At 45.3% G+C, this 120,986-nt stretch overlaps 1 protein-coding gene across 1 annotated transcript; it reads left to right on the top strand.

Moving 5' to 3' along the window:
- Positions 1–3,862: 3,862 nt before the first annotated feature.
- LOC138095465 (A-kinase anchor protein 13-like) lies at positions 3,863–120,506 on the top strand. The gene is made up of 10 exons (XM_068991507.1): positions 3,863–3,895; positions 34,511–34,658; positions 48,064–48,360; positions 57,982–58,165; positions 83,236–83,434; positions 86,099–87,035; positions 87,078–89,162; positions 89,890–89,973; positions 92,980–93,113; positions 120,411–120,506. Exons 1-10 carry the CDS (start codon positions 3,863–3,865, stop codon positions 120,504–120,506), a joined length of 4,197 nt encoding a protein of 1,398 aa, XP_068847608.1.
- Positions 120,507–120,986: the final 480 nt, after the last annotated feature.

Raw genomic sequence — 120,986 nt, forward strand, 5'->3', positions numbered from 1 at the left:
CTCTTTCACTGTGGGGGTGAAAGCCACCCCAGGAGGCCTTCCCTCAGCCCCATATTTAAAACTGTATCCCACTCACTGCCTGTTCCCTCTTACTGATGCTTCCCTGTAGCACTCACTAGTGCTTTCTCTCTGTTAGTCCTCAGATAAGCTCTGTTTGTACTCTCAATGCCTTGAGCAGGGTGCCCAGCATGCTGTAGATGCCCAGTGATGGTTGAATTAACGAAGTTGAGGAGAATCTGTACTGTCTGTAGAATGAGGGCTAGAGGCAAGCAGGGCAGGTCGGTTGGTGACATCAGACTGGGCTTGAATTCTAGGTTCATCCACCTCTTATGTTGATATTAAATAATTTAATCATTTAAAGGAAACACCCCTCTCCCCAACCAGTGAGATGGGGGAAAAAACGGGGAAAATAGTATTTTTAAAAAGGGGATTAAAAATGGTGTCGGAGGGACTTCCCTGGCGGTCCAGAGGTTAAGACTTCGCCTTCCATCGCAGGGGTGTTGTGGGTTCGATCTTTGGTCGGGGAGCTTAAATCCCACATGCTCGTGGTCAAAAAACCAAAACATGAAACAGAAGAAAAATTGTAACAATTTCAATAAAAACTTAAAAAGTGGTCCGCATATAAAAAAATAATATTGACTATCAGTTCAGTTCAGTCGCTCAGTCGTGTCTGACTCTTTGCGACCCCATGAATTGCAGCACACCAGGTCTCCCTGTCCATCACCAACTCCTGGAGTTCACCCAAACTCATGTGCATCAAGTTGGTGATGCCATCCAGCCATCTCATCCTCTGTTGTCCCTTTCTCCTCCTGCCCCCAATCCCTCCCAGCATCAGAGTCTTTTCCAGTGAGTCAACTCTTCACATGAGGTGGCCAAAGTATTGGAGTTTCAGCCTCAGCATCAATCCTTCCAATGAACACCCAGGACTGGTCCCCTTTAGGATGGACTGATTGGATCTTCTTGCAGGCCAAGGGACTCTCAAAAGTCTTCTCCAGCACCACAGGTCAAAGGCATCAATTCTTCGGCGCTCAGCTTTCTTCACAGTCCAACTCTCACATCCATACATGACCACTGGAAAAACCATAGCCTTGACTAGACGGACCTTTGTTGGCAAAGTAATGTCTCTGCTTTTGAATATGCTATCTAGGTTGGTCATAACTTTTCTTCCAAGGAGTAAGTGTCTTAATTTCATGACTGCAGTCACCATCTGCAGTGAATTTGAATCCCCAAAAAACAAAGTCTGACACTGTTTCCACTGTTTCCCCATCTATTTCCCATGAAGTGATGGGACCAGATGCCATGATCTTAGTTTTCTGAATGTTGAGCTTTAAGCCAACTTTTTCACTCTCCACTTTTACTTTCATCAAGAGGCCTTTTAGTTCCTCTTCACTTTCTGCCATAAGGGTGGTGTCGTCTGCATATCTGAGGTTATTGATACTGGCTCTAAAGCTCTGTAAATGTTAGTCCTTGCTTCCCCTGGTTTGTCAGCATTGAGGAAGCCTAAAGGCGTCTGAATCTAGCGATCCGATGCTTCTAGGGTCATCACCTTGATGACTTCTGGCAGATTTATCTTTCCAGCAGCCTGTGCTGCCAGCACAACAATGAACTGTCCCTTTGACCAGTGTGGGTGGACAGACAGTTTGTCAGCCCTCTTTAATCCTCATATCAGAATAACTTGTATGGGTTCTGGCTTTGAAACAAGTTTAGGCGAGTCCACGATTCCAGACAGTTCAGAGGGCATCACGAGACCTTTCGCCCAGATGTAGCGGGCACATCAGAGAAGTTTGTTTGTGTTCCTTGTACACACAGTCATTCTAGGTCTTCTGGCAAATCAAGAAACATCAGAAGGCTAGTAGGTCACTAGTTTGTCTCCATAGATTTCTCCAAACCTTACAGGTCTGGTTACAAGGTATTAATTCTTGTTTTGGTTTCCACTGATGTTTCTTCTGTTGGGATGGTCAGCAATACTTCATAAGTCAGTTAAAGCAAATGGATTTGGTTCGTGCATTTATAGATTTTTTGAGTCTTTTGTCCCGGGCAAGTCTGAACAGGACTTAGAAAGCTGATTAAAAGACTAGTGAGCATGGTGCTTAATTTTAAGTTAAATGGATATTTAATGTGTTGAGAAAGTACTCCATCTTAAGTCTGTCTTTTCTCCTGTTTTTTTGGTAATCATTCATGTTTGCTTTTTGAATCTGTTGGTTAGAAAAACAAAGGTTTTCTAAAAGAGTTGACTGTTGCTCCATTTCTCAAGTTTGGTTTTCAGTGTGGATTTTTGTAGGTGATTTTAGCACCTAAGGGTACAAGAGTGCCCTAAGCCGTGTGTGTGTGTGTGTGTGTGTGTGTGTGTGTGTGTGTGTTGGGCGGGTCTGTTAGTGTGTGTGTGTGTGTGTGTGTGTGTGTGTTGGGCGGGTCTGTTCGTGTGTGTGTGTGTGTTGGGCGGGTCTGTTTATGTGTGTGTGTGTGTTGGGTGGGTCTCTTATTGTGTGTGTCTGCGTGTGTGTGTGTGTCTGCGTGTGTGTGTTTGGCAGGTCTGTTATTGTGTGTGTGTTGGTGGGGTGGGAGTGTGGACTAGAGGGCAAACGGGGCAAGCAGGGGAGGTAGTCAGTCCCTGTGGGTCCACCTGGCTGGGCACGTCTTGCAGCAGAGTGAATGAAACCCGTGGCCTGCTACTGGTTGGAGATGATCGTGTGTGGGAGTCTGGTTATAGATTTATCTTTTTCCCTAGAGGTGTGTGTTAACTGTTCTTGGGGTGAGCCTTTGATCCTCAGACTCACAACCTGACTAAATTGGCCGATTTGTGAAAAAGTTTTAATACTGAAAGGATTCTGTTGTTTGAGGTATGTGTGGTTGCTCAGGCATTGCTTTTTATTCTAAAATTTGGTCTTTGATTTCTAATTTATGCTGTTAGCATTTCAATTGTTAAGTTTTTGTGATCTGGTCTGGCATCTGGCCAAGTATGGGATTTTATCTTTTTCTTTTTGCACCTTGAATGCTGTTCCTGTATGTTTTTTTTTTTAAATACTGCTAAGATTGTAATTGATCAGGTCCCCCATTTTGAGCAAGACACTCAAAATCTATCAGAATGAAATTACTTGGGCCTTCTCTGATTCTTATGAAGATGGGATTAGCTTATTCTGAGATTGGTTTATTTAACAAAAGATTTGACCATCTGAAGTAATTCTGGACTAAAATAATTTTAGCTTAGATGAAATCCTGGTCAAATCACCAAGGTGAGCTTTTAAGAACATGCTGTTCTCAATATTCACAAATGTATTATATAATCCTGTAAGTCTTCTCTAAAGTTCTTCCGAAGATTTTTGTGAGAATTCATTTAGAGGGGTAATGACAGGGAATCCAGCCGCTGATTTTCAGGAGACCAAAAGCTTCTAGTTGATGGAGGCAAGTCTGGTTAGCCCCCTTCTCTGAGAGGAGGAGGGCTGTCTCGAGGTCTCCCCTCCGCCCTGAGTGCCCTAGTGATAACTGGGGAAGCATCTTATGAGTTTGGGGGATTATATAAAAGTGTAACTTGTGCACACACTGTTCTTTTTTTGGTAACTGCTTTTAATATCCTATTGGTTGGTTGTTAAAACATCTTATATGACTGCAAAGACTTTTGTCTTTTTCAATCAGAACATCTTTCTCCCCACTTGTAAAGATTGAATCTGGGCCACAAGGCATGCTACAGTCCTTGAACTTCTGTTTCGGAGGAAAGCTGGGTATCTGTAACCCCAGACTCCTGATTTTGCTCATGTAACCTTGCTTGACATCTATACTTTTCCAGTGGGTTTTAAATTTTTGATGATAACTTTTAATTTTATTCTCATTTATTTCTTTCTTTTCTGTTCCAGTGTCCTGGGTCATGAAACTTAATCCACAGCAAGCTCCATTATATGTGAGTAAATCACCAGATATCGTTTTATCCTTACTTCTGCTGTTTAATTTTTATAATAAACTCAAAAATTTTCTCCTGTTATTATCAAAGGAATGTTGAACCATCTACATATGAATATATTGACATACTGCACATCAGAAATTGAATTTGATTTAGTGATATTAAATGATGAATAATACATGATACTGAGCGGAGAACAAGTCACACCTGTAAGCCTTGTGTGGTAGACTGATCAGGTAGATAAGAAGCACGTATAAAGCAGTCGCATTGCCTTGCAAAATGATTCTACAACTTCTTATTTTAACCCACAGTTCATTTCTGTAAAAGTAGTGAGTCGAGCTTCCTGCTGCTGTTTCGAGTTACTCTGTGCCACGACTAGGTGGCGCTCTGTCATTGGCAAAAGTGCTATATTTTCTTTTAAGAACCTGGGGGAAAGCCATCCATCATTGCCTTAGAAAGTGAGGAAATTATAAGATGAAATGGATAAATGAATGAATTGAGGCTGAAAAAAGTAAATTCTAGTTGTTTTTGTTTGTTTAAAAAAAAACCACCAAAACTGTTTTAAGAGTGAGTTAGCCAAATGGAGGTGGTGAAAAGTGCCTGGTTGGTGACCAGCCGTCTTAGAGGTGTAGCTCAGCTTGTGAGGGGCCGGGGGGGTTTGCTGTTCGTGTGGTCTGGAGAGGTGAAAAAAGCTTTTTGATGGCAAAGGACTTCAGGCAGGACTTCAGTCAGATCCTTAATCCTGAAGGTTAAGGATCGTTTCAGTGGCTGAAAAATGCTCAGAATTTGTTGAGGACACAGACCAGAGGTCGGGTGGCAGTGAGCGTGGTGTTTGGTGGGCAGGCAGAGTCTGGCCCTGCTGAGTTTGTGTTCATGGCGGTGCAAGTCAGATCTAAAGAAGTGGGTGACACTCAGTTGTGAAAGCGCTCAAAAATGTGCGGAGTTTATTTCGTGGCCACCGAGGAGTATTTAACGGTGTTCAAACTGTCTGTTCCTTTTTTGTGTTTATTTTTTTAACCATGCTGTGTTAGTAAAAGTCATATACTTTCCTAACATAGAGCAGTCATATGATTGCTCTTCATACAAAACAAAACACGTGTTCATAGGCGATATCTTGTGTTCTTAAATTCCTTCCAGACCACTTGGGGACTATTTATTATGTTTACCAGTGGGTTTGCACGTGAATTGAATACCTTGGACGTAAGAAAACAGTTGAGATAAAGTTCACACACCATAAAATCCACCCATTTAAAGTGTAAAATTCCATGGGTTTTAGTATATTCATGGTTGTGTCATCTTCAGCGCGTTTTTCAGCACCCTAAACAGAAACCCCACGCCCCTTGGCAGCCACTCACCAGCTCCCCCTCCTCCAGCCCTCGGCATCTGCTCTCTGCTTTCTGTCTTTATGGTTTCACCTGTTCTGGGACTTTCATATAAATGGAATCATGCAGTCTCTGGGCTTTTGTGACTGGTCTCTTTCACTTAACATCTTATATATAAAGTGTATATCAGAGTGAGTATAAGTACTTTGTTCCTTTTTATTGACAGATAATAATGGATTATTATTACATGTTATTTATCCAATCCTCAGTTGATGGGCATTTAGGCTGTTTCTACTTTTTGGCTGTTAAGGTTAATGCTGCTGTGAACAGCAGATTTTTGTGTAGGCACCCAACTTTATTCTCTCCCCATTGATTTTTCTTTGGCACTTTTGTTGAGAATCAGTTGGTTATTAAATGTAAGGAATTATTTCTAGACACTCAATTCTGTTCCTTTCATTTATGTCATCCTTCGTTGGTTAAGCTTCTTTCAACAGTGATTGATAGTTTCCAGTGTACATGTCTTAAATTTTTTTAGAATTTATTCCCAAGTCTTGTGTCCTTTTTGATACTATTGTAAGTGATACTGTTTTCTTAAATTCATTTTTAGATTGCTCATTGCTGGTGTAGAAATACAGTTGATTTTTGTGCATTGATCTTTTAATCTACAATCTTGCTGAACTTGTTTATTAGCTAGTACTTTTTTTAGTGGATTCTTTAGGATTTTCTGTATCCAAGATCATGTCAGCTGCAAATGTGCTGTGTGTGCTAAGTCGCTTCAGTTGTGTCCAACTTTGCAACCCTATGGAGCGTAGCCTGCCAGGCTCCTCTGTCCATGGGATTCTCCAGGCAGGAATACTGAAGTGGGTTGCCATGCGTTCCTCCAGGGGATCTTCCCAACGCAGGGATCGAACCTGCGTCTCTTATGTCTCCTGCATTGGCAGGAGAGTTTTTGCCACTAGCTCCACCTGGGAAGCCCTGTTGAAAATAGACATAGTTTTTGTCTTTCCAGTCTTTTTATTTTATTTCTTTTTCTTGCCTAATTGCCCCGAGAACCTTGAATTCAATGCAGAGTTGAATAAAATAGTGAGAGGAGACATCCCAGTCTTGTTTCTAATCTTAAAGTGAAAGCATCCAGTCTTTCACTGTAAACATTAGTATGACGTTAGCTGTGAGTTTTTATAGGAGACTTCCTCAGGTTGAGGAGGTTCTCTTCTATTCCTAATTTGAGTGTTTTTATCATGAAAACTATTGAATTTTGTTGTTGAATATTTTCTTCTGTCTGTTGAGATGTATTGTGTGGGTTTTTTCTTTCATTCCATGATTGTATTACATTGATTGATTTTAAACCAACCTTTCTTTGCTGGGATTAATCTCATTTGGTCATATTGTATAATCCTTTTTGTGTGTTGCTAGATCTGGTTTGCTAGTATTTTTGTGTCTATGCACGTTTTCTCCTGGTGTTTCTGCCTGCTTTTGGCTGTTGAATGAGTTTAGTTACGGGCTGATACGACTGCATAGTTGTGGTAGGAAGAATAATGGTTCAAGTGTGTCCATGTCTTAATTCCCAGAACCTGCAAATGTTTATCTCACATGACAAACGGGGCTTCACAGATTTCAGTAAGTTAAAGATCTTGAAACCAGAGTTTATCCTTTAATTATCTGGATAGCCCAGGGTAATCACGAAGGTTCGTAAGTGAGAGAGGGAGGCAGAGATTTGTAGATGCCACACTGCTGGCTTTGAACGGGGAAGGGTCCATGAGCCAAGGACTGCAGCCTTTCGAAGCTGGGAAAAGCAGGCGGACAGCTTTTCCTTAGGACCTTAGGAGGAACAAAGACATCTTTGTTTTAGCCCAGTGAACGTCATTCAGGCCCCTGACCTTCAGAAGTATAAGATAATAAAACCTGTGTTGTTTTAAGCCTCTGAGTTTGTGGTGGTTTGTTGTAACAGCAATAGAAAGCTAAAACAGTGGTAGTTTGGGAAACTCAGTTAGTAGTGTGCAGGATCATTTAGAAGGAGCGAGCAGAGGCAGAGAGGTCAGTTAGAAACTTTCTTGTCTTGCCATCATTGAATCTGAGAAGTTGAGAGCGAACAGAGGCTGTAGATGATACCTGCTTCAACCTCTCCATTTTAGAGATGAGGAAATGCGTTCTGAAGATACTGTGATAAGGTCACGCAGCTCGTTGATGGTAAATTGTGATTTACATCTGTATTTTGGGGGGCTTAGTCACAGCAATCACTGTGAAACTTGTGAAGCATAAAAACGCTTCATTCTGTTTGGGAAGCAAGGCTCTTAAAAATCAGTTCTGAAGAATGGACTTAACATAGTGCTTTTGTATATGACTTAGGTGTTCAGTGTAGTTGGACAGGCTCTACTGGGAAGACCGTTTGCAGTGAACTAAGGCAGGTCTCAGGGGTGTACGCTGTTTGGGTGAAGCAAAGTATGGTCATGCCCCCTTCTTTTCTAGTGATCTAGCATCACAGTTTCACTTTCTGTGGTTTCAGTTACCTGCAGTCACCATGGTGGTAATAGTACATGGAAAACTACAGAAATAAACAAGGCATGTATTTTATATGTTTATTTTTGACTGCACTAAGAGGCATGTAGGCTTACTTTCCCGACCAGGGATTGAACCCACCCCCTGCATGGAAGCACAGGCTCTTAGCCATTGGACCATCAGGAAGCCGCATGATTCATAGATTTTAAGTTTCCCACTGTTGCGAGTGGTGTGGTGGAATCTTGTACCATCCCGCCTCATCCTGTAGGGGATATGAATCATCCCTTTTTCCAGTATGCCCTGCCCACTGGTCGCTTAGCATCTGTCTGGGTTATCAGATCATTTGTGGTATCTTGGTGCTGTGTTCAGGTGACCCTTATTTTACTTACCAGTGGCCCCAGAGTACAAGAGTAGTGAGGCTGGCAATTCAGATACATTGAAGAGGAGCCTTGAAGTGAAAAGGTGAAAGTTCTTGACTTAATAAGGGAAAAAAAATTTCATATGCTGAGGTTGCTAAGATCTGTGATAAGAATGAATCTTCTAGCCATGAAATTGTGAGGAAGGAAAAAGAAATTCATGCTGTTTTTGCTTTCGCACCTCAAACTGCAAAAGGTACCGGCACAAAGTGTGATCAGTGCTTTAGTTAAGATGGAAAAGGCATTACACTTGTACAGTAAGAGATTCTGAGAGGAGGAGGGAGACACCACATTCACCTGACTTTTTTTTCAGTATAGAATTGTTATTTTGTTCTATTTTGTTATTGTGAAGTCACCCAGTCGTGTCCGACTCTTTGCGACCCCATGGACTGTAGCTTACCAAGCTCCTCTGTCCATGGGATTTCCCAGGCAATAGTACTGGAGTGGATTGCCATTTCCTTCTCCAGAGGATCTTCCCGACCCAGGGATCGAACCCGCATCTCCCGCATTGTAGACAGACGCTTTACCGTCTGAGCCATTAGTTATTGTTAATCTCTTTACTGTGCCTAATTTGTAAACTTTATCACAAGTGTGTGTGTGTAGGGGAAAAAACATGTTCCATATATACAAAGTCAGGACTGTTCAAGGTTTTAAGCCTCTACTGGGGTGTGGTGAGTGTAACCCCCAGGATGGGAGAGCTGCTGTAACTGTTACAGGGCAGTCCATTGGTGAGGGAGTCAATTCTCTGCACCTCGACAAGTACTGAGCAAAATAATAGAAAGAGTGTGTTGAAATTTTTCTTGATGATTTGAGATGTGCTAGGGTGTATGTTATCAACAGAAGAGAGAAAACTCCTAGTTAATAAGGAAAAACTATGTACACTGAGATTAACTTTTACCTGAAAGTTAAGAAAAATAGGCTGGATTCCAAATATACCAAATAAACATCTTAACCAGGCTTTGTGTAAAAACGAGTCCACAAAAAGCTGCAGTAGTTAAAGTGTAAGGAATGTCCCAGATTTTACAGGTAGCAGCACTGTCGAATGCTTCAGTGAAGCTTTTGTAATGGGTGATTTTTGTGGACTGTTAATGGTGGAACACACAGAACCTGGAACTTCGGGTGCCAGGAACTGTAACCTGGCTGTGCCTCGGTCTCCTTGCCTGTCAGCTCTCTGATTTCACAACTACCCGCTATGTGTTAGATCAGCTGGTTACGTTATCAGGTCAGGTGTTTGCCTCAGCCTCTACAAAAACACTGATGATTGCCAGATGGATGTTTATAAGAATCGCAGTTTCAGGCCCATTGGGTGGTGGTGGTAAAAACCTGGACAGGTTTAGTTACACCCCGCTAGGTGGTAAGGGCCTGGATTGTTGGAAAGTGGAAGTGCTAGGTGGTCAGATATGCCCGACTCTCTGCGACCCTGTGGGCTGTAACCCGCCAGGCCCGTCTGTCCATGGAATTTTCCAGGCAAGAATACTGGAATGAGTAGCCATTCCCAGGTCTCCAGGGGATCTTCCTGACCCAGGGATCGAAGCTAGGTCTGCATTGCAGGCAGATTCTTTACCATCTGGATTGTTTAGTGGAAGTAAAAATGGAGAGGCAGTGGCGGGTGCAAGAAATATTGATAAGGAGCAGTAGATCGGAATTCTTTAAAAACGAAAGAATGACGGTGGATTGAGAACTTGAATGTGAATGGCAGCCTGTGCCATTGCCAGATGTGGCAGAGGAGGCAGGTGATGACTGTTCTTTCAGCATGCTTGAGGGCATGTTGATGTTCCATTTACAGCAGGAGATGTGGGCTTGGGACTGTGGGCTGAAAAAGCTGGTTTCGAGTTTGAGTCATCTGTAAGAAGTTGGTACTTGTGACTCTAAGAGACAAAAGATAAAAGAGTGAATAGAATTAGGATGGTGGACTGTAGCAAGAGAAGGTGAAGTTGAGTCGAAAGAGGAGTTCCAGAAATCTGGGCTGCATTTGAACTTTTGGCCTTTTATCCCTGGAATTCTTAAGTTTCAGTCACACGTTAGTACTGGGAGTGAATTTGGGGTTGGAGCTGGGGTGTTCTTAGATGCCTGCTTTGTGCAGACCTGTTTTTGGAGGCTGGGAATTTAGCCATGAACCAAGTGGAAGGCTCCTGTGCTGCTTGCCTTATAGCGAGGAGAAGGCATAACTCTTAAACAAGAAAATGCCCGGAAGAACAGTTTCATGAAAATTAAACAAGATGTGATGTGGCTGTGTGTGAGTAGGGGCTCTTTTAGGGGTGCTCGGGGAAGGGGTTGGGAAGTACCTCTAGCTAGAGGGCAGAGTGGACCGGCTGTTTAGGCTTAGACCTGAGTGACCGGTACGAACCAGCTGTGTGTGGATCTCGGCCCAGTGTTCCAGCCCAAGGTGACAAGTGCAGAGCTCTGAAGCCAGGGCTGGGCTTGGGCCGAGAGGGGGCGGGGTGTGTCCTTTCCTGGAGGAGACTGGAGACTCAGGGAGGAGATGGGGAGAAGCCTGACCTGGAAGGGTTTCACAGACCCTTGGGTGACTCCCACAGGCCTGCCTTCTCTCACAGCTGAAGCCCACCTCTGAGTGTCCTCTGAACCCCAGCCTCTGGCTCACGGTCAGGTCTGGCCTCTCAGGGACAGTGGATTTATCGTAAGGCGGAGCACTGAGCCCCGGGCAGACTGCATTCTTAGGCAGTTGCAGCATATTGTTTTGGATTCCCCATTTGAGGAGAAACAGTTTTCGTATTCTGTAGTCATTTTTAAGATCTGTGTTTTGATGTAAATGGAACATCCTTGAATGGAAGAATGTTTTAAAGGAGATCCAATTCTCATTCGTCCGAGGACAGTGGGATCAAAAGTTTCTGCTGTTTTCTTTCATGGATGAATCGCTTTTGAGGAGAAAAGGAGGTCTTTCCAAAAACCTGCTGTCATGAACCTTCATGAACAACGTGTGATGCGATTTCACAAGTGGTTCTTTCAGCCTCCCAGCTGGCGTAGCACTCACCTGCATCTCCCATAACCTTTCTGGATGACAGCTCCTTAGAAACAGAGAGTTCATATTTGTATACTGCCTCCAGGTTTAAAATGCACATTTGCACACAGAATATCATTTGATTCTCATTACAACCTTGTGTAATCTGCCTGCAATGCAAGAGACCCCAGTTCAATTCCTGGGTTGGGAAGATCCGCTAGAGAAGGGGTAGGCGTCCCACTCCAGTATCCTGGCCTGGAGAATTCCACAGACTGTATAGTCCACGGGGTCGGACACGACTAAGCGACTTTCACATTCTTTCCTTCACAGTCTTGTGAGGGGGGAGGAAGCTTCATTCTTACCCTCATAATACTTGAAGAAGTGAGAGTCCAAGATGGTTCATTTGGTATATGCTTTACCCAGAGATGGTAAATCTCAAACCCATGGTCTTTCTTCCGTGTACCAAGCTGCTGAGCAAGGCTGCTATCCATAATTGTTACCTAGAACACGGCGAATCTCGCTACACTTCATGTGATAGAGACTTGCACAGACAGGCTTCCCCAGCGGCCCAGACGGTGGAGAATCTGCCTGCAGTGCGGGAGACATGGTTTGCCCCCTGGGTTGGGGAGACCCCTGGAGGAGGGCATGGCAACCCACTCCAGTATTCTTGCCTGGGGGATCCCAAAGACAGCGGAGCCTGGCGGGTTGCAGTCCATGGGGTCTCAGAGTCAGGCGTGACTGACTGAGTGACTAAGCACAGCACGACACAGACTTGCACGAATAAAGTCCTTTTGAAACTAAGTAACCCACGTTTAATCTTCACTTCTCCCGTTAACAATTTTTTAATGTGTTATTTGAAAAAAGTGCACATTTACAGAAAAATGACAAGAATGCAGCTTCACTTCCGCTCACCTTTTATTAACATTTAGGTGTGACCTAAGTGTGATTTTCTTACCATTTTCTTTATTACATATTTTTTTGAACTGTGTGAAAGTTGCAGGCATCATATCTTTTCCCCCCTAAATATTTCAGCATGTATCAATAGTTCTTGAAGACTGACTCATTCTCTTTCATGATGACAGCACAGTTTACAAACCAGGTCTCACAACATTTACCTAATGCTCTTACGCAGGTCCATATCCAGACTTCTCTGACCATCCCAAAATGCCCTTAGAAGCATCCTCCTGAGCACCTCTCCCCAGTTCAGGGTTTAATCCGGGACTACACCCTGTATTTATTTACAGTCTCTTAACTGAGTATAGTTCTTCTGTTTGTGTTTCCTGGTGCCGACATTGTGGAAGAGAATTTGGCCAGTTAGCTACTTATTTTGCTGAATTTTTTCTGGATTTGGTCAGGAGTACTACATAAATTCAAGTCAACGTCGCTTCTTTTTGACAGAACAATTGCCTTTTCGCAGTTGCGCATTAAAAAGTAAAATAAAGACGCTTACTTGTTTCCAGGTTTCATCATTAGATTTACCCTGTGTGAGTCCTGAATCGACAGTGCTGTCATCTTTGCGATTAAGAGTATTGCTCACAAGAAATAAATATGAAAACAATGTCTTTATTGTGCACCTCTAACTTCTTACAGCTGTAAGGGGATGTGTACAGCATCCTTGCGAAGTGTAGCAAAGACTGTCTGATTTTCTTCCACATATGTATTCCATGGATAAATAACCTACTCATTCCTTTAGCCAGTTGGAAAGGTAGACATAGAGTCCTGAATCACTATCTTTAGTCCTTATGGGACTTAAGCCACTTTTTACAGTAAACAACACACAGCAGATAGTTTTCATAAGCATAGTATATGTACCCTTTGGCTGTAGAGCCCATTTCACTGTCAAGATAAAAGCACACACTTACCCCAGAAAGGATAGGGTGTGAGGGATGCTATCAGATGATAAAAGAAAAAGCCAGGCATATGAGACAAAAGTTGGTATTTATAAAACAAACAAAATAGGTCCCGCCGCCACCCCCACCCCCACACACTAAGCACCTAGCAACCTAGCAACTGGACAAGAACAACAATAAATAAATCCTCCCCCAGACCAACAGCTGAAAAGGAAGCAAGATTTAAAACTGCGGAAGGAGGAGGAGGAAAGGGTCTCTCTAAATGCCTCTTATCTGAGGCCCCCAGGCTTGTTCTAGAAGAAATCTGGGCAGACCAGCCCTGAAGGGTTTTTCTTCTGTTCTGATAGCATCCCTCACACTCTGTCCTTTCTGGGGCACAAGGAGACAGTAGGGGTCAAGAATAAGCAGATCTGGATTCCAGAGAAGGTCACTTCCTTTCCCCGCTCTGACTTTACTGTTTTAGAGAAAAAGCCGTGATGATGCCCCCAAGTGACGGCCCCACGGGTGATGCCCCGTGTGGGAATGAACTTTGTCACCGAGGTCAGGACTGCAGAACAGTGAGATGAGTCAGGGGAGTCACTGTATTTTCGGGGCGGTTGGCCTCACTCCGCTGGAAGAGTGAAGAAGCCGAGCTACTGCGAGACTGACGGATCTGCCCCACGTCTCATGGAGGCTGTGATGGTTCCGGTCAGGTAGCAAGATCTGCAGGTAACTAGCCCAGCCAGCATGCCAGAGGCGGAGGTTGGAGTTTAGGGTTCAGAGTGCACGCACTGAGCCCCTGTGGTAGGAGTCCGGGAATACACGGGCTATGTAAGAGAGAAAAAGGGAACAGTGGGGATAGCGGCAGGAGAGAGAACTATTTGAAAAGATAGCATTGAGCTCTCTTTCAGAGTAGTGTTGGTCGCTCAAGTCGTGTCCGACTCTTGTGACCTCATGGACGATAGCCTGCCAGGCAAGAATATTGGAGTGGGTAGCCATTTCCTTCTCCAGGGGATCTTCCCAATCCACGGATTGAATCCGAATCTCCAGCATTGCAGGCAGATTTTTTAACTGTCTGAGCCATGAGTAAAAAAAAAATGTGGGTTGTAACACTTGAGTATAGAGAAGTCATTAATAACCATTCTGGTGAATAGCTCGGGCAGATACCTTTATCCCTAGGTCTTCTACAGGAGGCTCTTTAGCCTCCTGGACCTGTGAAAGGAAGAGGTAGCCAAGGCTCTTGAAAAATGACTGAGGCATTTTTGTGTAAAACACACTCCTGCAGGGTTTTTTTTTTTCCTTCTGCTTTTCTGTGTTAGAATAATGTCCCTTACTGGTTGCCGAAGTATTCCAGTGGGCATTGGGCACTTGATGGTTAATGAAACCCAAGAATGGATGGCTTGGCTCTGACACTGACTCAGAAGGTTTATCTTGGATGCTTGATGATCCGCTAACTAGAATCACCATAAACACACATTTAAAGAGGAAAAACTTGGGGTTCATTTTTCAGATCCTTCAGTTATAAACTTGCTGGTTTCCCCAAGATTTGTGGTCAGGTGAACCTATCTCAAGGTCTCCCTCAGGAAAACCAAAAGCTCCCATCCCAAAACTACGTACTCCTTTAAAAGCAGAGAGATAGATGTGAAATACAGGTTATATGTGGAATACTTATCATTACCTGCCTTGTGACTGGAATGAAACTCACATTTATTAGATTTTCAAGGGGAAGAGCTATTCTAATTACAAAACAGATGTTCAGAACCCCAACAGATCTGCTTTATTACGTCCTTCCGCATTTCTCTTTTTCCGTAGCACTGAATGTTTTTGCCTGTAACTGCTTCTGGGAGGAGGAAAAGCATCCTGACGTATCTTTGGCACTGGATTCCTTTCTCCATTTAAAACTTACAAAACAAAACAACATCCAGTGATTATGACTATTTCTGTTAGAGTAGGGACCACATGCTTAGATGATGTTGCTCTCTGTTCTGTCAAGTAAGGGGTGGGTGGGTTAGGATACAGTTATTGCTTGAGACTCGGAAAAGACCCTGATGCTGTGAAAGACCAAGGGCAGGAAGAAGGGGGCGACAGAAGACAGGACGGCTGGATGGCATCACCCACTCATGGACGTGAGACTGAGCAAACTCCGGGAGATGGTGAAGGACCTGGAGGCCTGGCGTGCTGCTGTCGATGGAGTTACAAAGAGTTGGACACAACTTAGTGACTGAACAACAGCAACTGTGTGTGTTAATCAGAACTGACCTCAGGGCCAGAAGATGAGAGTCCACGTGGAGATGTCATGCTGAGAAAGAAGGGGATTTAACATGAACTATTAAAAGTTTGTTTCTGCATAAGTATAGTTGGCATACATAATGACAGTTGAGAAAAGTAAAAGTGTTAGTTGCTCAGTCGTGTCTGGCTCTATGCGACCCCATGGACTGTAGGCCACCAGGCTCCTCTCTCTGAGGATTCTCCATGCAAGAATTCTGGAGTGAGTAGCCATTCCCTTTTCCAGGGGATTTTCCTGATCCAGGAAACACACCAAGTTCTCATGGCTTGCAGGTGGATTCTTTACTATTTCGCCTCCAACTTTAATGTCCTCTGTTGCTCTTTGGAGGGAAGAGGACCTGCTTGGTAGTGGCAACATTTTATCTCTTCCTGATAAATGTGTTTCCCTAGCAGGAGTTGAACTAACAAGGCTGTCCCTCTTGCTTGGCTGTTGTGTTACATGTTGCTCCTGCAAAGAGAGCTTTATCAGCTTTCTGATCTCTTAAATTAATTACCTGTCTGCCTCAACAATACATGTCTGATGGGTCAGCTGCAGTGTTTTGTAGACTGGAGGCTTTTTCCAGCCAGATCTGAGTACTGTGTTTTAAATAATGACAACATTGTCACTAGTGCCAGAAGAAATAAGGAAGTCAAGTGTTCCTCAATTTAGCTTTTGATGACTTTACAGAGCAAGAGCTTCAGTTTCCTTCTGTTGGGCTTGTTAGCTCACCTGCAGCAACTTGCTTTGAAGTTTACAGATTTTGCATTTGCAGATAGCGTTTTCTTCGTTTTCCTTGGCATTTTCCGAGCAAGTGGAGATATATAAAGACCAAAAGCCTTCTCAGGGTCTCTCTGCAGGATGCTTTTACACTAATTTGATGTTTCCCAAGCATCTGGATATTTGGGGAGGGGAATGGTGGTGGGGACAGGACAATAGAATTAACTTTTCCATTTGGTTCCAGTGAAGAGAAGTCTTGCTTTCCAAAGAAGACCAAGTTGTAATGCTCTATGTCCTTAGCTCACTCATCAAGTATTCGTAAAGCACTTGCTAAGTGAATGGAGGACCTGATCTTCGAGGAATAGATTCTTTCGCAGGAGCTCACATGTGTGAGGAGTTAAATGACAGCATAGGTAATATTGGCTCAGATGCTGGATTTGTTACACAGGCAGTGATGGTTCATGGCAAGAAAAGGGATGAGATGTTGGCAGAAATGATAGGAAGGCCTGAGGAAAAATGGGGTTCCGTTAGCCTGGACAGATGTGGCTCTGGAGGAAGGAAAGAGCAGAATGAGAGAGGGGACTAGAGTCTGTGAAGGTGCGGACATGGTATTGGCAGGAGTGGTGAGGGGCCTGGCTGGACTGGAGAGGATAGTTCACATGGTACGTGGAGAGGAGATTGCATAGATCTGCTCTGTTCATTAGGGTAGCCACTGGGCCCATGGAGCCATGGAAATTAATAAAAGAAAATTTTAAAAATCACTTCCTCCACTGTAGAGAGCTTAGCTGCCATGCTGGCTGGCGGCCGCCACGTTGGACAACGCAGATAGAATATTTCCATCAGTGCAGAAAATTCTCTTGGCCAGCACTGATAGAGGGAGTATGGCATTTTACAAGCAGGATAGGGAACAACTGGAGGTCTTCCAACTAGGCAGGGGGTCGCACGGTGGAAGCAGTGCCCAGAGGACATGGAGGAGTGGCGTGGAGAGAGCAGAGGAGGACTGTGAGGGCCTCGTCACCGCTGGAGCGTGCGGGGCGCACGGGAGGACGGGAAAGCGGTTCCAGAGAGCAAGTGGACTTTTCTCTGACAGAGTGGCGGAAAGCATCAAAGAGCCACAGATGTGACCTCCAAGGATTTCCCTAAAAGAGGAAGAGGGATGATGTAGAGCCAGAGCGAGGGGTGCCACGGCGGATGGAAGCCTTAAATACATGGGTGGCTTTTAAAGACACCCAGCTCCTTTACTTTGCGTAACACGAAAGCATATGAACATGACCGTGTGGCTTCCTCTGCATCTCTGCACAGGCACTTGGGTTGGTAGCTCTTTCCTTTGTTTTCTTAGAAAGAGGAGAACGACACTTACTGAGTGCCTTTCATGTAAGGTGACTTACGTACGTTATTTCTTCACCTGCCGGAGGCCTGTCTTATAAGAATGGTTTCACTCCCAGTCCCTTAAATTGCTGCCACCCTCTCTTAACCTGGGAACTCGAAGCCTGATGTTTGTATCCCATTCTGCATTTAGAGGTTAGCGTCAGTACCGGATTCCCCTTGGCCGTCGCTTCTTCAAATGTAAGCTGGAGATCTTGTAAACATTGTTTACTCAGGGCAGTCATTGGCGTGAGGAGTTTCCCAGACTGACTTGCAGTTGAATTGTTCTAGAGCACTGGTTCTCAAAGTGCGGTCCCACCAGCATGAGCATCACTAGGAGCCTATTAGAAATGCAGATCTTCAGGCCCCATCCAGACCTCCCGAATCAGAATGCTTGGCGTGGAGCCCTGCAAACCATGTGTGTGTGTGTGTCTGTGTGTGTGTGCCTTCGGCGCCCGCCCCCACCCATGTGAGAGGCTTGTGGAATCTTGGTTCCCTGGCCAGGGATCGAATCCTCATCCCCTGCAGGAGAAGCACCCCCTCTTTGCAGCCCCCTAGTCCTAACCTCTGAACCATCAGGGAAGTCCACATTAAAAAAAAAGAGTTTAATGATAGTTTTCATGTAAGTGAAAGTCACTCAGTCATGTCTGACTCTTTGCGACCCTGTGGACTATACAGTCCATGGAGTTCTCCAGGCCAGAACACTGGAGTGGGCAGCCCTTCCCTTCTCCAGTGGATCTTCCTAACCCAGGGATCGAACCCAGGTCTCCTGCATTGCAGGCAGATTCTCTACCAGCCGAGCCACCAGGGAAACCCTGTTCATATAAGTTCACTGATAAAAATCTCAGACTGTAGATTGTTTGTAAACAATTCCAGTTATTTGGGTGTGGTGGTCATTGATTCCGCAGCCTTCTGAAGTGTTTCATACATAAACTGACTTGCACATTACCCTGCAAGCCACTTTGAAATAAGCCCTCCAGATGATTCTGTTGTACCCCAGTGTTTAAGCATGAACCAATAAACAAAATGGATGGTCTTAAAAGCCCCTTTCCTGCGGATTAAATTGGACAGAAACTTTATACTTGAATTGATTTTGTTGCTCTCACTTCAGCTTCCATCACAGTACCTTGCACATATAGGTTCTCAGTGGTTTTGATTAAATAGAGTTAAAGCTGTTCAGGGCTTTCCAGGTGGTGCAGTGGTAAAGAATCCACCTGCAGTGCAGAAGACTCAGGGTTGATCCCTGGATCCAGACGGTCCCCTGGAGGGGAGGGCGTGGCAGCCCACCCCACTTGCCTGGAGAATCCCATGGACAGAGGAGCCTGGCAGGCTGTGGTCCATGGGGTCGCAAAGAGACACAACCATGCGCATGCGTGGCCACACACACAAAACTACGAGAAAGAGCTTCGCTGTGTTCATGGACAGTAATGTCTGATTAGTCAAAGGTGAGACTTGGGGCGAGGGAGTGGTAATATTTAAGATCCCCAAGGGTAGACCACTCAGATGAAGTGACCCAGGGGGCTTTGTTACCTGGAACCAGTGACACTGTGTCATTTTGACCTCTGAGATAGGGTCTCTAAGAAAACTTGGGAATGATACTCAATGAAAAACTGCATTTCAGTCTAAATAGTTTAATACTTCTGTGTTGTGTATGGTCTATTTACTTGGATTTCTGTGTTTTATTCTTTCTATACAAATCTCATTTTATTAGTTTGACAAGCCTGTGAATTAGGAGGAATTGTTTTCTTTTACAGATGGGGAAAGATTTATATTTTAAAGTTTTAGTACAAGCTATTAAGTATAAAATAAGCTATAAGGATATATTGTACAACATGGAATATAGCCAACATTTTATCGTAACTGTAAATGGAGTATAACCTTTAAAAATTGTGAATCATATATTGAGAAAGGCAATGCCAAACAATGCTCAAACTACCGCACAATTGCACTCATCTCACACGCTAGTAAAGTCATGCTCAAAATTCTCCAAGCCAGGCTTCAGCAATACATGAACTGTGAACTTCCAGATGTTCAAGCTGGTTTTAGAAAAGGCAGAGGAACCAGAGATCAAATTGCCAGCATCCGCTGGATCATCAAAAAAGTAAGAGAGTTCCAGAAAAACATCTATTTCTGCTTTCTTGGCTATGCCAAAGCCTTTGACTGTGTGGATCACAGTAAACTATGGAAAATTCTTCAAGAGTTGGGAATACCAGACCACCTGACCTGCCTCTTGAGAAACCTGTACGCAGGTCAGGAAGCGACAGTTAGAACTGGACATGGAATAACAGGCTGGTTCCAAATAGGAAAAGGAGTACGTCAAGGCTGTATATTGTCACCCTGCTTTTTTAACTTCTATGCAGAGTACATCATGAGAAATGCTGGGCTGGAAGAAGCACAAGCTGGAATCAAGATTGATGGGAGAAATATCAATAACCTCAGATATGCAGATGACACCACTCTAATGGCAGAAAGTGAAGAGGAACTAAAAAGCCTCTTGATGAAAATGAAAGAGGAGAGTGAAAAAGTTGGCTTAAAGCTCAACATTCAGAAAACGAAGATCATGGCATCTGGTCCCATCACTTCACGGCAAATAGATGGGGAAACAGTGTCAGACTTTATTTTGGTGATTGCAGCCATGAAATTAAAAGACACTTACTCCTTGGAAGGAAAATTATGACCAACCTAGATAGCATATTGAAAAGTAGAGACATTACTTTGCCAATAAAGGTCCATCTAGTCAAGGCTATGGCTTTTCCAGTGGTCATGTATGGATGTGAGATTTGGACTGTGAAGAAAGCTGAGCACAGAAGAATTGATGCTTTTGAACTGTGGTGTTGGAGAAGACTCTTGAGAGTCCCTTGGACTGCAAGGAGATCCAACCATTTCATCCTAAAGGAGATCAGTCCTGGGTGTTCTTTGGAAGGAATGATGCTGAAGCTGAAACTCCAATACTTTGGCCACCTGATGCGAAGAGTTGACTCATTGGAAAAGACTCTGATGCTGGGAGGGATTGGGGGCAGGAGGAGAAGGGGACGACAGAGGATGAGATGGCTGGATGGCATCACCCACTCAATGGACATGAGTTTGAGTAAACTGTGGGAGTTTGTGATGGACAGGGAGGCCTAGTGTGCTGCAGTCCATGGGGTCTCAAAGAGTCAGACACGACTGAGCGACTGAACTGAACCCAGGCACTGGTATATTCCCTGTTGGGTCTGTGGGATCCATCGATCTGATTGTGGACTTACTTTCTGCCATTCTTGTTGCCATCTTCAGCTAGTTAAGAGCCTGGGGTGATCTTACCTTCCCCTTCTGACTGTGCATTCCTCTCTGCTCACTTCCTGCATTCCTCACTTCTACTTTGATTAGAGATGATTCGGTTCTTGGTCTCTTACTTACTGTAGTTTATGTGTATGCGGCAGAAGGCAGCAGAAATGCAGGTGGTATGAAAATGGTAACCCTTAAGAATGAATTTTTGCCTCGCTAAAACGTTTGTGACACATTGAGTGCACTTGTTTGACTTAGTATGAATAGAATGCTAGATTTCTAGTTAAAAAAATAAATAGGCAACAAGCAGTAAAGATTTATAGTTCCCTGTGCAACACAGTAATCAATATGTTTTAATAACCTAAAAGGGAAAATAATCTGAAAAGTAATATATGTGCATATGTATAGCTGAATCAGCTTGCTGTGCTCTTGAAACAGTCAACTGCACTTCAGTAAAATATATATATTAAGGGAAAAAATGGTAATCCTAAGGGGCCTCATTTTTTGTTGCTCTTTAATTTTGGGGAGTACTGAAAACACGTGTTTCTAATCAACTTCTGGGTGATGATTTGGTTCTGGGACAACACTTGGAGAGCCTGGGTCGAGAAATGTTACTTCCTCGTAGGTGTGAAGTAGATAGGCGTAAAATTCCTGCTTCAGTGCTAATCAGTTGTGGGAGCCTTACAGTCTTCCTCTGTAAAATTCAGCAGGGTAATGCCAGAATTATCGGTTTCCTGTGAAGGCTAAATGCGATTTTAAAAATGACAGACATGGGCGGGAGGTGGGAGGGAGATTCAGGAGGGCGGGGACATAATGTACACCTGTGGTTGAAAGTGAAAGTCGCTCAGTCGTGTCTGACTGTTCGCAGTCCCATGGACTGTAGCCTGCCAGGCTGTTCTGTTCATGGAATTCTCCAGGCCAGAATACTGGAGTTGGCAGCTGTTCCCTTCTCCAGGGATCTTCCCAACGACAAACCTAGACAGCCGTTACTTTGCGGACAAAGTGACGGGAGTGAGTGGGCTGGGAGTGACATCTGAGCAGGCGCCCCGGACCCACTGGGTCCCCCGATGGAGACATTGCCCGTTGCACAGACAGGAAAGGAACTGGAGGCCTTGGCCTCCATGCCAGGAGGCAGGCACAGTGTCTGAGATGAGCAAGCAGGCCTTTCACCCGAGGAAGGAGACCAGGTGGCTCCTCAGAAAAGAAAGGCGGGGCTGGTTTCATGCCCTCCCCGCCTGGGCATCGCCGGTCAAGTGAGCGGAGGATGTGACAGGTGAAGGGAGCTGTGTGCCCAGGTGGTGAGACGCACGTAACACGAGTCAGGCTTCAGCCTCTGGTGTGTCCTGCCCATGTGTTGTGTGCTCGCAGTGTTTGTGTGGTGCCTCCCTGGTGGCTCAGTTGGTGAAGAATCCACCTGAAACTCAGGAGACCCGAGTTCGATCCCTGGGTAGAGAAGAAGGGCATGGCAACCCATCCCAGTATTCTCGCCCAGAGAATCCCATGAACAGAGGAGCCTTGGGGCCTCCAGTCCATAGGACCGTGAGAGTTGGACATGACTGAGCAACCAAACCACCACTGTCAGTGGGAGGGGCTCTGGGAGGCAGAGGCGGCTGGGGAGCAATCCCGTGTTGAAGGGAACCTCGTTTCCTGCAAGCTGAAGGGACGCACTCGTGAGTCAGGACGTTGTCCTGTTGGTCGTCCATGGGTCTCAGGAGCATGACTTGACCAGATTGTATTTTGGAGATTTGTCCTGTTGCCTTGTATTGTTTGGAGGGTGAGTCCGGAAGCCTGGAGACCCAGTTTCATAGATGCCTTTAGAGGAAAAAGAGAGACCTGAGCAAGGAGTAGCCAAGGCAGCTACACAGATAAGTGTGGGAGCTGGGCAGAACACAAGTCCAGTGGCCGGGTTTTAGTGATAGAATGCACCACTTCCGTCCTCCGCTTCCCAGGAGGGCAGAGAAGGAAGAGAGAAATGTTCTGTCAAGAACTAATTTTAAGAAGTCCTCATGGTGTCTGCATTTTAACCAAACACCTGGTCCTGTTAGCAAAGGGGGACTGTCGCTTTAAGTGTTGACCCAATTACTCGAGCAGTTCCAGAGAGTTGTGAAACATTTGTGAGAGGGTGAGGCTGTTTTTTAAAGCCGCCAGCCAACACCCTTGTACCAATTTAGCTTTGCTTATTAACAGGAATAGACTGAGAGGCAGGGTTGTACATTGAAACAGAAAGCTCATCCTCTTAGAATTGTAAAAAACTTCTTTTTAAGGAACACTTTCCATTACGGGGTCCATACATTAAATGATATCCAAACTTTTTGTAATTTTAATTCCTTTTCCAGCTGAAGATTCTTCCATGTTCAGAGAGAGTAGTCCCTAAAACCAGTCCATACGGAGCACTCTACAGACAAATTGAGCGCCATCTACTGGTTTTATTTTAATGGACCATGTCGGTGGTGCTTGGAAATCTTTTTAAGTATTTATGTATATCTTAATGTTGCAAAATTATGAAGCTGGAAGACAATATGAATTTTGACCATAATTAGTAATAGTATTTAATAGTTTAATGTTAACTTTGGGAAGGGGAATGCCTTTTGGCTGGAATATAGACATATGATCAAAAATAAAAGCAGGTTATAGGGATTTCACTGACCTGTATCTTTTTCTGGGAAAAGATCAGCCTGGTTGAAATAAAAACTAACCTCAAATGTCAAATAAAATGGTTACAGTATTTTCTAACATTTGTTGCTGTTCAGTTGCTCAGTCGTGCCCGACTCTTTGCAGCTTCCTGGACTGCAGCACACCAGGCTTCCCTGTCCATCACCCACTGCCTGAGCTTGCTCAGACTCGTGTGCACCGAGTTGGTGATGCCATCCAACCATCTCACCTCTAGATGCTCTAGAGTTCTCCCCAAATGCTCCACCACTGCTAAGTGAGTGACAAGGAAGACAGACTCAGTGTTGGGTTTAATTTGTGGCGTTTTACATTTTGTTTTTGAAAAAGGATGACATGTTTTTGGTTCAGCCCAGCAGACATTAAGCACTCGCGGTGTCTCAGGCCTTCTGGAGAGATATTGCATGTACAGAGATGAGCTGGATGAGGGCCCAGCCCCAGCTCCACTGTAAATGGCTAAGCGTTCAGAAGACTCTTTCCTCCCTGGGTGATCTGTCCTGAGCCTTGAGCAGACTCAGACGCAGCCAATTCCCTGCAGAGGCGTTCCTCATACCCGCCTCAGGACAGAGTATGGGTGCCTAGAGACGCTTGTGTTTCTGCTAATTATAGCACTTACCGGGTGGCCTTCTGTCCATAGGCATGTCTGTCTAGGCTCCTGGCGGACAGGAAGTATTTATAATTCTAGTACCAGCTGATACCAGAGACAAACTGCATTAAACAGAGGCACTGTGTGCTTGTTAAGCATCAATGGACGAATAACTTAAGGCTTTGGTAATGGGAACAGAGCAGAAGGGAAGGGAACGAACACATTAATATTGGGCTGTTAAATAGCTTTCAACTGTTTAACTTATCTACTTGATGGATGGACTGGAATAAAAATTTATACTAGCAGTAAAATGTTATGGACTAATAAAACACACTCAAGGAAATGTTTCAAGTAATAAAATATTTTCAAGTATTTTAAGGCTTATTTACATATCAACATTAAAATTTCAAATATTCCTATTTCAAAAATAACCCCAATAACTGATGGTTAGTGGTCCTGTTGTATATTTGATAGCAATAAGTCCTCTGAAAGTCCTTTAACTTTCATTAGTTCAGTCTGGCTTTCTACCTCATTAGTACAGATCAATGATGGTGAGCAATATGATCTTGGAAAAAATACGAAGACTTTTGTAGTTATTGAGGTTATTATTAACAAAATGGTTAAAATAAAGATAAATTTGAAATATTTTTGATGGTTGGAAATTAACTGCATCACGAATCTAGGAAGCGATATTTTAGTTGTGAGCTCTCTGGAGTATGCAAAATGAAAAAAACTCAGTATTTTAAGTTTTTGGGTAGAGAGGACTCGATTGTGGCTGCCATTAAACAGAGAGAAATACGGCAAGTCTCATTCTCTTCCTTGATGGCATGTGAGTTTGAGTTCCTGTTGGGTCCAGAGGATCTTGTTTCTGGGGTTGAGGGCCTGGAATAGTGTGTTGTAAAAAGACCCATTTAAGGCTGGAGAAAAATGGAACAGTTCTTGGGTTTGCTGCTTTCCTGTCTTCCCAGCTCTCCTCCCCTGTGTGTTCTGAAGACTGCTTAACCATCATCGCTTTTAAAGCTGAGACTCCTTTGGTCCTCACCTCTTTTAGCATCACTGATGCTGTGTTCCTCGATGTCGTCTCTTCGCTGGCTGGCCTTTCCTTGCTTGGCCTGTTTCTCCCTCCCTGCCCTCCTCTACAGGAACTTGGAGTCTAGGCCTTGGCTCTCTGTTACCATGGTGACCTCATTGCTGGCAAGGCTTCTCAACTTAGTGCGGTTGACTCTCAGATCTGCCTCACCAACCCAGACCTTTCCTGATGCCTTGTCCTTCTTGGCCAGAGGAACCTGGCGGGCTGCAGTGCACGGGGTCGCAAAGAGTCGGATGTGGCTGAGCACGTCCTGTCTGTAGAATGTCTACAGTTTCCCCTCCGGCTGGCAGATGAAACTTGGCATTTAAAGCTTATCATCCGCTTTCTCACAAATCATTCCCACAGCCCCGTCCCATTTTTCCTTGGAGAGATATCCCTTTTTTCCTCCTAGCGTTGCTTCATGTCTATTCTTTTCCTCTGCGTCTATTTGTCCAGCTCCCATCGTCAGCTGTCATATTTCATCAAATTATTTTCAGCCACATGCCTTTCTCACATTTATTTCTTTTTAGGTCATCTTGGTGCCAAAGTAGTTTTAACTCCCTTTTGCTCCCTTGCACTGTGTTTTTGTAATGTTTTCCCAGACTGGTTTCCTTGCCTCTGTTCTCTTTTTCCTTCTTAGAATACTTCTGTGAGATAAACCTTTCTAGAACATTTGCTACATCCAATTTTCTCCCAAAACATGCCACTCAAAGCTGTTTTTTCTTTATTTTTCTTGCCTACACTCAGGTTCAAATATGAATGTTTTGGCTTGCCATTAATATTCAGTGTAAACTGACACTTCCTCCCTTCGTTCATTCATGTAGTTACTCAGAAACTTCTTGTTGCTCCAAAGGCAGTGTGTGAAGTGCCCTCTGAGACACGGTTCTGGCTTCCCATAAACTTCAGATGTTGATGAGACATACGTACAGCATAGAGGACTGTGCGTGCATGTGTGCACAGTCACTTCATTCTTGTCTGACTCTTGGTGACCCCGTTGACTGCAGCCCGCCAGGCTTCCCTGTCCACGGGATTCCCCAGGCGAGAATGCTGGAGTGGGTTGCCGTGCCCTCCTCCAGGGGATCTTCCCGACCCGGGGATCGAGCCTGCGTCTCCTGCAGCACCTGCATTGTGGGTGGACTCCTGCCGCTGGGGCCCTGGGGAAGCCCTGGGGTGCTGAGTGTACACTTAGGCACGCTCTTCGGCTTTGTCACACATCCTTGGGGCCACGCAGCCTGTGTGCCTGGTTTGAGTTTGCCCTGTTTCAGCTTGTCTCCTGCCTGAACTCTCACGTCACCTCCGGGCCCTCTGTTTCCCTTGTTTTCAGCACCCTCTTCCTTCTACCTGCAGACTTCCGGGTGTCGTCGCTTGCTATTGAACATGTGTTTCTTCTGAGAATTACCTCTTTGCTTTTCTCTCCTTTCTGCCACTTAACTCTGTCTCCGGCACTAACCTTAGTGTCAGAATCGTGGAAAGAATACAGACTTTGGAATCCTACTTGGATTTGAACCCCAGCTTTTAACCTTTCCTAGCTTTGTTCTTAGACGTTAAAGTACTCTGGGCTGCTCTTCTCATCTCCAAGAAGGGTAAAGATACTTGCCTTGCAAATACTTGGTTGAGTTTGCAAAGCAGCTGGTTCTGTCTCTGACCTGCAGGGGCCACTCAGAAGATGGTTGTGCTGAGCCCGCGTGCCTTTCTCTGGTCCCCAGGCTCCCGTGTATTTACTGTTTGTAGAAAACGAATTTAGTGAATAAAATGGTTGCTGTGGTGTGTTAGTTATTTTCCCTCTCTGGTTGGGTGAGAGGCATTTGTGCGTAGGGGTGGGCGGTGGTCCACACTCTCAGCTTGGGCCAGAGCACCAGGGGAACTGTATAAACAGAGTTTGCTGTCGGTATAGACCTTTGTCCACATCTGTGTTGATAGAACTTGCCATATCCCCAGTCCGTGAGTCCTTTAAACCTTTGTGAATTAACGATTTCCCCGTTATCTTTGTTTTTAAAATCTTATATGTGGAAATAATTTGAAATTCATAAAAAGTTGTTTAAAAAAAAAAGCAGGGCAAAGAATACCCTGATACTAGTCACTCAGGGTAATTAACTCTCGCAAACATTCTGCCCCACTTGATTTATCATTTGTACTCTCTAGCTAAAAACCTGTACACGCTCACAGTGTTTCCTTTCCTGTCTTTTGCTAAAGGGCCCTGTGTAATGGATTTTTACCCCTTACATGCTTCAGTATGCATTTCCTAAGGCAGGAGCTTTTCTCTTGTAAATCACAGTAGAGCTAATTACTGCTTTTAGCAGTCCTGTCTCTCTCAGCCTTCCTTATCTGAAACAAGCCCACAGCCTCTCTTTATCTTCTATGGCATCAACCATTTTGAAGAATACAGTATCCCTCTCCTTTTTTTTTTTTTCCCCTTAAACTTTATATTGGAGTACAGCTGATGAACAGATCGTCTCAGGTGAACAGTGAAGGGACTCAGCAGTCCATGTAAGTGTATCTAATCTCCCCCAGGCTCCCCTCCCATCCAGGCTGCCATGTAAGGTGACAGCCTGGGGGGAGACACTTTTAAGGCAATGTAAATAGCTTGTTCCTCATCAGGATTTCCCCCTAAATTGAGTACTCGAGTGAAAATTTTTGCCAGACTCAGTCTCTCCCATTATGATGGCAGATGGCAGTAATTTCATCACTTTGACATTATCCCCACTTTGCCAGCCTTCCTCATTCCATCATACATCAGTGTTCACCTTTCTCCCTTTGTCTACTGTTAGTGTAGAGTCATGGCTTCCTTCCTTTTTTAAAAATTGTTTATAATTCATTACTCTTCCTAATTGCCAGTTTGGTCTAAAATTGTCCCAGATTTGGGCAGAGGAAGCTGCGTCGACATGCGTCATGTCAGCATGTCCCTGTCCTTTTTTGGGGGGAGGGAGGAGGACATTTCCTTACCTTTTGTCAAAACAAAATGTTCCAAGCTCATCTTGTACATAACCTTGACCTAGACCTGGAAACAGCTAATTCTTCCAGCAGCCTTGGTTCCTTTTAGTGGAGAATGGTATTAGCGACCAAGGTTAGTGCAAGATGTTAAAAAAATTTTTTTAAACAGCTTCAGAAATGGAACTTAATTTTGCACTTGTTTGAATATCTGGTCATATAAATTATTTGAAAAATTGTTTCTTGAGAACTTACTTTAAAATGATTTCAAGTTTACAGTAAAGGTTTAAGAATACTATAAAGGAATCCCATATGCCTTAAACCCAACTTCACCAACTGTGAACATTCCACCTCGTCTACTTACTTAATCATTTCCTCCTCCGCTCCCCTATCATTTGAGGGTAGCCTGTAGACGATGCTCCTTTACCCCAGATACTTCACTGGGTGTTTCTTAAGAACAGGGCTCATATAAATCACAGCACGGTCACCAAAATCAGGAAAATTCTAACATTGGTACAGTGTTAAGTGTGTGTAAACCTCATTTAAATCTGGACACATGTCCCTTTAATGTCCTTAAGAGCAGTTTGTTGTTCAGGATCCAGCCTAGGACCATGCACTGCCTTTAGTTGGGAAGTCTTTTCAGTCTCCATAATCTGAGTCTTTAGCGACATTTTTGAAAGGTTCAGATCAACTTTTTTTTTTTTTAAAACAGAAAGCCTCTCAATTTGGTTTCGTGTGATGTTTTCCTCTGACTCAGTTGAGGAACACTACGACGCTGTGTCCTCAGTGGGTAGGATCAGGAGACAGGTGATATTAGTTCATTTCATTTTTTTGTGTCACTTGCTTCAGGTGGCAAAAGAATTACAGCATGATGTTTTGAGTGTTTGTTACATCTCTTTTTAATATTTATATAATTATAAATTTATATCTTTTTTTTGCATTTCATCTGGCATTTAATTACATGTCTTTTTGTTTGTTTGTTTTTTAATTTTTACAGTGTTGTCTTGGTTTCCACCATAGAGCAACGAGAATCAGCCATAATGACACACATATCCCCTCCCTTTGAGCCTCCTGCCATCCCGCCCCTCTATGTCATCACAGTGCCAGGATGGGCTCCCAGTGTTATTCAGCAGTTTCTCCCGGCTATCCATTTTATACATGATAGCGTATTATGTTGATATTACTTTCTCCATTCAGGAAAGCAAATATCATATACTTTTAATAATGGCCATGTTTAACAGCTGGCTTGCGGGATTCTTGAAAACATGATGCACCCTCACAGGCCTGTACGGGCCAGCTCCAGCACGCATTCCACCGCAGTGATCTTGCTGCGGAAGGGGCCCGCCTTCAGGAACATTGTGACTGGCAGTGTCTTGCTGTCTCTGAGATCAGCCCTGCCCCTTCTTTTAGCGTCTATCTCTCCCGCCTCCTCTCCACCCAGCATCTTGCCTGCTTCCAGGGCCCTGGTTGTCCCCACACTGGGAGTTGCTCCTTCCGATGCCTCAGTTGCTCTTCTCTGCCCTATTTCAGTCTGTCCCTCGTCACGTTACTGTCCCCAGGTAAAAGAAGGCCCCAGACACGACCAGCATCTTGGGGCAGGGAGAGCCTCTCGGCAAGATGGCAGGTTTAGCGCAGAGAGAGAATCCTTGATCTAGAAAAGACGACCTATTCTTAGGGCTCCAGGATAGAAATCCAAGTGGGAAATAGAATTTTTTCCCTGCTTATTAATAGGTACATAAAGACGATTTTAGTTCTATTAATACAGTTTAATTACTGTGTAAATGAGTTAGAGATGGGACGCGGAGACCGTAGCTACCGTGTAAAGCCGTGAAAGTGATTGAACGTGGCACTTAGAATCACAGTGCGTTTATATATTGGGGATCACCTGTGGACTGCAAAATGAGGCCTGGTGGCACTAACTAATGGCACTTCCCGTTAGTTCTTGTGTCATCTGTCAGCAAGACTAGTTAGGACTCTGGAGAAACGGTCAGGTTCAAGGATACATTTCTGGTGAATGAAAAAACCTGGGATTGTTTTTGTAATAAGACACCGTGGTTTTTGAGTTCAGATCACTGGAGAGATGCAGATGTAGACGCATGCTCTCCTTGGGATTGGGTCAGACTAAAATTTTGATCAAGGATGTCTTGAAAGTTTTCCTTGTTAATAAGTTCATCTGTTATAGGTAAAAACGCAAACGTGTTAACTGGGCAGCAGCCGGCTTGATTGACCTGTCTATTCCCTGGGGCCTGCCCTTCCCCTGAGCAGCAGGGATCTCTCAGGGAAGGTGTGATCAAATCCACCACCTCAGCTGAGCTTCTTACTTAGACCTGTTTTCCATTTTTATTTTTTAATTTGCCTATTTTAAGGCCATCTCGAGTAGTTCTAAGTGTCTGGTTACTACTGCAGTAAAACAGGAGTCATGCGGCTGAAATGCGGAGGCCAAATGTTTATTGCTTGCTCCTAGCAACTTTATCAGAGAGCCGAGAATACTCCTTCAAGAACAGATGCTTTAATTCCAGGTGCCTTCAGAACCTAAACTTCAAGTGAGTTTGAGGTAAATTAGGGTTCTATGTTCACTTCTATTTAATACTGTGGGTGGCTAAACTCAGTGTTTAAAAAAAAAAGAATTAGAGCTATGAAAGCAATTTAAAACTTACTTTTCTCTTGGGAATGAAAAAAGAGGTTGATCCTGAAAGCTTTGTTAAAAGGAATTCCAACTGCTTATTAGCCATCCCTTCTGACCGCAATTAAGAGAAGGCCCCAGCTGTCGCTAGTGTCTTGGGCACAGAAAGTCTCATGGCAAGATGTTGAGGCTCTTGTGGAGAGGACCTTCTTTATATTGAAAAAAGATGTAGTCCTAGAATTTTAGATACTAAGTGAAAAAAAAAAAACACATTTTTTTTTTCCCTGTAAAAGTCCATATTGTAAACAATTTACGCATGCAGACTATGTGATCTCTTTTGCAATAACTCAGCTCTTCAGTGGGCTTCCTTGATAGCTCAAGTGGTAAAGAAGCTGCCTGCCAATGCAGGAGATGCAGGCAGGAGACTCAGGTTCGATCCTTGGGTCACGAAGATTCCCTGAAGGAGGAAATGACAACCCATTCCAGTATTCCTGCCTGGAAAATCCCAGGGACAGGAGCTTGGCGGGCTACAGTCCACAGGGTCGCAAAGAGTCAGACACAATTTAAGTCAACTCTTTGGTGGCCCATTGTATTGCAAAAGTAGCCATAGGCAATGTGTAAACAAATAACATGACTGTGTTCCAATAAAACTGTTTATGGATATCTAAGTTTGAATGTTATAGAATTTTCCCATGTTAATATGTGTGAGCCACACACAACAAGAGCCACACACAAACAAGCAGAGGGCTGGACTTGGCCCATGGCTTACAGTTTGCCAACCTGTGCTCTAAAAAAATGAAACTTTAGAACTTTCAGTAACATTTCTTTTTTCAGGTTATTGGCAACCCACTCTAGTACTCTTGCCTGGAAAATCCCATGGGTGGAGGAGCCTGGTGGGCTGTAGTCCATGGGGTCGCTAAGAGTCGGACACAACTGAGCAACTTCACTTTCACTTTTCACTTTAATGCATTGGAGAAGGAAATGGCAACCCACTCCAGTGTTCTTGCCTGGAGAATCCCAGGGACGGGGGAGCCTGGTGGGCTGCCGTCTATGGGATCGCACAGAGTCGGACACGACTGAAGCGACTTAGCAGCAGCAGCAGTGCTATTTCAATACCTTGAAAAATTGATTCTTCATTTTAACTGGTTGTAGTTTTATCATGCCAAAGGATAGTTTCAGTTCAGTTCAGTTGCTCAGTCGTGACTGACTCTTTGCGACCCCATGAATCGCAGCACGCCAGGCCTCCCTGTCCATCACCAACTCCCGGAGTTCACTCAGATTCATGTCCATCGAGTCCGTGATGCCATCCAGCCGTCTCATCCTCTGTCGTCCCCTTCTCCTCCTGCCCCCAATCCCTCCCAGCATCAGAGTCTTTTCCAATGAGTCAACTCTTTGCATGAGGTGGTCAAAGTATTGGAGTTTCAGCTTTAGCATCATTCCTTCCAAAGAAATCCTAGGCTTACCAGCCTCAATTTTTCAAAAATGTTTCCAAAATAGGGGCTTGTGAGGCCTAAGCGTGTGTGTGTGTGTTTAATCGCTAAGTCATGTCCTACTCTTTTGCAACACCATGAACTGGAGCCCACCAGGCTCCTCTGTCCATGGGAATTCCTAGGCAAGAGTACTGGAGAGGCTTGCCGTTTACCTTTCCATGTATATACATATATGTGTGTGTGTGTATGTGTGTATTTGTATATATGTTTCCCTTCCCCGGTAGCTCAGCAGTAAAGAATCTGCCTGCAATGCAGGAGCCACAGGAGACACAGGTTCAATCCCTGGATTGGGGAGATCCCCTGGAAGAAGGCATGGCTACCCACTCCAGTATTCTTGCCTGGAGAATCCTATGGGCTATAGTCCATGGGGTCACAAAGAGTTGGATACAACTGAAGCAACCTGGCACTCACGTGTCCGCTTGTGTGTGTGTGTGTGTGTATACATGCACATATTTATTTATTCTTTTCAACAACTTAAAAATGTAAAAACCTTTCCCAGCTTGTGAGCCATACACAAACAGGAGTGCTAGACTTGACGCACGGCTCATACTTTGCCAACCTGTGCTCTGAAAAATAAAACTTTAGAACTTTCAGTAACGTTTTTTCAGGTTATAGTGATATTTCAATACCTTGAAAAATTAATTCTTCTCTGTATGCTGCAGACATTTTTTCTGGTTGTAGTTTATTTTGCCAAAGGATAGTAAACATTTTACCAGCCTAAACTTTTCAAAAACATTTCCAAAACAGGGACTTACAAGTCCTAAAGTTTCATTCTAAATAGTGCCTGAAGTCAGTGGTAATGCTGTTGTACCGATCGTGCTGTTCTTGTGTTAGGGTGCTTGGGAACTTTCCGGTTCATCAGTCTTAGTAAGTTACAGCTTATTGGTAGTGCATTCTGACTTCTTACAGCAGACTGGAACCCATATTGGACACAGGGCACTGCACAGAACCCTGGGGAAGAAATTAGAGAGAGGCACTTAGGGCTATGGGAACTACTTGGAATTCAGAGCATTCTTATTACTAGCCTTGATCTCAAGTTTGATTTTAAGATGTTTGGTTTTCATTATGTACTGAAACACTACCTGCTTTTCTGTTCTGCTGCTGGCCATTAAGTTGTGGCCACAGAGTGGCATGGTTCTTTAACTGGCTTTATTACTGCTAAAGTAGAAAGAGAAAAAATGCTGTAAGTAATGAGAATTCTCTCCCCTATTTAATGTTAAAAGAGCCTGACTTTCTCTTAATTAGATTTTCCATTGCACATTAAAGATGTACACAACCTAAACCTCAGTGCTTTAAAGTCCTTTGTTTATGGCTACCACATAAATTATATACTGTTTGGAGAATGGTAATTAGGACTCTATTTCATAGAATAAATTTAATTTAGCCACTGATCTCAGTTAAAAAAAAATTAATCTATAAAAATTGCTGGAAGAGGGAATTCCCTGGCGGTCCAGTGGTTTGGGACTCAGCTTCCACTGCAGGGGGCATGGGTTCAGTTCCTGGTTGGGAAACTTAAGATCCTGCATGTTGCGTGGTGTAGCCAAAAAAAAGTTGTTAGAAGATTATTGAAAATGATAGTTGCAGCCCCATGGACTCTAGCCCGCCAGGCTCCTCTGTCCATGGGATTCTCCAGGCAAGAATTCTGGAGAGGGTAGTCCTTCCCTTCTCCAGGGGATCTTCCCAACCCAGGGATCGACCCTGGGTCTCCTGCGTTGCAGGCAGAGTCCTTACCAGGAAGAAGATTATCAGCAAGTGAAGGATGAAGATGTCTTAACTTCGGAATAGGTGCAGAGTCACAGGCAGAGTTACCCGGATTAGATTTATGGCTTGATGGAGGGGTGGGATAAAGAAGAACAGCAATTCCAGATGGTCCGGAAACACACGTTGTTGGAAAAGCAACCCTCCCATCCTCACAGGTTGAGAATCTTATCCTAGGCTGAGTGGTGAATGTGTTTCAAGAGTTCTCACTTAGTAGCTGTAAGAAAAGAAGGTATTATCTCCATTTATACAGTCAAGGAAACTGAGATTTAGAGGATTTAAGCAAAATCTTTTTAGATGGAGTTTAAACCCAGGTTGGTGTTGAGCCCAAGTTCTTTGTACTCCACCACTTCCAGGCCAGCTCTTGAGAGGCGCTCCGTGTTCACTGGAGAACGGGTGGACTTGGCAGGGATTCGTGGGATGCAGAGTTCAGAGAGTTATTGCCGCAAACAGAGCACAGAGGTGAAGGGGCATTCGAAGTATAAGGATGTAGCTGTTTAATATACTTCCCCCATCCTCTCTGCCTTATTTTTAGATTTTCCTGGAATTTTTACAGAGCTTTTTAAGGGAGCCATTTTATGTTCTTTTAAAAAAAATTTTCCAAGTAAATATCCCATTATCTTGTTGGTGTACTTGTTTTTCTCATTACCTCCACTGAAAGGTAAGCTGAAAGAAGACAGATTGTTTCGTATCCTCAGTGCCTAGACCACTTCCTGGCACATTTTGTATTGTATGAACTTGCTAGAATGGGTGCAGTTTGTATGATACATTGATTTCCCTTTCAGTTTGATGTTTTGTAAGAATCAGCTCCCCGAAAGAACCTTACTAATGCAAACCTGCCCTCTCTTCCCCTTTCCTAGGGCGACTGTGTCGTTACTGTACTGCTCGCGGAAGAGGACCAAGTGGAAGATGACGCAGTCTTTTACTTGGTGTTTTCGGGTTCCACCCTCCACCACTGCACAAGTACTCGGAAGGTCAGTTCCAACACGCTGGAGACCATTGCTCCTGGTAAGTATTGGAACGCAGTCGTCACCCGCCTTTATTTATTCTGTGCTCTAGCATAGAGTGATAGGAAGAACAAATCAGGGTGATGAAGCTGCAGTTGGGTTTTTGTTTTAAATATGCTTCATTTTATTTCTTGTTGCACAAAATCTGAGCCTAACTAAATTGAAATAAAGTGGTGTTATAAATTAGAAGACAGTCGTTAAGATCAACAAAAATTTTAATTGATTGGAATGTTGAAGCAAAGTAAAATACATTTAAAAGATAAAAGCTCATGTGGCCACTGTGGTGTGCCTGCAGTTTCGACTCTGACCTTCCTCTCGGCAAAAGCAAAGGTAAAATGTGATTACTAACACAGTCCTTCGTATCTGTGAGGGGAAGATTGTAAACACCAAGGTTCCCCCAAATTAACAGATTATAGTTCACGGTGAGATGAATACTTAATCACCGTGGCATTTATCCATTTAATGGAATTAAAAGGAGACTGTTTACTTGTTAAAAATCCTTTTTAAAGTCATTATATCATTGCTAATTCCGCCAGAAACGGCTTTTGACTGATCCCAGGCATCTAAAGGTATAATTGATATGTGTTTGGAAATGAACTTATTCTGTCTTTCCTCAGCCTTGCTTCGAAGTTAATAATTGGTTAAATTTCATCTCAGTGCAAAAGAGGGGAGACTAGGGGGAACCCATAAAAAGTGTTGACAGTTGAACCGTTTGCTTTCAGAGAACAAAATGGATTTGGTTCTTACTGAAACTTTTCCTGTCTTCGGTGTTTTTACGTGACATCAATTCCACTTTTGTTGAATTCGATCATGTAAAAAACTGCCAGTCTTTGGTGGCTGCTGTGCCGTTTTACATAAACTGACTTCACTTCTGATACCTGCCAGATCCGGAAGTTACACCACATTCACAAACTGAGATTCTGACATTTATCCTCCTCTATTTATCCTCCTACTTGACAAAAGTGATTTTGAAAATACAGGATTTAAAGATTTTGGCAATTCCTATGTATGTTCTCCCTCAAACTTCTAGGGACAGGAGATTGAGCAAGACATTCAGGAGAGGTGCTGATTGTTTTTTCTTTCCCCTAAAGAGTATTACGTACCTTCCTTTGTAACGTAACGCTCCAGTCGTCTTGTTCCCGTGATGGACATCATGTCAGAGGGTCTGATCTGCAGCCTTGCTGTCTGCTGAGTGGGAGCCATCCAGTGTCACCCCTGCTAGACACATCTGTGTGCGTGACAGTGAGAAACAGCCCCTCAGATGGGTCCCTGACTGCGCTCTTGTTAGGAAAGGAATGAGGATAATTTATAAACTTCCTCTTCCTCCTGACTTAGGAGTACTGTAGCAGTTTGTGTGTTTGTGGATGTGTAGGGGTGTGTGTGTGTGTGTGTGTGTGTGTGTAGGTAGATAAGATAGACAGCAAGAAAGCCTGCAGCAGGTACCAGGAGGACGGGCTTCCCTGGTGGCTCAGACGGTAAAGAATGCATCTGCAGCGCAAGAGACCCAGGTTCGATCCCTGGGTTGGGAAGATCCCCTGGAGAAGGGCATGGCAACCCACTCCAGCATTCTTGCCTGGAGAATTCCATGGACAGAGGAGCCCTGCAGGCTACAGTCCATGGGGTCGTGAAGAGTGGGACACGGCTGAGCGACCGACCCAGAGGAGGGACAGCTGTCGGGACAGCGCCCTGTGTCCTGGATGCTGCCCTTGGCCACCGCAGGGCCCAGCCTCTTGGTGCAGAGGGCTGTGCCCTGATACTTCAGTGTGAAGTTAGCGTGGGCTGCAAGCAGTTACTGTCTTTGGTTCACAAGTCCATGGTATCGTATGACAGCCAAGAGCTCACGGTTCTTACCAGGTCCTTGTATACTGTCCCCAGCCTACTTTTTTGACTTCAGTTTTCATTTCCCCCCTTGCCTTTGGGCTACCACCTCTGTAATAGGTCTCAGGACCCCTTCTTTCCCAGCCCCACACATCGCTGGCTGTCCTTTTGTACCAGTTGACTCTGGGTGCCCTCGTTCTGCTGGCTCCAGCCCGCCAGAATGGATGTTGTATTCTGCTCTTTCTCCCTAATTTGATCCGAATCCTCAGTACCTTCCTGACCCCTTTGCTTGGCGCTTGGGATCCCAGTGCCTGGCCTCTCCTAGTTCGCCACTAAGCAGCTCTCCTCCCCTCAAGTTGTGATCTTACCTGGTGCCATCCATGTCCCCTCTGCTCCCAGCTGGCCTGCAGATTCTGCAGCCTGTCTGATTCAGTCAGGCTGCTGCACGAGGCCCTTAATCACAGCAGAGGTGACAGAGGATTCGAGTCCTCGAAAGGCCCCGTTGAACAAGCATGAAGAGCGAGGCGGCTCTGAGCCTTTGATGTGTGTGCAGGGCTCCCAGTGAGCCTCCCTCCTTGGTGAAGGGAGGCTGCCGAGGCAGGAAGGACATCTGAGTGACCTCAGTGCTCTGGCCGTCCGGCGTGTGATTCTTCTCTCGTCTTTCTCAGCTGCTGTTGTCCAGATTGGCCCAGGAACTGTTGTGGAGGAGGGGGAGAGAGAGGCAGATTTGGGGGTTAGTAAGCTGGTTTTGAATTTCTTGTTTCTATTACAGAGTTAATGTTTTCATGTAGAAGTAAATGGCCTTAAATCTGCCTTGGGGCATTTCTTTGACTTGTTTCTTATTTTCCTTGAGGCCTTTACTCAGCTGATCGCCTTCTCAATGAGGCCTTCCCTGTCCGCTTGATAAAAGTCTGGCCTCTCCTTTCTATGTATATAAACCTGCCTTCTGTGCACGCTCCCTGGTCCCTTTCCACACTTTACCTTTCTGCCCTGCACTGATCAACTTCCGACTCATTTATACGTTTCATTTATTTGCTGCTTGCCTCCGCTGGAGTGTCAGCTTCACCAGGGCATGGATTCGTGTCTGTCGCCTTCTCTGGTGTGTCTGTGAATTCCTCCCACTAGATGGGACCCGCTTTCTACCATGTTGAAGCTCATCCTGGTTCTCAGAAACTGCCCTGCTAGGAAGGTTGTACATACGTGTGTTCACACACATACACCCCACACACATATTCACACACACACAGACACAACGCCTCCCACCCCTTTCTTTGGAAAACTGCCAGAGGACTCTGGCTTCTTGAGTTGCTTCTTGTCTGGAGGCAGGAGCCTGGGCTTTCTGTCCAGAGCTGCATCTGATGATTTCTGTGTGTCCTGTTGGTGGGCTCAGACTTTGTGCGGAGCGTGGCGTCAGATTAGTCACGATTCCCCGCGGGGAGTCCGCTCCCGCTTTTGTGTCCCGGGTAGAGGGGGGCGCGCCCGGGCTGTCTGTCTGTCCGCAGCAGCTGCTGTCGGGGCGACGCCCCCGTCCCCGCCCCCGTGTGGGGCTCACTCCTTGGGTCCTGGTCGGCCGGCCGACCATGGAAGAAAAAGAGCTTTGTGTCTGCAAATGTCAAGTTGCATCCAGATTGCTGGCTCTGATTTTTCTTGGGGTCCTCCGTGTGCTTCACTGTCACTGTTGTGTGATATTTTAGTTTTCACGAAAACGAGATGATTGATTGACCTTCCTAAGACAGCTACTCCTTGATGTTTATTCATCTGTGACCTTTTATGATTTTGGTGGGTAAAGAAATGAGACATTTCTTGATAGTCCCTGGAAAAAAACCTCTCTGACTCCAGATATTGAGATTACAGTCCATTGCCCCCCCCCTTCTTTCATATTTTCTCACTTTTTGGCTTTTCTGATGATAAAATTAACAGTGAATTGTATATGTATGTTTAGTTATAAAGAAATTGTAAAGGCATTTTCTTGCTTTATCACCATAGACAGGCTGTAGACATGATACAGTCTCCCCTTTTAAAAAAAATGAAATTATGTTAAGATTAGTAGCATTTCAGGACCGTTAATTGGAGCCTTTGGAAACTTTATCTGCCTTTAAATTGTTTGGCTGTTTTAAAGTGCATGTGTAATTTTTAACATATATAGTAATTTTTAAGAAAAACGTATGAAGACTTTGGAAATACTGTCCTCTATTTTGAAAGTAAAGCTGTCTTTGTGCTAATTAACACTAGACCAAAAAAAGTTTTATAGTATAATACTACATTCAAAATACCTATGAAATTGATTAGTTTAAGAATATAATTTGCTGTGAAACATACGTCTAAAGACAAAAGGTGTTGCCTTTGTAATAAATAAAAATAAAATACCTCGATTCTTTTCTCTTCATATAAAACAAATCCAACCCCAAATCCCATTTTAACAAAACTAATTCTCCTTGTGGGATGAGGTCAAGATGTTTTCTTTCAAAGGCTGTAGGATGAGTAATATAAAGAAACCTGAGTGCCCGCTGAATTCCGGGGGGTGTGAGGGGCTGTCCTGTGCGCACTTTTATTAATTAAATGTGAAGATAGACCAAGCAGGCAGTCACTGCAGGATGGAAAATGAGGCAGGGCGTTCAGTGGGTGAAGCCTTGTGAAGGGCTTTGGTGCAGAATCTGTCATAACATGAAATCCTAGCATCGCCCCGCATGTCTGTCATTTACTTTTAGAATTCACAGCAAAGGTTCTTGTTTGACAGAAAAATAGCAAACATTCCTTGACACAGAATTTGACTCAGCTCTTTCGTATCTTTCCTTTCTTTCGCACTTATCAAGGGAAGGTACTATATAAAGCAGATTTGTTATTGAAAGGAAGGAAAAAAGTACATCTACCATGATCAGAAGTCCTTGGGGGCGTAATTAAAAATCTTTGCTTACAGCCGAGGTCTCAACAGGTAGCCTGCAGTGAAACCACCGGGTCTCTCAGTTCATGTGAACCGAGGCTCTGTTTCCGGCGGTAGATGTCCAGAGGTCTCCAAGTCAAATAACACTTGAGAAGAAGCTCTAGGCTTTTAACTGGCCCAATCAGAGATGCCCTTGCTCACTGCCAAAGTAATCATTTACTTTTTCACTGGACTCTAAGTCTCCCTATCCTAAAATACTCCTACTACAAGGCTATCTCTAGACAGACATGATTTTATATTTTAAAAGACTTAAGTTACTGTCCAGTGCTAATCAGTGTACATGGCTGCTTTCGGGGAGGACCAGGTGAAGGAAGCTGTGTGCTCTCTGGTGTCCAGGAGAAATGCCTGTGTGGACCTGCACCCTCTTGAGCTGTGGACACAGCACTGGGATGGAGTTCACGTGTCACAGTGGGGCCAGCATCCTCCCAGAGGGGTGAGAATTGGTTCTTAGGTGGTTTAAAAAAAATTTTTTTTTTAACTCTTTTTCCAAAAAAAAAAATAAATAATAACTTTGCTTATTTATTTATTTTTGGCTGTGCTGGGTCTTTGTTGCTACGAAGACTGTCTCTAGCTGCGGTGAGCAGGGCTACTCTTGTTGTGGAGTGCAGACTCGGCAGCTGGGGCACACAGGCTCAGTTGCTCTGCTGTACATGGGGTCTCCTGGACCAGATGGAACCGACATCTCCTACCTCAGGCGGATTCTTTACCACTGAGCCACCAGGAGAGCGCCCACTTCCCTGATCTCACTCTTCACATATAAAGCCCAGATATAACATACAAATGTATGGGATGTCTGTAGTATTAAAATTTCATGGGATGGGGATGTCAAACAGAAATGTTTAGAAAAGCTGCTTGTGAGATGTCAGTGACTGAAAGATGGAGCATAGTGCCTTGGAGTAATAAGCTAGATTATAGTTCATCAGATTTTTAGTGTCAGTTCGGCCCTTTCTCCCCTCAAATGTACGTGATTCCTGTACCTGCTGTTTCTCCCCCTCTCCTTAAATGCTTCTCTGCACACATACAGAGATCTTTGGTACCTTTATGCAAATTTGTGCATCTACCATTAGGCCACTGAAAACTAGCAGTAGGTAAATTTCAGCAAACAGTCCTCTCTCCTGTTAGAGTGTGGGTCTGAAGATCAAAAATTTCCTTTAACTGTGTAGCCACTCTAGAGGGAAGGAAAAGACACCACAATTTCAAATACTTTGCCAGACTGAAGTAGTAATGTGTATTCTTTTTGTCTTTTCCACCACTGACTGCGAATGCGGTCTTTGTCACAGGAAACAACTGAGGGGATCTGGGCTTGGCTGGCCCAGCAAGCACTTCCAGGGTTCCCTTTTATTGGCGCGCGGGCAAAACAAAGTCCCGATTGTTTCATCCTCAAAAGAGAAGGCCCGGATGGGATGTGTGCCACTTTTAGCCTAATAGGAAATGAAGTAATTGTTGGGTCATGCTTAAGCACTTTTGTTTATCTGTAGCACCATTTCGTTGCCATGGATACAGGTGCTTCATACAGTGATAAGGAGCCTGCGGAAAAGCTCGCTGACCTCAGGAGCACACCACCTCCCGACCTCTGAGCTCAAAAAAAGGATTAGCTGCTTTTAAGAGGACCATGAGCAGTTAAATTTTTGTTTCCCGCCTGGATGCTCCCGGTTGTATGTTGCTTTTTGCTCATTCTTCCCCCTTTATGTTTTCAGTTCTCCAGTGTGTCAGGGGCAGCGTTTAGCTCAGAAGCTGTGTTGGGCTTATGTGGAAGCTCTTGGTACAGTAATAGAGATCTGTTTGCCTTGAGTCACCTGAGTAGGATCATTTTAAGGAGAATGAAAAAGCTGGCTTAAAACTCAGCATTGAAAAATGACGATCATGGCATATGTTCCCATCACTTCATGGCAAATAGATGGAGAAACAATGGAAACAGTGACAGATTTTATTTTCTCGGGCTCCAAAATCACTACAGCCGGTGACTGCAGCCATGAGATTAAAAGATGCTTGCTCCTTGGTAGAAAAGATACGACCAACCTAGACAGCATATTAAAAAGCAGAGACATTACTTTGCTGACAAAGATCCCTCTAGTCAAAGCTGTAGTTTTTCCAGTAGTCATGTATGGATGTAAGAGTTGGACCTCTTCGAATTCACTCAGTAACAGTCAAACCTCTCCCAGCCCATAATTTACTCCATACTTCCGATGTGAAACTTATCAGACCTGATTGTGCATTATATTCAGAAGTCACTTTAAAAAAAAAGATGGAATTGAGGTTCAGGCCTTGTTTCTCTAACAGTCTGTCTCTCTTCTTCCCCTCTCTCAATTCTCTGGCGGTCTTTCCCTCAGAAGGGTCTCAGTAGAATTTCCAGTACTTCCCACCTCTTTAAAAGGACTTGTGATTTTTCTTTCCTCTCTCAGTTACCAGGAACTTGAGTGGACGGAAAAACACCGTGGAACTAGCTGAAAACCCTGTTACTCCTCTTTATGCTGCAGCTTCTGTTTTCATATAGAAAGGAGTTAAATTGTGGTCGTTATATCAAATTGGATATGATTTCCCATCCCATCCCTTCTTTTGCCATGAAGATGTAGACATTGTTAATACCTTGTATTTTGTGTGTACAAAGGCAGTCCTAAGTTAATGGCCCCTGAAAATAGTCGAGTCTTTAGAGCTAATTTGTGGTAGTAAGATATTTTATGTGGGTAGATGCAGTGATTTCAGTTTTATTAATGGGTCCGTATTATCGTATAACTTTTGCTTTTGAAAAATGTTTATATACACACACACACACACACACACACACACACATACACACTTTATCTGAAAGGTCATAGGGATTAAAAACCAATTCTGTGAACCACTTGAGCCTAATAGAAAACATGATGTGAGAGGGTAGCCTTGTCAGCCTTGCAGGGTGGTTTTCCAGACGTAGGGGAGGCCCTTGGTTCTTGCTCAGTAGTAACACTGCCAACTGACTGAAAGTTTAACAAAGACTGTGCCAGGACCCCTCAGTTCTCCAGTCTTCCTTTAACCCTCGGAGCCTATAATCATACGAAACAGGTTCCATATATATGGCACATCGTACTTAGCATGATTCAGAGTTTCTCCTTCAGATTGTGAATTCATGTCTGAAGGGAGACTGTCAGGCACACTGTTGGATGACTTCGTCTGAATGTCTGCCTCATGGCTTTTTCTCACATTCCGCCGCCTCTGGGACACGGTTTTATTTTAGTTCCACATAAACAGAGCAGACCATGGTGTGCCCACGTGCCTTCTAACAGCTAAAGCAGCAGAGAGACTTAGGTGTGCTTCTGCTGCTGAGCGCGTGCACGCGCGCGCGCACACACACGCACCCTTAAACTATGCACGTGCGCGCGCACACACACACACCCCCTCCCTCGAACCTTCCATTTCTGCCCCCTTTGTTGTCCCCACCCTATTAGCCAATTAAACAGTCCTTTTAGCAGTTCTAGATTTCTCTGCAGATACATTAGTCCCGGCACTTTCCAGGTTTGGGTTACGTGGGTATTGCTTCACCATGGCCTTTGGCTGTGAGAGAGTGTGTGCGCGTGTGCACGCGCATGCATGTGCCTGTGCAGGGGAGTGTGAGATGAAGATCTGGACGGTGGCCTGGCCCCTGTATTTATACAGGAGGTGACTTCACAGAGCAGTGCTGATGTTTACCATAGTGGCGGTGTGACACCTGGCTCCCAGGTGGCCCAGACACCTCTGCCCAGGCTTGGGGAAGGAGACGGGTAAGAAAGATGGGTGGGGCAGTGGGTATTATTACTGTAGGTTAGGTTAGTGTAAGATCTCTGCTAAGAGTGTGTTTAAGTTTTGAAGGTAGAATTCAATTTGGATCCCACATTACTCACGTTCTAATCATTGAATTGTGAAGCCTCAAATTTTAGCTTTTATTGACATTCATTCAGTTACCTCGAAGGACTGTCAGGAGTTTTAAAATGAGCTTTGTTGTTCTCTAGTCACCGAGTCTTGTCCAACTCTCTTGTGACCCCCTGCCCTGCCAGGCTCCTCTGTTGATGGGATTTCAAGGTGAGAATACTGCAGTGGGCTGCCATTCCCTTCTCCAGGGGATATTCCCAACCCAGGGATCGAACCCACATCTCCTGCACTGGCGGGTGGATCCTTTTACCGCTGAGCCCCCAGGGAAGCATATGTATGTACACACAGCCTATGTGTATATATTTATATATAGCCTATGTGTGTGTGTATTATATGTATGTATACATATATGTGTGTGCACACACACACACAAACACACACACACAATAGTTCCCTTTTAAAAAGAAAAATAACCCTGAAGGCCTAAGCATGAGTCCCCTGGGAAGCCCTGCATAAATGGGAAACGCTCTCATTACTGGTGAGATTCGTAAGGGAGAACCATCCCATTGTTCAGGTCTAGTCGCCTCTCAGTATCTGCAGGGCACTGGGTTCCAGGAACCCCACAGACCCCAGGATCTGCAGATGCTCTGGTCCCTTCGTCCACCCTCTGTGTCTGTGGTTCCATCAGCCAACCGTGGATTGTAAATATAGTAGCGCATATAGTGGGAAAAAAATCCACATTATCAGTGTACCCATGCAGTTCAAACCTGTCTGGTTAAAGGGTCAGCTATAGTCATTCTGACTGAAATAGGTATTGTCCATCTAATTTGGAAATGAAATGAGACTGTGTGTATGTTGTTTGGGGTGATAAGTATTAAAGAATTTGAGAGGAGTCTTCTAAATTTTAGGTCTTCACTTTGAAGATGAGGGTACTCAGTCTCTAGATTTAAAAGTGTTAGCGAGCTTGTCACTTACCTCAGGTCACACAGTCTAGGAAGTAAGAAACTAGGTTTGAACCTGGGTCTGTCCTCACACGAAGCCTCTAGAAGTAGCCTGATTAGTCATCTTACTGACACTGTCTCTTACAGTAATTATTGCCTCCTTTTGACTCTGCTTCATTTTTATGTTTTTGAAACCGTTTCCTACTCCTGGAACCTGAGTTTCTCTCTCCCCGCCTTCTGCCTGGTGAAACCCACAGACTTGTACAGCTGGAGGCACCTAGCGCCTGCAGAGGCTGCCCCCTCACGCTGTACGTGAGGCCTGGAGAAGCAGAGATGGTCCGAGGTCAGGCAGCTTAGGAGTCTCATAGCCAGGATTTGAACGTGGAGTTTTCCATACTTTCCCATTGGTTCTTCCATGGTCGCACCGTTTCCTCTTTAAGCCTTCTTGTCTCCTTGTAGGTGTAGGGGCAGATGTGAGAGCAAGGAAACTTGGGTTCAGATCATGATTCTGCCACTGGTAGGAGCTTTAGAACTCTGGAGCAGATATTTAACCTTTTTGTGCCTTGATTTCCTCATCTGACAAATGGGAATTGTAGTGGTACCACCGCTTAGGGTTGTGATGAGGGTTAGACCGGCTATTATTTGGAAAGCACTGGGAATGGTGCCTGGAACAGAGATTACTAGTGATAGAGATAATTACTATCAGTATTATTAGTGATAGATGTAGGAAGGAAGGATGCTGCCCGACCGAGCATCTTGAGTGCTGAGGGTTGCAGTGAAGAACCTCTGGGGTTGGAGAGTTGGGAACAGGACCCCTATCAGAAAAGTCCAGTGTTTAAGACTTCACCTTCCAATACAGGGGGATCCCTAGTCAGTGAGTTTAGATCCCACATGCCCCACAGCCAAAAAACCCAAAACATAAACAGCAGAAGTAACAGTGTAACAGGTTCAATAAAGACTTTACAAATGGGAGGGGGGGGAGGAGGAGGTCCTTAGCTGCAGAAGTAACAGTATAACAAAGCCAGTAAAGATGCATGCAGGGGTGGGGTGGTGGGGGAGGTCCTTAGCTGGCGCCTCTCCCCCCGGGGGGGGGGGGCCTTGTGAAATGCCCTGGCCCGCTCCCTTGAGTGGCATGGTTTGTGTTTTCTTTAAACCTGGAGGGCGTAGACCCCTGTGATTAGCTGCCGCTGCTGAGGGCAGGGGGTGGCGTTGGGTTTGTGTGTGGATGTGGATGTGTTTAGCTTTCTACTCAGTGTCCTGAGCTTGGTAGACATCCAGATAGATATTAGTAATTTTTTCCCCTCTGACTAGAGATTGAGCCTGGGCCTGAGCAGTGAAAGCACCGCATTCTAACCGCTGGCCCGCCAGGGAACCCCCCAGATGTTAGTTGTTAAATGTGACAGAACAGTTTCAAAGAAGTATTTTCTGCCAGGAAAACCAACCGAACCTTCACTACCTGAACCAGCTGGTTTGTTCCTGCTGAAGTTGTCTTATATAATTGGCTGGCTGCCCTTCAAAGAAAGATGACTATTTTTCCCCCTAATTCCATTTTGTGTAATAGATGTATACATTCAGGATATTTGAATTGAAATGCATACCTGAGTATACCTACGCAGCCACGCCCATGTGGGCAGAGGATGCTTGATTCCCACGGCCTTTCTAGAAGGAATTCAGCTGGGAAGGCAGTGGGAGCAGCTGGTGGAGTTAGGCATTTGTATGGAGACTGATTTCCGGGGGTTTGTGAGCCTGTTCCTCTGGCTTTAATAGCCATACTGTCCTGTCATTCCAAGTATAGGGTGGGCTCCTGGCAGACAGGGACGTAACTGTCACTGTTACTTCTTTATTTAAAAGCAATGCTTTACAGAGCTCTCACACCATGATGTTTACCATCAGACCTGATAGATTCTGCTTCATGGTTGTGTGAATCTGGGCAGTTTATCTCTTGAAGTCTGAGTTTTCTTATCTGTAACATGAAGACAGTACACACCATATAAATTTGTTGTGTTGAGAAAATGACACAGCAGATGCCTGGTGTGTCATAGGCACCTGTTCCCATCTTTAGGTTACACACCAGTGAGAGACTTTTCGTCACAAAGGAAAGCCTTTAAAGAGGCTCCTGGGGGGAAAGGGACTTCCCTGGGGGCTCAGATGGTGAAGAATCTGCCTGCAATGCCAGGAGACCCAGCTTCCATCCCTGGGTTGGGATGATCCCCTGGAGAAGGGAATGGCAACCCTCTCCAGTGTTCTTGCTTGGAGAATCCCACGGACAGAGGGGCCTGATGCGCTATGGGGTCACAAAGAGTCGAACAGGACTAAGCGACTAACACACACACCATGGGGGTCGGGGGAAGTCTGCAGAATATTAATTTACTTCTCTTGTTGGTCACATGGGGGGAGAAAATGGTTGTTTTCTCTTTCAAAGACAGCAGAAAGCTTCATTTGCTCTGCCGGGTGGGAAGCCTCTGTTGGCTGCGCCTGTGGTCTGGGGGGTGGCATTCAGGGACCCTCCAGCTCATCCAGAAGCCAGGATGGGCTCTGCATGTGGGTGGTTTCCGGGAGCCTGGCCCTCAGGTGCCTGCAGTTCCTCAGGCACCACACCAGGGGGCGCAGCTCACTCAGAAACACCAATGTTTCTTTTCTCATCAGAAAGATATTTATGGAAGAAATGATGATGTTAGGAGCATAGTTCCAATGAGCTGAGATCAGTGCCTAAAGGTGGAGGAAAAGTGTGTTTTGATGAATACATTCCGCATCTTGGAAATGAATAACATTGCTGAAAACCCCAGGGAGATCTGATTTTCTAGGAATGCCTCCCTGCAGGAACAGGGTTCACACCTTCCTGATCTAGACACCAGTGGAGCTCCGTAGGGTGGCAGGTGGCTTGCTGCCTGAGGTCAGAGCTTATGCATTCTCTGCCCCTCTGGGCAGTGGGCACCGTGGTCCCTGGCCCCGGCATTGCATCATCCCTGTGCAAACCGGGCAATTTCTTTGAAGTTCTCTTTGCATTATAGGAAAGAATAGGCATTTCAGAGCAAAAGTCATTTTCTCCGCCTTGAATCGGTTCATAACAGTGAGGTGAAATCAGGTCGCGTGCTTGGTGCTTGTTCAGTCGCTTCAGTCGTGTCTGACTCTGCCATCTTATGGACCGTGCCCTGCCAGGCTCTGTCTGTGGAGTGCTGGGGCCTCAGTCCAGTTCCTGCTGGGTAACCCGTGGAAGTGACTTTTTCCCTGCTGGGTTTCCAGATCCAGGGTGGCTCAGGAGCCTTCCCACTGGACGCTAAGCCTCATCGCAAGGTCCTTGAACTTTCATTCTTTAATTTGTTCAAGTTGAACAGATTAGTGTATATTGAGATTTTCAGAGACTGTTCATGCCAAACATTATGCTGCCAGCATGGTGGCAACTGGAATACAAAATTAATCTGTTATTTGGTAGGCAAACTGGGGCTTCCCAGGTGGCTCAGTGGTAAAGCACCTGCCTGCCAATGCAGGAGACAAGGAGATGCGGATTCAGTCCCTGGGTCGGGAAGGTCCCCTGGAGAAGGTAATGGCCACTCACTCTAGTATTCTTGCCTGGGGAAATCTCATGGACAGAGAAGCCTGGTGAGCTACAGTCCATGGGGTCTCAGACAATCAGACATGACTGATTGACTGAACAACAACAGGGGAACCAATTGATCTTCGCAAATAGCACTTGTGAAAAATGAATTAGAGATGGAGTTTTGTGAAGTGTGGAAGATTGCCGTCAGAGCTTGGGGGAAGGAGGGGGTTCCTTTCAGGAGCGGGAGTGTGCATGTCACGCGGAAAAGCTGAGGTTCCCGCCGCCGCCCCGTCTCTCAGGAGGAGGGCTCTGATCTGTCTCCCTGCTGCCTATGCCTCCTTAGGTCATGACTGCTGCGAGACAGTGAAGGTGCTGCTCTGCGCTTCCAAAGAGGGCCTGCCCGTGCTCGTGGTGGCGGAAGAGGACTTCCGGTTCATCCAGGACGAGGCCTACGACGCAGCCCAGTTCCTGGCCACCAGTGCAGGCAACCAGCAGGCCCTGAACTTTACCCGCTTCCTGGATCGCTCAGGACCCCCGTCCACGGACGTGAACTCCCTCGATGAGAAAGTCGCCCTGGCCTTCAGGCACCTGAAGCTGCCAGCAGAGTGGAATGTGTTGGGGACAGACGCAGCCTCACACGGTAAGGAGCTCGGAGGACCCGCAGCCTTTGAGCTTGGGATTCTTTGTATTTGGATGGGGCTGCTTTCCTGGGGGGATGATCCTCCTGTCTCCCATGGTGGCTGCATGGGAGCAGAGTGGCCTCAGTGGCGCCTCTCCTGGGTCCTCCTGCCGAGCTGTCGGGCCTGTTCTTGTCGGGAAACGACCCCACGGAGGGCTCACTCACAGCGGCAGCTCTCGAGTAGCCGGTGGCTCGAGGCCCTTCCGTGGCCTGGACTTCACGCTTGGTCTCCCGTGTGTGGAGAGAGGCCCGTCCTTCATGAGGAGGGCAGCAGAGGAGTGTTTGACACTTCTTTCTAAAGATCAAAGACAGGATTTTCATTATTGTATTCTCAAGGTGTCTAGGGATTCCATGAGATTGGAAGAAGGAGAAGACAGGGGAGAAATCAGGAGGAGCGCACAGGGGAGCAAGCCGAGGCCTGGAGCGCCCACCCCGCGTGTTTGTAACCAGAGTGCCCTCACTCTGGTCTATTTCATCTGCTCGGGGCTCCACTTTTTAAAAAGCAGTGATGTAGTAGGTATCTATAAATGTTCCTCTTTTTGGGACAAGGGATTTCCTGTGTCATTACTGTGGTAAATGACACCTGTTGGATGTTGTAAATGTCTGTGTGCGTACACACGCACACACATCTGATGAAGCAGCATATACCTGGAGTCCAATGAACAGCATCATCTTTCCCTGCTGAGTGCAGATCTAATGGAAAGATTTAGGAGTTACGCAGAGATCAGAGTGTTTGCTTTGTCCCTGACAGAACCTGAATGGAAAGGCTGATCTCAGTCCGCTTGTCAGAAGGGGTTGCTTATCCTCTCGACTCTTATCTGGAAGAACAGGACAGTCACAGGACCGCCCTGCAGTGTTCCTGACTTTGGTTATTGTGTTATGAAGGGGTCGCCCAGAAGGCCCCGGCCCCCTGCAGGCAGGCAGACTCTGACTGAGCAGGAGCGCCCAGCAGGGCTGAACCGGGAGGGCGCTCAGTTCCCCGCTCTCTAGACCGACCAGATAGCTGTGTTCTCGTGGAAGGACAGCGAGGTTTTGCTAGTTTTGGTTCTCTTAGATCCACTGACTTTAACCCCTGGGGCGGTGACCAGCTGCAGGAAGGGGCCCCCACCGTCAGGGGCTTCCTGTCAAGATAAAACCGGGCACTCCTGCCAGGTGAAATACAAAAGGAACCTTGGATGCTCAAATGAAGGGAAAAGCATTTATCGTTTTTCTTTTTAACATAGTGCCTAAGAAACCTCTGCATCACTGAGATCTAGAGATCAGAAGATTTGCCATTATACAGGACAGTGGGCACTTTTCCAGAAACCTAGTGTTCAGACATTTCTAGCTCCTCCTGTTCTCCGCCCCCCCCCCCCCCACTCCATATTGAGTGTTTGTTGATTGATTGATTGCCCTGGGTCTTCATCGTTGTGTGTGGCCCCCCCCCCCATATTGATTGTTGGTTGATTGCCCTGGGTCTTTGTCGTTTTGTGTGGGCTTCTCTCCCTCCCCCCCATATTGATTGATTGTTGGTTGGTTGATTGCCCTGGGTCTTCATTGTTTTTTGTGGGCTTCCTCCCCACCCCACCCCCACCCCCCACCCCCCCGCCATATTGATTGTTTGGTGATTGATTGATTGCCCTGGGTCTTCATCGTTTTGTGTGGACTTCCCCCTGCCCCATATTGATCGTTTGTTAGTTGGTTGATTGCCCTGGGTCTTCATCATTTTTCGTGGGCTTCCTCCCCCCACCCCAACCCCCCGCCATATTGATTGTTTGGTGATTGATTGCCCTGGGTCTTCATCGTTTTGCGTGGGCTTTTCCTGCTTACGATGGGGGGGCCACTCTTCGCTGTGGTGTGTGGGCTTCTCTGTGGCAGCTTCTCACCGCGGTGGCTCCTCTCATCGCAGTGGCATCTCTTACTGCAGACCGTGGGCTCCAGGTAAGCTTCAGTCGTTGCCGCCTGCGAGCTTGGTGGTTGTGGCCCACGGGCTTAGTTGCTGCGGCATGTGGAATCGTCACAGATCAGGGATCGACCCCTGACCCCTGCATTGGCAGGAGGGTTTTCCACAGTGCCCCACTGGGGAAGTCTACTCCCGTGGTTTCTGTGTTGTGATTGGAATGGCTGTTCTGGTTGCCATTCATAGATCAGTGTCAAGAAGGGTCGCATTAGTTATTCATGGGGCATAAAGTTGTTCTGTGTGGTTTTGCTTTGTCTTGTTTAAAGTAGGCGCAGGAATTGGATAGTTTGTTCATGTCACCTGGTTAGAAAGAACTGTAGGAAAAGCACCAGTCTGAGATGTTAGACATATGTCCTTCTTTTCTCTGGGTCTTAGCATCTTTGTCTCTAATAGGAAGCTTGCCAGATTTAATATTTTTATGGTCTTTCCGTGTACTTCTTAAGTTTCTGTTGTACAGGAAGGCTAACTCAAATTTGGGCACTTAAGGAAATGCCTAAAAACCGCGGCAAGGCAGTGTTGCACATTCTCAGGACAGCCAGGTGCTCACGAGGATGCATGACCACATCGCAGACCTCGCTGGAAGAGAGCCAGCCGCCCCAGGAACCAGTGTGTAGTCTCCTATAAAGTTAGATTTATTACGTGACCCAGCATTCCCACTTTTCGCTCTCTGTCCTAGAAAAATGAAAAGTTACATTTACTTAAAGAAATCTTTGCCCTAATGTACCTGTAGCAGCATTATTTATAGTCACCCCAAGCTAGAAACAACCCAGATCTCCCTCACTGGATGACTGTACACACAGACTGTGGTACATCCATGCAGTGGAATACTACTCAGCAATAAAAAGGAGTAATCTGTTGACGTGTGCATGAACCTGAATGCATCTTAAATGTATTGCACTAAGAAGTCAGATTCCAAAGTTACTCTGTGACTCAATTTATATGATTCTCTAGAAAGGGCCCTGGAGAAGGGAATGGCAACCCACTCCAGTATTCTTGCCTGGAGAATCCCATGGAGAGAGGAGAGCCTGGTGGGCCACAGTGCAAGGGGTCGCAAGGAGGCAGACACAACTGAGCAGCTTTCACTCACTCACTCACTAGAAAGGGCAAAATTGTAGGGACAGAAAATAGATAAGTAGTTTCCAGGGGCTTGAAGTAGGGGAAAGGTCTGACCACAGAGGGGGTCCTGGGGAAATTCTTTGGGTGTTGGATGGTTGTGTGTCTTGGTGGTGATCCTGGAAATCCTGGAGATTTCCACGGACAGAGGAGCCTGGCAGGTGATGGTCCATGGGGGTTGCAGAAGAGTCAAGTAAACAACAAACAAAGCGTCAATAATAGGTCCTCGTTTATTGTTGGGCAGTGGTGGGTTTAGCCGCTCAGTGGTGTCCAACTCTTTCTGATCTTATGGACTGTAGCCCACCAGGCTCCTCTGTCCTTGAGATTTCCCAGGCGAGAGTACTGGAGCCATTCACTGCTCCAGGGGATCTTCCTGACCCAGGGACTGCACCTGGGTCTCCTGCACATCTCCTGCATGCAGGTGGATTCTGTACTGCTTGAGCCACCAGGGAAGGGGGACAAATGCAAAGAAGCAGTCTGCCTAGAGCAGAGAGCTGCACATCAGATGCTTTTAGAAAGATGTTTAAAGGAAGAAGGTAAGTCAGCTTGGTGCCTGGGGTAAGCACGCAGCTAAATAGAGCACTTGTTACATAACAGGACTGCTTCCTGTTGAAAGCTGGGTGTTTACAGGTGTTTCAGCCTGACGCTTATACAAAGAAGTGGGGAAAGATTTATGGTTGATCCTCCCACTCTAATCGTTTAGATGCAGTGCTTTTAACTTTTAAGGCTCAGGTCACTAACTCCTTTGGAAATTCCTCCGATTTCTCCAGAGGGAAAAATACACATTGGAACCTACCTGCAAAATTTTACGTATTGTTTCAGGAGTCAATCTCCCTGAACCGCAGTGTGAACATGATGTTAAGAACTCTTGGCTTTAGCAGGGAACTCAAACCCGGGGCTCTGTAACAACCTAGAGGGGTGGGATGGGGAGGGAGGTTCTAGAGGGAGGGGACATATGTATACCTGTGGCTGATTCCTATTGATGTTTGGCAGAAAGCAACACAATACTGTAAAGCAATTATCCTTCAATTAAAAATAAATTAAAAAACAATAAAAGAACTCTTGGCTTAGGCTTGATATTGTGAAGTGGAGAAAGCATAGGCTGCAGGGTCAATTTGTTAATATCCTGGCTTCATTGCAAGAGTGTGTGCAGAATATTTAATCTCTCTGTTTCTCAATTTGTTCATCTGTCAAATGCAGGAAAATATATCCTGGAGTGTGTGCTAGTTTGCAGGCTTTTAAAAATTTTATTATTATTAAAAAAATTCTTTTTTTTTTTAATTTGGCTACGCTGGGCTCCCCAGCTGTGGCACCTGGGCTCTAAAGCACGCAGGTTCGGTAGTTGCAGTGTGCAGGCTTCTGCAGTTACAGCGTGTGGGCTTAGTTCCCTGGCGGCATATAGGATCCTGCTTCCCCAACTGGGGATCGAATTCATGTCCCTGCGTTGCAGGGTGGATTCTTAACCAGTGGACCAGCAAGAAAGTTCCAGGCTCTTCATTTTTAGCATGCCATGACCAGTATCCAGTAACCTTTTGGACAAGACAGTGATGAGCCCTGATGCAGGAAAGCAGCATGTTCTCTAAAGGACTTTAAAAAAAAAAAAAAAAACTTCTTTGAAGCAGAATGAGAGTATTTGAGCTTATTTCTAAAGTCTTTCTTTATCCTCCTCTGCTGCTGCTAAGTCACTTCAGTCGTGTCCGACTCTGTGCGACCCCACAGATGGCAGCCCACCAGGCTCCCCCGTTCCTGGGATTCTCCAGGCAAGAACACTGGAGTGGGTTGCCATTTCCTTCTCCAATGCTTGAAAGTAAAAAGTGAAAGTGAAGTCACTCAGTCGTGTCCGACTCTTCACGACCCCATGGTCTGCTGCCTGCCAGGCTCCTCCGTCCATGGGATTTTCCAGGCAAGAGTACTGGAGTGGGGTGCCATTGCCTTCTCTGTTTATCCTCCTCAATGTTCGTTACTTCCTAGTTACGTGAAGCACTAGACTTTTTTTTTTTTTGCCTTAGTACTGCCTTAAAGGAAATAATACAGGTTCATCTGGGTGGAGGGCGAATGGTGGGGTGGGAGTATCTTCCCTCTGAGCCACCAAGTTTCACTGAGATTGTCTCAGGTTTTTAGTGAAAGGGTGAACTAAGATGGTTTTTCCCCTGAAAGACCCTCGTACAGTAGCAGTCAACGTAACTTTCTGGTAACAGAAGGTGGGCCTTGAAAGCCCTGCTCTGAAGAAAGCAAAGAGGACCAAGGTCCTGGGGCAAACCTACATTCTTATTTAGTCACGGTGTTGTATAACTAACCGAGAAGACCTGGTCGTCTCTGGGGTAGAGAGATTTGGAGTGGAGAGAAGGATGAGACAGGTTTCATTCAGCCAGTTTGCACTAAACAGCAGCCCTTGAGTTTTCAGTTCTTTGTATCTGGTGTTTGGTTAGTGAAACCACAATGGTAATCATTTGGGGTTTTAATTCCCATACCTTTCCAGATTGCTTGATAGCTTTCCATGGAAATTTTTCCTTAGCTGCTCTCACTAGACTTTGTTTTCACCTATTCGTAGCTGCTAAAAAAGAAAATAAGCTAGTAGAGATATTTTATAGTATATAATAATAATCTATAGGATTGACTCCAAGACAGATGTTGTCTTCATTATGGAGCACTTTAGCTCCAAAAGGTTTTATCGCCTCTCAGACCTGGATTCCGTCACAAGGTTGTGCGTGGCGTTTTTCCAAATGCCCGTTTCTCGCATGGGCCTGCTGTTGCCCATCCCCACTAGGCGTGAGAATTCCTGCATCACGCTGGACCTGAGGTTTATTTGAGAAGGAGACCAGAGCAGTAGGAAGAACGGAGATTCTGAAGTCTCCCAGATACACATTCAGAGGGCACTGCGAGCAGGGTGGCTCCGGCGGTAGGAGAAGCACGTGGAGCCTTGGATACCGGTTTGTTCACAGAATTCGGGCCTTTGCATAGACAGAAAAGCCAATGGCTTGAAAAGGTGCAGCTGTCTCCCGAGGACGGGGCACGGCGCCTTTCTCAGCCGCCTCACGAGGACGGGCCCAGCGCCTTTCTCTGCCGAGCTGAGCATGAGGGAGGCTTCCAGCACGCGAGCAGATAGGAAGCGAGACGCTTCCTCCTGCCTTCTCCATGGGAAGCTGGGCCCAGGCCCACAGAGCTGGTTTTTTTTTTTGTTTTTTTTTTTTCCAGTTGGAAATAGTTAAACAGGAAAATCAACCAACCAGCGTAAGGCCCTGGAAGTAACACTGAAACAGAAAGGGAATGGAAGAGGGTCCTGAGTATTCAGATGGTAGCCTCTCTAATTTTCATTAAGAAACCCAAGAAAAATTCAGGAGAGGTTTTTCATTTGCCCTTTAAGAGATTGAAGAAGTCAAACCTGTTATAAAATCAGAGAAGGAAGCAATGAGGGAGAAAAAAATATAAGTTCAATGATTGTGTTAATCAGGGTCGACCAGAGAACCAGAACCGGTAGGAAGGTTATTTCAGGGAATGGCTTGCACAGATGTGGGGACTTAGCTAAGCAAGTACAAAATTTGGAGGGCAAGAGTGGAAGAGAAGATGGGGGCAAGCTGCAGTCCCACGCTGGATGGACTCCGCAGCCACAGGCTGACACTGTCCTCTTCGAGAGGGTTTCTTCTCTCTCTCCAGGGGAATCTCAGCTCTGTCTTTATAGCCTTCCAGCTGGCTTGGAATCCAGCCTTCCCAGATTCACCAGGATAATCTTCCTTATTAAATCAACTGATTAGGCCCTTTAATTACATCTGCAGAGAAGCCATCACAATGAGGGCAAAGATGGAAGGGAGTTGTCTTAAATGATGCAAGGACAACCAGAATGCCATAGCATAATTAAATTCAGATTGGGGACAAAGGACCCGATTGACCTCATAGGAAATGCAGTTAGTGATCTGAATAGCAAAGTTGAGCAGCTCTCACAGTTACAGAGAAAACACAAAGATCGCAAGAGAGAAAACAGAACAGAGGTCAATTCTAAATTGTCGATCTTCTGGAACAAAAGCAATGATGAAAGTGTGTCTTAGGTAAGAAAAATTACTTTTGGAGAAAAACAAGAGAAGGTGCTTCTTAAGCTACAGCATGAGAATGCTTGTGTGATTGTTTGATTTTTTTTTTTTACAAAAAGAGATGGGATGAAGTAACGGAGAGGGATTGGTTTCTAGACTCAAGACAGAAGCATCTTCAGATCTTGCTGATTTTTGCTATGGGCAGTTATTAACCTGTCTTCATCCACAGAAAGAGGATAGAAGGTGAAGGTGAAGTCGCTCAGTCGTGTCCGACTCTTTATGACCCCATGGACTGTAACCTACTAGGCTTCTCCGTCCATGGGATTCTCCAGGCAAGAATACTGGAGTGGATTGCCATTTCCTTCTCCAGGGGATCTTCCCGACCCAGGGATCGAACCCGGGTCTCCCGCATTGGAGGCAGACGCTTTAACCTCTGAGCCACCAGGAAAGCCCCAGAAAGAGGATAACGAGGCCTTATAGGGTTATTGTGAGAACGGAAAGAGTGAATACAAAGCGCCTAGCCCAGTGCATGGCATTGAGCAGCCTTTGCCAGACGTTACTATTCTTATTACCTGTTGATCGCAGAGAGGGGCGGCCTAAAAGCAGACGTGGCACCTTCCTGAGGACTGTAGGATGAGATTCAGGGTCCTCCGGGTGCTGGATTGGGGTGCCAGCTTCAAGCAGGTGTATTGCCTTCTTGTTGGAACTCTGCCTTTTGAAGGCTGAGCTGACTCAGAGCAAGTGAGGGATGAGGAAGACTGGGGTTGCAGAGGAACTGCTTTAAGGAGGTGCCATCTAGTGAGACCGGATTAACCAGTCTGTAAAAAATCGCCAAGTTCCCTGGCAGTGCCTTATTCGCTTTTTTGTATTTGGTAAGGATGTCAGAGTGCCTGTGAACAAGCGCAAGGCACAAGTCACGTGGTGACACTTGCTCTTTTCTGGAAACTCTTTCCGTCTTTCCTCTGGCCTGGCCACCTGCTCCGAGGTGTTGATTCACACTGGCGCCCACACATGCACTGGTCCCTTCCATAATGTTGATGTCTTTCCAGCCTCTGCCTCTGTCACCCATCATCTAAACATTTAGTGTGCTGAGTTCTGTAAGGACAGTGTCAAATACGAAAGATGGTTTTTGCCTCCCAGGAGACTTACCCCGGCAGTAAGGAGACTAGACTAAGGCACGTGTGACGTTAGAAGACAGTGCAGTTCACAATTGCAGAGTTGCGATGCATTTATTCTTACCCTACTGCTCACGTCTGAAGCATCAGGGACTGAAATGTAAGGGGAAATCACTGGGGTCCAAGAAGGGTGGGCGTGCCCGGTGGGGTAGGTCGAGCCCTCTGGGAAGCTTTGGAGAATGAGAGATGTTAGCGCATCTGAGGGGGGCAAAAGCACACACAACCCCAGGGCACCATTCCCATTCCGGACTCTGAGTGGTACTCCCTGGGGTCAGGTAAACCCAGCCTCATCATTCCAAGTCGGACAAGGCGCAGAGAGTGTTGTAGCGAACCTGGATTGTGATTAGAGGTCAGAGAGTGGGAAAGGGCAGGAAGGCAACGTTCACTGAACACCGCTGCAGCCTTCACCTGACAAACGTCTCGCCCACCCCTCTGAGCTGTTATTGCGGCCATGGGAGCGGAGGTGGTGGTACCCCACTCCAGGGAGGCCAGGAGGGGAGCTCTGAGAGCTGAAACGGGTTGTGTCCAGTCACACGGGCGGTAAATGCCAAATGGGAACCCAGGTTGGTCTGACTCCAAAGCCCTTCCTCACTCTGCCACTTTCAGAGTGACTCTGTACCAAGAAGGGGCCTTCGCCTCAGGTGAAACAGGCACGTAGTTTTCCTTCTGAGATTGTTAGTCTATCCTCTTGGAGTTGGTCTTTCTTATTATGCCTGAAGATGCATTTCTTTCTTAAACAAACAACAAAAAAAGCTGCCACTGCCAGCAGTTTGATTTGCCCTTCATGTGGGAGAATAAAAAGACCTGTGTGTACTTAACAAGCAGAACCTGTTTTTAGTGTTTAACTAGCCAAGTCCTCTCTGGGTGATATATATATATACACATTTTTTTTAAAGTAATTATACTTTCTGATACACCCATCTAAGCCCCAGCAACTATTCCCCTTGGATCCTGATCCCCATGTAGCGAGGCTGCATTGACTTCTTAAATTTTTTCTGTCTGTCTGTCTGTCTTCCTCCCTCCCTGCCCTCCCGTATGTGTGCAGTCACCCTTAACGTCTGCATTAAATCAGAATATAGAAATGGTTCCTCTTTTGTAGGACTGTCTCCTATAGGAGATTTGGCCTCTCATCCTTTTTTCTAGCTTCGTTTTGTCTTTGAGAGATGATTCTACTCTGCCACGGTAAAATCATTCATGTTATATGTTGAGGCTTAATGGTATGCTCTCAGGGGCTTGGAGGCAGTGGCAGTGGCCTGAACCATCCTTTTCTTCTTTTGCTCTGGGTTTTCACGTTCTCCTCTCTGATCTTCGTCTTGTCCGCTGTCTGCAGATGGTGGCCCCCGAGAGACGTTGATGCATTTCGCTGTGCGGCTGGGGCTGCTGAGGTTGACGTGGTTCCTGCTGCAGAAGCCAGGTGGCCGCGGAGCTCTGAGCATCCACAACCAGGAAGGAGCGACACCTGTGAGCCTGGCCTTGGAGCGGGGTTATCACAAGCTGCACAGGCTCCTGACCGAGTAAGTGCGCTTTCTCCCATTTCCTCCTCCTGGGCTGGCCCCGCCCCCGATTCGCAGTAACCCCGCCCATGTGGCATCTCCAGCCTTAGCTGGGAAGTAAACCCTCAGCTCTGTGCCTTGCCTTTCGCTGGATGTCGGTAAGCTTGCTCCTGCTCAGCACTTCATTGTCTGAGAGGAACACACGTAAGTCACCTTCCCTTTTTTTCTCTTTCCTCAGCTTTCTCTGCCCTCACCGTTTCTTGCCTCTTAAATTTTATTGAAAACTCAGAATAAGTCTGGTCTGTAGGGTTTAGCACTCTATGAACCAGGGCATCCAGTTTCCCCAGCTTAGTCCAAGAGGGAACAGTCTTTCTGTGCCATATGTATATTTTTTCCCCCAATATGCACTTGAACTTCAATTCTTAGTTGAAGTTCTTTAATTCTTGAAAGAGTTAACACGAAACAAATACTTGTAATAATTGCATATAGAAAGTATACTGAACCACTAAGTTTTGGTTTGAATGTAATTTCTATAAATAAAATTGAGAGCAGTAGTCTCTTCATACAAGGAGCAGTGAAAAGCAGCCGAGTTGTCCTGGAAACGTGCTGTCGGAAACCCTGCCTGTGTGTCTGTGGGACCAGGTGTTAGACGTTCTGACTCTTCAGAGAGTGCTTGGAAGGAAGGCTGTTCGTCAAAACATTCAAAGAGTTTTCTTGAGTAAATAGAAAAATGCATTAGAGAGCCAACACTTTTTTTTTTAACTTCTTATTTGGTATTGGGGTATCACACAAAAACAGTTGTGATAGTTTCAGATGAACAGTGAAGGGACTCAGCCATCCATATAGATGTATCCATTCTCCTCAGCCAGTAAATTAAGTAAGTCTTTGCAAATTCTCAGGTATCTTACCCATGTTAGATTCGATTTAGTTGCTTTTTATTTTTCACTCTTCTAAACTGTGTGTGTATGTGGTGGGGGGTAGTCTGGAAGGGCCCAGAAGAGATCTCAATGTAATGTGACTTCCTGTAATACAGATGGGGGTGGGGGTATTTGTTTTTCTTTACCTGCCCCATGGTTAAAACATCCCCAATCACTCCAAACAGGAGGCTCCTTGCGGAAAGCTTTCTGATGGGTGCCTCCGATCCAGTGACAGCGGGAGGGGGCACACTTCATGTCAGGTGAGCTGTGGATATTTGAGCTCTCCCAGGACAGTATTCCAGAGGGCAGCGCGTTCCGTTCCCTCGCACTTCCCATCTGGCCACGACTGGATTCCTTCTGCTTGTCTGCCTTATGGCCTCCGGAAGACAGGCCTCGTCCCAGAAGTTGAGACCATCAATTCCATATTACTGCCATGAAGTTCAAGTGCAGTTTTCTCCAGATTCAGTCTTAGAGCGAAGAGGTTTTGCTGGGAACCAGAGTTGGTTACGGATTGCCATCCAGATGGGGAAATAGAATGATTACAACAGCTTCTTTATATGCCGGGAGAGGATGTCACAAGACCATTCTTGCAGCACAGCTTTAAGGAAACTAGTGTGTTTTTGGAGGAAAGACTTGGCCTTGCTTTATGCTGCCACTTCTGTTACATGTGAGACAGCCACTTAGCTCCTTCCGAAAGGGAGTAGGTAAAGGAAAGCCAACTTGAGAAGTCTCGACCACAGCAGGGCTACAGCAGGGCAGTAGGAGCGCCCGGTCACAGATCTAACTCTGAGCTGAGATTCTTCTGGCTGTTACTGTTCTGCAGCCTAGAAAGAGTGCCAAGTCCTAATTGTTCTTCAGCCACTAAGTCGTGTCCCACTCTTTGCCACCCATGGACTGCAGCACACCAGGCTTCCCTGTCCTTCACTATCTCCCAGAGTTTGCTCAAATTCATGGCCATTGAGTCAGTGATGCCATCCAACCGTCTCATTCTCTGTCATCCCGCTCTCCTGCCACTTTCAATCTTTGCCAGCATCAGGGTCTTTTCAGTGAGTCAGCTCTTCACTGCAGGTGGCCAAAGTATTGGAGCTTCAGCTTCAGCATCAGTCCTTCCAATGAATATTCAGGGTTGATTTCCTTTAGGATGGACTGGTTGGATCTCCTTGCAGTCCAAGGTACTCTCAAGAGTCATAGTTAGCAATTTAAGAAATGATCAGGAGGTGATTTTACTACATCCCTCACTCTTCTGTGATGTCAGTAGACTTCTAGAATTTCCAGCATAAAGAGTCAGAAGAGATGAGATCACCTTTAGCAGATGAGGAAGCTGAGATCCAGAGTGGCAGAGTGAGGGGATGAGAGTGACAAGGTGGCTGAGCCAGAAACAGAAGGCACATCTCCTGAGAGGCTAGCCAGAGTGGCCAGGCTTCCCGCTAAGATTCGGAGAACCCAAAAGGAGACTTCCTGGGATCCACAGCCTTTGAAATTAACAGAAGTTATTGCATGTGTGTTTCTGAATAAAGAGTTCATTTTGTGAAATTCACAGTGAGATTTGTGGGAAGTTAAGAATTGCTGCACTGTGTGATGGTTATCTTTCTTAGTTATTCACTAAAATCTTTAGACTTGGGTATGCTTACTCCTTCTCCCTTTCAAATTGTAAATTCTCACGTAGGCCTGTCTCTTATCCTCCCATTGCAGTTAATATGAAATTGAAGTATCGTTTGTATCCATTTTACATTAATTATAACTGTTTACAGTTTAGCCTTAGCTGAAATATCAACTTTATTTCAGTCCCTTTATACCTCTCCCAAGAGAAATCTGTGGTTTTGATTCTTTGCTGCTTATACCGAGTGTTTTGAGCAGGGAACAGAAGGGTGCTGTGCTGATTTGGGTCCAAGTTCCTTCTGTGTTTGTGTCCCTAAGGCTTATTTCCATAGTCTGTTTTGACTGACTGAGTCATTTCTATGTGAAATGTGCTTCGGGTTAAAAGCTTTCTCTTAAGTAAGACGCATGTCTATAGGGAACCTCTGTTCAGGACATTTTGGGGAGTTCCCCTTTTCTGTAACCGGTAGCTATTAATTTTCACTTTGTTCAGTGACAGGGAAGAAAGAGATTTTGTTGACTTAGAGCCCTTTCGCTTTAGTTTTTATTTTGACTAGGGCTGCTCAGGTGGCTTGGCTGTGAAGAGCCTGCCGGTCAATGCAGGAGACACAGGAGATGTGGGTTCAGTCCCTGGGTTGGGAAGATCCCCTGGAATAGGAAATGGCACCCCACTGCAGTATTCGTGGCTAGAAAACTCCCTGGACAGAGGAGCCTGGTGGGCTATGGTCCATGAGGTCACAGGGTTGGACACAATTAAGCACACGTCTTCGTATTTTGATTTACATTGTGAATATGGATGCATTTGTAATCTGAAAATTCCCTTTAAATAAAATGTTACCAGTTTTGCCTGAGAAATCTTACTCCTCGAAGAGGACCCTGCACCTCTGCTCCTGCTTCTTTTAGATGGATGCACAGTCATCTCCCATGTTTTGAGGAGCTGGTTGCACACCCCGCCCAAGGTCCCTCAGTGATGGGCAGAGCAGGGAGACAACCCAGGTCTTCAGGCTCTTAGGTTAGGATGCTTGGGAATGACGGCGTTAGAGAAGCGCTGCATCAGCATCGTCGAACAGGAGAATGTTAGAGCTGGGAGCTCCCTGATCTCTCGTTCATTTAGTGACAAATAAGAAACCTTAGGACCTGGCTCACTCATCAGAGCTGAGACCCAGAGGCAATTCATGGTAAAGACAAAGTGTGCAAACTTTGGGGTCAAATCTACATTTGTGTTTTGGCTCTGCCATTTTTAGCTGTGTTAGTTTGGACCCATGAAGTAACTTTTCCTCTCTGAGCTTCAGTGATATCGACTTCCTAGAATGATGACTGAAGGCTGGGCGTGTACAGTGTCAAAAATCAGGGTTTATTGATCACAGAGTTTATGGTCATTTTTTGGAACACACAAAGGAGCTATAAATATATATCAGCTTGAAGAGAGACAGTATAGTATGGTGGAATTGCTTACGGATGAAAAACAATATCTGAATTTACGCACTTAGTAGCACAAGTGACTCAGAAAAAGTCACTTTCCCACTTGAGTCTCATGCTTCTTCTCCCTTATGGATAATATCTCGTCTGTCTACACCATAGGTTGTTAGAACCAAGTGAGATTTGTGCAGATGCCTTATTAAAGACTCTGCATGAAAGTGTCCTATGTAGTCATAAAAATCACTGAAATGATTTTCACTGATCAGTGAAGCTCACCTTCCCATTGATGGATCTGCCTATACTGTCCTTTTTTAAATGTTAATTATAGTTGTCTGCGAATCACAATCAGTAGAGAGGTCGAGAGCGTTGTAGCAGGGCAGTCTGGTTCTGAGTCCAGGGTCTGCCTATGTAGAGCTCGAGCTGTGTGGTGTTGGGTGATCCACTCATGTAGAGCCTTAGTGCCTGTTTATAACATGGGAAGAATAAGAGGGACTGTCTTCAGGGAGGGGCTTTGAGAAAAGAATAGATAGCATTTCAGGGAGTGGGGCACAGCACAGTGGCTGACATGGATGTCATCTGCCCTTTTCTTATTTTTCCGTTCATTCTTTAATTGTCCTTTCCTTCATATGTTAAGAAAAATATGGCCAAAATGTTGGAAGTCTTTTCAGGCCGTGTTTGAACATTGCTGTTTGAAAAGAGTTTGAAATTATTTCCCAGTGTAGCAGATAACACTTTAAAAGATTAGCGTAGCTCTCTGATACATACAGTGATGTCGGTGCCTCTGGGTTGTTGGAACTAGATGGGTAAGGAATCATTTACAGTGCTATCACCCTTACAGGAAGAGTTATTTCTTTGAGGAATTTCCACTCCCCAGTGTTGACATAAAAGTGCTGAAATATTTTATTTGCCCAAAGAGTGAGTTTGAAAGTATTTGTCCTAACGGTACTTCACCTCCTTTTCCGTATCAGTTCAACAAATCTCTATTTGTTGAATGCCTGCAGTGCCCTAGAAATCATGGTTGGTACGTTGCAGGTCATACTTCATTTTAACCTTATTACAGCCTTGTGAAATAGGTTTTATCTGCTTTATAGATGAAATATAGAGGCTCAGAGAATTGAAGTAACTGGCCCAAGGCTTTATAGAAACGGCGGAGCTCCTGGTACACACGCAATGTGGAATTGCCAGGGCACCGTACTTCCCTCAGTGCAGATTTGACAGGAGGCAGACTTGGGAAGGGTCCCTGGGATGCTGGGTGAGTGGCACTCACTCAGGGACAACCAGCTTTCAATTTAGTCCCAGCCTGTACTCTCCCAAGCAGTGCAAGATCCTCACGAAAATAACCTAATGTTTATATTTCCCATCATACGGTTTTAAATCTATTTTTTCGTTACCCGTAGGCTACCTTTTTGCATTTCGATTCTCCCGACAGCCTAGTGAGTGAGTAGGGTAGGTATTGTTTTCCCCGTTTTATAATCGGGGGAACTGAGGCCAGAGAGGTGAAGTGAGTCGCCCAGCGTCACGAGGCTACACACCAGGCACAGAGTCCAGCGTGCCCGGGTGGGGTTGGCACGACTGCGTGTGCAGGGCAGAGACCCGGCCTGGCAGACCGAGGCCCTCCGCGGGTGGTTCATGCTGCAGCATCCGCAGCGGTGACCCCCCTCTGAGAGTCTGGGGGTGTGGCGTCCACGCCCACCTTCTGACACCTTTGTTCTTGAAACCCGAGTTCAGGGTCAGGTGGCAGAGTAACTGATACTCAAGTGTACGCGTTTCCCAGCGGGACCCAGTCCTGTTGAGCAGGACGACCTGTGAACACAGTGGTTGCCTTTTCAGGGTCCTCTTCAAGTACTTGACAAGTGGGTCCTTGGTAGCCCATCAGCTGCAAAACAAGTGTGTAGGCTTTGCCTTTGCTTACGAGGAGAAAGGATGAACAGATGTACAGACTTAGATTCAAAATGATGGACAAAGCAAATGATTTTTTAACTTTACGTTTCTCTAGCCCAAGTCCTATCCAGCCGTATGTTTGTCTGTCCATCCCTCTCTCCCTCCGTGTATCCATTCCCTCATCCTCTTTTCTCATTGTGTCACCTGGGGCTTTTGTGTTTTGGTCAAGACAGGATGGTAGAATTGAGTGGAAACTAGGCTGGTAACAGTAACTGAGTGTTGAATACCTGCTGCGTTGGCACTTTACACTGTGTACTTAAAACCTCTTAGCAAATGTCTAAGATAGAGTTAATACAGGTAGTATCAGTATTTTTTCTACAGATGAGAAGATAGACCCAGAAAGGCTAGTTTGCCCAAGGCCATGTGGTTAGTAAATTGGCATTATTCACAAGTTTGTGAATTGGTTGTTTTAAAACTCTTAATACAGTTTTGTGAGGAGGTGTCTTTGGTAAAATTGTCAGACTTTTAACCAAACTAATGATTCATAGATTTGGTTTTCAGTAACGCCCCCCCTCTTCCCCCTTCCTTTTTTGGTAAATTTCTAACCTGAAGCATTTTAAGAATTTTGACATTTCATTGTTTGCTTTTTTAAAAAGCCATTCAGCTACTAATCTCAGGATTTCCTTATCTGGCAACCTGCTGGCAAATTGCAAAATGAACTCTCTGTGGATAATGTTTGTATTTATCTAACAATTACACTGGTTACCATTTATTATATTTGTGTCAGGCATTTTGGGTAAATTCTCATGTATTTCTCCTCTCCCAAACCCTTTGGGGGTGGGCACGTTATCCTCAGGTCACAGGTGATCACCATAGCTGGCGAGTAATGGGGCAGTAATTTTAACCAGATCGGAAGTCTAAGTTAAAACCCATGGTCTTTTGTACTACCTTGGTCTTTCTAAGCAGGTGAGTGGGTCCTGGTAGTTGGTTGGAACAACAGAGCCATTCCACGTGTCTTGTGACGCCTACTGTGCACGTCTTTTCCCCGCTGCAGTATGCATGCAAACAGTCCCAGCCTGTGTTTATTCTTGGTGTAACATTTACGCCTCAGAGGTTTTCTTCAAAGAATTAGGAATTTACACAGCTTAAATAGTGGCGACAAAGTTTCTGTGGCCAACAGCACATGATATTGAAAGTATTTCTGACTTGACTACAGACCCAGGTGGAAGAAAACGTGGAACCAGAGCATAGGGCTTGATGGGTGTTTGTGAGAAAATGAGGATCTGTTGGTACTCTCTACCCTCTAAGGAGCACACACCTTTAGTATACACATTATTTTCATTTGATGAATTTTGAAATTTCCTTAAAGGCATACCAGGACAAAGAATGACTTGAACATCTTACTTGCATTTATTATTAACAGAAATGAAAATGATTTTTAAGCAAAGAAAATAAGGAATGTTGAATAAACCTATGTGGCTAAAATCAGTATTTAGCCAAAGCTGACTATCACCAGTGTAGAATGAAGTTGTCTTGTACACGAATAAGTATGAAACAGTATAAAAAGTAATTCTACGTGTTTACTAACGTTTAATGGTTTTTAAAGTCTTATAGTAGAAAAGCAGTAATTTCTCAGCATCACCAGCTTCTATCTGCATTGCTCTTGATTCCTTAACAGCATACTCACTTTCTGTTGACACACTAGTGTCCCTAAACAGGTATGTGTTAGAAAATTATAATTCAGGAGAGTTCTTCCAGAACATGTTTTCTAAGAGGAATTTTGTACCTAGGATTCTTGATTTAGTGATTCTCAAAGGTTCCTGAACTGGTGAACTTGGTTAGCACTAGAAAAGTCACTTTGGCAAGGTTTTGCTCAATGGTTTTGTTGTCCATACACACTTTATGCACCGTTTATAAAGGGCTTAAGCATCCCTGGATATAGGTATAGGTGGGGGGTCTTGGAACCAATTCCTGCAGATACAGAGGCATGGGTGTGTATTGTGATGTCCTTCAAGTATTCTTAATAATACTGTTGTTTTGACATTTGATTAGCAAAATGTGTTTGAGGTACCTCATTTTTTCCTGTTATTTCTTTATACATTTATATCTGGATTGAGGATAATTTGTCATAGTGACTATACATGGTTTTGGCATGTCTCCTCTTTGTAAAATTTGGAGGTGGCAACATTGACTTTTCAGCTTTTATTTTTCCTAAGACGTGAATCATTTACAAATAGAATCTTCCTTGAAAGGCACATGGCTTAAATGGAATGAGAGATGTGCAAATTAAAGCATTTATTCCAGTAAGTGTTTATTTAGTGTTGTGAACAAGTTAGCAAACAGTTAATCAGAATTAGAGTTTTTATATATCCTAACATAATTCTGAAAGAGATGGGAATACCAGACCACCTGACCTGCCTCTTGAGAAACCTATATGCAGGTCAGGAAGCAACAGTTAGAACTGGACATGGAACAACAGACTGGTTCCAAATAGGAAAAGGAGTACGTCAAGGGTGTATATTGTCACCCTGCTTATTTTACTTCTATGCAGAGTACATCAGGAGAAACGCTGGGCTGGAAGAAGCACAAGCTGGAATCAGGATTGCTGGGAGAAATATCAAGAACCTCAGACATGCAGATGACTCCACCCTGATGGCAGAAAGTGAAGAGGAACTAAAAAGCCTCTTGATGAAAGTGAAAGAGGAGAGCGAAAACATTGGTTTAAAGCTCAACATTCAGAAAACGAAGATCATGGTATCTGGTCCCATCACTTCATGGGAAATAGATGGGGAAACAGTGGAAACAGTGTCAGGCTTTGGGTTTCTTTATCCAAACTCACTGCAGATGGTGATTGCAGCCATGAAATTAAAAAGGCGCTTACTCCTTGGAAGGGAAGTTATGACCAACGTAGATAGCATATTCAAAAGCAGAGATATTACTTTGCCAACAAAGGTCTGTCTAATCAAGGCTATGGTTTTTCCAGTGGTCATGTATGGATGTGAGAGTTGGAATGTGAAGAAAGCTGAGTGCCGAAGAATTGATGCTTTTGAACTGTGGTGTTGGAGAAGACTCTTGCGAGTCCCTTGGACTGCAAGGAGATCCAACCAGTCCATCCTAAAGGAGACCAGTCCTGGGTGTTCATTGGAAGGACTGATGCTGAGGCTGAAACTCCAATACTTTGGCCACCTCATGTGAAGAGTTGACTCATTGGAAAAGACCCTGATGCTGGGAGGGGTTGAGGGCAGAGGAGGAGAAGGGGACGACAGAGGATGAGATGGCTGGATGGCATCCCCGACTCGATGTACATGAGTTTGAGTGAACTCCGGGAGTTGGTGATGGACAGGGAGGCCTGGCGTGCTGTGGTTCATGGGGTCGCAAAGAGTCGGACATGACTGAACGACTGAACTGAATATAATTCTTCCTTGTATCTTTTTTTTTTTTTTGTAAACAGTAGTGGCTCAGAAAAGGTAAGATGATCTTCATAAAGTTATCTAGCCAGACCATTCTTTTAATATTCATATTAACTGTCAAGCTGTTTCTCTATTAATTTAACCATCTGAAACACTCTTGTATAGTGCATAGTGGCATTAATGAGTTTTCACAATTACTAATTATTGCGGTGTTTTACTCTTAACAGTAAATACATGTATGCTCTAATTGGTTATTAGAATTTTTGTAGCAAGAGTGTATGAGGAGATGTGCTCTTTATATACTTGATCGCTGATCACATACACGTTGGGTAGGCAATCAGCTGCTTGGCTTTAAAAAATAGCAAAGCAGAACTTGAATGCATCCCTGTTGTTTGTCATCTGTGAACCTGTTTTCCTCATCTGTGACATAGGAGGTCACAGCACGCACCTCATAGGTCTGTTCAGATTAAGTGAGAGCATGCCTGTGCAGTTCTCAGGAACTCAGCCCGTCGCTCTATTTGGACAGCGAGGAACGAAGGTGCACGGGCAGTGTGACGAACACTCAGCTTAGTGTGAACGTGACACCTCTCCGCACCACCACCCAGCTTCTAGCACGTCTTTTCTGGTCAGGTTCACCGCACAACTGCAGTGCTATCTTGTGAAACAGCAGGGAGCCGAGAGTCCTGTTTTCTTCTAGCGGTAGAGTGGTTTAGGGGTGGCTGCCTGACCGTTATCCCATAAGCAGAGTCTCCGTGCCTTTTTCTTTTTAAATGTCTAATACTCAGAAACTGCCTTCTGGTTTACTCATTAGAGCCACACCACCCCTGGCGTCCCATGGAGTCACAGTTTATTGAGCGCTTTGGGAGAACCAGATGCTATGCTGGTAACACTTTACAAAGTCAAGGTCGCTTGATCTCACAGCAAACCTAGTATTCCCACTCTATAGACAGGGAAACGGAGCTGCTGAGAAATTGAAGCATGACTAGCCCAAGATCCCACAGCTGGTACAGTCTGAGTAGGGAGTCAAACCAAGTCTGTCAGACTTTCCAACTCATGTTCTAACCATCGCCTTATAAGCTTGTGCTTTAAATTATTCAGCAGCATAGAATCTGTGCCAAATTGCTGATACAGAGTAGTTGTTCAAATGATGGGCTCTTCTTCCTTTGTGCTGTTGCCATTCGGGTCGTTAAGGGCAGATGGCTGTACTGTGTCAAAAAGGAAGGCGTATCAGTGCTAAGATTCCTAGAGAATCTGCACGTGTGTGTGAAGCATAAGTTGTCCAGTGGTGTGTTGTTAACACCTAAGGTAGTGGCTTTCTGTTCAGTTTAAGATGGATCAGTGCTCCCCATCCCTCCTCCCCCTCTCTCCTCCCCCTCTCTCCTCCCCCTCCCTCCTCCCCTTCCGCCTCCCCCCGCCCCCCCGCCCCCCGCCTCCCCTCTGCTGACGCTTGTCTTCTCTCGCTCCATCTCCGTGGAGCTGTGGTTGACGCCGTAGGACTCTCTGAGGTCTGGCACTGTGAGGGTGATGTGGTTTCATGGAAGATGTTGCAGTAACCCTCAAATACGGAACTAGGTGCTGCACTTCCTGTCAGAAGTAGACTCAGCAAAACACGCCTTTGAGGAGGCCTGACCTGGCCGTTCCTCCTCTGCTCTTAAGCCAGGACCCAAATAGGATGGGCTTGCGGTACTCGTGGTGCGTGGGCAGCCGTGAGTGAGTATCATGTTCCAAATGGGTGCACTGCCGACCTTCATTGTTTATTCTCTGCCATTTGATGGGGCCTTTTGCTGCATCTCAGCAAGTATCTTTGAGCTTCCTCCCCAAATGACTCGTGTTGTTAGTACCGGAAAAATGTTTTTCTCTGCAGTTGATTTGACAGGGTTTTACATGTGTGTTAGCATCAAACTGAACTTTCTTTTTGAGTTGCGACACACAAGCTGAGAAGGCGGAGGATGACTGGTGGTTGACAGTTGTGTAACAGCTGGAACTCTGGCAAATTAGCCGAAGTTCATTCTGGGCTTATTGAATTTTGTTGTACCACATACAGAGACCTTGAGGTTTGGAGCCAGCCATGGATTCTCCATTTGGATGATGTAACCCTTCCTCTGAGGAATGGCCTCTTAGTTTGTGCTTTTCTACAGTTGAAAACTTGCTATGGATATTATAAACATTTTGACAGAAAGTCCACTATACCTGACTGTGGTGATTTAGTCGCTAAGTTGTATCTGACTCTTGGGGCCCCATGGCCGTTGTAGCCTGCCAGACTCCTCTGTGGGATTTCCCAGGCAAGAATACTAGAGCGGGTTGCCATTTCCTTCTCCAGGGGATCTTCCCAACCCAGGGATTGAACCTGGGTCTCCTGTGTTGTAGGAAAATCCTTTACCCACTCAGCTATGAGGGAAGCCCCTACTATACCCGACATCTGACTAGATTCTGGTAAGTATTATAGTGGACTTAGAATTTTCAGAATTTGAATGTGTCCTCATAATTTGACGTGGGCTTTCCTCATGGCTCAGATGACAAAGAATCCACCTGCAGTGCAGGAGACCTGGGTTCCATCCCTAGGTCAGGAAGATCCCCTGGAGGAGGAATGGTTTCCCACTCCAGTATCCTTGCCTGGAGAGTCCCCTGGACAGCAGAGCCTGGTGGGCTACAGTCCGTGTGGTCACAGAGTCAGACATGATTCACACTAACACTTCATTTCACTTCATGATTGGACAGTGTTGGGGGGGTCTGTCTCTGTGGATAGTCTAAAGCGGTACAGAAGTTTTGGAATTAGATCTGAATTAGTACAGATTCTGGGTTGTTCACTGACTGTGGACTGGGGCAAGTTATTCCTACAGCCTCATTGTCCTCACAGGAAAAATGGGAACACAGTAGCCCGTGTGTCCGTCGTCGTGGAGAGCAGAAGTCAGCGCTGTCCACCTCATATGGCACCACTAGACTTGCCTGGTGGCTCAGATGGTAGACTCTCCCTGCGGTGGAGACCTGGGTTCGGACCCTGGGTCGGGAAGGTCCCCGGGAGGAGGGCATGGCAACGCGCCCCAGCCTGGGAAATCCCATGGACTGAGGAGCCCGGCGGGCTGTGGTCTGTGGAGTCACCAAGAGTCTGGCATAACCAAAGCTGCTACCACTAACTAACCATACTACTAGTATCACTAGTTTCGTTCTTTTCTTCCCCCTCCCCACCCCTGTCGCTTTTCTTCCAGTATGTTCTCACCCCACGTGGAAGACAGTTCTAGTTCCTGCATGAATGGCGAAGCTCTGTGAGATCTGAGCTGTGTAGAACCCTCAGACCTCGTTTCGTAACATTCCTTCATTTCTGTCGCCTTCCCTGCACAGCCACGTTGGCCTCAGCCGCGCTGGCCAGCTACTTGCCATCTCTCCGGTTCTTTGTACTTGCTGAACCCTTTGCCTCATGCATTCTGTCCCGCAGTTTCACATGCTTGCTCTTTGATGTGGTTCTGATCAATTGCTGTATCTTCTCAGACCATTTTCTGGCACCTGTCTGCAGAGCCAGTCTCTCCACTCCAAGGAATTTTCTGCCATAAGCACCTGGTTTTATTTGCTCTAAAGCACTTACGTCTAACTGTAATCATACCCCTCTACACTGTAACCTCCAGTATGGTAGGAATCTTGGCTATCTCATTTATTTGTCAATATTATTTCTCGCACCTGAAAACATAGTCGATACTGCATGAGTATGCGTGTTTGAAAAAATGTATAGCCTAGACCATCTTCTGAAAATGTATGTGTTTTTATTGTTTTTTTTTTGTTGTTGTTGTTTAAGATAATCCTGAAATAAGAACTTAAGAGTACAGAGAAGACTAAATTCCTGTAGAAATGCATTTGTAACACAGTGGCATACCACCTGTAGTGTTATCTTTTCAGTGGACTTCTGGAAGCATTTTATTTGGTATTAGAAAACAAGCAATCATATAGATCTTAATACATTTTCATATGTAGAGAAACAGTATTTTTGTAATTGCTACACATATAACCCAGTTTGCTCCTATTTAATAGGATATAGATTTTCGTTTTAAGGTTGTACAGAGTAAGGTAAAATTTTCTGTATATTTATATTGGAAATATCTTCTGGGATCTTTTTATAAGCAGACCATTTTAGAGAATATGTGCTAATATGAAAATAGTTCTATTACCTTTTTAACAGGTAATCTAAAGAAGCATTTAGCTTTTCTTTTAGCTCATTAATCCACATGAGTTACTAAAGTGCTTAGGAATAGATTGCATGGAATATATATATATATATATATTTTTTTTTTTTTAAATCATGTTTTAGCCCTCAGGCAGCCCTAACTCTGTGAAACCTTGTTTGGTTTACCTGAACTTTGTTCTCCATCTACATGTAGAACTTCAACCTTGTCACCTGGAATATTGCAAGTATTTATAATGAAAGAACTCTGAAAAACTGAGTCCTACTGTTCAGTGTATGGTAGTCCCTCAGGACCTGCCACTCATACCAATATCCATGAATGCTCAAGTCCCATAGTTGGCCATCTGTAGCTGTAACTCTGTAGCCTGTTTCAGGCAGCTGTAAATTGTGTTGTACTTCAGTGGATTTATTGAAAAATATTCGCATGTATGTGAGACCCATACAGCTCAAACCTGAGTTGTTCAGGAATCAGCTGTATCATTTTTACTATGTACTGTGATTAGCTGCCTATATTTCACATTTTATTAAAGAAAATCATGTCATTAGTGAAAGAAGCTCTTTGTGACGTGCCTGTTAAAGTAGATTTTTAGATGCTTTTGGTTTTCTAAAAATAGTTATTAAACACTGGTTGGGACCAAACTTTTAAAGAACTCTTGAATGTTCTTGAGTTAGTTTCCGGGCCTATGTGAAGTATTCCTTGGGAGAAAAGGAAATTTGTCCAGTGGGTCTGTAGCTGGTACCACATTCCGTGTTTCCATCCATGCCATGATGTTTCTTTCTGCTGCCACTGGCCTGTCTCCCCAGGGTCTGTAGATTTTGGGAATGTGAAGGGTGGTTCCTGGCAGACTGGCGGGATCGCTGCAGCTCAGCATGGGGCAGGCCCTGAATCAGGGCTGATCTGCCAGCTCTTTGCCCTGCTCCATGATGAGATCAGTATGAAGTAGATTGAGAGTATGTGTTTAGAAACTTAGTAATCTGACATGGGCTTCCCAGGTAGCACAGTGGTGAAGAATCCGCCTTCCAAGGCAGGAGATGCAAGAGATGCAGGTTCGATCTCTGGGTCAGGAAGATCTCCTGGAGGAGGAAATGGGAACCCACTCCAGTGTTCTTGCCTGAGAAATTCCAAGGGCAGAGGACCCTGGTGGGCCACAGTCCATGAGATCAAAACGAGTCGGACATGATTGAGCAGCTGAACACACACACAGTAATTAGAATAATTTATATCAGTTGAATCTGTTAAAGCTTTGGGCATAATTTTTTTGTATCTTGTAAGTTTTGTTTTTTCCAATAATTTTTAGAATTTTTATTTTTGTGATGAATAGGAAATTTTAACAAATCTGACCCTTCATAAATAGTTTGAGTTCACACCTGATGCATTTAATCTACTTATTTTGCAGTGCTATAAATCAGGGAGAGTGGATCAATGTTTTATGGTTTCTGTGTAAGTAACAGAGATTCTGGGAAAAAAGTAGAGGAGAGTTACCTGGAAAAATGTCACCTGTAGGCCGTGACCAGTCTTTATTTTGACTTCTTTTACTTGTCTGATTGCTTCTAAATAAGATTAACCATTTCATCAGTTGAATTATGAAAAGTGCTGAATAAGGGCAGTGGGACTTACAAAGATAGGCAAGATCATTAGAAGTTTGTTAGACTCAAGTATGGGTTCCTTTCTTAAATTTTCTTTTTTTAAATGACCGTAACATACTATAACAGAGAAGGCAATGGCACCCCACTCCAGTACTCTTGCCTGGAAAATCCCATGAACGGAGGAGCCTGGAAGGCTGCAGTCCATGGGGTCGCTGAGGGTTGGACACAACTGAGCAACTTCACTTTGACTTTTCACTTTCATGCACTGGAGAAGGAAATGGCAACCCACTCCAGTGTTCTTGCCTGGAGAATCCCAGGGACGGGGGAGCCTGGTGCGCTGTCGTCTATGGGGTCGCACAGAGTCGGACATGACTGAAGTGACTTAGCAGCAGCAGCAACATACTATAAAGTCACATGAACTTCATGTCTGAAGATGAGTCCTGCCCAGATTAATGAACAAAAATTAGTTTTTCTTTTTCCTGAACTGGAAAAGCTAGTCTGCAGAGTGACGACTTGTGATTAAAGTTATTGGTTTGTATAAGTAAGGCAAATAGTTTGTCTTTAGAATCATGAAATCTTCACTGTTTGAAGCCTGTTAATCAGCTGATTTAATGGTCACCATTACTCTGAAGTTTGGGATTTGTATTTAGCTCTTAATCTTTCTGTCATACTGAGTTTCAAATGCTTGTCAGAAAAAATGGATGTGTACGCCTTTCCCTCTGTTGTGAATAGATTATTTAAATCAGTAAGGTTTAAATACGTTATTTTAAATCAGCTTAAAAATACTGTTTTGTAAGCATTTCTGTCATGCTAGAAATAACATTTGTTTAATAAATAGTTAGCATTTCCATTTCCAACTTTGAATTTAATTTTAGTCAGCAGTGACAGCGTTCTCCCTTTTGAAATAATTCCCACGTGCCTGTGTCTCTCACTCCCGTTAAGTAACATCAGGCACTTTGTAGAAAAAGGACATGTGTCTGCGTGCTTAGTCATTCAGTCATGTCTGACTCTTTGCAACCCCATGGACTATAGCCCGCCAGGCTCTTCTTGTCCGTGGGATTCTCCAGGCAAGAATCCTGGAGTGGATAGCCATTCCCTTCTCCAGGGAATCTTCCTGACCCAGGGATCGAACCAGGGTTTCCTGCGTTGCAGGTGGATTGTTTACCAGCTGAACCACCAGGGAAGCCCAGACAAAGGAAATAAGTGGGTATTAAGCCAGTGGCTGTTGTGGAATAGGCAAAGGACCGTACGTTCTGTGAGCAATCAGTGGATCAACCCAAGTCATATTGAAATAGAAATCTCTCTCACTTAGCTGACCTAAGTCATCTGGGGGAGAGAGGAGGGCTGAGCAAGAGAGGATGCATTGAGCAAGGAGAGGTCAGTCCATCTGGGTTGCTTCTTGGCGGAGGATCTGTTCAAAGTGCCTGTTGTTGTCCTGGGGACAGATTAAATATGACTGTGTCAGAGTCCAAGCAGAGACTTCTGTGTTATGGTTAATTTCTCCATGTTCCCTTAAAGCAGTCTCAATGACACCTGCACTAAGCTGCCTCTGTCTTGTGACTTAGGCCAGAAGCAAGGAAGATCCCAGGGAGGGAGAATCAGCCTTTTTTAAACAATTAGGTTAGCATAACAAAATTATTCATAATGCTGCCACCGGAAGACAGGTTTATTTCATTGTCAGATATTACCTTCCACATTGCACAGAGTTTCTTACATATCCGGTTTATTTCATTGTCAGATTCTACCTTCCACATTGCATGGAGTTTCTTAAATAGTTGTAGCTGATACTCTATTATGTATTCTGATATATTTTCACTTTATGATACTTCTACCTATTTCTCTGGTCTTTCTAATTGTTTTTGAGGCTCTCTAAAGTACTTTGTTTATCATGAGTATTCAGACCATTTAATATTGAATGTTAACTTTAACCTTAAAAACCAACAGAAATTAACTAATGAATGCTGCAGTAAACTTCTTTTTTTACTTACAAATTTTTACCTCTGTTAAACTATTTCTGTAGGATAAATTCCAGGGAATAGTATGATTAGGTGATACATTACACTGGTGTGATATATTAACACGCCAGTATTCATAGCAGTCTTGCCAGCCTTAGCTATACTTTTGTTTTTTAAATGAATCAACACCTATGTGGTGTCCTTAGCTGCACATTAGAATCACATGGGGATTCTAATTGTACATTACAGTCTCCTGGGAACCTTTAAAAAATATTGATGCCTCAAGGCCTCCTTGAGACTTTTATTTTATTAGCATGAGGTGTGAACTGGACATTAGGATTTTTAAAAGCTCTCCAGGTAATTCTGAAATGCAGTTAAGATTAAGAACTTTGCTTAACATTGCATCTGAAAATTAATTCCTGAGAGTTTGTTGGATTAGGTTGGTGGCTTAAATCTGAGTAAGAAGAATCAACAAAGAAGTATCAATACCTTGATCACATCAGTAGATACTTAGATGTTAATCTAGTGTGAACTTATTATTATTTTTTTTTCACTTATCTTGGGGATGTATTAGGTCTTGATGTATACACAGCTAGTATCATGGTAGGATGTTAAAAACCATTTTTCAGGATCTTGAAAGCAGTGAAGCTAGAAAATGGAGAACTTTGGCCATTAGAGGAACACGATATTCTACAAGTCATGGAACCATGGAGCAAGAGAGCCCAAGTCGCCCCTCAAGAGTGAAAGCGACTGAGAAAAATGTCCACAAAGGTCACGGAGCACACACTGTACTCTGTGTCCATAATGCTTAGTAATCCAGAACTCACATCTCTCTAAAGCTAAGCCCTCAAAGTCCATATGTTAAAAAATATCTAGCTTGTTTCATTGGTGCAAACTAGGCAGCAGAGGTAGTTTTCTGTGGTGGTTTAGAATGTCAGCCCAAATTCCGGCTTAGCTGACTGTTAGGCACGTTATTAAATTTCTTATGGTGTTAGTTTCCTCAGCTGCCAGTCTTCTCTCACAGGGTAGTTAGAAGAATAAATCAGGTGATGTATGTAAAACACAGCTCAGCATTTGATACATTGTTGAATAATTCAGCAGTGAAGGAATGATGATGGTTGCACCCATTGCTTGTGGAAGAGAACAGGGTCCAGTATTCAGTGAGTACTTAATGCATACATCCTGGGGCTTCCCCGGTAGCTCAGCGGTAAAGAATCCACCTGCCAGTGCAGATGTGGGTTTGATCCCTGGATCGCGAAGATCCCCGGGAAGATGACATGGCCACCCCGTCCAGAATTCTTGCCTGGGAAATCCCACAGACAGAGGAGCCTCGCAGGCTGCAGTCCATGGGTTCACAAAGAGTTGGACCGGACTGAAGCAACTTAGCATACACACACCAATAGATGGATAGCATTTTATCCTTTGAAGCAATGATTTATCTGTCCCTTCAGAAAGAGTGTGTTCTTAGTGATCCCAAACCATTTGTTTACAAAGTATGTCCCTACTTTTCTGCCCTGGAGTGAAATCCCAACAAATATTGGAGTACGGGCCATGTGTTGGGAGATGGAACAGGGCAGTGCAACCCGGCCAGTCAGAAGACGGGAGGTCCTGGCCCTCCTTAGCGGTTACAGGGAGTGGAGAAGTTGTAGGACAACACGAGAGGTCTTTCATCTCTCAGAGGTGGGGGACCGCTCTGGGAGTCGAGCTGGACTCTCCGGATAAAACTCAGGGTGCCCAAGAATGGTTTGAAAACAATAGATTAACAGGATGCTTGAAAGTTTCCCATATTCACGGCGTTAGTCCTTTATATCTTGAAGTCTGTTCTGGGGCGTGGTTGAGTGTAACCCAGCGAGAGGTTCTCCGAGACCCACAGTAGCCTGTGACGCTGTCATAAGGAAGTACCGCCTGCACTGTGCCGCTCATGCCACTGGTAGTAAGCACCCTTTGCTTGGCTCGCGGTGGTGGTGTCGTGGAGATCCGTCGTGCTCCCCTCTCCCTGCAGCGTTTACACGCCTTCATCTACAGTTCTTCTTTCTCTCATTTTTATTTATTTGTTTATTTTTCCTCTCAAAGCCTCATCTGAGGCTCTGGCGCCTCTTAATCCACCAGCTGAAATAACCAGAAATTCTAATGAATTTGCGGGTGTGCCTTCTTGTCCTGCCAGACTTGATGGCATAACATCCTGATGTGTGTTTCTGAGGTAAATTTTAGATACCCAGGCGTATCCTTCTTCACCGCAGAAATACAAGGCCAAGGGTCGGGTGACTGACTCAGCGCTGCAGAATCCCACCTGCCAGCGCAGGAGACGAAGGAGACTCGGGTTCCATCCCTGGGTCAGGAAGGTCCCAGAAGGAAACAGCAACCCACTTCAGTATTCTTGCTGGGGAATCCCATGGACAGAGGAGTGTGGCAGGCTACAGTCCATGGGGTTTCAGACACACACACCCACTTCTCTGTGGCCAAAATGTCAGTGCAAACCAATGGTCAAGTCAATTACCAACAATAGGCATAGAGAGGGCTTCTAATCAGGAGAACAGGGACTAGTTACTCTATGAACAAGGGAAGTGAACTTAAACTGGGAAGAAAGCCTGTCCCTCAGAACTGAGAGCGTGGGGAGGGAGCCTCCAGCTCAACTCGGCAGGACAGCGGCCGGGGAGGCCTGGGCTCTGCCTTTCCTGCCCGCTCTTGGCCCCATCGGTAGAGCAGCTCCGTTTCTGCATGTGTTTCTGTTTGAAACTCTTCAACTACATAGAAGTGGGAAAACCAGTGTCTCGGGTGACTTGTTGCAGTTTATCTCAAGCCTCTGAGCTGGCCTTTTTCATGTGCGTCTGCTGCCCGTGTGTTGAAGACTAGGGGCTCCCAGGCCAGTGTCCACATGAAGTTAAGCAGATGACGTGGGGACCGTTTGTTTATTTGAACTGTTTGTACCACCCCTACCAGTATTTACAGCAACAGTGACTGTGTTTATACTCTGTGTTATCTCTGTTGAAATATGTATTTTTCTAGCTTGTGTCATAATTTAACTCAAAACCATTATTTTCCTCCTTAGTAATACATTAAAATGATGTTATTATTACAAGTAACAGCATTGTAAAGTCAGTTAAATGTATTTAGGGCATAATATGCCACACAGGGGTAAAACCCCCATGAGATTCTTTCTGCTTTTTGTTTCCACGGAGGTGGCAGTAACAGCATATGCCACATTGTGGTCACCGGACAGGAATCCCATGTTTGACCTTAGAACGGTATTTGTTTATCCTTGAGAAAGGTATCATGCTTATCCTGGTAGCCCTGGCGTCTAGCAGAGTGCCTGCCATTTAGTAGAAGCCCAAGTTCAGAAAGTTGACATGTGTTCAACTAAGGTGTGAGAAGAGAAAGAAAAAGCCAGAGAAAACAGTGGATGAATAGGAGGGTTCTTAAGGGCATCAAGTGAGAAAAAGTTTTTAAAAGAAGAATCAGGTCACCATTTTTAGATTCTATGAAACCCAGACTCAGTGGGGAAAAAGCCACTGGATTTGGGGGTTTATTTTGTCAATGGAGACCCATGACAGAGAAGTCTTAGAAGCCATAGGGGAGGCAATGGTGGTGGTGTTTGAGTCTGCTGGGCTTTTTTGTGACCCCATAGACTGTAGCCCGACTCTTGCCTGGAAAATCCCATGGACGGAGGACCTGGTAGGCTGCAGTCCATGGGGTCACGAAGAGTCGGGCACGACTGAGCGACTTCGCTTTCACTTTTCACTTTCACGCATTGGAGAAGGAAATGGAAACCCACTCCAGTGTTCTTGCCTGGAGGATCCCAGGGACAGGGGAGCCTGGTGGGCTGCCGTCTCTGGGGTCGCACAGAGTCGGACACGACTGAAGCGACGCAGCAGCAGCTGACTGTAGCCCACCAGGCTCCTCTGCCCACGGAATTTTCCAGGCAGTACGTTGCCACTTCCTCCTCTGGTGGATCTTCCCAACTCAAGGATCAAACGAGCATCTTCTGCACTTGGCAGGTGGATTCTTTACCACTGTGCCACCAGGCAAGCCACCAAGGGAGAGAATAGGCTCCAAATGGCAAAGCCTTTAATTGTTTAAAGGGCCAGTGGGGAGGCAGAAGGGAAGGAATGGCAGTGGGCGTTGTGTGCAGATTAGAGGGGTTACAGCGGTGATTCTCAACACCAGCATTACTGGTAGTCTGGGGCCTGATGACTCTGTGTTGTACCATAGGGCGTGGTCCCGTGCCTCGGAGGGCAGCCGCCGCAGCCCCAGGGGGACAGTGAGAAACGCCTGCAGACAGTGTCAGATGTCCCCTGGGGGCTTGGTGCAGTGGGGTCGAGACTGCTGCTGGCACACCCACTTGGCTGCTTTCTCTCCTCTGCTCCGTTGTCTGCTGGGGTGTTCATGGCACTTGCAGGCAGATAGGGAAGGAACTGCTCCAGGAACAGGTGGGAAGCTACGGGCATCCAGGGGGCGATGCCTGAATTGGTTACCAGAGGGCAGTTGATAGGGGAACAGGGCAAACCCACCATTGAGAGAGGTGCCCTGAAGTTAGAAGAGCTGAGCAGACGTGTTTGATGTGGACTTAGTTCATGTTAGTTCATGGCCTTGAACTTCTCACTCTGAAGAGAGAAAAGATCACCTGAGGATGAAGTAGATGAGGTTAATGTTGGGTCTTTGAGGGAATTACAGAACATTTTGGTAACCCTTGTGGGGATGGATTAACGCACATGAGTAAAAAGAGATCCGGAGCAGCAGTGAGGCCTGGCCGAATAGGGACTTTAAAAAATTACTTACAACATTAACTAAAATCCTAGAGGGGAGGACTTCCCTGGTGACTCATTGGATAAGAATCCACGGGCACAGGAGGCGCAAGTTCAGTTCCTCGTCTGGGAAGATCCCACAGGCCACAGAGCAGCTAAGCCCGCATGCCGTAGCCACTGGTCCTCGCCCTGGAGCCCAGGGGCCTTGACTGCTGGAGTCGTTTTTGCGCCTAGAGCCCGTGCTCTGCAACAGGAGACACCACCACCGTGAGAAACCTGTGCACCGCAGCTACAGGAAGCCCATGCAAAAGCAACAAACACCCAGCACAGCCAAAAGTAAAAAGGAAAGAAAAAGTAAAACAAAAATCCCGGAGAAGAAATAAACCTATGACCCAACCACTGTAACACTGTTTTAATTTGTGCACTTCACTGTTTATACTCAATGCTTTTTGCCTTTTTTATTTTGCTGAATATAGATTTCATTGTTACTGAACTGTTACTTGAGTTACAGTTAATGACTAGAGAATAGTCTGTAGGGCTTCCCTAGTGGCTCAGTGGTACAAAGAATCCACCTGCCAATGCAGGAGAGACTCAGGAGTCATGGGTTTGATCCCTGGGTTGGAAAGATCCCCTGGAGGAGGAAATGGCTACCCAAGTATTCTTGCCTGGAAAATTCCCTGGACAGAGGAGCCTGACGGGCTACAGTCTGTGGGGTTGCAAAGAGTCAGATGCAACTGAGTGGCTTTCCCTTATAAGGCTAGCACACAGGTGCAGATATTTTCTTTAATTAATCAGATGGCCCTCTAGTTACTGGCTTGGTTAGGTCGTGTCCACTTCTTAGTAACATTTGTCCTTAATGCTGTAGCACAGCTTCATGGAGCCTTGCTGGATTTTATTTGTGGATCCAGTAAAGGCTTCATACAGTGCCGAGTGCAGATCAGGAAACGTGTTGGCCTCAGGGTCGCTTCACTGAGGTTCTCCCTGACCCACCACATTTAAAACTGCAAACCCATCTCTGCTTCATTTTTTCTACCACCCCTGCTGTCTCCAGAACACTGGGTGTTTTATCTTGATTGCTCCTATCTCCCTTGCTAAGTCCACAGACTCCCACAGGTGGGACAAGGATTTGGGGTCGGTTGACCGGCCCAGAGAGTACTGGCATGTAAATACTTGCTGGGTGGTGGGGTTGACCCAGATGGACAGGCTAGGCGAGCTTGAAGAGTGTCCACAGCTGCACATATTCATGGAAGCCAGTGGGAGGGTAATTGCACTTACTAGTACTTGGTTTCCAGGTGGGCGCAAAAGCAGCAGCAGTCCGCGTGGCTGATGAACTGGGAGATGGTAGGGTTAGCGCTGATGGCAGCCGGTGTGTGCTCCTCTGGCAGGAGAGTGTGGGAGAGGTGGGAGGCAAGCAGACTGTGGTTCCAGCAGGGAATGTCCCAGGGTTTCCTTACTACAAAAGAAGCAGTTTGAGAATTAACAGTGGCATGGTTGGTAGAAAATGCCGTTTTGCCAGGAATGGACTGTATCGCAGTTTAATTGCCTCTGCCTTGGCCAGCAGCCCCCTCTTGGCTTGCTGTGTGTTTGATTCACACCGTATGGCACTGTATAAGTTAAGTTGTGTTTTCAAGGATTTTTTTTTTCCTGATTGGAGCAAGGCTGTATGTGGTAATCTGAGTAAGCAGGTATGCCCATCAGGCCTGAGTTACGCAGGGCTAGTGACACTGTCACCTCAGCCTGGGTGGTGCAGTGGTGAAGAGCCTGCCTGCCAATACAGGAGACGCAAGAGACACAGGTTCGATCCCCAGGTTGGGAAGGTTCCTCTGGAGAAGGGCATGGCAACCCACCTCAGTATTATCACCTGGAAAATCCCATGGACAGAGGAGCCTTGCGGGCTACAGTCCTTGGAGTCTCAAAGAGTTGGACGTACTAACACTCTTACTTGGTAAATGTGTAAGATATTTAGCATGGCATATTTTAAGCAACTGCTAGGAGTCTTGCTTGAGTATGGAAATTGTAATAGTTTTCTTTTGGAACAGCCTTAATTGTCACCTTCAGCCAGTATATGGCTCTCCAGTTTGTTACAGATTTTCTACTGTAACATAGTTTTAGTTTTCAAATTCCATGTATTCCCTGTTGAATTGTTAAGGACGGACAGGTATGATTTAGTGGACGAAACACTGGATTGACAGTTGAAGTAATGTTTCCCTCTCATATTTGTCAGTAAGTGACATATCTTAATTCGTTCGTTTCTTCCTTTTTAAAACATGATAGTGACCCCCAACACCACTTTCTGCCTTCTTGCAGAATCTCTGGGACACTTTTGTCAACATACTGGTTTATTGGAACCATGTAAAGAGATTTCATGTTTTGAGATCTATCCCAGAAATGCCTTTTGTCTTACCTATGCCTTTTTCGGCTTTATTTGAATATTGATTTATCTGCAATGATTTGAGTTGAGCTGAGTTGGTCATCTTTTAAATTTAAAAAGTTATAATTTATGTTATTGGAACCAAGTGCTTTATTTAAAATAGGATTTGATAATTATATTGACAAGTATAGTATGATAAGACGTAGTATTTTTCTCTATATAGTTTTGACTTTGAGAATTTTGAGGATACATCCTCCACTTGTTTTTAACAAAAATTGGACTGACCTTGCATAGATTGGAGCGATTAATTTCTTCCCTTCTAAGTAAAATTGACCACAATTAGCATGTGCTGTAACCCATTTCAAGACAAATGCTTAGGAAGACTTGCTTTTTTTCTCTTTTGGAAAACCAGAGGAAAACCATTCTCCTTACATTGTTCCTCATTGTTTGTGAGCATAATACTAACTCTCTCAGGATCCCAGTCTTCTCTTTATCTTGATCAAAGAACATCCTTAGGAAGGAATCCTGCATTTTCCATTTAGCCCATTTGTGACTTCTTGTGAAGTTACGTGTCTGAATTACCTAGGAACTGTGCAAACCAACTTTCTGGAGCAGAGCCTCAAAGAGCAGTGAGGTTAGAAAGTTTACATAAGAGTTAGAGAATTTAACCTATGCCTGAGAGGCTGACTATATGTGTATATTATATTAGTATGTTTTTATATATTAATATATGTATTACAGTGTATTCGCGTGTTTTATATAGAGAATGTACATATGTATTGGGATTTCCCATGTGGTGCTAATAGTGAAGAACCCGCCTGCCAGCGCAGGAGACCTAAGAGATGTGGGTTCAGTCTCTGGGTCTAGAAGATCCCCTGGAGAAGAAAAGGGCAACCCACTCCAGTATTCTTGCCTGGTGAACTCCATGGACAGAGGAGCCTGGCAGGCTGTAGTCTCTGGGATTGCAAAGACTCAGACACAGCTGAGTGACTGAGCACACACATGCATATGTATCCCTTAACCAGCATTTGCTTCTTTCCAGGGAGGGTGCTGGAGAACCAGACTCCTGGAGCAGTTTGTCCTATGAAATCCCTTACGGAGACTGTTCTGTGAGGCATCACCGAGAGCTGGACGTCTATATGCTGACCTCCGAGTCTGAACCACACCAAGAGCCCCCACTACCTGGAGACAGTTGCACTGGACATATTTTTAAACTTATGAACATCCAACAACAGCTAATGGTGAGGAAGAAAATTTCCATTTTGAGTCTTTGGTACCCTCACCCCTTCCCCCAGTGAACTTTGCCATAATTAGAACATAGCCGTGCGTCCCTCAGAGATTGTGAAACCTGTGGAGCAGTTTTAGCTGCATTCGAAGTCAGCATTTATAGCGATAGAGCTTAGCACTGGGGTAGTAACAAGAGGAGACTGGGAAAATTCTTCGTTGGTTTTTGCCAGGCTTTTAAAATAATGAGAGACACACACACACACATTGCCGACAGAGAACCGAGCAACAGCTAGAGCTAGCATTTTCTGGCTTAAAAGGAAATTTGTTTAACACTGTAAATTTGTTGGTTTAACTTTATAAAACAAAATGAGCTAAACTGTTTCTGAGATGGTTGCTAAAGAACAGGAACCAAATTTCCTAAGAAACAGTCTTTCCTCAACTCTTTCAATGAGTGATGACCACGTTGCTATATTTAAATTGATAGTTGTGCATGAAAAGATCACTAAAAAAAAATAAAGATTTTTATAATCCACTCAAGCCTTCAAGATAAAGTTGTTGCCAGACGTAAAAACATTACAGACTCCCTGGTGGCGTTTATTATGGATAATATACACGTCACGTGGATCCATCTCTCTTGGCCGTAACATCTAAAAGGCTAAGTTTAGATAATTTTTCCACCCATTTTATTTCAGAGTTGATTTGATTTGGAAAAATCTTGGCAGTAATTTCATTTAAGGTCATCTGGGGTCAGCTCACCGCCAGAGTCTTCTCTGGGAGCAGACCTTATTTCAGAGACCGGCGGGCCAGGACACTTCATGGCAGGGTTGTAGACGCACTTGCCTCTGCCTCTCCAGGTTGTGTTTATTCCAAACTAGGTGTCATTTTATTTTCCTCTGTGGAGATGGCTGAAAACTCAGGTTTTCTTTAGAGCTCTTCTACTGGGTGAATGGTAGTCCATTCAGAAACAGCAGTTTGCAGATGCCAAAGCTACCCACAAGATGTGGAAATAGTTTCCTAGAAACCATGAGAAATCAGAACTGTGAGAAGATACATGTGTTAGGAGCATCTAAAATCTTTCAAGCCATACCAGTTTTTTCCTCCAAATCCCCATTCTGTCATGTTCACCCTTTGTTAAATTCAGTGACCCATTTTCATAATTCTTTGGAGTTGGTCACCATCTCAGGAGGAAGGAAGCAAGCGATTCTGAGTTTTCTTAAAGAAGTGTAGCATGGCAGTTCAGTGAAAACCTGTTTTTCTCATACTGTCTTATTAGAAGGATCTGAGTGAGCTTGACGTGTTTTACACTTGGACATGTGAACTTTCACATGCGACCCAGCGCACAGACAGGAGCAGGTGATGATCCAGGGCTGGAGGCCCAGGGGCCAAGTGGCTGGAGGAGTGAGACGGCGGCACATGGTGTGTGCGAGAGATTATCCTAACAGAGCAAACGATGAGTGAGGAGCGAACCAGGCGTTTCAGAAAATAGTTCTGGGAGCTCCCTCGTGGCTTAGTGGTCAGGATTTCAGGCTTTCTCAGCTGTGGCCCGGCTTCAGTCTGTGATCAGGAAGCCGGGAATCCCGCAGGCTGTGCAGTGCGGCCAAAAAATAAATAAGGAGAGAAAACCACGGATTCAAAAAACAGTGTCATTCTAAGGGCTCCTGAAACTTTGATACAGAGGTAAACCCTCTCTAACGATCAGACGTGTTTTGTTTCTCTCCATTTTTTTCCTAAGCTTCGTCTAACATGTGCTTGTGGTTTTTACATAATTTTAACTTTAGATTAACTTTTATTTATTTTCTAAAACATTAAAAATATCTTTTTCCGATTTCACTGTAGTCTTCACTGTTAACGTTGGGAATATGTGACAGCATAGTGTTCTGCAGCAGGTTATTAACCACGATTGTTCTAACCATTCCCATATAGTTGGCTATGTCTGTTTCTCAAGTTGCAAAGACCTATTTTTGAGATGACCTATAAAATATCCTCAAAGCACAGTACCATCTGAGAATAATGAAAAATTCCCTCTTGCTCATTTGATATGTTATTTGTTTAATATTCAGTAGTAGAGGAACAGAGGAACTCTTTATCAGAAAGTGAAAGAAAGAATTGAATCATGCCACTCTTTTGAAATTATTATAGCCCCATAACTAAAATAGTTAACCTAGATTGAACAGAGCCTCTTTTGGAGATTGAGGGATGCTGTGTAACTCCTAGGTAAGAATTTCAGGCATGGGAGTGTGTGTCTGTTCCTTGTGATTGAAGAGAGAGTTTACCAGACTGGTCAGGATTTGCTTTTACTTGTATATACAAGGCAGGAAGGAAGCTGCCTCTGCCCCTCTAAAGGCCCTATAAAAGGTAGCTTTTTCAACTGTGCTTTTTTAAAATAAGGTTTCTTGAGGCTCAGTTTTAATCTCCTTTCTAAAATGTCGATAATATAGAAAATAGCCATATTGTATTTTCTTGGCATCTTTATCATTCTAGCGATTATGCAGCTATCAGGAAACTGAGGTCAGGGCCGAGCGAGCGTTTATTGGCATTTATTTAGGTTGGCTCATCCTGTGACTTTAGAAGGGCTAGAATGCTAGTGACTTGTCTCCCACAGAATTTTCGCTTACAGATGTCAGTGACATCTTTTCTCATGGTCAGTTTTTTAAAAAACATCTTCTATTTTCTCCTAGAAAACAAGCCTTAAGCAGATGGACAGTCTCATGCCCTCAGCGGTGACAGCACAGGAACCTTCAGGTCCCCCCTGTGACCAGGATGCAGATGGTCACTTTCTTCCCCGAGCATCAGAGCCCACAGCCAGCCAGCAGCTTGCCTCTCCTGAAGCTGCTGAGAGCTGTCAGCGCTGCCAGGGGAGCACCGTGGGGCAGACTGAGAGCTCCTGCGATGTGTCCGGTGTGGCCAAGGAGGAGGATACAGACCCTTCCTGCAGGAAGAAGAGCACAGGTGTGGCGAGAACAGGAGGTGAGGTGGGGCCAGCACCTGTCACAGACCCTGGGGCAGCGTCTGCTCCCGACAGCTGCGTTCCGAGCGTGCCCGATGGCAGAGGAGAGGACCCAGAAGGCCTTCCGTCCTGTGGAGTCAGAGATGAAGAAACTACGTCTTTGGTGGTGGCCCCTGACGTGGGGTCCACAGGCAGCGTCCTGCAGGGGGCCCTGGCCCAGGCCTGCCCTGGAGGCAGGCTGGTGGTCGCTTCACCAGCAGGTGCCAGTGCCCCCGAGGCTACAGGAGAAAGGGAACATGGCCTCGTGCACCCCAGTGCTGCCATCAGGGGGAACATGCTTGAAGTGGAAGAGAGTATGAAGAGACAGTTTGAGGACCCCAGGATCAGCACGGCTGGAGCCTCTGCCAGAAAAGTCACAGACGAGCCTGTGGATGGAGCCAGCCTTCCAGACGGTGTCTTGACCACCAGTCCCCTGGATGCTAACAAACCTGCAGAATCGATCCTTGCAATTAGTAATGGCAAAGCTGCCATTGACCAAACTGCAGAAACCGAAATTTCTAAAAGCTGTACAGAGAGTCACACTTCAGGAGCCCAGAACTCTCAGTTAATTCCAGCTGCTGCAGGCAACGAGGTTTCAGAAGGGCTCCGACCCAACACTCCCTTAGCCAGCGTGTGTGCACCAGAAGGGCTCCGACCCAACACTCCCTTAGCCAGCGTGTGTGCACCAGGGTCGCCCTCTGATTTAACCTTGTCCGGGCCTCACAAAGATGTGACGCCTACCCCAAAATCAGAAGCGGAGTCATCTAGTGTTCACAGCCAAGACAGCGAATCACCCATCTGCTCCACAGCTGGGAGTGATAAACTTTGCACAGCCCCTGGGTGTCAGCCAAGCACAGGGACGTCTAGTGGCGTGTCGCTTGCAGAACACCGTGACGACACGGCCCCCCAGCCTGAGAGCATGACCACAGAACAGCTCGGCACACGGCCCCCACTCACTGCCAGCTGCCCGAGCAGCCCGCTGGCCAACTCCACCCAGAATACCCCAGACACCCCAGAACGTGTGGGTGCTTCTCCTCTCCAAGTTTCAGATAAAGAAAACCAAGGAGAAGATCTGAAAGCGGAGAGCTCGTCAGCAGATCCGGCTGAGGTGGTTCCACACCCGCAGGCCGCTCCCCCCAAGGCTGAGAAAGAAGGGGTGTCATGCCCGGCTGTGACACCAGGCGGGACTGTCTCTCTGGCAGGCGGTCCCAGCAGTGAATCAGTAACCAAAGATGACGCACTCTCGCTCGTCCCCTCCCAGAGTGAAAAGGGAAGAGCAGCCGTCCAACCACACACAGGTGGTGGACATGGGCCTGACGGAGACGTGAGACGTCCGGAGGAGCAGCCTCCAGAAGGCGGCACGGCGGGCCTGGGCCCACTCCCCGCGGCCCTAGACCCACCACCCGGCATGGGGAACACCGGCCCCGGAGGACTCACTGGGGTGCAGGAGTGCCCCTCCCCCTCAGCGGCCCCCGAAGCCCCAGCCGTTGAGGGGGCCACCGCCTCTCCCCTGCTTCCTGGGGGTCAGGTCACTGCGACTGAAGGAGGAAGAACTCAGGTGGTTCCTGAGGGCCCAGGAGGCGAGGGCAAAGCCCGGACCTGTCCCACCACTGAGGATGGCGGGCTCTGCTCAGAAGCATCGCAGGAAGAGTGCAGACCACCGCCTCCTGTGCCAGAGGCCCCAGGGGTCCCCGAAGAGCCCGGCACAGCAGCTGGGGCAGAGGACAGAGTGCTGCAGCCCGGCAACTCCCTGGGCACACCCTTGGCCCGTCTTCACGCAGAAGCTAAACCCAACAAGGAAGTGGCCCCAGCAGCCTCCCGGCCAACGGGAGGTGGGGCCGCACAGAGCCTGGTGCCACCAGGAGCTGGTCTGGCTGCAGACTCCAGCCAGGACGCCCCAGGTGCAGAGCCGAGCAGCTCAGCTCCAGCGCCAAGTCTGTTAGCAGGTGGGTCCGAGGCGCCGAACTGCAGTCCAGCTTCTTCGGCTTCAGATGTTGAGGTGGAAAACACCCCGTCCCTGGGGAAGAGCGCTGGATGTGAGGTGAGTGGAGATGCAGTGCTGGACGGTGCCCGGGTCCGTGGTCTACAAGAAGCCCTCGGGGCCAGGACAAAGGATATATCTCACAACGCCCCAGACGCCTCATCCTGCCTGGAGGAGAACATGATCCTGGGTTTGCCTGGAGCTTCACCAGCCGCAGGCGTGACTGACCCCCAGGGCACTGCGCCCCCGGAGCTGGTGGCGCCTCCGGGTGGGGAGAAGAAGCTGGAGGGAGCAGACTGTGGCTCTGTTGGCCTGCAGGAGGCCCAGGGGGACAGTAAGGCACATCGCGACCCTCCTCAGCCTGCGGGTGGAGAACGCCCCCCAGAGACGGGGCCCTCAGGTGAGGCAAGGGGTGCCCCCGCTCTGCCTTGCACTGTCTCCACCAAAGCCCTGCATCGGCCCGAGGGTGCCGACTCCATCGAGGAGGCTGCCAGCCGCATCGTGGATTCCGTCATAGAGCACGTCAGGGCCTCCGGAGCACTGATGACAGAGGGGGCTCCAGCGCACGGGTCACTGCCCAGGCCTCCCAGTGCGGTCCCAGGGACGGAGCCCACAGTGCGTGCTTCCGCCGGGGAGTCGAGCCCCCTGCAGCCTGCGGAGACCCCGCCTGTGGACAGTGGTGGCAGAGAAGCCTCTGGGAGCCTTGAGCAGTGCTTTGCTGGAAGCGAGGAGCCAGAGATTATTCTGCCTGTCCAGGGACCTGCACCAGAGACAGGTAAGCCACACAGAGTACACAAGCAACCGTTTGAGGGATAGACTCCCTTAAGAGTCTCTGGGATGTGCTGGTAAAAATACAAGTGTCACTGCTGTTTGGAGGCTGTGTGTTCACTGGGTCTGTTCACTGGGTTGGTTGCCAGGCTACCAGTCAACACCATCCGGAGAGACACGTCATGTCAGACTGGGACAGATTTTGCTTCCTGTATTGCAGAGCCCTGGCTTGATAGCTCAGAACCTACGAATGCTCTGTCTGTCCCATTGGAGCAGCTGCAAGTTTCCTAACCTGGAAAACAGTTCCGAGATCCCAGGTGCTCCAAAATGATAAAGGAATGGAGCAGATGTTTTGAGTCACGTGTCTTAGTCCTTTTTCTCGAGAACTGTGACACACAGTGTCGACAAAGTGTGTTTTATTTACACACCTGAAACTCCCTTTCTTTGCCCACCATCCTAGTCCGTGTCCTGAGCACATTTAGAGTCAGGGTGGTTTCAGAACAGCTGGCAGTATCTTTCTAAGCCGATGGCCCAGCATCCCACATGGTGGCATTAGGTCATTGGTGGAGGCTGGGGGAAGGGAACGCCCTACTTTTCCTGCCCGAGGAGCAGGCCTCCTGTCCCATTGCCGGTGGCTCTTGGGCAGCCAGCCGTCTGGGAACTGGGGACCCCGTGCCGCGCAGGACCTAGGATACAGGATTTCCGCCCGAGCCTGGTCTGCCGCGCTGTCACAGGGCAGACGTTGTGTCTGCTTATCTCGGTGAAGCAGCTGCAGCGAGCAGATTGCTCACACAGCAGCAGCCCCGTTCCGTCTGCGGGTAACCGTGTCCAGAGAGAGCAAAGAGAAGCCACTTGTGCTCGGTGGAAAGAGACCAGCCGCATAGAACTTCTTGTTGGGGGTTGAGGCTGAGGCTTAAACTGAAGTTGGACTGGGTTTTGACTCTTGACGTCGTTCAAGGTCAGTTGAGTTCACACTTTGAGACCACCACCTCTTCCCAGAGATAGAGGACCTATCTCCATGCTCGCCCCCAGACTCTCATAGGTAAGAAGCCTGTTTTGTTTTTATCGTTTGATTGTTTTTGCAGTTTCTTCTAAATTTTGAAAAACCCCTTTACTGTAGCTATGTGTTAAGAGTTGCGGGGGTGGGGCAGGAAGAGAAATGAACGAACAGAAGAAGGAAAGAAGTTGCTTTGGAAAAAGAGCCGTTTAAACACAGTGGCCATTTTTCCTGATAAAGGATTTTTAACCATTTATAATCTGTTTTACCAGTTGAGGGATTTAAGAAACCCATAGTAGTAGTTTTGGTGGCTTCAGGCTTTTTGTTTTCTTAATATCTTGGATTGTTAGCCATGAACAAATTTCTATCACTGTCAATCTCAGGATTTAAATAAGAAGGTCTTTAATTTTTAAAATAAAGCACAACAACAGGTCTATTTTGGGGGCCCTGGCAGGTTGACATTTCAGAAGAATGGGAGTGGCTGTAAGCTGATGCCCAGCTATGTTCTTTTCATTTGGGTGCCGCGTCTTTGGCCACATGGGCTGGAATTATTTCTCTTTCCGGCTCAGTAGTCAGAATTTAACCCAAGTAAGTTACAGACTAAGTAAGGTTGTCTCTAGAGTACCCTATGAGAAAAGGTAGATACCAAGAAGAGTTTCAGACTTTGGTTTTTAGTAGTACACAAATATATTAAGGATGCTAAGGAATTGGGTCTGAGATTTTAAGGCTGTAGGAAGGGAAATGAGACAGAAATCAAGTTTTAACAGCGTCTGTGGGTTTGGAGTGGGTGGATGTGTGTGGGAGGGTTACTCCTGACGCCTCGAGGAGTCACGTGTGCTCCATGCTAATGGCCTCCAAGGACAGGGAGAAGTAACCAGTGATGAAGCAATGGGTGCTTTTTTCAGAAAATAGCCAGGACTGGGGAAAGTCCCTGGTCACGTTGCCCCAGAGAAAAAGCACCCAAGTGTGATCTCAGACCAAAGGGTATTTTCTAGGAAGTTTACATTCCACTTATGAATTTAACCCTACTGCTTTGTAAGTGGGCAGACATCAGTGTAACTGCTGGTTTGGAAGGGCCCACATAGCATTGGCCTCTGTTTTTATTACATACTGCTGTCAGCAGAGCCAAATAGAAATCAAGAGGAGGGAATCACATACCTTCAATTCGAATGAAGGGACGCGGCCCGGTACGTATCAAGAGCATTGCCTGCCGTGCTTTGGGAAGTTAGTATTGCATGACGGAGTCAGGCCAGTCCTGGGGGGGCTGCCAGCACCCTGCAAGTCCCAGTAATCTCTGTTTACTGCTGTGACTGGGTGCTGCTTGCCAAGATACATATTTTCAGGTGATGGATATTATCATCAGGATAGTAAGGATTTATGAGAAATCATATCTCCAAATAAATGAAATAAAAATCAACACCTGTCCCCCGACCCCCACCAAAAAAAAAAAAAACTTGTCTTACTCACTTAGAAATGTTTTAATCAAGGAGTATTTAAGGGGATTACTTAGTCAGTTCTTTTTTTTTTTAACCTTAATCACATATTATGAAATGGAAGACAGATTTTCGTTCTTTGGACAACAAAACATTTGCCTTTTTTGTTTTTTTTTTTAATTGCTAGTAAGATCATGTAATTAAAAATAAAGGCTAAGAAAGGAAACTTACAAGTATTCATTTATAGTAATGTAGCTTTCCTAAATCTAAAGTAGAGCTTTATACACATCACAGTGTGCTATTAGAATACAATTTTTTAGATTTATTTTTAATTGGAGGATAATTGCAATATTATGTTAGTTTCTGCCTTTTGAATCGACTGTGAGTATACATATGTTCCCTACATCTTGAGCCTCTCTCCCAGTTCCCAGCCCTAGAATATAATCTTAATATACTTCATTATTATATACTGAGTATATACTATACTATAAAATGTACTCTTTGGTGAAAGAAACCTCTGTGCCCTCTGTTGTAGGGAGCATTTTTCTCTGCTAGAGTAGTAGTGTCACTAGATTAATAATCAGAAAATTTTCAAGATGAAATCGAAATGATAGTTCTGTTTGATTTTGGATTATCAAGATGAGTTTTGACTGTTCAGCCATCAGAGTCCCCTTTAAAAAAAGGTGTCAAAGCTTAAATTTGTCTCAGGCATCATTTTATCACTTCCTTCCTGTATTAGCTTGACCATATGGTGGTCAGGGAACAAAACCGCTACCGTTTGGTCTGTTAAGCATCAGTCTAAAGAAAACATGAGAAACTTTTTAAGAAAAGGGCCTGCTGGTTTGTAATTGTGTTTTGGTTTGAAAAGAAATAAAAGTTAACATCTAATATACTCAGGCTACTTTAGGTGGATGAGTGTGTGTAGTATGTTTTTAAAAGACTCTTCCCAAAGGCTTTATCTCATTCTCAGCGGCTCTTTTCTTCTTGCTGTGCGCAAGTATGTCTTGCCTGTACGATAATAAGATGGACTGACTACTAGCTGTAGTTGTTAATCGGTTCCCTTAAAGCTTGTAAGTTTTCTTTTCCATGTGCAAGGAAGCACCACACTCAGAATCATCATGAAAAGGAAATAGTGAAAATGGAAGTTCAGTAGGCATTGAACAAGATCTTCCCTTAGCTACAACCCACACAGAGGCTGGAGAAAACCACACAGCCCTGTGATCAGGGCTCAGCACAGAGCCAGAAATGACGCCAGCTCCCAAACAACACTTGCTGTTTAATGCAAAAAAAAAAAGGCAAACAAAATGCATGAAACCTGGAGCAAGTTGTGTAAACAGAAAGGCTCAGGGAATCAATTTTTCAAATGCACTTTGTAACCACCTTGCTCTCCCTAGAAATGCCCGACACGAAAGCCGAAGATGAAGTGGATTTTCTGAGTAACACTCGGGAGAGTTCAGTTTCTGAAGAGGTGGCTCTGGGAAACAGAACTTCTACGCCGGAGGTGAAACAAGGCCCGAAGACCCAGGCGGTGAGTCTGTGCGAGCACAAAATGTGTTCAGCCTGCTCTGCTGTGTCTGCTCTGTGGCGCTGCCGGGGGGAGCTCTTAAATTCACAGTAGGGTTTTTCTCCTTCTCCCTTGTTCCCTGATATACAGGTGTGGACGTGGTGTGGTGAAGCTTTCACACAGCATCCTTTTAGAATGGATGTCTCAGATCCCTGCAGGGACCCCTTGGAGGCTGTAATGAAAAAGGTTTTTCCCCTGTGAGCACAAGCCTTTCCAGTCTGTCATGAGGTTTAACATGTCTTAAGATGGGAATTACCACAAAAAGGGATCTGCTGACACTGATTAAACCTGACTGTCCTCTTTCTATATAGAAACTGATAGCGAAGATGATATTTTAATTTGAAACCCAGTACTGACCAAAATAGAAAGTATATCATTTTTAATGATTAAAAAAAAAAAGGTTTATTAGATTTTCATAACAACTCTATTGAGACATAATTCACATAGCCGTACAATTCACTCATTCAGGTCAAGTGCAGAGTGCGGCAGTTTTCTAGCATGTCCCCACTGCCCAACTTTATAACATTGGCATCACACCAGAAAGAACCCCGTCTTCACTAGCAGTTCTCCCCTGCCCGCCTCAGTCAGTAGTCACTAGCCTCCTTTCTGTCTCCAAGGATTTGCCTCTTCCAGAATGTCATACAGATGGCAGTTACAGAACGTGTGGCCTTCAGCAACTGGTTTCTTTCACTTAGTATATTATTTCAAAGTTCATCCATGCTAGAACATTGATCAGTATTTAATTTCTTTTTATTGCCAAGTATCCCCATTGTATGGATGTACCATATTTTTTTTCTATATTTGGATTGTTTCTACTTTTTGGCTGAATAGTTGTGAATAGTAACTGCTAACGAACTGTCCGTTTGTATGGACATATGTTTTTATATGCTTAGTAATTACTGTGTTGGCTCATGTGGTAATTCTATATTTCATATTCAGTAAGTTTTCAAAAACGATTTTTTTTTCAGAGTCTTGATTATTGTTCTTGTTTGAAGCTATTAACTTGTAAAACAAGAGAACTTATAAACTTGTTGAACAGTGGTCTAAGCTAGATGCCATGATTCTTTTTCTTTTTTTAAAAAGCACCAAAAGCAAACAAAACTGCGCACATCTTTGGCTGGAAAATCAAATTACTGGAGTAAATCACATTGCCAGTCAGAGAATCAGCCATCCTTGTCTAGACTTGAGGGTGTGTTTTTTTTGCTCTTCAGAGGGCTAAGTATTTTTCATAGAATTACCCCAGTTAGCTAAACAGAACGGTACCCTTCCAAACTGTTTCAAGTGTATGGAGTGGGATAAACAAGCTTCATTTTGTTGGAGTGCGGTGGTAGGGAGGTGCTGGCTGTTCTCACCCACCCCTTATTACCGATAATATTCATGACTAATGCTTGGGTGGCTACTTGTACAGCAGGCATTATTCAGACAAATGTTGCTTTTGCTCCTGGGGAAAGAAAAGAGAACACGCCCTGCATGGGTAACATGTGTCTTTGTTTCCAGAAGCCCCTGAAAAAGGGAAGGAACAAACTCACATCCTTGAATTCAAATACCTCTCTTTCTTCGTCCTCCACGTGAAGTCCTGTGATTAGTGTCCTGTGTACAGCCTGAGGCTTAGCTGCAGACCCTTTGCTTTCCTGTGAGGATAGCTCTGTCCTGACTGTATCTTAACCATTACAAAGAAGAGAGCAAAACTGTTTTGTTTTGGGTTTGTTTTTGTTTGTTTTGTATTGGGGGTATAGCTGGCAAACAGACAGGGTTGTGATAGTTTCGGGTGACCACTGAAGGGACTCAGCCGAACATACAAATGAATCCATCTCCCCCACATTCCCCTCCCATCCAGGAAGCCACATAACACTGAGCAGAGTTCCCTGTGCTAGACAGCAGGTCCTTGCTGGTTATCCATTTTAAATACAGCAGTGTGTACACGTCCATCCCTAGCTGCCTAACTAGCCCTTCCTCCCATCCTTGCCCCTGATAACCATAAGTGCCTTCTCGAAGTCCGTGAGTCTGTTCCTGTTTTGTAAGTAAGCCCATCTGCGTAGTTCTTTTCAGCCTCCAGATGCTAGCGCTGGCGCTGGATAGGTCTCCTCTGTCTGACTGACTGACAGTTACTCTTTTCCTCGTCTCTTTCCCTCTTCTCATCTTCCCTCCAGTTTCAGAAGTTGAGAGAGAGGACACTCCTCTGGTTGGTCATCAGGCGTCATTTTACAGATAGAAGAAGTAGACCCCCGAATAGTCCCTTGGCTAGCTCAAGGTCAGGGCCTGCTAGAATGGGAGCTTCTAGTTTGGTTCTAAGCTAGAATCTGCCCAGTGGGGTGCTTTCCTCCCCAACTCTTACCCCGGGCTCTCTGCTGTGGGCTTATCCTAAGGAGCCTCAGGATTCAAGAACCATGTAATCTGTCTGTTGTTGCTGGGGTACGTCTTTGCTTTGTGTGTGCCTCCACTCCATGTAGTTAGAGAAAGTATACTTTAATGGCATTTTTAGTTCATGAGGATCTTCAGGTCTAGCGTTGACAGACTTCTTACAGGGACGTGAAATCTGACCTCAGACCTGCCCTCCCTTGCTATATGGATCGAAAGCAGAAAGCATGAACACAACATATTGCATCTTCCCTGTGTTGCATTTTCTCCTTTTTTCCCCATCTAACTCTGCTTGTTCTTTTCCTGGAGGGAAGTTTGCAAACACGTTTGTAAAGGACAGAGAATAAATACTTCAGAGTTTGTGGGATGTACAGTTTCTGTAACAGCTAATCACCTTTGTTGTTGCATGCGAAAGCAGCCAGAGGCTGCCTGTAAAGAAGCATTTGACTGACAGTTCTGATAAAATCTTCATAGAAATTTGAATTTCTTTAATTTTTTTCTTTTCTTTGAATTTTGAATTTCATATTGTGAAATGATTTCATGTCATGAAATACTCTTTTTTGAATTTTTTCTTTCATCACTAAACAATATAAAAATCTGCTCTTTGGTGTTTTTTTTTTTTTCCCCACGTGCTGTACAAAAATGGGTGGTGGGGAAAAAACAAAAACAAAAACGGGTGGTGGTAATCTGTCGGCCCCTGCCTTTAGAATATGTGTGCCTCAGTGGATGAGAAGAAAGAGAAAGCAAGTAGAATTTTTTCTCTTCTGAGTGGTCTCAGCCTGCGGGGGAGCTTGTTACTAAACCGCACAGAGGAAGCAGAGAGTTTCATGTCTCTCCCAAGTGTGTCTTTTGACTTGGTATCTCGACTTTCTTAGCCTGTCTGTCTTCTGGCCTTAACCTTCTGGAGCCTGGGCTTGCAGTCTGAGATTGTGATGGTAGTCGAGGGCGGAGTGGCATTCGTTTAGGATTATTTAATTTGGTCTCTCAGACACATGCCCAGTCTGTGTATTGCCCTTGGGAACAAACCAGTCATTGACTCATTGTTTCTCTGAATCAGCCTCTTCCAAATGTAAAACAGGAAAAAATCTGTGTGTCTTAACGCTTTGCTACTGTCTTGAAAACCTGGAACATAGTTTTGCGTAAGGAATAAAGGATGCATAAAGGAATCGGGCAGTATCAAGACTAGTACTTGTGTATCCGCAGAGAAAGCACATGTATGTTAAATGCTTCAGGTTTCTCAGCACATGATACATGGTCCTGATTCCAGAGGCCCAGTTTTAAACACAGAATGGTCCATTCCCGTTCGTCATTTTATCACCGCTTTATATTCATGGTTTGTCGCTACGTATTGCCAAAGATTCAATACTAGTTACACTTTCAGTTCAGTTCAGTTCAGTTTTAGATTACCTTTTGCTGTCCTTTTTTCCCCTGGTGAGTTAATATCTATCAAGGACTTGGAGCTCGACATGCAGTAAGTACAGCTTAGCATTCTTATTATTTATTAGTTTCATAACTTCATATTCCAGTATCCTTTTTACTCATTGAAGTAACCGGTGACTTACAGTGGTTCCTAAGGCAATCAGACTGCAGATTCTGCTTCTTGAACATTGTTATAAAAGCTTCAGGAGTAGCAGCAAGCATTAATTTAAGTTGGGAGACAGGGTGCTTGTTTTAGTTCTGAGATCTTTAGAAATTTGAATGGACCTGAAAGATTATCTGAAATAGGAAGGAAAAAAATGGTTTCTGGAAAGTTAAGCAACTAGCCTCATTTCAGAGCTAGTTAACTCTGTACGCTTGACTGGAACTCGTTTCTGTACGGGTAATGTTTCTGTTACACTGTGGTTTTCAGAAAACTCCTCCTGGGGATATACATCTGGGCAATTCAGTTCACTTTGATTTTTTGTGTTTTAAACAGCCCTGAATGATGAATACACACATGAAGATTCTGAAACCGTTGTGTCATACTCCCGTGCTTTCAGTGATAGTCGGAGGAATCCCTTTGATTCCTTTAGCACCTACTTTCATTTGCTTTAAAAGAAGTCTCGTGATCTTGTTATGATTTGCTCACCTGTAGCTAAGTACCATCAAGATGGTATTTGTCTGGAGAGTTTGCTTTTGCTGAATAGATAAGACTTTCCAGACCTGCTGTTTATTTCCTAAAGAATGCTGTGCAGAGATGACTCTGAGTATTAAGTCCAAAACAGAAAGCCTCTGGGACCATTCACCTTGGGGATATGCTCCACAGAGGCCAGGAAGGAGTTCTGACTCCTGCTTGCCTGCCCTAGTGCTTCAAACCAGCGTACTCCGTGTCTTCTGTGGCTCTTTTCAGTATATGGCCAGGTTAATTAGGAAGGACTGTCTGTTCATTGAGGTGTTTCTATAATAATTCCTTTTCCAAATGATCATTGCAAAAGCTTGTTAGCCATACGGAAGAGTTAATTCAGCAAGCCAGAGTGTCTTGTCAGGATGCCCATGGTCCTGGCAGCCAAACACTCAAGAAGAAATACATTCAAGCACAACTCTAAAATCCCATATGTTGAGTGTTAGGCTATTGGGTAAGTCTAGTCTTCATTTAACACACACTCCCCAGTCGGAACCACTCCCTTTAAAAATAAAAAATAAAAACTACATGGCCAAACATGAAATTAGCTCAATTTTCATTCTTAGTTATTTTTGCAACAGTGTTACTATCTGTTTCTTCATGGTCTCGGTAAGGGCGGTGTTAGACTATTTTTGGTTAAAATCTTTCTGAATTCTGCCTGTGCTTTGGTTATTTTCTGTGTTTTCTTCCTCTTGTCTCAAGGGGGCGAGCTTGCATTTCCATACCTAGGCCAGGAGTCTCTAAAAAGGGTTTTGTTTTTTTGTGTGTGGCTTTTCACAGCCTTTATGCTGGGCTACGGCAGCTCTCTCAGACTATTTGGTAACTGACTGGGCAGGTCATAGCACCGATAACACAAGATGGCTCACACAGCCTACCCTGTTATTTGACAGTTTCCAATTTTTAAAAAGAGATTTTTGAAAATGTCCTGTGCTATCATATTTACATACAGAGTTTGTAGTGTGTGTGTCACCCCGGAAAAAGCAAAGTGGCCTCGCCAGTAAGTCTCCTCTACCTATGTTTGGTATTTAAGAGAGCTGGCACCCCTGCCTCCATTGCCAGTGACCTTTTTTTGGGTCCAAATCTAGAGGTACCTTTAGCCACAGGGAAGCTTACTTCTCAGCTTTTTCATATAGGATTTTTAGAGATACTCTGGATGTTTCTTCTGACATGGACTTAAACAAGAAATTTGTGCAAGTATTCGAGCAAACTCTGGGAGATAGTGGAGAACAGAAGGGCCTGGCATGCTGCAGTCAGTCCCTGGGGTTGCCGAGTCGGACACAACTTAGCAACTAAACAACAACAACATATTATTCTAAAGAAGATAGTTGCCAAAAAGAAGTGCGTTGAAGAACCCCAGATCATAAAGCCACAAGCGGAGAAACCTGCAACCTCAGTGTAAAAGTATCTGTAGATAATGTTTGTGAGTTCATGTGTGTGTGCGCAGTCATGTAAGAGTACAATTTAATGATATCTATAGATAATATATGTAAGAATATTTAATGATTTAATTTAAAACAAAATAGCATAATCTTCCCTTTTTCTAAAAAACTGAGGCACACTTGGTATACAATATTTTAGCTGCTTAGCAGTGATTCACACTTTTTAAAGGTTTATGTTCCATTTATAATTATTAAAAACATCAGGTATGTTCCCTGTGTTGTACAATCTGCCCTTATAACGTATTTTACACATAGTAGTCTGTACCTCTTTATCCCCTTGCCCTGTCGATTCCACATATAAACGATATCATATAGTATGTGTTTTTCTCTGTTGGACTTAGCTTCACTTAACATAATTCCCTCCAAGTTCATGTATATTATTGCAACTGGCAAAAACTCATTCCTTGTTATGCTGAGTAGTATACCATTGTATATGGCCATATATTTTTAAGTGACCATTTGATCTTTGAAGGAAGAAAAGCTTAGGTCCCTGTTGATAATGTGCATAATGGGGGCAGTTATAGTCTCAGATTGGATTTTGATTGTGTGTTTTAAGAAGAGGCCTTACTGGTTGGCCACCATAAGAATAAAAGCTGCACACTGTATGTGGGATTGTTTACTCTAGCCAGGAAGGGGTTCAGAGATACTGATTGCTCATATCTTGGTCCTCTTCAGCTGCTCAACTTGGTGATGGGGCCTGTGGCTTTAATTTCAATTTACTTATTCATTTAGTAAGCCTTATGTGAACGTTCCTTTCCCTCTCAAAGTATTGCATCAAATATGTAGGGAGGTAAAAAGAGGTTAGATATTGTCCCTGCCCCAAGTCCAGTTAAATAAAGCAAGCACGCAGGGCACACTCACACTCTTTGGCTGCTGTCCGTGAGATGGGCCATGACGTGCCTTCAGGGTGCTGGAGGAGAGGGTCACAGAACTCAGATGAGCTCTTCCTGAGACGTGCTTGTCTGGATGCAGTGACGTTTCCTCAGTAAAACCTTTTTGTAACACTTGTGGTCGAAATATTCACTAGAAAGTAGAGATGGGTTCAGGGAACTTTCGATGTGCCCCCCAGCTTGATAGCTCTTTATTGCTTTCACAGTGTGCTTGGCCCTTGGAAGATCTCAGAATTGCCAGAATTGCCCTCGTTTCCATTTAGGAAACTGAAAAGTAGCATTTACCAAAAGAAGTACAGGAGTCGGGGGAGAGAGTCGCAGGTGGTGCTGGTGAGGTGTGGGCTCAGTGACCCCTGGGTCGGGAAGAGCCCTGGAGGAGGGCATGGCAGCCCACTGCAGTGTGCTTGCCTAGAGAATCCTACGGACAGAGGAGCCTGGCGGGCTGCAGTCCGTGGGGTTGCAAGGAGTCGGATGCAACTGCAGCGACTTAGCACACGTGCATGTATAAAGAATGGAAGTGTTTGGTAGTGTGCGAATCATGTAGGAATTAAAGAGTAGTTTCTCTGTTTAAACATTTCCATTCTTTGCCTCTTTCATGCAGGGATATAGCCACTATTGTGCTGTTCTGAGAATCCTGCACGCCCTCATCTTGGCTTAAGGACCCAAAGAATTGTAACATGGTCTTAAGTCCGCACCACACATGTAGTCTTTACTTGATGGTGAAAATACTTCCCATAAAGTTCAGAACAGAAAATACTATTACGAACACATTTAAAATCTTGTCTTCAGTTCAGGCCTTAATAAGAAGTCCAGCTAAGCCAAATGTTTATTATGTTGGTCTTCCTTGTCTGTGTCGCAGGTAGCATTCTGTTCTGAGCCATCAGACCTGATACATATTTAAGAGTTTTGAAAGCCTAATCGTTCTGGGGTTGGAGCTTGGAGTTGAACTGTAATATCAGTGTAAGAATGAAATGGTTTTGTCTTTGGTTCCTAGATTTCTATTGAGATGGTTAGAAGATTTCTGATACTGTTTGAACTACTTATGATAGGAATAATTAGAATAAGTATATAGCTTCCCAAAGTGGACATTGTGGAAAATCTTTCAGTGTCTAAATTTGACTTGGAGCTTTCACTTACGTGAGATAAACAGTAGTTCCTCTTATCCATGGAGTGTATATTCCCAGACCCATTTGGACACCGGAAATCTTGCTTTGTTCACTCAGTTGTGTCTGACTCTTGGCGACCCTATGAACTAGCACGCCAGGCTTCCCTGTCCTTCACTATCTCCCAGAGTTTGCTCATTTGCATCAGGTGGCCAAACTACTGGACCTTGGAATAGTGTCAAATCCTATATACCCTGTGTTTCTTGTATACGTACACACCTGTGATAAGGTTTACTTTATCCGTACAGTAAGAGATTAACAATAGCAACAATAAAATGTTGTGGTTATAACAATATACAGTAATAAAAGTTACATGAATGTGATCTTTCTCTCAACATACCTTATTGTACAGATTTAATGTCTTCTCCATCTTAACTAAGCACTTACCATTGCACTATGCCTGTAATTCTTGTAATTGGAGATGAGACAGCAAAACCAGCCCTTTTTTCTTAGTTCCTGCTTCACAGTTTCTCAGAAGATTCATTCTTACCATAGATCTTAGCAACTTCAGCATATGATTTGTTGTTGTTTTCTCGTCACCCGTTATTAAGTCTGAAACTTTCACCTTTTCGGGCTTCCCTGGTAGTTCAGCTGGTAAAGAATCCAGCTGCAGTGCAGGAAACCTGTTTGATCCCTGGGTTAGGAAGATCCCCTGGAGAAGGAAACAGCTACTCACTCCAGTATTCTGGCTGGGAGAATTCCGTGGATGGTATAGTCCATGGGGTCGAAAAGAGTCAAACATATTTGAGCAGCTTTCACTTTTTTTTCACCTTTTCCCTTAGAGCACTTTGTATCCGGTAGATCCGAATTGCCTGCCGGCATCACTACTCTTGTGCTTTGGGACTTGTGAAATAAAATAAGGGTTAGTTGAACACCGCAAAGTGATACTGAGATAGTCATTCTGATAACCAGAAAAGCTACAAAGTAGCTGACGGGCAGGATTTACTGTTCTTGCTTGCAGTCTCCTTGAAGAAAGCTGCTGCTAAGTTGCGTCAGTCGTGTCCAACTCTGTGCAACCCCATAGACGGCAGCCCACCAGGCTCCCCACTCCCCGGGATTCTCAAGGCAAGAACACTGGAGTGGGTTGCCATTTCCTTCTCCAGTGCATGAAAGTGAAAAGTGAAAGTGAAGTCGCTTAGTCGTGTCTGACTCTGTACGACCCCATGGACTGCAACCTACCAGGCTCCTCCGTCCATGGGATTTTCCAGGCAAGAGTGCTGGAGTGGGGTGCCATTGCCTTCTCCGTGAAGAAAGCTAGTCCAGTAGAAAAAGGGGCTGAAGTTAGAGCCACCTCTCCACCCGTTTGGCTGGTTTGCAGAAGTAGCAAGCATGGGATCATAGATGTGCAATGGGGGTACGTAGCGGTCCTCACTGTATGCACTGGGATCCTGCCCTTACAGGATCCCAGATCTTCCAGCGCACGTTGCTCTCCTGATAGAATCTTAGTGTGGGTGGCACTGTGGCCTCTGTCACGCAGTCTCTACTCTGTCATTTGCAAGGAAGCGACTGGAGCCCAGAGCGCTCCAGTGCTCTAAGGGCTTGCCTTTGTGTGCCCAGATGGTTGGCACAGAGCCCAGCCCAGGGCCCCAAACCCTGGAGCCTGGCCTCTCCCTTCCTGCCCGCCTCTACCTGCGAGGCCACCTCGTCTCCTTTAAGTCAGCTCTCCAGTGTCCCACGCTAAGCTGAGGCACCCTGCCAGCCTCTCCAGGCCTGGGCTCCCTCTGCTGGGGCAGTCCTTAAATAGGACCAGCTCTCCTGGTCAGTGGCCCTCTTCTGTTTCATGGAGCCCTTGTGCCATCCCCATACACAGAGACAAGTCGCAGGATGGGCATAGCTGAATCTGCACGCTGCTTCCTGTGCTGGGGTCACCCACTGCCTGGGGGGCTCTGCAGCTCCACCTTCAGCAGGCTGCCAGCTCATGTGGATTCTTGGAGGTCCGGGCTGGGGCCTGGTGCCGTAATCACAGTACCAGGCTGTCTGGACAGGTGTACGGGTCGCACCCCTGTGGCCTTCCCCTCTCCAGAGCATGGCATCTTGATTTTGATGCATGCTTGACGCATGTTGCCTTCCCTGTGATTTAATGCAGATCATCATCTACCAAGGCAGGGGGATCTTTGGATCTAAACAAGCACGTGTGAGCTGCTCAGGACCCCACGTGGGTCTCACAGTGTTTGTTTCCTGGCTGTGCCCTGGTGGATGAATGGTGTGAGACCGGGAAGGGCCTTGGGCTCCCCTGTGCGTGCCGTGTCCTCCACTCAGGAGTCGCCCCTGCCGCCCTGGGGAGAGCACAAAGCTAGGATCTCCTTTGCAGCGCCCTTCATCTTTCTGTTCTATGAAAATAATAATTTCTGGAAATGGGCTTGTGGGCTTTTTCATTTCTGACATCAGTTTATTTCTTTGCCAACCTTCCTCCTTACTTTGCCACCTCAAATTCTTCTTCTTTTTTTTTTAACTCAGTCTTTTATTTTGTATTGGGGTATAGCCGATTTTACAATGTTGTGGTAGTTTCAGGTGAACAGGGAAAGGGACTCAGCCAAACATATACATGTATCCATTCTCCCCCGAAACTCCCTCCCATCCAGCCTGCCACGTAACACTGAGCAGAGTTCCCTGTGCCATATGGTAGATCCCTTGTTGGTTACCCATTTTAAATACAGCTGTGTGTACATGACCTTCCAGAGTCCCTATCTATCATTTCTTCCCCTCTCTGCCCTCAGCAACCATAAATGTGTTTCCGAAGTCTGTGAGTCTCCCTCTGTTTAGTAAGTAAATTCATTTGTGTCAGATTCTCACATTCATTTCCCCTTTGAATCATCTACAAGCCGAGCGCCTTGTAGGCGGTGGGGTCTAGGGGTCTTGGGACAAGACCAGGCTAGTGTCACAGGTGTCGAGAGAAGAGCCATGTCACCACCTCCGCCGCTGGCTTCTTCAGGTCGCACCAGAACCTTGTTGCATGTAACCCCCCCCCCCTGTGGGCAGCAGGACATTCATTCCAGGAAACGCAGGAGATTCTTCTCTCGTTCCACCCCTGTGAGGCCAGGGCTGGTGGAAGGCCACAGCTTGACTTGTCAGTGGGGGCTGTGTGGGGAGACCATGTGTGTATCCACTGCCTGAGTTCCTTACTTTTAAACATTTATAACAGAAGATTCTAGTGGTAAATGAGACTATTGGGATGTGTTCCCTTACTACAGGTCTGACTTAACTGTTGTGCATTTCCATAACTAAATCAAGCCTTCCATTGGCGAACATCTCCTGTTCTGTGTATTGAGCTCTGTAACAGAAGCTGGCGGTGCTGTGATGGTCAGATGAGTGGGAGACATCCCACCCCTCAAGAAGCCGTGTTGGGAGAGGCAAAGGAATGAGCCGCTAGTTGGCCCCTGGGGCCTGGGAGCTTAGAGAAGGAGCAATCTTTCGCCGAGGCCTTTTTATACCCATGTCCCTGTAGTTCGCTTTGGTGCCATTATACCTTCAGCTGTTCAGTGGAGTTCTGCCGAAATGTTTCACGTGGGGATTTTTCCCCTGTTGACAGCCTTGCTGGCCTTAAAATAAAGAGCCGGTCTTTCCATTCCAGTTCCAGAAAGTGATGCTCGTGTTGTCGCTGCTTTGCCAGGGAGCAGTTCCTGTCTCCAGCACCATTGTCCAGCAACACGGTGGGCTGCGTTCCTTCCTCGGAGTCATTAGACTTCCCTAATGAGATGATCCAGAGGAAGAAAATAGAGTTCTGGCCCTGCTCCCTCATTAGTGCTGTGTCTGCCTCACATCAAGCTCATTGAATTGTTTTCCTCCTTGCCTGAGACTGTTCTTTCCTCCTTGACTCAGGAAGAGGGTTGCAGGCCAGGCTCTTTTGACGTGGGACTTTAATGCGTTTGCTCTTGCAGCAGAACCCAGCGTATAGGCTATGAGCAGAAATCACTGTTTCATGGTTGGCATATAACGTGGACTGTACTCTGAGGTTTGCTTTGCTTTTTAAGTCCAAAGAATGTGTCCTACAGGCCTTGAAAGAAAGTTCGCCCCTGGCACATTCCACCCACACACCCCCCCAGGCTCTGAGAAGCCAGGGGAGGTTCTTGAGAAGGCTGAGTGCAGATGACTGACGCCTGCCGCTCAGTGCCGCCGTTTCCACGTTCCTCTACCTGTTCGCTCTGGTTTGGGTGCCATACTGGAAGCTGCTGTCTCAGCTGTCCTTGGCGGGGGTCCGGGCCGGATGTGGCAGCCTCATCAATGCCTAAGAATGCTCTTTTCTCATCTTTAATTCCTCATGGGGAATTTTTGCCTTTATTGCCACACGTCTGTCTCATGGCATGGCTGTTTAGTAAAAGCAAGATAATGCATGCCCTTTCAACATGATAATCTTTGAATCAGTCTTACTGTTCTTTGAAACTTAATGTCCCCGTGGGTTACCACCTGTTTATTGGTGGGCAAGCATGAAGGTTGCCTGAAAGTGACTGATGTGAAAAGGTGCCTTGATCCTTCCTCCCTCAAGCTAGTTAGTGCCAACGTGGAGCGGGAAAGAGGGAGGTGGCAGAAAGGAAATGGAAGATGAAGGAGAGCTTTAATGTGGGGGCTGAGGAAGCAGAAGGATGATGCAGCCTGAGTCTCTTTACGGCATCTGCGACTGTCCAAGGCATGAAATGGTAACAGCTGTGAAAAGGCCCGGGTTGTCCAGTTCTTCCAGCAGTTATGCATGTATGTTCTTATAATTCATCACCCCAGGGTAGAGGAGATTAAGAGATATTAAAGAAAGAAGGGCTGGCCGATCCTTCTTGTGTAAAGGATTTTATCACCTAACCAATTAGCTTAATGGAGGATGATAATTGCCCAAATTTAGCTAAGGAGAAACTGGGAATTGTCAAAATATTTTTTAAAGCAAGGTTTTTAACTTTTAGATAGAAACTGGTCTTCAGAGGAAATCTCAGTAGCTGTTGTTCAGTAGAGGCCCTGCTGGGCCACCTTTAACGTAATACATAGGACTTTATAAATATTAGCATCCATTTTCACCAAACAAGTATTTCTTTGGGAACTTCTTTTTAATAAAGAAAGGCTAATTAAGACATGTGACAAATACTTGTCATTTTTATAAGATGGCCTTTTAAAGAGATATAACTCCTCCTACCCCCTGTTCCCAAATGTGTGTACGCGCTGATGACCGCAGGGAGTAGCAGAGCTGAGACAGCTCGACTCTGGCAGGGAGAGAAAAATCTATGAAGCCTCCTACCATGTCTTTAGCAGCCATTCCTTAGAATTTTGGCTTGCAGCTCTCCATACCACCTGCCCAGGAGTGAAGACCACTGTGCAATTAGATGGTAGCTTCTCCACTCTGGAAGCTTGGACATGGGAGTCTTAGAAATGGCAGAGTTTTCAGATCACTGGAGGTAAAGCCTCAAGAGTCTTTGCTGTCATGTATTTCTGAAATATCTATGTATTTGACAGGCTTGTTAAATTCTGAAAAAAATTTACCCTCTTCTTGATGGCTTGCCAGCATCATTCTGACTATCATTAGACTGTTGTGTCATAAAAGTGAGCATCACTGGACACTGGTCTCACTAGCAGTTCAGAAACTTGGGTGAAGGAGTTACTCTTATCACTTTACGGCTTGGTCAGGGGCCTCAATCTCTCAAAAATGGAATTAGCCATATGGTCTATGAGAAAGTGCCTTTCAGGTAAATTCGGTTGCACGTAGCTCACGGAAATAGACTTTTCCTAAAGGGTCTTATTTGCTCTTCAGAAAACCATTTCTGCTTTTCATTCCTGCTGTAGTTTCTCTCAGTTCATCTGCTTCATTCAGCATATTAGGAAATTGTCAGTCCCTCGCTTCACGTACATAAAACTACAGACCTTGGCTTTCATGTAGTCTCTATTTGGCTTTCTTTTTTTTAAATGTATGTTATTGAAATACAGTTGTCTTACAGTGCTGTGTTAGTTTCTGCTATACAGTGATTCAGTTGCACGTGCATGCATTCTTTTCCATTATGGCTTATCACAGAACATTGAATATAGTTCCCTGTAATATAAAGTAAGGCCTTGTTTATCCATTCGGTATCCCAGACTCCACATCAGCCCCTCTGCCTCCTCCCCACCCTCTCCTGCAGCCACAAGTCTCTCCCTATGTCTGTGAGCCTCTCTCTGTTTCACAGATTAGTACATCTGTGTCATATTTTAGAGTCCGCGTGTAAGTGATAATCCGGATGTTTGTCTTTCTCTTAGCTCCTTCACTTAGTGCGATGATCTCTAGGCCCATCCGTGTTGCTGCAGACGGCTTCATTTTCTTGCCTTTTTAGGGCTGACTGATGCTTCCCTGTGTCTGTCTGTACGCAGACCGCATCCTCTTTATCCATTCTTCTGTTGGTGGGCATTTAGGGTGTGTTCCGTGTCTTGGCTGCTGTGAGCGGTGCTCTGTGGCCATAGCGGTGCCCGTATCTTTCTGAAGGCTCGTTGTGCTGGGTCTACGGCCGAAGCGAGGGTTACTGGGCGAGTCTGCCTTTAGTCCTTTGAGGGACCATCATGCTGTTTTCCACGGTGGCTGCACCGAGCTGTGCTTCGCCAGCTGTGTGGGAGGAAGGTTCCCTTTTCTCTGCACCCTCTCCAGCATTTGTTATTTGTAGATTTTTTAATGACGGCCGTGCTGACCAGTGTAAGGTGTGGTACCTCACTGTAGTTTTGGTTTGAGTTTCTCTAGTAATTAGCCACGCCGAGCATTTTTTCATGTGCCTTTGGCCATCTGTAAGTCTTCTCTGGAGAAATGTCTCTTTAGGTCGTTTTTTGATTGGTTGGTTTACTTTCTGTTGTTGAGTTGTAAGACCTGTCTGCCTGTTTTGGAAACGAAGCCTTTGTCCCATTGCACAAACTGTCCTTTTGTTTGTTTATGGTTTCCTTTACTGTTCAAAAGCTTATAAGTTTGATTAGGGCCCATAAGAGTCATATCTTTACGTCTTCAAGTCTTTAAGCCATTTTGAGTTTATTTTTGTGTTTGGTGTGAGGGGTGAGGGTGTGTTGTAACTTTATTGATTTACATGTGACTGTCTAACTTACCCAACACCACTGAAGAGACTTCAAGCTAGAAAGCTTTCATCCCAGATTCCTTCTTCTTAGCCCAGACTAAAAATTTTGGTCAAATTTACCTTGTCCCTTCAAGCTTCCAGTTTGAATGTTTGTGCCCTCATCTTCTCTCACCTGGGCTCCTTGGTTTCCTTAGCACTCATCTCTTCCTGCCTTACAACTCAGCTGTTCTTGAACTTTTTGGTCTCAAGATTGGTTAATAGTTCAAGAAATAATTGAGAACTCCAAAGAAATTTTGTTTATATGAGTTATATCTATAAATATCTACTATGATAGAAATTAAAACTAATAACATTAAAATATTCATTCACGGTAACATCGGAGCTTCCCTGGTGGCTCAGATGGTAGAGAACGTGCCTGCAAAGTAGGAGACCCGGGCTTGATCCCGTGTCAGGAAGATCCCCTGGAGAAGGGCATGGGAACCCACTCCAGTATTCTTGCCTGGAAAATCCCATGGACAGGGGAGCCTGGCTACAGTCCATTGGGTAGCAAAGAGTTGGACATGACTGAGTGAGTAACACTTCCACTACTTCACTTTTCAACAGTAGTAAACTTATGACTTGTTAACATAAAGAGTATATTTTCATCAAAAAGCAACTTTTCCAAAACAAAATTAGAAGAGGTGACATTGTTTTACTCAGACTTCTGGCTCAGTAGAAAACAGATTCTCACATCTCTTACACATTTAAGCCATTGCAAAAGGGAAAAATTCAGCCTTTCACAAATACAGTGTATGAAAAGGAAGGGAGATTTTAATAGTTTCTCACAACTTAAAAAATTGCACAAGTGATTTTCCTTAAGACAACAATCATACCTCCATAACAAAAGGATTTTATGTCAACTTCCTGTTTGTCACGTAGCCTTAGAAAGATGTGTACCTAAAGCTTGAATTGAGTAATGTTTACAGCTTCCTCCAGGATGTTCTGTGTGAAAGTGTTGTTTCTTTCTGTTTTTTGTACTGTGAAGAAGTACAAAGTGCTGATCCACTTTGGTACCTCTGCCTTAGTTTGTGCTGAGGCCTGTCAGTGCAAATGTCAATACAGCAAAAGGGCAAATGACATCTTAGGGTGACTATGAAAACAGTTTTGACCCCACGGATGCCCTGAAGAGGTCTCCAGGCCCTTGAAGGTTTTGCAGACCACACATTGAGACCCACTGCTCTGCGTCATGTTAGAGATGCTTGCTGAACTTAGTGGTGTGGCAAGGGCTTCACAGTCTGGCTCCTCGGATTACTTGGACAGTCCCGTCAGCTCTGCTGTTCCAGAGGCCAGCTGCCAGCCACGCCAGACTCCTCTCTATCTACCGGGTATTTTGAGTGAAATGCATCCTGGGAACCTCCCTGGGTACTTAGCCTTTGATTCTTTGAGATGCTTCTTGGAAGGGCTGTGTCATCCTGCACCACAGACCTCTTGTGTAGCCTCCTCTTGGCTCTTGGTGGAGCTGCTAGGAACCAAGAAGCCTGGCAGTACCGCCCCTCCTGCCAGGGATGCTCCCTTAGCCATGTTAGGGACCTGCCACAGCATCCCACACACGATGGGCGTTTATCATGTACGATGCCTGGTGGGCGTCTTGAAAGAAGGAACCCAGGAAGTAGTTTGACAAGGCATATTTTCTAGTTAATTGACAGTGTTTTTGTAAGTATGACTTCACTGGACTGAAGATTATACTTCACTTATCAACATCTCTCCTTAGGGCACTGTTAAAACCTTAAGTAATTCCCTTTCTTTTGAAATTTGATTTCCTGTTTCTTTCTTTCTTTCTTTTTTTTTTTTTCCTTAATTTTTTCTTGATTTCCTATTTCTATAGCAAATATATTTGATGCTTTTACATTTTGTTAGTACAGCTTGAAAAGGCTGATTTAATCGGGATGCCAGGAGTTGCAGCTAAAAATTATGTGGAGAATAGGAAATTTCGCGTTGATAACCCATTAACACAAGTATTTGGGATTGAACCTCTATGTAGAATTGAGAGTGACCTCTGTAGTAACACAGAACAGATCAAGGGTTTTCTTAGGTTTATCAGTGTAAGAATGGCATAGAGCCATTAGAATTCAGACCCAGGGTAAGTCTACTTGTATGAAAGAAAAATAGTAACAGCAAGCCACATTGAACAAATTGTGCTCCTCAGAATACTAATGCTTACTGTTGCTTCCCAAGTGGCTCAATGGTACAGGAATCCACCTGCCAGTGCAGGAGATGCAGGAGATAGGAGACACAGATTAAGTCCCTGTGTAGGGAAGATCCCCTGGAGAAGGAAATGGCAACCCACTCCACTATTCCTGCCTGGAAAGTCCCACGGACAGAGGAGTCTGGAGGGCTGTAGTCCATGGGGTCACAAAAGAGTTGGGCAGGATTGAGCAAATGAGCACGGACACAGTGCTTATTGTCATAACATCCTCACAGGGGAGGCAAAAGAGAAGGGTTAATAATACTCTTACATGTACAGACTGCAGGGACAGACTGAGCCAGGCCTTCTGTGTCCTTCCTGCTGAGAGTTGGGAGCTCACAAGGTTACCCTAATAGTACTTCATGTCCTTACCTGTTACTTACACTGTCTCCATGGGCTCCCTGGTTGGTTAGATGTGCTACTCTTGACACAGTGCATGGCCAGTCAGTGACGTGCAGTATTCTGAGGCGTAAATTTACATGCACACACACACACACACATGTGTGCACACCTGCACACACACATGCATATCTTTGGAGAAAGTATCAAAATGCTTCCATGAAGTTTGGTCCTGAATTGACTATTGTGTACATATATTATGTTTATATAAGTATGTATAAAATACATAGTGGGATATCAGGTGAAAATTATGAACAAATGAAATATTAACCCTGAATTAATATGTATTTAGTTAGATAAATCTCAAGCAGGGATGTTCTTACAGAAGCCACCCAAACTGCAGTTGTTTTAAAAAAAATTCAGGGTAGGCAGAGGATTCTGTTCTTTTACTTACTGATTAATTTCTGATGTGTCCCATTTATTGATGAGGTGTAACTAACACCATCTGTTTGTGTTGAGCAGAGCAGACATTGCTTTGATACAAGAGTGCATGTTTCTGTATCAGAAATCCATGAATTATGTAAATTTATGACTAAAGGAGCTTCTGAATCTAGATTGCCTGCCCCAGTTTGATTGGCTCCTGAGAATGCGTGACCTTCCCTGAAAGTTCCTCTTCAGACAGGTAGATACTGTTTCATTCACATAGGAACTGTTTGTTGGATGCTCAGCAAACCTATAGGAAAGCCCAGGTAAACAGATCTCCTGGTCCAAGAAACTTGTACTGCAGATTCCCAGAAAGCAGTGATAATCAGTGTGTGGGTGACTTGAGTGTGGTAGGAGGGCTAGCACAGTTCCGATAGGGTCAGAGGAAGGACGGGCCAGTTTTTTGACTGAGGGGTTCAGTGGAGGCATTGGGCTGTGATAGCACTCGAAGGCGTCTTCTGACCGGTGTTGCTCCCGTGGGGAGGAGTGCAAGGGAAGGAGCAGGGACTCAGCGGCAGGCAGGTGTCGCATCTCACCTGAGCACAGGGGGCGGGTCTCCCGGGGTCAGGTGAGGGGAGAGGCCCTCGAGGCTGGCGTGGTCCTCAGCTTTCCTCCCAGTCTCCTCCGAGAGCCGCGTGCTCTCTGTCCCAGCGGTCACTGGTATTTTGGCTGTCTGGACAGGGACTGTTCAGGGACATTTTCAGTTCAGTCCAAATTGGGCACTTGGGGATTGGCCAGGAAAAAACATCTATAAATATCTGTCTTTTTCTTCTTTCCCTTACCCTCATGTGAAGAGGCTTTTTTCTTTTTTTCCCCAAGGCTAACTCTTAAATCTGGGTTCCCAGTCCTGTCTTGACCTTAAAGTTTACAGAACTGCTTCTCCCTAAAAGCGCTCGGCTTTCAGGTTCAGATACTGAGATGGTCCTTTAGTCTTAGCTTCTGGGGCAGCTCCCCACCTTCTCCGCTTAGCAGAGGAATGAAAGCCTGACTTTTCCCTCTGGTTTGCTGTCTCATGATACACAATATTTTGAGAGGGAACACAGTGATCTGAGTCAAAGCAGAAGCGTTGTGTTCCTTCCGCTCTAACTTGAGTGGGATGTTTAGTTGCATGCTTTTTTCCTATACCCACCCTCTGTTGTTACTGTTGTTCACTTGGTAAGTCGTGTCTGACCCTTTGTGATCCCCTGAACTGCAGCACATCAGACTCCTCTCTCCTTCACTGTCTTCTGCAGTTCACTCAAACTCGAGTCCATTGAGTTGGTGATGCCATCCAGCCATCTCCTCTGTCTCTGCCTTCTCCTCCTGCTCTCAATCTTGCCCAGCATCAAGGTCTTTTCCAATGAGTTGACTCTTCTTTGCATCAGGTGGCCAAAGTATTGGAGCTTCAGCTTCAGCATCAGTCCTTCCAGTGAATATTCAGGGTTGATTTCCCTTAGAATTGACTGATGATCTTCTTGCCCAGGGGTCTCTCCAGAGTCTTCTCCAGCACCACCATTTGAAGGCATCAATTGTAAGCTGACTTAGACACCTCCTTAAAAAAAGAAGGCAAAGATGCAATGATAATAAAAATTTAACTATCATAGCAACTAGTATTTCCATAGTATTCATGCCACAGGCATGAATATACAAAATACTTAACGTGTATTCTTTTTTTACTGTATGTCTTTTTATTATTTTTATCTCCCGTCAGTAGTGTTAAAAAGTAGGTTTTCTTCTTGGAGGGTTTTTCTCTTTTCCCTTTGTTTTGTCTTTAAGACAGTTGATATAAAAAGCAAGACAGTTGATATAAAAAGAAAGTTATACTTCATTTTTTGGAAGGCATGACTGTACTGTGGGTTTGCCTGGGAGGGCCAAGGGACATTGTCCATGGGAAGCTGAGTCACTTTTTGGCTCGTCTGACTGACTTTGCTGGAGCTGTTCTTCATTCTGTGAAGTGAAAAATAAGAACAAGTCAAGTGATTTCCTAAAGTGACACATTTTCATTTTATGTGGGATTCAAATTTTTCCTAAAGGTATGATTATTTTGAGCACCAGTTTTCATGTCTGGCCAGGACTTCTGTCCTTTAAGTGTAAAAACTCTTCCAGATGGCTCATCTTTTGTGTATAACACTGACCAAGACTACTTCTCTCGTTTACTCACTAAATCTGGTCAGCCTTTTGAAAAGTCCTAGGTATTATGATTGTGGATGAGAGATAGCCTAGCTCTCGGATGTCTAGACCAGTTTTGGAGGGACTGGGAGAGATTTAAGAAGTACTCAGTTGCCCTCAGCATTCTACCTAGAGAGCATGTGCAGCCACAAGGAAGAACAGAGGATGGAACTCGTGATGGTGGTGCAGCGGTCTGAAGACACCATGGTTCACAGCACAGAGTTATAAGGAGAGTCAGAGTTGGCAGAGAGCATGACTCTTAATAGAAATGTGGGCAGGCGGAGAGACCAGGTAGGCAATTACAGAAGCCACAGTCGTCCTAAGAACCAGGGTCACTGAAGTAGGAAGAACCCTCACATCCTAGCTGTGGAACCTCGTGAGACCAACCATTTACTTGCCTTGAGGACCGACAGCAAACAAGGTTGGATGAGGATCATGGCATGGTATCCCCTCAGGCAGGAGCCTTGATGAGGCTGGAGACTCGCACAGAGTTTCTGAGTCACACCGCGGATGTGCCGCTCCCATGCTGTGGCATCTTTGGCGGCTCCCTGCTGTCCCTGAGTAGCACCTTGACTCTTTAGCCGGGCACTGCCTGCTTCGGGAATCTAGGCTGTGAACGCTTGTCCAGACCAGTGTCACAGCACCGTCTTGAGTCCCGATGCCTCGGTCATACCTGCCGCACATCGGCACTTATGCCTTCGATCTCTGTCTGCATCGGGGTTGCCTGCCTCCTCCCTCCCTTTTTCTGTCTTTCTGTCCCTTCATGTTAAACCACCACCTTCATGAAACTTTTCTGCCTGGGCAGCTCAGCCAAAGCTCTGTACTCCTTGCTGAAATCTGAGTTTCATTTGTACTACCCAAGTTTTCTCATATGTACATTTCATGCCCTGGTCCCTGGTTTGTTTCCTTAAGGTCCCCAAAGTGTCTCATCCATCTGGACATCTCTCGTGACACCTGACAGAGCCCTGTAACTTCAGCCGATATTTAAGTACTGTCGAACAGATAAATAATCTTGGCCGATGTTGGCTGGTTGGCGGCTAGTCGGCCGTGACGCGCTGGTGATGACATCATCCCTTGGGAAACCAGGGTCTGAGGTTGTCAGAGCTGTTTCCCTGACCTCATTGCCTTTGTTTTATGAAATGAGGTCGTTCTGATTTTCATGGATGATCATATGGAAAGGGAGTTTCTCAGCTGTTGGCCGTTCCCTTCTGTTTCCATTTCCTTGCCAAACACTGTCCACCCTGCTCTCTCTTCAAGCAGTAGCTTTTGTTCATGTTCCTGATCAAGACACAGTGCGTGCACGCAAGGGTTCTCCTCCGGCCTCTGACACAATCCCTTGGGCAGAACCGACATAACGGGCGTAGAACTCACCTCGTGTCAGTGGTCCGTTTTCTCTGCTGATGCTTGCTTCCTTCTCAGAAAGGTTTTTACGCACTGAAGTGTTTATTCCCAGGTTAGCCATCCTGTAGCAGCCATTCTTTAAGGATTCACTAAGGCACTATGTCTGAAGAGTAAGATATCTTCATAACCAGAGATAACCAGAGGAGGTGGAGTATATGACAGAGCTTAAAATTTCTCCTGTGAAATGGTAGAAATTCAAAAGAAATTGCAGTTCAGCCTTCCTCACTCCACTACGGCCCCCGAGCTTGCTCTTCCCAGCCAGGGTCCACGGAGCATCCGCGGAGCAAAGCTCAGCTCTCCCGTGACCTGACTTTTTCCCAGCGTCGGGCTCTTTTTACCACTCTTGCTCTCTGGCTCCTCAATGTCACATCTCTCTGTTGATTTCCGTTGTCAGTGTGCCTATCCCAGCCACTCTCCTGCGCGCCGGACGCCGATGTTCCGTCTGAAGGCAGGTGAGCTCGTAGTAGCCTGGGAGTCCTCTATTCGGGCATTTCTCACACACATTGTTTTTACCATTTAATGTCCGTCTGGTTCTCTGTTATATTCTCAGTGCCAAACATAGGTGTTCAGGGATTATTTGTCTCACGATTGAACTAATTTCAAAAAGCTCGTTGAAGATTCAGGACAGTGACTCGTGAGATGTTGTAGCAATCCCAACAGTATTCTTCCATGTAGAATTTGTTGCTTGTTAAATGATTATTGATACTAAACTTGCCATTTTTGGCATCCGTAGCAGTCTAGGTTTTTAAAATACTAATGTATTTTAAAGCTGGATTCTTTGGGACAGTTTGAAAATTCTAAAAAAATTAAATGTTTACAAAATACCTAGTACACTTTTAAGAGGAAAATGTATAAAGTGGGGTTTACAGTAAAATCACGTGATTATAGTATGAAAGAGACCTGTTTTGATATGTCCATCGAAAAGGTGTGGGAAGTGACTTGCTTCAGCACAAGCTTACATTCGTCTAGCAGTGTGGTGTGTCTGTTGATCTTGGTCGTCCCAGGGTACTCGGCACCAGAGGGCTTCTGTCTTGGTGTTCGCATCACGTGAAGGACACCCACTAGCTGAAGGGCCCTCCGTTGGGTACCCTGTGGCACGGGAACAGTTGTGGGAACCACAAGCCAGAGGAGAAGCTTTGAGGACGGTGGTGAGCCATGACGAGTATCTTCAGATACTCATTTAAAAGCTGCCTTAAGAAGTAACTTATGTTTGTTCCCTGGTGGCTCAGAGGTTAAAGGGTCTGCCTGTTATGCGGGAGACCTGCGTTCGATCCCTGGGTTGGGAAGATCCCCTGGAGAAGGAAATGGCAATTGACTCCAGTATTCTTGCCTGGAGAATCCCATGGACAGAGGAGCCTGGTGAGCTACAGTCCACGGGGTTGCAAAGAGTCGGACGTGACCGAGTGACTTCACTTCACTTCACTTCATGTTTGTTCCCGAGAGGAAAACTGAGAACAGTACAGCCACTCATTCTGAAGGAGACCTGGAGACCAGTTGTCAGTAAAACTCTTCATCCCTTTGTTAGATGTGTGCATTCTGATTTTTGTAACATGAACATATCAAGAAGCTATTTAAAAAAATTAAACATCAAGTATTAAAATGATGGCAAATAAGTTGAGTCCATTTAGTGTAATAACACACTTTTTCTACTGGTACTTTCTAAAATTAGGAACCATTTGTCATTTTTATTGAAAAAATAGTCTTTTTCTGTCCTTTTTTGTTTCTGTAAAATCAGATGTGAGAATGCCAATGATTGAAAAAAAGAATGCCAGTGATACGAGAAGTGAGTTCTAGTTTTGTTTCCTGAAACTTTGACTTAACGTTTTCTCCCTGAGAGTTCTTTCTTTCAGTTTAGAGGATTACTCAAGACAAAATAAGATGCATGTGGAAAGAAAGATTTCTCGAATTGAATTTAATGCAGACTCATTAGTTGTGTGACCTCGTTGTTGTTTAGTTGCTAAGTCGTGTCCAACTCTTTGCGACCCTATGGACTTTAGTTTACCAGGCTCCTCTGTCCGTGAGGTTGATGCTCCAGGCAAGAGTACTAGAGTGGGTTGCCATTTCCTTCTCCAGAGGATCTTCCTGACTCAGGGATCAAACCTGCGTCTCCTGCGTTGGCAGATGGATTCTTTACTGCTGAGGCATCAGGGAAGCCCACATGGCCTGATGTGCCCAACTTAAACTTGGTGGTACTTTTCTGCATCTGTGAAGTGGACAGTGACATTTCACCCTTTAGCTTTTTATGAAGAGTGAGCGAAATGGTACATGTTGGTGCACGTGGCATGCAGGAAGCACTCAGTAAATTATTAATAAGTCTTGCCTCCAGAAGACCTGCCCTAGAGGTTAAACTGTCCTATCACCACTTTGCCAGACGAAATCTGATCTGGCTGTCTGCCTTTCTCCCCTCCTGTTTCCTTTTCTATCATCAGGCTGCTGGTAGTTTTAGTAAAATTTAACATTTGTGTGCTTGTTCCATGAGACCTGTTTTCCTGTGAGGCTCACAGGTTGGTGAAGGGACGTTTTTAAAACTCTGTCGTGCTCTCTTGCATCTTAATTGCTTCTTGCTGCCGCCATCAGCTAACTTGTGTTCAAGTTTCTTCTTGGAAAAGGTGAGAAAGGATTGAAGCCGAGGGACTGCCAGGTAGAATTGCTGGTTGGCTGGTGGCCGCCCTACAGGTCTTCCTGTTCCCCTTTTCTTCTTTTAACCTTCCTGCAACCTCCAGAGCAGGGCGTGGAAGAGGAGCAGGGGAGGGGGCCTCTGCCTCGCTCTCCTGGATCAGCAGCACCTGATCAAACACCCAAGCTGAAATGGAAAAGGAAATCCTCTGTGGGCGCAGTGCAGGTGCTGTAAATCCTTCTCCTCTTCTCTCAAATACTCAGGTATCTTATATGAAGCAGACTTAGTGTAAGCAGTCTGGAGTTGCTCAAGTGGAGGCTGTTAATAAGAAAAAAACAGTATCAATGTTTTATCTGTATTTTAGTAAATTTTGCCACCAACAAGTCTGTAGCTCTTGATGACTATGTTTAAGTTAATGAAGTCATGGATTCGTGAAAATTGACGACTGTGCTCGTCGTTTCCTTCCTTTTCATTTCATGTGAAAAGTGGAGGTGGGAAATATAATTATGCGAGAATACACTGTTTTCCACAACAGGTTTTGAGAGAACTTCTCAATTACTTTTTCTTTCTCCGCTGCACCCACATCCTGTGAGTTATATGGCAAGTGATAAAGATTTGTTAGTCTCGGGCTGACCATAGCAGATCAAGAGGGAACTTCAGATATGACCTAGTGTCCAGCCCTTCTCACTCCCCAGTTCTGGAAACCTGGGTCCAAGAGTCAGTCTAATTATCCCAGGGTGCGCAGTGAGATGTGACAGACCCAGGGATGGGAAGAACCTTTGATTTCCACCTTTTGCTCCTTGCAGAGACGAAATTGATCATTGGTGTGTCTTCAAGCCAGTGACAGGCTACCGCTGTATGCTCGAACTTTGAGGTTACAGAGCAAATGTTTCAGCAGCAGCAGCAGACACCCCACCCACCAACCACGATGCTTACTGGCCTTTGTGTTCTGTTTGCGTCTTCAGTATACCCACTAGATGGTGTCCTATTTCAGAAACTTTGCTATGGGGCTTCAGGTAGGGTTCTGCCATCACTAAAAAGCAAGCCAAATAGCGCTGACTCATAAGAATGCTTAAATAATTTGGATAAGGTGTTAGATCTTGAAATTAAATATTAAGGGAAAATTTAACTCATGAACAGAAACGCTCTAGTTAAAGTAAATTTCATAAAAATATTTTTATACTTTGTTTTCTGGAATCTTTAATAAGATACATCAGGCCTGTGGTATGAACAGACTTTTAGCACTGGTTGCTTCTACTGAAGAATGTAGGCCTCCTTGTTTGAGTAAGCTCCGGAAGTTGGTGGTGGACAGGGAAGCCTGGCCTGCTGCAGTCCATGAGGTCACACAGAGTCCCCACGACTGAGCAACTGAACTGAACTGAGGCCCCCTTGTTGTGGCTGGAGTGTGGGATGGAGGGAGATATAAGTAATCTTGTGAATAATTGCTATTGTGAAAAGAAGTTGTAAATAATAAACGTATTTTACTCTTTAAGTTCCCAAAATTAAAGGAAAAAAGACATATCCTCAAAACGAAGCTTCATAGGTCTCAGCTTTGGTTTGGAAATAAAACGATTGGTTTCTGAGTTTCAAAATCCTAACAGAATTAACTGTTCGGCAGTTCCAGATGTTTTTGATAAAAACTTGGAATTGTCAGATCAACAGCGAAAGCGCAGGACCGCAGACTCTGTCTTCTGTGGCGAGTATTGAACAGATCCAGAGGGACAGCAAAGCAGATTCGTGTTCCCCACCCAGGGCATGTGTTCCCTACCCAGAGATTTTGTTCTCCAAGAAGGAACAGAACACGCAATTACAGTTCCAAATCCTCTTAACATGTTTATGTGTACCGAACAGCTAGGAAGTCTCAATTTCCAGCCTGCAGCGCAAAGCCAGCATCTCAGCAGAAATTTAAAAAAAAAACTGTCTCAAAACCGTAACCTGGGCCATTTCAGACAGTTGTATTACTGTGAAACAGACTTCTTTTAACTTTTTTGAGGGCAGAGATTTTGTTGTTTGTCTCTTTTGTTTGCCTCTGTTGCAAGGCAGTGTACATGCAGGTAACACAGAATGCAGAGGATCTCTTCGATCAGTGTAGATTATCTGCCCTGAAGTCAGTAGTTAGACAAGACTGGGAATAGAGAGGCTGTATGGTGATTAAAGCATCTATGATCCCTAGGGAGAAGCCTGGGAACCTTGGAAGCAGGAAACATTTGATTCTAATTAAAACAGAAGGGAGCGGCAGTGGGGAATAAACCATGCTGAGGACAGAGGGGAGGCGGCTCTGTCTTTCTGTGGGGAGGAGGGAGAGTTCTGAGTGGCAGCTTGGTGAAAGTTTATACAGAAAAGATAATAAACCATCCATTTTTCCCTGCACCAAAACCTAAAGGATCTTTCCATTCGTATTCCTAGGCTACATGGTTTTCAAAGTCGTCGTAAGCCACCGGCCAGGTTCCCACCCTTTGGGCAAGCCTGAGTTAGAATTTTATTTACAGCTTTCTACTCTCTCTCCAGTCGTCTGTTTTCCATTGTCACTCTCATGAAAAGCAACATCTGGTTCACTGTCCACGTTGGTAGCGTCACAGCACGATGCTTGCTATGGGCGTATGGGGAAGGGGAGGGCCCATCTGCCCCACCCCGTGGATGAGACTGGGACGGACGGGCTGCAGGCTTTGAGCTGGTTGAGCCACAGCTGCCTTGTGTCTGGGGGAGCAGGGAGATGCGTCCTAGTGGGGTTCACTGCCTCGCTCTCCTCTGAGCTGGTCAGCCACTTGACAGCCTGGCCAGAGGACATGGTGACTCACCAGCCCATCTCTGCTTCTTTTATTGTTCCTGGAAAGCCTCCCCATCAGCTCTGTTGGTGATACTGATGGAAATTTCAGTATTAAATCTCTTCTCCTTTCGCTTGTGACGTTGGAGCCCCCTCACCCTCACTGGCAGGGCCAAGCCAAGGACTCCGCCTGTGGCCCCTTGAGGGAAACGTCAGCAGCCTTAGTCTCCTAGAAGGAGAATATACTTTCAGTTTTTCCATCTCCACTGCCCCACCCCCCCACCGCCTGCCCCCGCCCGTGTCCTCCCCAGTTCTCTCTCCTCCTTTCCCTCCCAGATCGTTTCTGACAACAGTGAGAATTCGAGTTCTGGAGCAGGTCCGCCTCTGATGATCGTGGCTAGGGTGGGGCCAGAGGGCGGGCGTGTGGAGTGATGGGGCCCCCGCAGGCCGGTCGTGAAAGGGGGAGAAGGCCCTCAAGGGGCTCCCCCTGGCCTCGCCAGTGCGGCTGAGCGTGCCCGCACACTGGTCCCTTCTCCTCCTCTCCTCTCCACTGGACTTCAAGCACCCCTCCTACTCACCCACCCCATCACTCCCTTCCTCTCTGCAAAAAAAAAAAAGAAAAACCTAACTGACCTCTTGATCTCTAAGCCTTGCTGGCCACTTCCGTAAGCCCTTGTGGATCCTGGAGACATGTCCCTGAAGTCTCAGGCTCGCATTTTTCTCACGTTAAATCACTGGTTTGCGGCTGGCAGGGCGCTGCAGCGCGCACCCGGGGTCGTGGCCACTTCCCTGACTTCGTGGGACAGAGAAGCGTGTCGTGCTCGCCTGCGGTGCGCAGGATGCTGCCCCGACCTCAGCGCGGGGCGCGTCTGGGGGTGCCCTTCAGAGCCTGTTTCATAGGAAGCAGCATGA

The sequence above is a fragment of the Capricornis sumatraensis genome, chromosome 19, assembly GCF_032405125.1.
Source record: "Capricornis sumatraensis isolate serow.1 chromosome 19, serow.2, whole genome shotgun sequence".
Taxonomy (NCBI): Eukaryota; Metazoa; Chordata; class Mammalia; order Artiodactyla; family Bovidae; genus Capricornis; species Capricornis sumatraensis.

What these genes read in the sequence shown, in the direction of transcription:
- LOC138095465 (XM_068991507.1), top strand. Translation starts at nt 3,863, where the DNA reads ATGAAACTTAATCCACAGCAAGCTCCATTATAT. An exon ending in GCTGGAGACCATTGCTCCTG is followed by an intron (nt 34,659 to 48,063) that starts GTAAGTATTGGA and finishes ATGCCTCCTTAG; the next exon opens with GTCATGACTGCTGCGAGACA. An exon ending in GACAGACGCAGCCTCACACG is followed by an intron (nt 48,361 to 57,981) that starts GTAAGGAGCTCG and finishes CGCTGTCTGCAG; the next exon opens with ATGGTGGCCCCCGAGAGACG.